Source organism: Sceloporus occidentalis, unplaced genomic scaffold, assembly GCF_023333645.1.
Source record: "Sceloporus occidentalis isolate IW3139 unplaced genomic scaffold, rSceOcc1.0.p SCAF_3, whole genome shotgun sequence".
In the NCBI taxonomy this organism is placed as follows: Eukaryota; Metazoa; Chordata; class Lepidosauria; order Squamata; family Phrynosomatidae; genus Sceloporus; species Sceloporus occidentalis.
Window position 1 is genome coordinate 30,727,646 of NW_028316983.1, and position 144,179 is coordinate 30,871,824.

At 41.3% G+C, this 144,179-nt stretch overlaps 2 protein-coding genes and 1 long non-coding RNA gene across 3 annotated transcripts in view; 2 read left to right on the forward strand and 1 right to left on the reverse strand.

Moving 5' to 3' along the window:
* Positions 1 to 5,922: 5,922 nt before the first annotated feature.
* Positions 5,923 to 85,954, forward strand: LOC149315723 (uncharacterized). The gene is made up of 3 exons (XR_016280391.1): positions 5,923 to 6,013; positions 57,702 to 57,760; positions 85,859 to 85,954. It is a non-coding gene; the product is annotated as an uncharacterized LOC149315723 (long non-coding RNA).
* SDC4 (syndecan 4) lies at positions 71,370 to 102,547 on the reverse strand. The gene is made up of 5 exons (XM_089513952.1): positions 102,345 to 102,547; positions 78,968 to 79,103; positions 77,472 to 77,521; positions 76,379 to 76,568; positions 71,370 to 74,222 (listed from the first exon to the last, which is right to left on the reverse strand). Exons 1-5 carry the CDS (start codon positions 102,402 to 102,404, stop codon positions 74,071 to 74,073), a joined length of 588 nt encoding a protein of 195 aa, XP_089370078.1. The 5' UTR covers positions 102,405 to 102,547; the 3' UTR covers positions 71,370 to 74,070.
* Positions 102,548 to 137,001: 34,454 nt separating this feature from the next.
* Positions 137,002 to 144,179, forward strand: part of SYS1 (SYS1 golgi trafficking protein) — a 7,733-nt gene continuing 555 nt past the window's right edge. Inside the window, exons 1-4 of the mRNA XM_089513953.1 lie at positions 137,002 to 137,117; positions 139,794 to 140,059; positions 141,959 to 142,026; positions 142,314 to 144,179. The exon at positions 142,314 to 144,179 is cut by the window's right edge and continues 555 nt beyond it. Coding sequence (XP_089370079.1) covers positions 139,898 to 140,059; positions 141,959 to 142,026; positions 142,314 to 142,554 — 471 coding nt within the window. The 5' untranslated portion in view covers positions 137,002 to 137,117; positions 139,794 to 139,897 and the 3' untranslated portion in view covers positions 142,555 to 144,179. The remainder of the gene's footprint in view (positions 137,118 to 139,793; positions 140,060 to 141,958; positions 142,027 to 142,313) is intronic.

Genomic DNA, 144,179 nt, shown 5'->3' on the forward strand with positions numbered 1-144,179 from the left:
ATTTTAAGGGAGGAATGGCCCAGTTTCAATATGGAACTGGCTTCACATCATAGAGACAGTTCAAAGTTGAATCAGGGCTTTGACCCTGTGTTGTGAACACAGCACATCATGAGGGTGGGGAGAAACTGTTTCATTTGGTCCATGTAGGCATGCCCTAGGGCTTACTAGGAGAAGATAATGATTTTGATACCAGCTTCCCATTCTGACCAGATGTCTTCCAAACCACATGAAGACATAGCTGTTTGGGTGGTTTTGGAAGGAACTGTTGTAAAGAACGGCTGCCGGGATCACCCGGCAGCTGCGTTGCCGCTGGCAGGAGCGCCGGTGATGTGGGGCCTCGGCGCGCCCCAGAATGCAGTGCAGGGCGGCCGAGGCTTGCAATTGGATGCTGGAAGGGCAAGAGGCGGGATTTCCGGGGTGGCCGCTCTAGCCAGCTGGGAAATCCTCTATGGTCGCTCGAGTGGGTCCTCCAAGGCAGCTGATTGGTGCTGCCAGGAAGGGGGAGGAGCGAATGAGCTTGGCCCCACCCCAGACTTAAACTATATAAGGCTGTGCAGAGAGAGGTCCAGGGCAGTTCGCAATCAGCAACCCACCCACCCTCCCTTGGGTTGCTGTTGCTGTCACAACCAGGGGCAGCAGCATAGGCCAGGATCTGGGATGGTTGGTCTCCAGGACTGCGGAGCACTGGAGCGGGAGTCCTTAGGGACCTGGGTACGCTGAGCGGTTACGTATGGCCATTGCGGGGGCCATTACGTTTTTATGCGGCCCAGTGACAAGGGGCTGCTGGAAATACGGATAAGCGATTGGTTGCTATCCGGTGGTACATAGCCCCTTGGTCTTCCCGACGGCAGGCCTGGTGGCAGGCCTTGGATATCGAACAACCAGGGTGTTGGTCGATTTTGCCAGATCCTGACCTCATGCTATGGGCCAACCCTATGCTGTTTTATTGCTGCTTGCAATTAATAAAGTTGTGGCCTTTTTCTCCAAGATATGCTTCTGTGATTATTATGGTGGCGCCCCCATACAAGGCAACATAATGTTCTTCTTGTGGATGGCTGGTTGACACCAGTTGGTGACAGATTGTTGGTCACCACCCTTATGGTCCCCTCATGTGCTGGGATATTTCAGGGCAATTTGGGTGTTACCATTCCAACTTCCTGGTTTTCTGTTTCTATAGGCCATTAATATACAGTGGGCTCTTGGTATCTGCTGGGGTTTGGCTCCAAGACCCCCTGTAAATACTAAAATCTATGGATGTTTTAAGTCCGATTATAAATGGCATAGGAAAATATTGTCCCTTATATAAAATGGGAAACTCAAGCTTTATTTTAGGTGATGTGTATATATTTAAAGTATTTTCAAGCTGTTGATGCTTGAATCAAGGGATAAAGAATCCATGGTTATGGCGGGGGCCACCTGTATATGTCCTCATATCCATGTTCTGCCTGAATAATTCATCTAATTGAGCAGCTACAAAGACTTCCTTTCCTTATCTCCCTCTTGATAACCAGAATACTTTCAGTTGTGTCATCTACCTCTAGCTTTTTTTATCCTAGCTGATTTGGACTAGAACTGGAATCCAGATGTACAGCAGTAGCCAAAACCTGCCATTTCAGTGAGGAAGTGAATCCACTCCAGGTTTTCATCCAAATTTTCAATGAGTTATCCAAAGTGCTGAACCCTAATCCTCAAATACATTTCACACTTTGGACAGTTCCTCTAGAATTTCACGTAAAACCCAATTTAGAATTAGGATTAAAACCCAGAGCAGGTTCACTGCCCTGCTAACTCGGGAGGCCAATAGTTGCAACTGCTTATAACCTAACTCTATGGCTCATCTCAGAGCCTGGTCATAGGCGAGTAGTGTAGATTTCTAAGGAGCAATGATATATGATTTCATTTTGTTCTGCTGAACAAAACTTCAAGAGAAGCCTACACCTGTTTGCTTCAGATCAGAGCAAGAAAGAGTTACATATGTGGCTACAACTCCCAGAATTCCCCAGACAGCATGGCCGTTTGAAGATTCAGGAAGTCCATCCCAGATGTTCCACCTAATTCAGTTGAATAGATCTCCAACAGAAACCTACAGATATTTTCACAGAATCAAAGCTGAGAAAGGTTTTAATTTTTCTGAGGTGTGATTCTGTCCATGCTCTCAGGGGGGATTTCCAAAAGTACCTTTTCCAAGCTCTGCTCAGAATTAAGTTTCAGTGTATTTGGTAGAGCTTACTGTCAAGTAAGTTGCCATCAGATTGCAGCCCTAACTAAGCATGTTGTTTTTGGTACTGCCTATAAAATAAATGGCAAAATTGTGTTCTGACGTCCTGAGTGAGTGAGTCAAAAATCATGTCAGGCATAAACCTCAGCTGTTGCAAATCCCAGGAGAACTCAACAAACTTGCAACCACACCACTTGGCACCCGTTGAGACTTTTGCCATGGAAAATATCACAGTTGTCTCTCTCTCTCTCTCTCTCTCACACACACACACTAATCCTGTGGCTGCAGGGAAATAAAAGGAATGTCTTCTGTTTGTTTAATTTATGTGACAAAAAACACAAGTTGCTCTAAAACCCAATGGTATAGATAAGTATATGGGGAGGGGTGGTAAACTGGGAAGGGTGAGGCAGTGAAAAACAAAAACAAAAACAAATGGTTGGACATGAGTCCATACCATGCTGAATGAACTATTTCATTCATCTCCCAAGGAGCTGGCAACTTGTCTCCATGCATCAGCCTAAAACAGAAAATGCCCAGTATGAACAACATAGCAAAAAGAAGGTTTCGTTAAGATGAAGCCACTGGTTGTATATTTCTCAGTCAAGCAAATGCAAGCTGTCACACGAGAACCACGGCCTATGCATCCCAGAGGGAACTCTGGGATGCATAGGCCATGGCTCCCTTCCCTTCATTTGTCTTTCCTTCAGGGAGAAACCGAAAGTTCTCTCTGGGATGCATTGGCGACATTCTCCCAAATGGGCAACCTTCCCTTCGCTTCCCCTCCCCTTCTATTCCTTGCCAGGCAGAGAATCCCAATTTCCCAACAGTTTTTAAAATTTCCCAGTTTCTCTCCTCTTTTCCCAGTTTCATCTTCAGCTTACTTCAACTGCTGTAAAATGAGTTCAGAATGTGAATGTAGTTTGCACTTAATTAACAGAGAAGAAGGGAAAGGAGAGGGCTGGCTTACCCTTCCTTAAACTCAGTACATAAATACCAGTATTTCTCTAAAACACATTACGCCCCCTGCAACTTCCCCCCTGTAACAGTGAACAGTGACCAAATTATCAATGGGGAATTTAATTAGCTCAAGGTCATGAGAGGAGGCCTGTTACTACACCTCAGATGGGATCACCCCTTCTATCTGTATACCAGAAACTAGAAATCCATAAATGAGGCTCTAAGTACAATCTATGTCTCTTTTACTGGAAACAGGGATTCAAACATACAGGCACATACGCTCATACATTCATACAAGACTCAGGAAATAAAGTAGTAAATGTGGGATAGATATTAGGCTTTCTAATGGAAATACTCACCTGATGTAGAGGTTCTATCTTGAGAAGTCCAAATTTTGTGTGGGTCTGAAGGTCTGCGTAATATGTAAGGTTTAGCAGACAAGTCAGGGCCATATAGCTATTCAGGTCAAGATGCACTTTTGATATCAAGATGCAGGTCAGAGATTATCATTTAGATATATTAAAAAAGGTGCAGATCAATGTCTATCACCCCTGTTCCACATTCATAGACCAATGTGTGAGGAGACCCATTGAACACATTTTTAACTATTTTTTTCTTTTTTGCCTCTGCCTGAGCACCTGAGCAGCAGATCGGCTTTGCATTACATGCCTCCTTGATCGCCCCCCAGACAGCCCAGGGAGCAATGGGGGAGGCAAAGGGATTTGGGGTGAATAGAGGCTCCTTCTCTCTTTTCCAGAGGAAGTATGGGAAGACACAGAAGAGCCTGGGACGCAAAGGGATTTGGGGGGAATAGAGGCTCCTCCTCTCTTTCCCAGAGGAACTATGGAAAGACACAGAAGAGCCTGGCATGCAAAGGGATCTGAGAGGAATAGAGGCTCCCTTTTCCCTTTCCCGGAGGGGAAAAATGCCTAAGCAGCTGACTGGCTTTGATGTCAAGCGCTTAGGCGCTTGATTGACAGCTGCTTTTTTAAAAAGAGGTTCTGGAAGGGCAATGGGAACAGGGAGCAAAATAACCCGCTTCAAACTACCATGGGGAAAATACCAATAGGAACGAAAACAGGGGTAAAAAAAGGGGTTTGTTTGCACCTGTTTTTAATGGGAACGATGGGTCAGATTCGATTACGACTCGGAAAAAAAATCCAAGTCAGAATCGCAGCGATATACGTCACGTTATTTGCCCAGTGTGACTGGCCCCTTTGAGATACAGTGGAGCCTCGGGTTACGAAAATAATCCGTTCCGCGGCCGCTTTCGTAACCCGAACGGCTTTCGCAAGCCGAATCCCCATAGCCGCTAATGGGGAAAAGCCGCGATTTGGTGTAAAATCGCGGCGAAAAGCACCAAAAGTTTTTTCGGGACCCGAAAAAACGTTCGTAACCCGGATCAATAATTTCCAATTGGATTTTTTCGGGTCCCGAAAAATTCGTAACCCGGGTATTTCGTATCCCGAGGTTCCACTGTATAAAAATATATTGATGTAGATCCTAGGCAAATGCACACAACACACATTTCCAATGTATGCTTATCCATCACTGCTTATTATATAACAATCCAAAACAGCTGCTACCTCCCTGATGCAGCATATACACTAAACCAATTCTTATCATTGCTGGACAGATGTTCAAGATTTATTGGGTAGAGAACTGCTGCCCTCTTCTGCTTCATCTGTATATTGCAGCGTCTGCCTGCCAACTTAATTTGAACTGCAATATTGTTTTAAGAAGAGCTTTGTTCTTTTCACCAGATGACAGTATAAAACAAAATATAATTATTTTGAAAACTGGAGTTTTAGTTAAAGTGTGCAGCATGTCTGGGTGTGTGCGTGTGTTGTGAAGGGCACTTAAAAATTCAAAGGCTAGGCCTGGTTAACCCAAGAGCCAACTTGATTTACAGACAGAATACAATAGTGTTCATTTTTCAACTGTTTTCTATCCACCATTCAAGAGCTTGGAAAAATGACCTTTTTGGATCACATCTGCCTCACATCTCAAGATCTGGTTGGGAAAATCTCAAGGTAGTGGGTTGTGGCCCCAAAATTCACTTTTCTAGAATTTGCTTCATTGCCACCTGAGGAAAGCCTCTGCATTTGTAACCTCAACAGCCTCTTTGTCTGCAGAGGTTAGGAAGTGACATTTGTATCCATATTATGAAATCTTCACCTTTTGATTTTCTGCAGATCAAGCTACTATTTAAGGCACAGACAATTTGTCTTTTTTTTCTTACCCTCTTCAGCTGCCAAACCTACCAGAATTTGTGCATATAATACAAGGCTAGGCAGAAGTTAGATCAGTATCTATTGGTAGATTTTTGTGTGGTTTGCATTAGATCAGCAAGACTTTCTGACTGCCAGTTGTTTGATAACAGAAACCATGCCAGTAAGGCTTCTACATCAATCTATCCATGACGAATTAGGGTTGTTAAAACAAAGAGAAGGTGAAATGGATTTTTGTATGGGAGCACTGTAAACTGAATTCCACTAATGATGGTGGGGGAGGAAGGTTCCCTGTTTATTTTGTTAGTTGTATGACCTTCTCATTGTGGTTGAAGGATCTTGGAGGTGTGGTTTCAAATAAAAAGCAAAGTTGATCTTTAGATCTTGCCAGCTTGAAGTTTGTCAATCCCTGCTGCACGCTCAGAACAAAAAGACAACTTTTGCTCTTGTCCAGAGGCAGCACCTACCCTCCAACATTTTGCAGATGAAAACCAGGGCACAAGCAGCCAAAGAACATCAGTTTGTTCAAGATGGCAACGGTTATTAATGAGGAAGAACACACAAACTAGGAGAGGCTGCAACAGTTTGTCGGAGTCCACTGGAAAGGGTAAAATTCAAACTTCTCCTCTCCCCTCTGCCAAGTTAATTGAGTTCACACTACTTTTGCATTTGAAATTCAGTTTAGAACAATTGAATTAAGCTGAGGGCAAAGAGGGAAGTGGGGAGAAAAGAGAAAGGAAACTTTACAAGCAGCTGAAAAAGTGAGGGAACAGAGGATTAATAAGGACTGTTCCTGCCAAATCAGGGATACAAGGGTATCAGAAGAACTATGTCTCCTCTCCTGAGTGCATAAAGATAGCCAGAGATATCCCAGGCCTATCCCTGTGACAAATCAGGTGTCAGGATAGAGCTGCATCTATTTGTACACATGGGAGGGAAGAAGCAGCTGTTGTCCCTTGAGCACCAGCACAAGTACAGTGGTACCCCGGGATACGAATTCACCGCGTTACGAAATTTCCGGGGTACGAAAAAGTTAGATTTAAAAAAACTGTTCCGGGTTACGAATGATTTTTCGGGTTACGAAATCTTTTCGGCGCGTTTCGGCGCGAAATTCAAAGCGCGGCTAGCGGCTAGCGGCTTTCCAGCGGCTTTTTCGGGTTGCGAAATGTATCGGGTTACGAACGGCGCCGCGGAACGAATTAAATTCGTAACCCGAGGTAGCACTGTATGTTGGTGAAGATTTAGCTCCCATAGTAATCATATTAGATCTTATTAGATCTCAGCCTCTACTTCCCAACTGCAAAGTTCTCCACTATTCAATATTAGTGGGAATGTGCTCCAGCCAGGCCTGAACACACAGAGTCACCTAATGTGGTCAGTGTCTCTCAACATAAACTACTCAAAGGTTTGTTGTGAGGGTTAAAAAAAACCTTGGTGAAAAAAATATGGACACTGGCTTGAAATCCTTTGAAGGGCAAGAAACAAAGGAAAATAAATAAATAGGTGCACTTTGTCTAGTATTGAATGAGCTAGGATAAACTGAAATTGTTAAAACACTTCCTTCCGCTCATCTGCCAAGGGTACAAATCCTGTGCTGAGGGTACTGGAACACTTTCTTTGTGTGTGTATATAGCCTGGACTGGATGATTAAGTTTCAGTCCAAAGCTTATTTTATGGATGTTGGCTTGAATTAAAGTCTGAAGCAGAGTCTATAGAAAAAGCTTGAGAGTCATTCCTTTACAAGGAGTTCCCAGTCTAGGTCATTTATGCACAAGTTAAGATTATACCAACAAGCGTCATCTGACTGCCCTGTTTGTGTTAGCTAACCATTTACTGTTAGCCTTGCTGTGTTTACAGTAAAAAATACACTTTGATGGCACCATGGTCTATTCAAATAAAATAACCCCCTCTTCCTCCAACATAAAATCTATAACTGTGGCCTGTTACAGACTGCCAAAATAAAGCTGCTTCGGGTCTTTTTGGAGGTATGTTATTTAAATGATGCATGCATCCTAAGAATCCGGAAGCTGCACCAAAATCTGCACTCCAGTGCTAAGGAATGGAGTGTGGCTTTGGCGCGACCTCCGGACTCTTAGGACCCATACATCATTTAAATAGCATACCTCCAAAGAGACCCGAAGCAGCTTTATTTTGGCAGTCTGTAACAGGCCTGTCTCACCTTGGAAACTCTGCAGTTAAATAGTCCACAGCCAGCAAGGGCTTTCTATTTGTGGAATTTCAGTGTATCTGCTTGCAAGAAACTTTCCAATTAATTTAAAAAAAAAACTCTTGGTGTTAACATGCGACCAAGTAGCATGAAACATAGAAGTTATTAAGCATAATTAATAATGACAGTATAGGTATACCAAAATGATAAGGTATTGGCTTAAATTATCAAGCTTTCTGATGAACTGTGTTGTCCCAAATAAACACTCTTCTCTATAACCACAGGATTCTCATTAAGGAAAATTACTTTGTCATGCACATGTGGGTCCCTTCTTTCTGCTGAGGAAGATGTTACCCCTTGAGGCCATCTAGACAAGCTGCTACCACCCATTGATTTTAGTCCATGTAACCAAATAACTCAATGGGTAGTTATAGGTTTAACTTGCACAAGACAGGACCTTCTCACAGGATGCCCTCAGACTCTGGGTCTGCCTTCCCAGAGAGGCTAAAATGCCCCCACGTTATCCTTTCACTGCCATGCTTTTCAGAAATGATTTTAAAGTTTTGGGTTTTTTAATTAAAAATTATTCTGGCAGGATTTTGATAACTTTTCTTTTTAAGAAAAAGGTTTCAAATAGAATCCTGTACTCTTTTAACTGTTTTGTTTTTAAAATATTTCTTAGTATTTTACATTGTAAGACATAAATTGTCAATATAACTGATGGTTTAATTCTTAATTCTTGTTTAGCAGTGGCCTTTATGCTTTAAATAAGTTGTATTTGTTATAATTTGTAAGCTATGTTGAGTGATAAAGGGTAGAATATCAAGAAAGTTAACAACAGCAGCACCAACAGATTGCCAATCAGGTCAACTTTTTCGCATGGAATCAGATGGGATGGGAGAAAGAAGCATTATCTCGTGTTTTGCCTCAGGGCATCAAAACATTTAGGTCCACTTGCTCTATAAGAAGGATATTCTCAGGCTTGCAACCTGAGAGCTCTCTAATTTGGGGCAATGAGGACTGGACATCTTCTTTCTGCAAAATAGGTGTCTGCCACTGAATTACAGACAAATCCTCAACGTCCATGGCCCTTATAGGAACTCTTCTACTGCAGGGGAGGGCAAAGTATGCTTCCGGTCCTCAGGGTCTTTTTTGTGGTCCCCAGGTTCACCAAAAAATGCAATAAATGTTTTGACCAAAATGCCTTTGCAGGGGCATTTCCAACATATTTTGGATGCACCCTGGATCCGTTTCAGCCCAAGAGAGGTCTTTTTTGAACAGGAGGTAAACAGAAAGTGACTTCTGCTGGCTTTGTGTTATTAAAAAAAGCCTTGCCCAGTCCTAAAATAGCCCAGGAAGACCCCAAAACATGATGAAAATCCCCTTTTGTTACCTACAGCTGTGGTTCCTAACCTTTGGTTCTCCAGATGATTTGGACTTCAGTTCCCATAATGTTAGCTAAGTTGGCTGGGACTTCTGGGAGCTAAAGTTAAAAATAAATGGAGGATCAAAGACTGAAAACCATTACCAATGCAAATCCTGCATTTTGGGGCACTTTTAAAATATATATTTGTGGGAGTGTGTGCAGCTTTTCAAGCCCTCTAGGACACCCGATGGCAGCGGGGAGGAGGAGAAAGGGGCCACTCAGCCCCTTTCTCCCTTGCGTCCCTGGTGCAGCTGGCGCAGCTGTCTAAAGGCTGCACCAGCGACACAAACTGCAGAAGGAGCTCAATTTCGGAGCTCCTTCTTGCGCCGTGGAAAGGGCACTCTAGGCACCCTCGCGCGGCACGATGACATCACAACCGCGCTGCCTCGTTTGGAGGCGGTGTGGTGGTGACGTAGTCATGGTGGCGCCCATCTGTATAGGGCGCCGCCATTTTGTACGGACTGGGTCCGTACTAGGGTTAGGGGCATCAAGAAGTGACGCCCCTTTCTAACCCTAGTACGCACTAGTCACATACTAGGGTGCCCGTTTGTAACGGGCCTAACTTTCCACAGTTGCTCAACCCACACTATATGGAATGCTCTCCCTTTAAGAGCAGGTGGGCTACCAATGTCACAAGTTTCTGATATCAACTAAAGACTTATTTGTTTGCTCAGACATTTTCCTAGTCATTTTTACAGAATCTTTACACTTTTAATCACCTCTGTTTTTTACTGAAGTGTTTATAATGCATTGTTTTATTATTTTAAGGTATTGGTTTTATTGTTTCTGGTTTAAATTTTAATCTGCTTGGAGATTTTTTTTAAAAGTGAGAATCATTATAAAACTGCCCTTAAATAATACCCCCCAAAGAGAAATAAATAAAAGGAAGGAAGACGTGCAGCCAGATCCACAGTCTCCACATTTTGACTGTATATGTTCTTAACAGATTCGTCCCTACCTCAAATGTCTGTTGCTATGAAGGATGTAATTCTTAATTACGTTTCTGCTCAAAGATAGCAATGAGTAATTTCAGCAACATTCTTCCTGCTGTGAGAATGTCTTTGAAAACCAAAGTTTTCAAAGGCTATTTGCATTTCAGGACTTATTTTACACAAAATTCATCCATGGCTGTTTTGTGCTGGAAACAGCATTTTCTGCAAAGGAAACAGTATTTTCTGCCTGGAAAATAATATTTCGATGCATAAATATTTATTCCTGTGCAGGAAATGCTTCCTTTTCCCCAGAAAATATTGTTTCTGTATAAATCAATGTGACTTTTATGCAGAATAAATCCCCAATTATATCATTTTCTGCAAAGAAAAGAGCATTTTCTGCAAAGGAATTAATATTTATACATTGAAATATTATTTTCCAGACAGAAAATGTTGTTTCTTGCACAACACAACCATGTGCAAATTTTGCACAGAATAATCCCCAAACTTTGAGGAATCTTGTCAGTGCAGGATTCTTCTCATTTGGATTTCTCAACACTCAGAGGGGAGAACATCTTATTTCAATATTTTTTAATATTCTGTCCATCCATAGTTGCTACTGGGATTAGGTGGAATGCAAGGGCCACTTGCAAGGGCAATGCAGTTGCTATGATTCTGCAGGAGTGCAGGAAAAAAACACACAGCATGCTGCAAGTTCACCATTCTAATGGTATTTACTGTCTCTTTCATTTTGAAATGTCTCTCTCTAATAGCAACTTGGGTAAGGACTGCCAACAACTATGTAATTACAACAGGGCTTTTGAAAAACAAGACATAAATTAGAAAATCCTGAGATTTGTGCAAGTGTTTTCAAAAAGTGAATTCTTAAAAATCCTAAGAGGAGAAACCCAGCAAGCAGCCCAGTAAGAATTCTCAGTGGCATCCAAGAGATGCAGCTAGTTCAGAAAATTAGCAAAGGAAGACAGACAATAGATTCCATAGAGGAGGTTATGGTTGGCTTGCTGGAACTCTAATCAGGAGCACTCTTATTCTGTTGTAACATTTTATTTAGCAGATCCCAATTATAGAACAAAAATCCAAGCCAAGAATTACACAAAAATGCATGGTAAGAAAAATTACACACACATGATTAATTCACTGCATGTATACAAGTCAAGGGGTTTTATGGTCCATTCTCCTGTTTTAACCAAAACCTCCAGAGCAAATGGTAAATTGTGTGTGTGTGGGTGGGGGGGGGGGGAGGGTTGGAGGCGATGCAAATAAATAATTTGTGGCAGAAGGAGTAATAACTTATGAATTAACAGACTTCTCAGATAGAAAATCAGATTAAAATACTTGAAAAGTTGGGAAGATCTGTACCCAGCTTTGGGTGGGTGGGTGGAACCTAAGACATGGTACCTAGTAAACCTTTCTAGGCAGTTAATTCTAGAGACAGGGCATTACATCTAAAAAAGCCTTTCCCATATTTTCTACCTTCTTCAACTTTGAAAGACAAAAATGACTTCAAAATGACTTCAAAAAAGAAAAGAGGGACCTGCAACAAAATATTGGACAATGGAAGACTCTCGTTTAATGTTCTAGAAAATGAACTGTAAGGATGCTTGCAGGTTGAACTATACATCAAAATGTTAAACAAAATAAACAAGCCTCTGTTCTACCTCTACCCCCTGCTCCTATGGAATTTGGGGTAGTTTGGTGGGGCATCAGCACTCTCTGACAGGGAAGGCTAAATATCCCTACAAATCCCAGAATTCCATAACATTAAGTCATGGAAGTTAAAGTGGTACCAAACTGCTTTATTTCTGCAGTGTGGATTCACCCTGCAGACTTGTACTGAGAAATGGACTGATAGTTGGTTCTCTATGTTCCGTTGACACAGTGATTATATACATACCATATAAACATGTATATTCAGTGAAACCTTTAATCTCTCCTTTTTCTTTCCTTTTAAAAAACATTATCTGTTTTCAGTGTCAAGATTTGAGTCCATATATTGAGAGAAAGGTGGGATATGAATAAACTATTATTTTTTAAAAAAGACTTTTCCCTGGCATATCTCATGTCAGGATCAAGACAGTGCCCCTGAGCACATGCACAGCACCAGTCCTTCACATTAAGTTATCCCGGTTTGCCCTAAACAACAAATAAAGGGAGCTTTTCTTAGCCTGTTGAAGCTCAGTGCCTTTCAAGCAGAGAGTTCAGTTTTAAAAGTACACATTCCTTCAGGGTAGGAGTAGGAAGCTCTTTGGATCTTTTTCTAGCATCCCAGGGTAAGCTCAGTGTACTGGCTTTTCACTAAGTTCCCACATGGAGCAGCAGTGCTAAATACTCCTTTCAGAGTAAACACTGGCGGGCTGGCAGAGAGACTCTGAGTAGTGGTGGTGCCAGTTCTAGTAGCCAGTGGCTTCTCTTTAGTTTCATTCATGACTATACTTACCTAGGCCTTGGATGGCGCCTTGGTGCTTTCGCATACTTGTCTGCTAAGACAGCTCTGGGCAACTTGGAGCAGACTGGTATCTGCCTATTCCATCCCACCCAACATTTAGCTCAGGCTTGGCAAATGGAACCAGCTTTTTCCTGGCCAATCAAAAGGAGTTTGAACAGATGAATAATTTCCCCAGTTTAAAAAAAAAAATTGACACTGAGCCCCTTGCCTCTGGCATTAGACAGCCACAGTCTTGTGTGGGGCATCCCCAAGGGTGACAGTGGATTCGAGTAATCTCTGTTTAAAGCTCAATTTATTCTGATGGTTTGCCTCTTGACTGCCAATACTGGGATGCACAATGCCACAGAAACCAAAAATGCTAGAAGCTAGAAAAAAGATCCAAAAAGCTTCCTACTTTAGGCTAAATGCTCAATCACACCATAAACACTTTTGATAGTTACCTTAAACAGCCCAAGTTTCATCCAGCGATGTTTGAATGCATTTTAAAGGTGGAATCTTTGTGCAAGATGCTGGCAATGGAACAGTTCACTGACTGTCATGAGCTACTAAAGAAAGATGTCAGATGCATAACAAGCAAAGGGCACTGAATAATAGCTAATCTGCATTGGAAAGATGTTTTAAGACTTTTCACATCTATAGAGGATGAGTGAGGGACAGTTGAAAATCAAAACATGTATGACCAAGCAACATCAGAATGTGTTCAAGACAGCAATGTTATTAATAAAGGAGAAGATGCAAAGTAGGAGAAGCTGTAGCAGTTGGCTTTTGCTCCAGCCTACTGGGATTTGCAAAATTCCACCTCCTTCTCTGTTCTCCTCCCAGCTGAGTTAATTGAGTGCAAACTACTTTTGCACTTTAAATTCAGTTTGCAGCAATGGAAGTAAGCTGAGGACAAAGGGGGAAAGTGGGAGGAGCAGAGAGAAGCTGTGACACATGCAAAGCTGTTGAAAATGTGGAACAACAGAGGATTCATCAGGCCTGTACCTGCCAAAACAGGGCAGTTGAAGGGTACAAAAGTTCAGCCCATGCCTAGGGGATGTGGGAAGAATTTTCACCATGTTTTGCCCCCCTTGGGCCATAAAAGCCTTTTTAAAAAAGGAAGTGAACAACAACAATTTCTGGGGAATTCCCCAATTCCAGGTAATAAAAAGCCTTTAATTTTGGGGGAATTTCCAGGAAATTAAACCTTTTGGTTGGGGAATTAAAAGCCTTTCCGTTTATAGGGAATTATTTCACTTCCCGCCCCCCCAAATGGTCAAAAGTGCCTTTCCCGCCCCAAAAATGGCCGACTCGGAAGTCCCCACCCCCCAAAAATAGCCAACCCAGAAGTCCCCGCCCCCTTTTGCCTTCCCATAGTGCTTTGCAGTCCCTTGACCCAGACGTCCCGCCCCTGACTCAGATGCCCCAGGGAATTTGGGGGCATTTCAGGGATTTTCAGGGGGATTTCCTTCCAGGGTGATTGGCAACATTGGTAAACAAGGAAGCAATGGGCTCAATCCATTTGTTAAAAGGGACCTCTCTTAGGCCTAAAATTGCACATAGGGAAACAAAAGCATGATGAGAAGATTTCTCACACCCCAGGTGGAGAGTGTGGACGTTTGGGGGCAAAGGGGTTTCTTCTTCTTCTTTTTCTTTTTTCTTTTAACAGGAGATGCAGTGGGCAAAGCCCAGACGGTCTCCTGGAACGGGGGCTTACATGGAACCTTGGCCTCCTACAATTCCCCACGTGTACCATGTAGCATTAATGAAAAAGGATGCTATGTATGTAAGCCATATGTGCAGATAGCTCCTTCTTATAGTCAACAGGGGGTATGGTGAAGGGTGGAACTTGGGAGGCTTTGCTGTTGGTTGAAGTTTAGTTTAAACACACACACATTTTTGCATATATTGGGGTAGGTATATGTTATGAAATGGCATCAACTTGTTAGCAGTTGCATTCATTATTGTTGTTGTATTTCTCCTTCAAGAGAAAAGTGCTTGTGATTTTTATTTCTGCTTCAGAGGGCAATATCATATGGCTGGTCTTAGGTATCATGCACTTTGCTGGGGAGCATTCACCCCAAACAGAAAAAGGTCTTGGTCTGGCAGGGTAAACTGAACACCTTATCATGATACACAAAAGAATGCATGTTATTAGATTTTTTTTATATTTGATTGTATGGATTACTAGTTTTTATGTCATTGTGCATGTCACTTCTTAACCCAGACATAGCCACATTAGCCTGTTTCAGCATAAAAATATATAAATGCCACCTGTAACACTTTTAAGACTGAGAAAAGGACATTTCTAGCATGACCTCTCATGGACCTCAATCGATTTCATCAAATGCATCAATCCATCAGATGTGCATTATTTAACATAAATGCAAACACTCTCTAGTCTTTTGTATTCTATGCTTGGTGCTGCCCCACTCACCTCTGAGAGATTGCCTCTGAGAGAATGTACCCTTCAGAATAAAAATAAGGCTGCCCAGCTTTGATTTAGATGCTGAGGGAGTTGTTATTACATAATCCATCTGGATAAATCCAAAGAGAACAAATGTCTAAAACAACCACATCTACAATAGCAATGGCCAAGTTAAACACAGCTAGATCTTACTGAATTTCCCCATGCCATACCAGTTCCTAGCTGGATGAGGGGTACGAGTCATAGCGCTTAGGGAATAAATTAGCCCTAATTTGGCTATATTTAACTTGACCGCTTAACCGCAAACCTGTCTCTAATGTGGTTGCCTTGATATGCGATATAGTTTGAACGAGAACATTTTGTTCCATTTCTAAGACAAATGTACAAGTAGTGTTTGGAAAGTAGCTTCCAGCCTTTACATTGTTAGATTACAAGATAATTGTTCTGTGGGTATAATGTGAAATATTTCTGGTTGAACTGAAATGAAGAGGTTATTTAGCCCATTATTGCATCCACAGGAAAAGCAGGAAAACTTCCATTTTGTAGCAGCTTAACTGTAAGAGACCAATGTGGAGGCTAGAAGCCAAAGTCAAAAAATGTACTTCCCACTCAGTCTGGGTTGCATATGCATATTAATCATTTTATTTCTCTACATTGCATTAATATGTATACTACATATAGGCAGTGTGCAAGTCATGTGTGAACCACAAAGCCACAAGAACCCCTGAACACACTGCCTGTCAGATCACTATCAGGGCAACAACACTTTTCTGGAGTGAATCCATAATACATCATTACAACTGTCTGATTCCACTTTAACAGCCATGGCCCATCCTTCAGAAATCTGGGGTTTATAGTTTAGTGAGGTTACCTTGGATCATCCTCTAGAGAGCTCCACAGCTGTAGCCTAGAAGCCTGTGCTATAGCAAATCTAGTGGTGGATTTATAGGAAGTGTTTTTATCCCAGTTCCATATTTTTTGTGAATCCAAGGAGTCCTTAAACCCTGAAAAAAATATTTTTATAGGCCAGTAATTCCCAACCTTTGGTCCTTTAAATGATTTAGACTTCAGCTCCCATGATTCCTGTCTGTTGGCCATGTTGGCTGGGGCTTCTGAAGTCCAAAATGGAGGACCAGAGATTGGGAACCATTGTTATAGGCAGTCCTTTTGTTGTCACCCTCTCTGATTGTGTCACCGGTGCAGAGCACCATACTTCATGCAACCCTAGTGAAACCACTGCCAATTCTGGTAGCCAGCATCAGTAAATTTGTATGTGCTTGCACATCATTATTGTCTTGTCACTGTTTGACTCTATTGACATGATGTGAAGAACATATATGTCTAACTAAGAGTAAGAATTGATTTTCTCAAAAAAACAAGCACCTGTTGTTGTGATGTGCTTTCACGTCAACTCTAATCATGTCAGTCTTCATCAGACTTCAGTTTCATTTGATCGCCTTCCTGAATCTAGTGATTGAATGCACCTGATTCAGTTTGGGGGGCTGCCAAAAACCACACAATCCAAGATAATCAATATCAGGGTTTTCCCTGAGTTTGTTTTAAAAGATCTGCATTGTCAGTAATGTCAATAACCAATGTGAACAGACCTGGATAGACCTGGGATAAAATGCTGCATACCAAAAAAGGGGGTTCCAAATGCATTTGCATTGTTCATTCCATCTTTATTTGAATGCTTGCACACGTGAGCAACCAAACTTGCAGCAATGAACATCGATGCGGATCAATGCGGCTTTATAGTGTGAATAATAAACCTGGAATGCATGAGTGCAATGATTTGCATCATTGCACTAAAAAAAATGATGTCTGAATGACCCATACATACAGACACACACACACTACAAGTCATTCTTTCACAGATAGAATTTTAGTTCTTTTAGAAAAGAATTTGAAGGAGCAATGCAACAATCTCTCTCTCTCTCTCTCTCTCTCTCTCTCTCTCTCTCTCTCACATACACACACACACACACACACACACACACTAATCAACACATTGCCTTTTCAGAAAGGCTGGATTTGCCATAGTTTAACTGACAGTCCCTGACATTCTTAATTTCTATGTTCAGTGAGCTAATGGAGCTTGAGGAGCAATTTCCGCTTTGCTTTACTCCCTGAGCACTGAGACGCTCACAGAGCCCTTTGCAGAGGGGCTGCCAGGAGCCTCCTGCATGAATGGTAGAAGAACACTGTGGCCTCTTACAGCTCCATACATGCAGGTCTGAAGAAAGCTAAGGGGGGCAGAAAAATACATTCCAGAAGCAAGGGCGATTTAAAAGGCTGCTAAACCTCAAAAAGCCTCACACTGCAGGTAATAGTGAAAGTGTTTCATTAACATGAAGCTTTGTTCTGATTTAAAAAAAAAAGTTAAAAGCAAGCAAGCAAGCATAAAAAGCACACAGGAAACAGAAATGAATTAAAGCTTTACTTCCCAGCCTTGAGTGCAAGACTGTGCCTTTTATTTGCACACCAAAACTGCAGGAGATTCTAAAAAACCTCCTACAGAGCAAGGCAATAAGAAAGAAGAAGATTTGGCAGGCAGATGCAAAACTGAGCCATCCTTGAAACAGGTACTGAGAGATACATGATAGTAAGACATCTAACAACAAAAACAAAGCACAGAAACTTCCCAGATTCATTATGCAAAGGGATCTTGTAGCAACTTTGAGGTTGTAGCATAAACGTTTGTGTCTTAAATGTTTCTGTGCTTTTTTGTTGCTATGAATGCTTATGCTGCAACTTATTCTACAGTTAGTCTCAAAGGTACTATAACATCCCTTTGCATACTGATATTCCAGTCTAACAGGGCTATATCTATGAATTCAATTCCAAAATTCTTATAACTCTTTATAGGCAAAATAAAAACAAAAAACCTCAGGTGTAGTCATTTTGGCCGAGCAGCAAAATAAAACAAAAACTAAAATTCACAAGCATTGAAAAAGGTATCACTGAGTGTGGATTTTGGGTTTTGTTTATAGGTAGAAATGTTCTCTGAGCACTGAGCATACAAGCAGGAATAAGAAAAGTTGTTGCTGCTGCATTTTTTCACATTGTTTCCAATTTATGGTAACCCTAAGGCGAACCTATAATGGGATTTTCTTGGCAACATCTGTTCGAGGGGGATGCCTTGGCCTTGCTCTGAGACTGAGAAAGTATAGAATCATAGAATCGTAGAGTTGGAAGAGACAACTTGGGCCATCCAGTCCAACCCCCTGCCATGCAGGAAATCCAAATCAAAGCATCCCTGACAGATGGCCATCCAGCCTCTGTTTAAAGACCTCTAAGGAAGGAGACTCTATCACCTTCCAAGGAAGTGCATTCCACTGTCGAACAGCCCTTACTGTCAGGACGTTCCTCCTAATGTTCAGGTGGAATCTCTTTTCCTGTAGCTTGCATCCATTGTTCCGGGTCCTGTTCTCTGGAGCAGCAGAAAACAAGCTTGCTCCCTCCCCAATATGACATCCTTTCAAATATTTAAACAGGGCTATCATATCACCTCTTAACCTTCTTTTCTCCAGGCTAAACATCCCCAGCTCCCTAAGTCGTTCCTCATAGGGCATGGTTTCCAGACCCTTCACCATTTTTGTCGCCCTCCTTTGGACATGCTCCAGTTTCTCAATGTCCTTTCTGAATTGTGGCGCCCAGAACTGGACACAATATTCTAGGTGGGGCCTGACCAAAGCAGAATACAGTGGCACTATTACTTCTCTTGATCTAGACACTATACTTCTATTGATGCAGCCTAAAATAGCATTGGCCTTTTTAGCTGCCGCATCACACTGTTCACTCATGTTCAACTTGTGGTCCACTTGGACTCCTAGATCCCTTTCACACGTAGTTTCATTCAGCCAGGTGTCACCCATCCTATATCTGTGCATTTTGTTTTTCCGCCCCAAGTGCAATACCTTACATTTCTCTGTGTTGAATTTCATTTTGTTAGCTTTGGCCCAGCTTTCTAGTCTATTCAGGTCATTTTGAATGTTGATCCTGTCCTCTGGGGTATTAGCTATTCCCCCTAATTTGGTGTCATCTGCAAATTTGATAAGTATGCTCCCAATTCTGTCATCCAGGTCATTGATAAAGATGTTGAATAGCACTGGGCCCAGGACAGAGCCCTGTGGGACCCCACTGGTCACTTCTCTCCAGGATGAAAAGGAGCCATTGTTGAGCACCCTTTGGGTTCAGCCGGTCAACCAATTACAGATCCATTTAACAGTTCCTTTGTCTAGCCCACATTTTACAAGCTTGTTTGCAAGAATGTCATGGGAAACCTTGTCAAAGGCCTTACTGAAATCAAGATATACTATATCCACAGCATTCCCTTCATCTACCAAGCTGGTAATTTTATCAAAGAAAGAGATTAGGTTTGTCTGGCATGACTTGTTTCTCTGAAACCCATGTTGACTTTTTGTGATTATGGCATTGCCTTCTAGATGTTCACAGACTCTCTGTTTAATGATCTGCTCCAGAATCTTTCCTGGTATTGATGTCAGACTAACTGGACGATAATTGTTGGGATCCTCTTTTTTCCCCTTTTTGAAGATGGGGACAACGTTTGCCCTTCGCCAGTCTGCTGGGATCTCTCCTGTTCTCCAGGAGTTTTCAAAGATTATTGCCAATGGCTCCGATATTACATTTGCCAGTTCTTTTAATACCCTTGGATGGAGTTCATCTGGTCTCGGAGACTTAAATTCATTTAGATTAACAAGGTGTTCCTCTACTATCTCTTTACTTATTCTGTGCTGAAATTCCCCTATTCTGTCCTCTGCTCCATTATCCTCAGGTTGAGCACCCTTTGCCTTTTCTGAGAAGACTGAGGCAAAGAAGGTGTTGAGTAATTCTGCCTTTTCTCTATCTCCTGTTAGCATTTTGCCATCTTCTCCACGCAGTGGCCCTACCGTTTCCTTCTTCTTCCTCTTGCTGCGGACATATCCAAAAAAGCCCTTTTTATTGTTCTTAACCTCTCTAGCAAGCCTGAGTTCATTCTGCGGTTTAGCTTTTCTGACTTTACCCCTACACATGCCTGCTATTTCTTTGAATTCCTTTTTCGTGATTTCCCCTTTTTTCCATTTCTTATACATGTTCTGTTTCAAACTTAGCTCGGTTGAAAGTTCCTTAGTCATCCATCCTGGTTTCTTGAGACACCTCCCGTTTTTCTTTCTCACTGGAACTGTTTGAAATTGTGCCTTCAGGATCTCCCTTTTGAGAAAGTCCCATCCGTCCTGAACTCCTTTATCTTTTAGTATTTCTGACCATGGAATCGCCCTCAATACTTCTCTAAGTTTACTGAAATTCGCTCTCCTAAAGTCTAGGATGCGTGTCTGACTCTGCCTGGCTTCTCCTTTCCACTGTATTACAAACTCCAGGAGAACATGGTCACTTCCACCTAATGATCCCCACCACTTGCACCCCATTAACCAAGTCATCCTTGTTGGTTAGGATCAGATCTAAAATAGCTGACCCCCTTGTTGCCTCTTCCACCTTTTGGACCATGAAATTGTCTTCCAGGCAAGTGAGGAATTTGCTAGCCCTTGAGGATTTTGCTGAGTTTGACTTCCAGCAAATATCAGGATAGTTGAAATCGCCCATCACTACTACATCTCTCTTTTCTGACTGTGTGGTCATCTATTCTAGAAAGATATCATCCAATTCCTCAGTCTGACTTGGGGGTCTGTAGTAGACTCCCACCGTAACACCCTTGTTGTTTCCCTCCCCTTTGATTCTTATCCAGATGCTCTCCACCTGGCTTCCATGATTGATGTCCAGGATCTCTTCACTGGTGTAAATATCTCTGACATATAGTGCTATTCCTCCTCCTTTCCTGTTTGGCCTATTTCTCTTAATAAGGTTATACCCCTCTATTTCCACATTCCAATCATGAGACTCATCCCACCAGGTTTCAGTGATGCCTATTATATCATATTTGCTTTGTTGTACTAGGAGTTCGAGTTCATCTTGCTTATTTCCCATGCTCTGTGCATTAGTGTAGAGACATCGCAGACCATGGTTCCCTTTTACTTGCTGCCTGTGCAAGTTTTTTTGCCTCCCACTGTTGGGTCCTTGCAATGTTTGCCTTGTTTCCTCTATGTCAGTTTGACTATTTTCGCCATCCCTTTCGCCTTCCTTAATATTGTCTCCCTTCCCCTCGGAACTCAGTTTAAAGCTCTCCTGATCAAGTTCTTGAGACTGTTGGCAAAAACATTTCTTCCAACTGGCGTGAGATGCAACCTGTCTGTTACAAGAAGTCCCTCCTCATGGAACCGCAGCCCATGATCAAAGAATCCAAATCCTTCTCGGCGGCACCATCTGCGAAGCCAGTTGTTCACATCTGCTATTTTCCTCTCCCTTCCTGGACCATGCCCTTCAACTGACAGAAGAGACGAGATGACAACCTGTACATCCATTCCTTTCAGCTTCCTACCAAGCGCCTCGTAATCCCTTTTGATGTTCTGAATGCTGTGTCTTGCAGTATCATTAGTTCCCACGTGGACCAAAAGGAAGGGGTATTGGTCAGTAGGCTTGACCAGTCTTGTCAGCCTCTCTGTCACATCACGGATCTTTGCACCTGGAAGACAACACACCTCTCGAGACATCTTGTCAGGCCTACAAATCCCTGCTTCTGTACCCCTCAGCAAGGAGTCCCCCACTACAACCACACGCCTCCTCCGAGGCTTAGCAGCGACTGTTCCCTCGGGTGGGACTCTCAGGCTCCCCTGCTCTGTCCCAGAAGTCTGTCCATGCTGCTCTTCTTCATCCTCGTTGATAAGGGAAAGAGCTTCGAATCGATTCTCTAGCTGCAAGCTCCCCGAACAATTCCTTCTTGGCTTACTTCTCTTTGTGACATTCCTCCAGCTGTCTGCCTCCTCTGTTTGGCAAGTGACCTCTTCCACCCTAGCATCTTCTTCTGCGTGGTACTCATCCAAGATGGTTAGTTCTATTGTGTCCAGGAAATCCTCTTGTTCCCTAATATGCTGAAGTGTAGCTACTCTGGACTCCAGCTGCTGCACTTTCTCCTCCAAGAGTGCTACCAACTTGCACTTGGTGCATGTGAAGTTCTCCACTTCTGTAGGCAAGAAGAGAAACATCCCACAAGAGTTGCAGGTGACTGCGGCAGATCCCTCGTTGTCCATACTGCAAAGTCTTTAGTAATAAATATAACAGTCAATCTACTGGGAATACTTCTTTAAAGGTAAGTACTGGCTGCTATCTTACACTTAAAGGGAAGGTTCTGTTTCAATATCTGATTCTAACCCGATGCCACTTGAGCAGAGTTGTTGAGTTAAAGACAATGAAAAATTCGCGGCTCTGGAAGCTGGTATATAAAGCTAGTCTGCTAGCTCCGCCCCCTTGTGACTCACAGAAGCTCCGCCCCTTCAGCAACGAGCACACGGTCTCAAGCACACGGTCTCAAAATGGCTGCCAAGCAGCTCCTCTCCTTCTCCTCTCTCTGGCCGGACTGTTCTGAGTTGATTAAGGTGACTCAGTGGGTTTCCATGGTCAAGCAAGTCCTAGCCCAACACTCAAACATCCAGTAAGTAAATAAACAAATAAATCTATTAGTGCAAAGAATATGCAACATTCCAGGTCCCACAGCACTCTTTAGCAGACAGGATTGCTTAGATAGCTTTTCATAACCCAAAATTGTTCAAATAAAGGCCAGAGATGTCTCTGAGGTTGGTGCCTTGCTCTCCCTCACCTCTTGGCCACTCCTTGCCCAGATCTGCGGAGGGTGGCAGTGCTGTGGCTTCCAGAGATCCATTCAGAGTCCAGTGTGGCTGCTGGGAAAGGCATCACCCCCAAATAGCAGCTACTGAGTTAGGGTTTGGTGCAGCTGTTGGGTGAGTGGGAAAGGGAGGCAACATCTTTTCTCGCTTGCCCAGTAGCCATGCAAGTTCCTAACAGTTCTACTGCCCCACAGGTGACACCACACTGTGATCCTACAAGTAAAGCCTTCTCTGCCCGTGTGTGCATGTCTGTTTGTGCAAACACACACACACACACACAGAGAGAGAGAGAGAGGGGGGTAGATGATTTTTGTTGTTTCCAATTTATGGCAACCCTAAGGCAAACCTATCATGGAATTTTATTGACAAATTTCTTCTGAGGGGGCTTGCCATTGCCATCCTCTGAGGCTGAGAGAGTGTGACTTGCTCAGTGGGTTTCATGGCTAACAGTCGTCTCCAGAGTCATAGTCCAACACTCAAACCACTATGCCACGCTGACTATCTAGAGGTAGATACTGTATATAAAAGATGAACTAGCCATTTAGCCATATAGCCATCCAACTATGTTGTGCTCCAATTGCAAAATAGACTGTACTATTCATACCTAATATCTTATCCTGGTTCTCTTTTCCTTGGCTTGGATGGGAATTTTTTTTAAAAAAAATGCTAAAGGAGCACTAACTGTAGTAAGTTAGGCCCTCTCCAGACGGGCCCTTTGCAGCTCATCCATGACATGCTAGGGTTGCCTTGGGGCGGCACGTGTACACGCTCTGCAACCTTAGCATGTCATGCACATGCTGCCGTTACGCAGCACCTTGCACATGGAGCGTGTAACCGTTACATCGCAGCTGCGCAGCTTCCATATGGAGCTGTGCAGCTGTGGCATATATGCGCCGTCTTTGGCGCTTTGCGGCGCAGCAAAAAAGAGCTGGTTTTTTGAGCTCCTTTTCTCTGCGGTGCAGCTGTGCAGCAGAGAGAGGCGCCGAGGAGGCACCTCTTCTGGATGGTCTGTACCCCGCCATTGTGATCTCCCTATGAATTATGGAGATTCCATTGACTTTAATTCCATTGATTAAATAAATGTGTACATTACCAAAACGTGGGAGGAGGGATTTGAGATGATGAACAAAGTATGAAATAACATAAGGTTCTGCAAATAGAAGTCAGCACTGCACTGATTTTTACTTCAGCATACATAAGTTGTACAGTAATGTGTCTTTATTCCCTATTACAATAAGGACCATATGATGACAGAGTCCCATTAATGGATCTGTTGACATCTTTTTCTTATTTAAAAGCCGCTGTTGGTGAGTGGGTCACCATGATGCAGGAAGGTCAGTCCATTTTTCCCTTATACCATTCCTGTTTTCCTGATCATCCCTGTGAGCAAGTAGTTTCATCCCTGAAACTACTTGCTCACAGATGGAGAAAGGGACAAATGTCTATTTTGAAATATCCAATGTGGCTAATAAAAGGTTAAAGGAGGGAGAGCACATAAGAAAATAGCACATAAGAACAGGATAAAGTTTAATCTTTAAACCCTCCTTGTCACTAAGACCACTATCAGAATTGTAATCAGTCTGTCTTTAACTTACTTTTAGCAAAGAAGAAAATCACCTGAGATCCATTATTTGTCGCCTATATCCAACTTTGGTTTGATCTAAATACATCAGAACAAATTTATCTGCAAATAAACAAATACTCTGATTCACTCATTTAAGTTTTGCCTCAGTAAATTTAGTAAGTAGAGTCAATTGTGGTCCAAGCCCTGCCTAATCACAAACCAACCAGAGTAGATTAATCAAGCTTTAACTGAGTAATCTATAGGTTAAAGTTACCTATTAGAAAACAGGCACCTTGGCATAAATATTACCCTTAACTGAGATCTATTAGCACTTGCCACAATTGCATTTTAGACTTTCAATTCTTTTGTTTTGTATTACCCATTTCCACCCTTATGGAGAAGGTATGTATTCAAACTCCATATACTGTATATTAGCTTCCTGATCATTGCCCAACTGTCTAAGGCTGATAGAAGTTGTAGTCTAAAAAGCTTAGTGGGTGTCATACTGGAAATGGCTACTATAATTTTTATTTTATTTAATTTATATGCTGCTATTTTCCAGAAAAGTACCCAAGGCAGCTCACACATAAAATAGTTTTAAAACTTTACAATAAAAATTTAAAAACTATTAAAATTGTCATGCTAAAACATAAAATCACATAAAACATACAAAAGTTAAAAACATAAATACAGCACACACCCCATATAAAAATCGGGGACTGAGCCCTGAATTATCTGTAAAAACCTCCCTGATAACGATTATACAGTCGGCCCTCCTCATCCATGGATCCAAGCATCCATGGCTTGAAAATATATATTTTTAAATATATACATTCCAAATACCAAACCTTGCTTTTGCCATTTTGTATAAGGGACACCACCTTACTATGCCACTGTATTTAATGGGACTTGAGCATCCATGGATTTTTATGTCCATGGTGGGTCCTGGACCCAAACCCCAGCGGATAAAAAGGGCCAACTGTATATTAAAAGCCTATTATATCCATACAGTGGACCCTTGTTATACGCTGGGGTTTGGTTCCAAGATCCCCCGTGTATAACAAAATCTGTGAATGCTCAAGTCCCATTAAATATAATGACATAGCAAAATGGTGTCCCTTATAAAAATGGAAAATCAAGGTTTGATATTTGAAATTTATACTTTTTTTGAACATTTTCAAATCATGTATACTTGAATCTGTGTATAAAAAATCCGTGTATGAGAATAGCTAATTGTACATATCTGCAGGTTTTTAATGGATTTCAATCCACTTCGTCATATTTAGCATTTACATTCCTATACCACTTAATAATGAACTCAGTACTCTCTAAGCAGTTTACAATCTGTAAGCCAGTTGCCCCCCAAAACCTGGGTACTCATTTTACCGACCTATGAAAGGATGGAAGGCTGATTCAACCTTGGAGCCCTGGGATCAAACTCACAACCTTGTGGCTGCAGTACCAGCATTTAACCACTACATCACCAAGGATCCACAAAAATCCACAAAAGCACATGTTAAAATAAATCATTTAGTCTTAAAGGTGCTGCTAGATTTCTTTTCCGCACCCCTTTTTTCTTTTTATGCTGACACAAACTGTCTTTCAAAATTACTTAGTTTACTTCTGAAGAGCAATATTCTATTTACGTTAAGAATGCAATCACAGACATACCTATTCAGAAGAAAGCCCCAATGAATTCATTGAGATGTATTCCTAAGTAAAAGTGCACAGGGTTGTAGCCTAAGTGACTCATGCAATCACTTGATATCTAAGAGAAAGCTGTAATTTGGAACAGGGTCTGACAAAGGCATTTTGCTTTTACAATGTTGTGTTAGATAATATTATATTTATTGTTAATCACACTGTGCACACACCCATACAGAGAATTGTATTTGGTCACAGAGTATTTGTGTAGTATTAATTTGATATGCAGGTTTTTCAGGATCTTCTAAATGAATTACATAAATTCCAAGGTTTCTCTACTTAAAATAGTAGTTTTTGTGCATTTTGTGCATTAACAATTTTTGCGTTTGACCAAATTGACCAGACACCCTCCTTTTCCAGGACGTGTCCTAGATTTCAATCTTCTGTCCAGGAAGAATTCCAAAATGTCCTCCATTTCGAGTATGAGTAAGAAGCCCATTGAGTAGCACCACGTTTGGTGCTCCCTTCGAGAAATGTGGCTAGTTGCTGCTCTCCTCATTGCAAATGGGGGAATAGGATGGATCCTTCTAAAGTTATTTTTTCCTTGGAGCAGCAACATAGACTTGCCCTCAGAGCTCAGGACACATTTGTTTCTTGGAAGGGAAAAGGACACAAAACATGTTAGGCAAGGGGCTGCTTGAGAACACAATGCAAAGGGTCCCCCCCCTTCTAATTTCAACATGATGGACAAATGGAATGAAAACATTAAATGTAGATTTAGGCAAGAGTTTGTTGCTAGTAAGGTACAAGTTTAAGCATTTGCCTTGCTCAGAGCTCTGTAAGTTTATCGCAAGCCAAGGAGGCATTTTAACAAAGATATGTTCATCAGAAAAATATGGCTAAGTACACAATAAAATGCAATCTATGCAATATAGCTGTAAGTAAATCAAACCAAATGAATTTATCATTATATTAGAGTTTTTAGCTTTTCTTTTGCAATGGCCTACAGTTTTTCTTGAATGGCCTACATTTTGCAGTGCCTTGCCCTCTGTTGCAGTTTGGAAATCTGGTCACCCTGCCCCTGTTTAACCACAATCTGATGCTGCCTGGACATATTTCAACCTCTTTTCAAGTGTGAAATATTGGAGGCTATGCCGCTCATATATCATGTCTTTATTAGAGGGAATAAAGAAATGTGTTTTTTTTAAAAAGAAAAGAAAAGAAAGTACCAGTAAACCCTAGCATTTCATGCAGAAACAACACCTGCACATAGCATTAAAGCAGGCATTTGGAACCATCTTCTTTACCATTATTTCTGTCCTTATAACTCCATAAACAGTGTACTTGCTGAACAGGTTATACACATTCACTGGCTCTTGTTTTCTGGTGTGATATCTTTACTAACCAGTACAGATGCCACACCCAACAACACAACACACACCTTTCTCCCACCCTCCATCTTTTCCTTTCCAGGAAGTCCTTGGTTAGGCCTCACCTGACAGACCTGTCAGAGGCAGCCCTGCCCTTCTCAGAAGCCAGCCTGAAAGGCTCTTTGTTCTGCTGGGCAATTATATCTGAGAGTGGGAATAAAAATGTGTTGAAAACTCCTAACTGAAAGGCAGCCTCTGACTGCCCATGAAGGGTTTGAAACAAATAACCCAGTTCAAACATCAACAGTGAACACTTTGTTTTCCATGCTGAAGCTCTTTCGGACTGGTTTCCTTGCTAATTCGCAGGAGCCAATTTCAAGACTTAACCTGAAATAATCAGTTGTGATAATAACAGGCCTTGTACTTTGGGGGGGGGGGGGGAACCAAAAATCAGTAACAAGGCAAAAAAACATCTTGAAACATTCTTGTGCACACGCCACTGGGAACCAAGCAGTGTGAGAGATTACACAAACACTTTCCTTCTCTCCTCATCTCTAGGCCTTACCTATTTCAGAGGTACAAAAGCTTTATTCTTGTGTGTGCTGTGTGCCTTCAAGTCATTTCTCAATTATGGTGACCCTAAGACAAACCTATAATCGGGTTTTCTTGACATAATTTGTTCAGAGGAGGTTTGCCATTGCCTTCCTCTGAAGCTGAGAGCATGTGACTTGCCCAAGATTTATTCTTTCTACATGAGAACTCTATATCTCACATTGGAATAGGCTGTGTATAAGTATAAGAAGCATCTATTTGGCAGGTAAGCTATTATGAGATATTCATAAGTCACTGTAAGCTAGTTTAAAAAAAAAAAGCCACAAACTGATCCTTTGGCTACAAATTTTCAAGGATATGACCAAAAAAGCATTTTTTATCTGTTTGTATCCCTTTTTGACAGCTCCTGGTTCAAGAGAGAAGCTGGAGAAACAAGCCACAATTGGGTTCAGACACAACAAACCACTGCTTAATTATGCCAAAGATAAACCAATAACCACCCAAGGCTTCTAATTGTAGTTTGCAGCTAGCTAACAAACAATTGTTTGTCTCATGGATAGATTTGGACACAACAACAATCCAGGATTCAACCAATCACAATCTGACTTACTATTACATATGAATCCACCTATACACACCCATGCGCTAAATGTAACAAACAAACAAACAGTTTATTCATGACAACCAAATACAGGTTATAGACATCAAATTACAAAAATAATTAAAACCCTTTAAAACTTCCACAGTCAATTAGTTATATAACATATAGAGCGATATGTTTACACTAAAATTATAAAAATATTTCATACAAAAATATATCACAATTTTCCATACTACATTCAAATGTTTACTGCAGATTTCCATGCAGGCCTTTATCCTCAAAGTCTAATCTAAGTTTAGCTGCTCTCACAGCAAATCTAGCAGTGTTGAACATAACAGACTTAGTTGTATTAGCTAACAAGTAGGTGATTTTCTTCAAGTCATTTTGGTTAGCTAAAAGTTCTAAGCTTCTCTTGAGAAACTTATCTCTTGGGGTTTTATATATCTTACAATATAGCATATAGTGTATGGTGTCTTCAATATCCCCACTTCCACAAATGCAAGTACGCTGCTCCTTGGGAATCTTTTTATATTTCCTTTCAATGTAGTTGGTTTTCATTGTCTGGAATCATAGGGCTGTAAAAGCCCTACAAAGAAGAGGTTGAGTTATTTCTGATAGATATTTTTCCTCTCCAAAACATACTTTTAGAAAAGGGAAACTAGAAGAGAACTTTGAATCTCTAATGACATTAATATGCTGCAGAGCATAATGCTCTTGCATCCTTTCTTTGATGAGTTTCCTACTATACTGTATATCACCAGATTTTAGAATTATAGGGTCCAGGCCAAATTTCTTCAAATTTGCCTCACATTCTGATAGCCATCAATTTTTATAGATAGAACATCTTTGTTCATCTACAGCGCGAGTTACTAATTCATTGATCGAATATTTTAGTTTTACAAAATAAAGAAATGATGCATATAAGAGGTGATAAGATATAGGCATTAATCCAACTTCTGATCACATGTAGGTGACTGGTACTCCTGATGGAAGGCCCAATATTGTTCTTAAGAATTTATTTTGCAAGACCTCTAATTTATTTGTCTTAATATTTCCCCATACCTCTGCTCCATATGTAATTTGTGATATGACCTTTGCTACATAAACCCTTACAATTGGCACAATTGCATTTCCACCCTTGACTCTAGCAAACTTTAAGACACTTTGAATAGATCACTGTGCCTTCAAATTTACAGATGTCAAGTGGCTATTCCATGAGCCGTTTTCAGGAAAACAAACCCCTAAGTAGTTAAATTGCTTAACCTGTTCCAGTTGAAACTCATTCAGTATCCATTTATGTCTGGGTGGATGTTTGCCAAAGACCATAGCCTTTGTTTTTGTATAGTTCACACAGAGTTGTTCTTTGTTACATACTTCCCCAAAAGTTTTCAATAACCTATTAAATTTTGTGCCAAAAGGACCATATCATCTGCATATAGTAGAATATTAATTTTCTGATTTCCCAAGGACACAGGAAAATGAGAGTTATTGACCAGTTGAGCAATTATATCATTTACATAGATATTAAACAAAAATGGGGCAAGCAGACAGCCTTGGCTCACACCTTTGGATGTTTTAACCTCTTCTGATAATTGTCCTGTTTTACTTACTCTTACTTTGTTTGTTTGTTTGTTTACTAAATGTAGTAATAGTAGTCACTATACCTTTGTACACTATTATACTGCTGCCGGATGCTAAGCATACGTCATACTCTCCATTGCATCTCCAGCCACAGCCTTTCTGTTTGAACACATAGGGACTGCTATCTGGCCAAACTTTCGCTTGCCTATTTCTTGGCCAACATCCAGATTAGCTGCCTATCCCAGTAACTTAAAAGCTCATAATTAATAACATGCCTCTGTTAACTTAGAAAGTAAGAGCATATATGCAAATGGCTTGCCAGGGAAATCCCTGCTGACACAGAGATGATCTAGTCAGTGGGGTGTTGCTATTTCCACCTAGACCTGACTCAGTTCTGGACCTAGCTAACATATATTCTGCTGTGATCTATATGTATGCATAAATCCACCCTACTTTGGCACATTATAGACAAATAGAGATCTATCTGTGTGGTAATCCAGCAGATAATTCCTCTTGTGACATTCTCTTGCTCTTCTTCATTGCAGTGGCTGCTCTAGGAATGGGTAACTGTTGCACATTTGCCCCTCAAGCCCCTGCCAAAAATCTTTGTTGTTGCTGTTGTTGTTGTGTACCTTCAAGTCATTTCCAACTTATAGTGACCCTAAAGTGAACACATCACTGAATTTTTTGGAATGATTTGTCCTGAGGGGTGTTTTGCATTGCCTTTCTTTAAGTGTGATTTTCTAAGGTCCCCAATGGGTTTCCATGGCCAAGGGGGGATATGAACCCTGGTCTCCCAGAGTCCTGCTCTAGAATTCAAACTACTACCCCATGTTGGCTATACTCCCTAGCAAAACAAGACAACAAAATTTGGTCAATTTTGTGGTAAAAAAAGAACCTCTTCTACAAGTGGCCAAAAGATGAAATAAACGCCAGGTTCATTTTTAGTCATTCTTCAGTCATGGACATCAATCATGCTGAAATAAATAAGTTACTTAAAAGTACTACTGGAGTACTTCTCCTCCCTCTCCCTTTTCCTTATATTCAAAGATGTTTGTAGAGTCACAAACGTCTCTTAGCAATATGATGGTTTTACTAATGAATATCTGATAATACTTGAAATCACTGACATTAACCCTCATTTTTTATACTGCAATCCAATTCACATCTAGTGACAAGCAGATCCTACTGTGTCCAGTGAGAGCCTTTTCCCAAATGAGCTGAGGACTCGTTTACAATACAGTCCCATGTCTACTGAAAAGCAGGTATTGGCATTTCAAAGGGATTTACTTGCTGGAAAGTGGGTGCAGGTTTACAGACAATGCTATTCCTCTCTCAGATACAACGGGCAAGTGGAAAAGAAAGCAATGGTAGAGCTTAATTAATTTAAAACCTTCAGTGTACCTTTCATCATTTGTGTAAAGGGAGTGGTAAGAAGACTGGTTGAATAGAAACAATTTCCATTGCCCCATGTAGATAAGTTCCCAAAATAGATCACCAGCAGTTGACAAAAAGGGAGACGCAAGAGAGTGGATTAAAAAAAAGCTACTCAAGGGGAGAGAGCAAGGGCATAGAGTTGGGTGAACCTAGATAGGTTAACCTTCCAGACCCAACCACACACCCACAAATGGTACAGATCAAGGGATCAATAAAAGCTGCATACCTCCAACGTTTCAAAGATGACAATGAGGACACGTAGCCAAAGAACATCAGAATGTGGTCAAGATGGCAAAGGTTATTAATGAGAAAGAACACACAAGCTAGTAGAGGGTGCAGCAATTTGCTTTTGCCTTAGCCTACTAGGAAGCACAAGATTCACCCTCCCTCCTCTCCCATCTGTTGAATTAATTCAGTATGAACTACTTTTGCACTTTGAACTTAGTTTGCAGTATTTGAAGAAAGCTGAGGGCAAGGGGGAAGAGTGAGAGGAGAAAGAGATTGAAACTGGGACATTTGAAATGCAGCTGGAAAAGTAGGACAACAGAGGATTAAATGGGACTGTGCCAGCCAAATCATGACAATTGGTGGGTATGAATTTGGGAACAGCCACTGCTGAAATGTTGCAGAAAGAAGGCCAGATAACATATCTCCCCTGCCCCCCCCCCCCCAGCAATCTGACAAATAAGTCAGGGCCCAGTCCCTGATTCTGGTAAATTTAGTACCAAACCCACATTATACCACCCTTAAAATAGATTTTAAAAAATAGATTTTAAAAACCTCTTCCCAGAAAATCTGGAGCCCTCTGGAGCAACACCAGGTGCTTGTTTGTGTGTCTTGCTATGCCACCCAGCGCTGGTAACACTGGTGCAAGTCACTCTCTCTGAGGTCAGAGCAAGGCACCCTGCCATGTGATCAGTGCTGGGCACCTTATTTCTGGCCTCAGAGGGAATCACCTGTAGCAGTAGGCGGCAAAGCAGTATGGTCATCTGAACAGTCATCTGGTGTCACTCCAGAGTGACCAGGTAAGTGGCAGTTTATCACCCCTTAACCTTCTCTTCTCCAGGCTAAACATCCCCAGCTCCCTAAGGCGTTCCTCATAGGGCATGGTTTCCAGACCCTTCATCATTTTGGTCACCCTCCTTTGGACACGCTCCAGTTTCTCAATGCCCTTCTTAAATTGTGGGGCCCAGAACTGGACACAGTATTCCAGGTGGGGCCTGACCAGAGCAGAATAGAGTGGCACTATTACTTCCCTTGATCTAGACACTATACTTTTATTGATGCAGCCTAAAATCGCATTGGCCTTGTTAGCTGCCACATCGCATTGTTAACTCATGTTCAATTTGTGGTGTACTTGGATTCCCAGATCCCTTTCACACATAGTCTCGTTCAGACAGGTGTCTGGCCCATACCGATGTGGACAAGTTATAAATCTGTTCTGGGTATTTACAAAAGTAAAGCTTAAGACACACCCATCCTTGTTGTTGTTGTGTGCCTTCAAGTCATTTCCAACTTAAGGTCACCCTAATGTGAACCATTATGGGGTTTTCTTGGCCAGAGTTGTTCAGAGGAAGTTTGCAATTGCCTTCCTCTGAGGCTGAGAGTATGTGACTTGCCCAAGGTCACCCAATAGTTTTAATGGGCAAGCTTGGAATCAATACTTCAACCTTCATCTCCAAAGTCATAGTCCAACACCACTACACCACACTGGCTCTCAATTCCCCCCCCCCCCCCATATTGTAGGAGAAGGAAATATGTGATAATCTCAAAGGACACAGTCTCTCAAGAGTAATTTGTTGGGGGGTGCATGCTGATGATGGATGGCTCTGAGGCCAGAAATGAATGCAACCCCCTAAAAACAAGTGTTCCTTTGCTGCTCTGCTGCTTCTTTCTCTTTCTACCATTGCCCTCTTCCTTCCTGCCAAATGGGTTTCTGCAGCAAAAACAGATCATTTTCAGAGGGCTTCTGAAATTAAACCAAGTGACGCATGTGGCTTTAGGTGGCAACCCCAGGTGCATAAGGAAATAGGAAATTATAATATCATTTTGTTATGGCATATGGCCAAGATTGAACAAAGAAACATCATTCATCCATACTTGTTACTCCTGTGTTAAGTGTGGAGCCAATAATAGGTGGAAAGAGGTTGCATTTACATGTCCCCTATCTTCAGACTGAAAAGGTAGATTAAAGGGAAGTGTTTGAAAGAGACTGTTGCTAGCATGAATAAACACTCTCCTTATTTATCAGGAAGATTGATATCTGGCTCACAAAAGCAGCATTTCTGTTGAGCCAAGTTTGTTGAAATATAAACTTAGGGAAGAACAATCTAAACCTATCATATAATATGGCCTTAATATAAAACCTTTCTCTCTTCCACTCACAAACCCTGAACAGCTGTTTGACACATGAAAATGAAAATGAGTGAAAAGAGTGAGAAAGACAGCAAACTCAGATCGTCCAAAATATTGAGATTTGCAGTTTGGTGAGGATAGTAAGGGGTTTATCACATGGGAGGAATTTCTCTTAATTTCAATTGAAAAGAAAATGGGGCCAGAACGCATTCATGTGAATTCGCCAGTTCAGCAAATTTACGTGAATTTGAATTGCATTCGAAATGACTTCCCATTGACTAAAAATAGCTTGCCATTGCGTGTGATCACCTCTCACGCAATAATGTGAAACACCATGATTGGGTTCAGACTGACTTCTCTTTGCCCGAAATTGCGTGTAGTGGGTTATCACGCAATAACGTGAAATTGTGTTCGGATTGCCATTGGATTATACTTCCAATTTCCCTTGTCTGATAACGTCCGAAGTGTCATTCAGCCTATTTTTGGAACTACTCTAGGGCTCCAGATAATTTAATCCAGCTTTGTCCATGTATCTTCATTTTCATATCTAGTTTTGCTCTAAAACCCATTGAATATATTGGGGAGATCAGCATAATCCACTTTTTAAGGCACAAGTTTGATTGTGTTGATACAGCAACCCAAAGACACCCATATGGCTAGAGCTAGTGTCATAGTATTTACAAACGTATGTATTCTATGTAACGTTGTGAAAGGTGGATAGTGAAGAAAGTTGACAGGACAAAAATCAATTCATTTGAAATGTGATGCTGGAGAAAAATTCTATGGATACTATGGACCACTAAAAATAAATAAATAAATAAATAGGTCTTAGACTGAATCTAGCCAAAACTCTCACTAGGAGCTAAGATGATTAAACTGAATTTGTTGCACTTTGGACATATCATAAGACAACCTGACTCACTGGAAAGATAATAATACTGTGTAAAATGAAAGGCAGTAGAAAAAGTGGGTTATTGTACTACAGATGGGTTAATTCAATCAAGGAAGTCATGGCCTTGAGTTTGCAAGACCTGAGTAGGGCAGCTAATGACCTCTTGGAGGTTGACCTCTTGGAGGGTTCTCTTTTATTCAGTCAGCACAAATCAAAGTCATCTTGGTGGCATATAACAACAAAAGCAAGAGCCAGTTTAGTGCAATCAGTTGGAATGTCCAGAAAACACAGCTCACATAATCAGAACCCTTGAAAACCAGCCCTAGGAGTTGCCCTTTTCATTGGCACTGCAGCACATAAGAACTGACACTAAAAAACACATAAGTGAGGAGAAAGGGCATCATAAATAAATGTCTTTGTTGTTGTCACTGTCAAGCTAAAATATGAAGCAGTAGTTCCATAAGCAGTCAATAACAGTGGACCAAATATTTCAGGGTGCAGGCTCAGGAGGCCAGCAGAGAGGGCCAGCAGAAAGATTTGAGAGCAGGAATTGTGTGCAACATGGTTGCTGTATATGCCTAAGCTAGCATGCTGTGTGTTGGAGAATGGCAATATAAAGGAAAGTTCAGTGTGGAATTGGAGTGGATTGGAACCCGGAGCAGATCTTTTGACAGAAGCCTGGGTGGCCCTATCAAATGACTGTGTGTGTGTGTGTGTGTGTGAGAGAGAGAGAGAGAGAGAGAGAGAGCACATCTGCACTACAGAATTAATGCAGTTTGACACCGCTTAACTGCCATGGCTCAGTGCTTTGGAATTCTGAGATTTGTAGTTTGGCGAGATATTTAACCTGGTCTGTCAGAGAGCTCTGGTGCCACAACAAATCCCAGAATTCCATAGCATTGATTCCATGACAGTTAAAGCAATGTCAAACTGTATTGATTCTGCAGTGTGGCAGCAGCCAGAGAGAGAAAAGATGAATGAGAAAAAGAGAGGGAGATGTTAGACTTGCTTTATCACACACAAACCTCTTCCCTGCACATAGACAAGGAACATGTCAGGTACAATTTAATATAGGTGAGAGACCCTGACATACTAGTGTTTTGTTATTTGTTTTCATATAAGGAGGCATTAGAAATTCTACTGTGAACATACCTTTTCTAAAGAAATTTCACCATTCATTGTAGTTTCCACAAGTATACATTACTTTCTATAAAGGAATGTTTTGATATAGGGGAGCATTTAGCTTTGCCACACCCTGCTTACAACCCAAGCAGGTTCAACAGTGTGCTATTTTGTTTGCGTAGGCCAGCTCTGAGAGGTCAAGGAAAGGCCCTGCAATTGTTTGAATGTCTTTCTCCAGATTGCCCCAGAATAACCCTCCATGAGATTGTCTCCTGACCTAGATAGACCACAGAGACTTCAGGGCAGGACTTGGCCTTGAACCTACAAGTCTGAAGTCAATGTTTACCAACAAAATTGCATTCTGGGGAATGTACAAGGCAATGAAATCAAAATGGGCTTTTCCATGCTTGCAGGCTGCTGTGTAATAATTGACCACACTAGCTGGCACCACCCAGGACATGGTATATATCATATGAAGACAAGCTAAGAATTACATTCATGGTGTGGCTCTTCCCTGTTATAAAGTACTATATAATTGTCCTTGTTTTAAATCAGAGTACCAGTAACAAGTGGAAGAATACATATGTAGCATCCTGGACAGTTTGTGTTTTGTTGGACATGATGAGGATAGGAAAGTTTCTGAATGAGACAGGATAAGGAGGAGGAGGATGAGGAAGATTTTCAGACAAAACCATTAGGAAGAAGAATTATTTACCATCTGAAAGATGGCTGTCACAACTGGGCCATCAATGAGGTTTGCATGTCTTTATTCTGGATTTCCTATAACCTTAGGATGCTACACCAGATATGCCAGGTGTGGCTTATGATTTTTGTCCACCCACAGGATTTAAGACAGAAATGAATGCTATTTAATTCTTTCATACAAACAGGTCATTTTTACTGTTTCAAGAAGGACACCAACTACTTGTGGCGCAGGCTTGGAGGCTTATTGCATTGATTATTAAATCAATTTACCTCTATCTGGTTTAAAGCTGAAGTCGGGCGGCATCTTGATCTTATCAGACTTTTTTTGCCACCGAATCTGCCAGCCGAATAAAACCGAGGTCAATCCCTGCTTCCAGAGCAGCTCCTCTTGGCTCTTTTCAGATCTGGCTGTTTTCTGACTTAAAAAAGGGCCAGCGGAGAAGCTCTGGAAGCAGGGATGGACCCAGACTGTATTCAGGCAGCAAATTTGGTGGCAAAAAACATCTGATAAGATCAGGATGCCACCCGAATTCAGCTTTAAACCAGATAGAGGTAAATCAATTTAATAACCAATGTGATAAGCCTCTAAACCTTGAAAAATAGTCCACCTCCAAGAGCATAAGGAATAAAAAGGCAGAGTCAAAAATATTGTTCCAGAAGAAGCCACACTTTGATTTCCCATGGTATGTTGGACCTCTGTCCTTTACATCATTTTCCCACCAAGCCATTGCTTTTTCAACTGTCTACCACCATATAATCCTTTCAGTTTCTCCTAAGGGATGCTGTTGACAGTTTGATTCTACATCATGATCGATTAAGGGTAGGCAGATAGTACTAGAGATATAGTTGACTACTGTAGTAGGTTATTAATGGGGTGGGGGGAATAATCAGGTCAGGCCTGTATGCCATGTACTACTATACAAGAGATAGGCCTCTATCTGAACACCTGTCAGAAGACTACTCTGTTTAAAGACATCCTGATACAAAGTGCTATGCAGTTCAGTTTAAAGTTTAACACCCAGATTAAATCATCATAAGGGAGGGCAAATGATTTAGGAACAGCCTGTGCAACCTTACTCAAAAGCAAATCCCTGTGGTTTTTATGGGTCTTACTTCCAAGAAAATACACATAGGATCAAACTGCTAAATTACATTGCACCATCCTTCTTCCTGTGATCTCTTTCACCCACGAAAAGCAATGTTCTAATCTGGGCAAAGCTCCACTCTGACAAATCTTTTAGTGTAATGGAGCTGTGAAAGACACAGGAGTTATGCCAGAAAAGGGTGTTGGCATCCCTAGCCACACACACAAAGATTAGCAAACTGTGTTACTAAAAGCTGTGGTCAGCACTACACAAGGGACTGGAATCTAACTGAGCTTCATCAGATAATTTCAAACATGTTTTATTGGCATGAGAAGATATCAAATTAGTGCCAAAATAAATAGGAAGTAAATGAGGCTGTGAGATCTCTGAGATATCTGCCAGGGAGTTTGGAAAAGTGTTACTCTGTGTATTAAGTTTATGTAGGAGAAACACTCCACAAAGCCCTACTTTACCATCTCATTATGATATGGAAGTGATCTTGAGCTCCCAAAGGCAGTACCAGTAGACTGTAAGACTTGGCAAATTCTACTAAGATTTCAAGGTTTTGAGTAAGGTCCCAATGGTGGAGTGTGTGACTGATGTCTGAGGACTAACATTTATGGATCTACCCCCGTTAACAAAGTAGATGAGTTGCTGAGCAATACTTCTTTAACAGAAAATTTGAGCCAGAAATAACATGGAAAGAAATAAGGATAAGTTGGTTGTTATTGTTGTCAATTGCCCTTGAGTCAGCCTCAGCTCATGGCAACCCTGTGGATGAGACATCTCCAAGATCACCTTTCCTCTACTGCTCTGCATAGGTCCTGTAAATTCAGACGTATGACCTCACTGATTGAGTCTAGCCATCTGGTGTGCGGTCTTTCTTTCTTTCTGCTGATTTCTACCTTCGCTAGCATTATTGTCTTTTCTAGTGAGTCATGCAATGCAATGGCTTAGTGGTTAAGACACCAATTCTTACGATTGGAAGGTTGGAAGTTCGAGGTCTGTGTGCCACATGATGGGGTGAGCTCCTGTCACTAGTCCCAGTTTCTGTCAGCCTAGCAGTTCGAAAGCATGCAAATGCAAGTAAATAGGTACCACTTTGGTGGGAAGGTAACAGCATTCGGTATAGTTATGCTGGCCACGTGATGACTGGAGTCATCTTCGGACAATGCTGGTTCTTTGGCTTAGTAACGGAGATGAGCACCGTCCCCTATAGTCAGTTACAAATAGAAATTTATGTCAAAAGACTACCTTTACCCTTAACTTTAGTGAGACGTGGCTTCTCATGATATTGCCAAAGTAACAGCTTCAGTTTCATCATCTTGGGTTTTAGGGAGAGTTCAGGCTTAATCTGTTGAAAGACCCATTTGCTTGTCTTTTTGGTTGTCCACAATATCCTCATCACTCTTCTCCAGCACCACATCTCAAATAAGATAATTTTCTTGCTGTCAGCTTTCTTCACTGTTCAGCTCTCACATCCATACATCATGATGGGGCTTGGATGAGTGGTGGTTACATATGCCTTGCCCAGGATATTTCTGCATGTGAATATTTACACCTTGCTGAGGAAATGTCGGAATGCAGCCACTGTTTGTTAATGTTGGTGGGTAGCTTCAAAGCTCTTATTGTCTTAAGAGGCACCAGATCCCATCTGCTCTTGGAAGCTAAGCAGGGTCAGCCCTTTATAGTATTTGGACGGGAGACTGCCAATTAATACCAAGTGCTGTAAACTATATTTCAGAGGAAGGAATAGGCAAAAACCGCCCTGAGAATGCCTTTCCTAAGAAAACCCTATAATTCATAGGGTCACCCTATGTCAACAGGTGACTTGAAGCAGGGTGACCAGATGTCCTCCTTTTCCAAGACATGTCCTACATTTCAGCCTTCTGTCATTCTGTCCCAATAAGCATTCAATAGGTCCAGGAGAAGAGTCTCCCTATGGTCAAAGGAAGGGGTTGATGTCCACGTTGGGAGTTTAATGAAGACAGCTGGCCAATTGCAAATCTCCTCACAAATGTTCAGGTGTGCACATGAGACAGTAAGTTGTTGTTGTGAGCCCAGGGTGACCAGGCATCCTCCTTCTCCAGGACATGTCCTACATTTCAGCTTTCTGTCCAGGAGGAATTACAAAATGACCTCCATTTTTGAGCATAACTAAGGAAGCATAAAAACCTTGTGGTTTTTAGCTTGTTGTTGTTGTTTTTTGATAATGCCCTAATTTTTTCTTGAACACCCTACGTTTTGCAGTGCCTTGTCATCCTTTGTGGTTAGGATATCTGGTCACCCTGATCTGAAGGTACATATACACACCTTTAAAACTGTCTTGATCTGGACAGCCCTTCCTTAAGAGTTCTTAATTACTTGCTGTCCAACGGCTGATTCATAGCCAGTGTCAGACTAGCACTGGATTTTATTTATTTAATCCAGGGTTGGTTTCAACTTTTTTTCAGATGGAAATACCCTGTAAAAAGCAGAACAAAACACATGCACGTAACGAAAGGAGGCCTCTCATTTTGTTATCTTTTCCCATTTGCAAAGGGCAGAACTCAGCCGATGATCAAACTGCATACCAGCCTGGAAAGTACCCTCCCCTTCTTCCTGTTTTCTTGAATCACCACTGTGGCAGGGAATATTCGTTTTCCCATATAGGCGGAGTGAAAAAAATTGCTTCTGAGCAAACTTATCTGCAATGAGCTGTCCTAGGAGGTGTTCAATGAGCTCTTATCTGCCATGATCAAACTGACTGTGGCTCCCAATGAGTGGAGTGCAAGCATCCGACTTCCTCCCTTCCCCTCTGATGGAAGTGTATCATGATGTCATATCATCATTTTTATTTTTATTTTATTTTTATTTTTGGAAACCTAAAGCCATTTTTGCTGGACACACCTTCCTTGGTTGGGATGCTAGTAATGAACCTGGCCAGCAGATGGCAGCATATTACAAAATGAACAGGATGGGTGTATCAGTCTGCAAAGAGATCTTGTAGCACCTTTTAGACTAACTGAAAGAAAAAGCTGGTAGCATGAGCTTTGGAAGCCTTGAACCTACTTCCTCAGATGCATGAAGATGGGTTTAAGTGCCTTCAAGCTGCTTGTCAATTTATGCCAACCCTACAAATTCCACAGGGTTTTCTTAGGCAAGGAGCACTAAGAGATGGCTTTGCAATTCCTTCCTCTGAAACAACAACTACTCAGGGCTTGAGGTGGGGTATGTTAAAATACCAAACATATAAAAACACATACATCCACAGTTAAATTACAACTCTATAATATCATTAATATACACTCATGAGAGTTCATATACAGATTTTTTTAAAAATTGTGATTTAAAATTGATTGATAGGCCTGCTGGAAGAGAGATGTCTTTAATGCTGTTTTAAATGCAGTCAGCATTTTCAGGGATTGTATCTCCTTCTGGCAGGTCATTCCACAGTCTGGGGGTAGCAGATGAAAAAGTCTTCTGGGAAATCATTGCCAGTCTAGTCCTGGCTGGTTGGAGCAAGCATTTCATAAAGGACAAGAGTGTACAGGGTGGATTGTATGAGAGAAGGTGATCCTATAGGTAACCTGGACCCATGTGGTGTAGGGATTTAAAGGTAATAACCAACACTTTGTACTTTGCCTGGAAACTAATTGGCAGCCACTGGAGTGTTTTAAGATCATTGTAATGTGATCACTCCTAGATGTAGCCATAATCAGTTTGGCTGCCATATTCTGAACCAGTTGGACCTTACTGACTTGGTAGAAAGGCAGCCCAATGTACAGCACATTGCAGAAGTCCAGCCTTGAGGTTCACAGCACATGCACTCCCATCTTTAGGTCCTCCAGATCTATATCATAATGGGAAATGTAGCCTACAGCATCTGGACAAAACACTTGGGTGTGTTTTCAGGGGTAGCCATGTAGGCCATGTAGCAAAATACAGTGGGCCTTTGGTATCCTCTGCAGTTTGACTCCAGGCCTGTGACTCTATCTTATATATACACACAGGCATGGCTATATATATGACTCTTCCATGTCATGTCTGTTTTGGAATTTATGTACAGCAAGAGATTTAGTTAGGAAACAATAGACAAGAATGCTATGACTATATACAGCTGCTTTGTCTTTTATTGGTATTTATGTAGGATTATCAGTGCCTACAGCACTTTACAGATACCCTCTTACCACAATGAGTTTACAATCCAGAAATTAGTAAATGAGGAATAGAAGAGGAGGAAGAATAAACAGGAGAGAAATATGCTGGGATTCACCACTGGGTAACTACAACATGCTTCTATACAGCTGAGATTTGAGATAATGGTTGCCAGGTAGGTATGAGCCCCAGTATCTGTCATTTTAGGGCCAAACTGCACACTGTGCAAAATTCATTTAAAATGGCAGCTTCTCCACTTCATGGTATCTTCAAGATGGTGTACTTGGCAGCAGAGAAAATTGTGAAGGAAAAAGATACCGTACCCTTCCCCAGCCACCACTTTTTTGCTGCAACTTCTTCCAAGTGTTTTTCCCCCCATCCCCCCCCCCCCCCCCATTCCCTAAATCACATTTAGGGTTTCAGTTTAATGTTTTCTTCACTGGTACATGTCTGGAACCCCACAGAATAGAATGCAGTGAGAGGTGGACTAAAGTGAGAAAAGTGTGAGAAGGAAGATTGGCAGTTAAAATAGAACCATGGTGTTTATCACACAGAGATTTTTGGAGCTTTTTGCAGCTCAGTTCCAACGTGACTGCAGGTCCAACGATGTGAATTCATGCTAAAACGTGATGTGTTATCACACGCGATTGCTTTCTATGGGGGGTTCTTATGAGGCGCTTCTGCATACAATCTGCACCGACTCCTCATTTTGGTGAATTCAGAAACAAGCAAATTCACCAAAATTTGCTTCTAAGCTCACTTCGATTTCACTTTGAATTGATCTGGTGTGGAAGATCACTCCGATGTTGCCCCCCTTGGCCCCCTGCATCCTGCTCCTTCATCCCCCTCCTCCTCCTTCACCCCATCTCGCCCCCTCTGCCACCCATCCCATCATCCCCTGCCTGCTCCTTCATCCCAATCCTGGCCCCAGTGACCCCCTGTGGCCTATCCCATCATCCCCTGACTGCTCCTTCATCCCGATGAAGGATGACAGCTAAGGAGAGGGCAGGGAAGGAGGACAGTGTCCAGAGCCCCATTGAGCATGCACAAGGGTGCCGATTCGAATCGGTGAATCCTCCAGTGTGGTAATACACTGTGCACTCACCACGCTTTGCTTGAATCCACATCATGTGACTTGTCTGGAAGCAAACTGACTTTGCTTCCCCCTCAATTCAGAAGGGCAACGGAAAGGCAACCAGGTGTGGTAAAACCACGTTTTAACATGAATTTGCATTGCTAGGCAGGAGTGACTCCAGATCTGGTGTGAAAAAACATCCCGTTTCATGTTGCTAAAACAGGAGTGACTGTGGATCTGAGCTGCAAACCCCCCACGTGTGATGAGGCCCCATGACAGAACTATAACTGATTAGTATGGAGAGGCCTCTCAGGTTGAGATAAAACAGGCTAGATACAAAGAAGACATGCAAGTTCTTAATAATTTGGTCATTTAGAAATACTGCTGATGCTAACAGGTTATACAAAGGAAGTGTGGAAAAGCTGACAACTTGTCAAAGAACATTTTTGGATCACAGTAAGAACTACTGGTAGTCATTTTACCTAAGCAAAACTGGCTCTATGGAAAGCCACCTAAATATATTCCAACAAAATCCACAAAAGAGCAGTAGCTTTAATGGCCAGTTGAAATGCACAAAATCCATCATGCAAGCTTTCAAAGCTCTACTAGTTTCTTCATCAGGCAAAAGATGTTTAAAAATCATATAGGAGAAGAAAGGTGGTGATGTATATGTGTGTGTATATATGTATACAGCAGGTCCTTCCCTTACGCGGGGGATTCCTTCTGGATCCTCCTGCACAAGGGGAAATCCACATATGTTCATGCCCCATTGCAAACAATGGGGTGCGTGCTCACAGCGCGGAGCAGCATCCGTGCCATGGGCGCATGCACCATTTCTTTAATTGTCACGCTGCTTTAGCCTAAGCTCGAACCCATGTATAGTGCACCTGTGTATTGTGTGGGCGCACTGTATATGTATGCACATGTTGTTGTTAACTACTCTCAAGTCGACCCCGACTCATGGTGAGCCTGCAGATGAGACATCTATTCTAGTTCTTTCATAGCTGCCCTTCCCACTTCTAGCCTTCTTTTTTCTTGGCTGCAATCTCCATTCTGATTGATGTTTGATCCAAGGTACAGGAAATCTTTAACTAGTTCAATTTCCTCATTGCCTAGGTTGAATTTATGTAGGTATTCTGTGGTCATTATTTTTGTTTTCTTTATGCCTACCTTTGCACTTTCTTCTTTACCTTCCTTAGTAATTATTCCAAGTCTGTGATGTTTTCTGCTAGTAGTATGGTGTCATTCATATATGTGTCTGAGTATTCTGTGTGTGTTTGTGTCTGTGTATACACATACACACGCACACACATACATATACTTACACATACACACAGTCATGGAGATGGGAAGAGTCCAATTTGTACTAAAGCAGAGACGCCAAAGGAGAATTGTTCCTGCTCCTTTGCCAAGGTTGTTGTTCTGTGCCTGAAAGTTAGTTTCAACTTATGGTGACCATAAAATAGGATGAGGCCTCTGGGGAAGACTAGAGGGTTGCATTAGCCCTGCAAGAGACATTGGAGAGCTGTGCACATGCACAGGCGCACACACACACATGCTCCTACAATAGCAATAACAACAAAACTATTTCTTTTGCACCCAAACACTCTCTAGTTGACAGGTTACATTGGCAATGCTGGTTGAGGTACTCTGGGAATTGTTATCCAAAAAAGTACTCTTTTCAAACTCTGATCCTTTCTACACCATTTTCCTGATGCAAAACACTCCTGAGCCCTGCACCTCAGCCATTGTTTGCCCTTTAGCAAATACACACACACACACACACACACACACATTACATATAGGTTGAGGCTGTTTTTTTTCCTCAACAGCTGCGGCTGCAGCTGCAGGGGTGAGGGTTAGCATAGAGAAAACAGTTGGCCTCCTTCTCCTAGCACTGTTGCACTCTTATCAAACTCAGAACTCCCCCCTGTTTCTTCAAAGTTTGTTGGGGAAGTGTTCAAAAACCCCTGCAGAAAAAAAGAACTGATACGCTTCTCATAGAACATAATTTGTCTATGGAATTTACTGTGACAACAGGTGCCTTTTCTTCAACATTTCTTTTCATTTGGCTCCAAGCAGTGCCTGTCAATATTTGGCTCTAGTCTGTTGCTCAAGGGTAAGTGGAAGATTTAGGGATGTAAATACAACTGTTGTGGTATATAGGCAAGCAGGCCTGGACTTGGCGGTTGTTAGCATGAGAAACTACTTGACAATCTTGTGTGGCCCTGGTGGCGCAGTGGTTAAATGTCTGTACTGCAGCCATTCACTCGAAACCACAAGGTTGCGAGTTCAAGACCAGCAAAAGGGCCCAAGCTCGACTCAGGCTTGCATCCTTCCGAGGTCGCTAAAATGAGCACCCAGACTGTTGGGGGCAAATTAGCTTACTTGCTGTTCACCGCTATGATCTTTGGAATAGCGGTATATAAATAAAACAAATTATTATTATTAATTATTAAATTATTATTATTATAACAGGTTCAATCACATATAGAACAGTCACTGAAATCAACTGAATTTTAGTTACTCATGGCTAAAATGAAAGCCCACTGATTTTAGTGGGTCTGCTCTAACCATGACCACTGGGTTCTGAGATCCTTGGAGCAGGAGCAGAAATGTCTGTATGAATAGGTTTGTATTATCATCTTCATGTGTATGTTCCTTCAAGAAACCTGTCAGCATATGGTGACCTTGTGAATTTCAGAGGGTTTTCTTGGCATGGACTGGCTGCCCATTAGCTTCAGGATCCAGTACAAGATGTTGGTTATCACCTTTAAAGCCCTAAATGGCTTGCTTCCAAACTATCTTCGGGACTGCCTTCTCCCCTATAATCCTCCCCGCGCATTCCGCTCCTCTGGGAGAGGCCTACTTCAGCCACAAAAATCTAGGCTTTCGACTACCTCCCAGAGGGCATTTTCCATTGTCGCCCCCAGACTGTGGAACGGCCTGCCGGATGAGATCCGTCTACTTACATCCTTAGACAGCTTTTAAAAGGTTGTTAAGACGGATCTCTTCCGGCAGGCCTTCCCAGAATAGAGAACCCGGCCTTAGAAAAAACGTTTGGGAAAGATACTGCTGCTCCCACTGATTGTTTGCTGGTGTGATGTTGTTGACCTTCTGGTCAGTTTTTAACTTGTATGTTTGTTTGTTTGTTGTTTTTTGTTCTATTTTTTAAACATTGCATTGGATTTAATACTTTTTTTATATGTTTTGTATTTTTGACTTTGTTAGCCGCCCCGATTGTTCTCAGAGGGGCGGGATATAAATAATAATTATTATTATTATTATTATTATTATTATTGACTATGTAGAGGTAATTTTGCCAGTTCCTTCCTCTCAAATATAGCCCATAGCATCTAGTATTGACTGGCAGTCTCCCATCCAAGTACTAACCAGAGTTGACCCTGCTTAGCTTCCAATATCAGACAGGATCTGGTGCCTTTAGGGAATTTAGGTCCTTTGGAGCTAATATATGCTGTATAAGCAGACACTAAAATTAGATTAAAGCAACAGTTAGCATGCTTCTCCCAGAATGTCTTCATGTTTGTATTATCACATCTGCCCTGAAACTTAGGGGGCTTCAACAGATGTCTCTGATATAGATCACATATAAAGATATATCATTAACTACCAAAGTCAGAATCATCCAGCCCATAGCATTTCCAGGTTCAGTGTATGTGAAAGCTTTCTATGTGAAAGCTGGACAATGGAAAAGCTGACAGGAAAATCCATCCTTATCCAATACAGTGCTGAAAGAAAGTTCTGTGGACACCATGGAGTTCCAAAACAAACAAACAGATCCACAAATAAATACTGTCCCAGACCAGATTAAGCCTGAATTTTCACAAGAAGCTATGGCACGTTCCACATGTGCCAAAAGTACGTACTCAGCATGTACTAGGGTTGGAAAGGGCATCCCTTCCGGACGTCCTAACCCTAGTATGTGCTGAGCACGTACAAAATGGTGGCGTCCATTCTACATGGGCGCTGCCATTGTGACATCACGACCGCGCCGCCTCCAAATGGAGTGGCGTGGAAGTGACGTCCTGGCACCGCGAGAGGGCGCCTGGGACGCCCTTTCTGTGGCACCGGAAGGAGCTCCATTTCGGAGCTCCTTCCAGCTTTGGGTCGCTGGGCGCAGACTTTAGATGGCTGCGCCAGTGACACAAAGCAGAAAGGGGCCAAGCAGCCTCTTTCTTTTTGTCCCCGCCGCTGTCGGGTGTCCTTGGGGCATGAAGCCCCAAGGACATCCCTTTCCAGGCCATGGGGAAGTGGCCTTTTGGTGCTTCCCTGCGGCCTGGAAAGCAGCGGATTGGGGCCTCAGAGGCTGCCGCTGTGGCACCTGAGGCCCCGATCCAGCAGGGAAAGGGGTGGGTACAGGCCGCCCCAAACAGGCGGTCTGTAAACTGCCCAAGATTACTAAACTGAGGCTGTTGTACTTTGGATATACTGTATAATGAGCTTACATGAATCATTGGGGGGGGGACTATAACCGTTCACTGGGGATCCACTGGGAGGAACTATAATCATTTACTGGGGGAAAACCTTTCAGCAAACTGAAAGGCAGCAGGAAAAGAGGAAGACTGCATTACAGATAAATTGCTTCAGTAAAAGAACCCATGGCCCTCACTTTGCAAGACCTGAGGAAGACAGTTAATGACCTCAGCTCATGGAGGTTTCTCATTCATAAGATCACTATAAATCAAACCTGAAATGATGGCACATAAGAACAATAGCCAAGTCCATAATTTACTTTTACATACATTCGTTTTCTGACTAAGAAATCTATAGTGGTGTACTGTCAAAAACAGAAGAAGGAAGACCTCATTCTGACTCCATTCAGCTCTGTAGCTCACTGAAAAGCCTTGGGCCAGTCATCATCTCAACATCTGACCTGCCTTACAAGGTGATTATGATGGTAACATGAGCAGGAGAACCATATATATGATCTTCAGTTCCTTGGAGAAAGGGCAATTAATTAAATAAAATTACTGGGTTTTCCATCTCTTCCAGCCCATTGGCAGGACCTACTATATCAAACAACACACCACCTGCCGGTCCTGCAATCATATTTACATGATGGAATGCAAACCTACTGGATCCTACCTACAGTAGGCAAAACAACTACAAACCTGCATACAAACTTGAGGAACCATAAGTCTGCAAGACCAGGAAGTTAGAGCAACCACTAGCCAAGCATTTCAACTCAGTACATCAAAGCTTCTCTGATTTCTTATTATTTGGTACTGAGGTGCCTTCCTTTCAAACATTTTGGACAAAAGGGAGAGCTTTTTGATTAAAGACTTGAGACCCTAACCCCAAATGGCCACAGCTTAAACGATAGTACCACCATCCCCAGAAGAATGCTGAAAATAGAGTTTTGTATACTGCCAACCCCAATGTAGCTCAGTTTCATCTTTACCAGCTGAAGAAGGGCAATTCCAAAGCATTTTTCTTCTGTTATATTTTTCTATTTGTTGAGAGAGAGAGAGAGAGAGAGAGAGAGAGAGAGAGTAGTGATTAATTGCTTGCTCCTGGGACCCAGGACAAACCTGGGAGAAGTGATGTTGGTATGCTTTTTAATCAGCTATATACACTTGGTGGATATACATATACATCTTGGAATGTGGACTTCTGAGCTAGTGATTAGAATTTGTATTTGTACATATGTTTCCTAGAGTATTTGCAGAAAATGAAAATCTATTAACAATAGAAGGTTTTCTATACAGATCGTGTTCTGTAAATGTATTAGTTTTGCTGCCAGAGTTCAACTTGCTTACAGGCAGAGAAGCTTTTCCAGCTTCTCTGCCTCTAGACCTCTAGACCTCTGGACCAAACTGCCTTTTGAAAATCTTTGGGAGGGGGGAGGTTATCTGCCAGCAGTGGGTGTGCCCAAAGCTTAAAATTATTCTCACTCACACCACAGTAACAGTGCCACTCAATTGTGCTTTGATTCCTCACCTGGAATATTGTGTACAAATGGGGCTGTGCAAACAACCACTAAAGGGTGGCCTTCAGCCGCTTCCATCTTTGTCAGATCAGGGCCACAGCAACTGCATGCTGCGGCCCTGATCTGGCCTTTCCAGGGTGCAAAAAGGAGCTGCAAAAACTGGCTCATTTTTGTGTCCTGGAAAGAGACTTGTAGCTGCTGCGCCATGGCTTTACAGTGCTCCTTTAGTACTGTGTCATCTAAATGCAGTGCCAGAAGAGCGCCATGATGCTGTGTGCCATATGATGCAGCACATGGACACCAAGCCTTGAGTCTGCCCCCAGGCCGGCCTTAATGCAGGTCTGCAGAGGCCCAGATGTGGACACTACAATTCAAGAAGAATGTTGACAAGCTGGAGCATGTCCAAAGGAAGGTGACCAAAATGGTGAAAGGTCTGGAAACCATGCCCTATGAGGTACAGATAGGGAGTTGGGAATGATTAGCCTGGAGAAGAGAAGGTTAATGGGTGACATGATAGCCATGTTTCAATATTTGAAGGGATGTCATGTTGAGGATGGGGCAACCTTACTTTCTGCTGTTCCAGAGACTAGGGTGCAAAGCAATGGATTCAAACTACAGGGAAACAGATTCCATCTAAACATTAGAAATAATTTCCTGACAGTAGGAGTTGTTCAATAGTGGAACACATTGCCTCCTTCTTTGGAGATTTTTAAACAGAGGGTAGATGGCCATGTGTCCAGAGTGCTTGGATTGTGCTTGACTGTGGGTTGACTTGATGGCCCTTGGGGTCTCTTTCAGCTCTAGGATTCTATGAATCATTTACACACACTCTCTCACACACATACACCATCTCTCACACATGCCTGTGTATAGTGGTGCATATGTACATTTCTCAGCCTCACCCTCCTTGGCTGATCTTGTCAAGCAATCTTTAATATCCAGATATTGCAGGATGCCTTAAAGTCATCTTGCTCTTGGGTGAATTCTGGGAGCTGTAGTAAAAAGAGGTAACTTTTTGAGCTCCTAGGCTTCTCTTTGAATCCTGCCACTGATCTGTTTAAAATCAGGCTGCTCATAAAAGCCTAACTACTGGTCCCAATTGGAAAAGAATAATTGCCCATCTTTGATATCCATGTGATCCTGAAGCTGAGCACTTGTCCATTTTGGCAACCGCCTCCCTCTTTTTGAGTCTGCATTAATTCAGTCACCACAATGACAAGGTGGGAGGGTAATAAGAGAAGGTCAGAGGCAGGGCTAAAGCATAAGGGAACAAAGAATTCTGCAGAGACAGAAGCAAATCTGCAGGGTAGCTAGACAACTGGCTTGCGAGGGGGGGTAGTCTAAGGTTTAATGGCACCCTTGGATAACAAAAGATTATAGAAACAAACGTTTGCTTCCTGTGATTTATGGCTCTATCACACCCAAAGGCAGTTTGCCCAATTCCTTCCTTGAGTAGGAGTTAAACCCACGGAGTGTTAGGCCTCACCTAATCCCCATCACTGGAATTGTCCCAGGCTTATAGCACTGTCAAAAAGAGATAATTCAATCAACCCCATCCTAGATAATCAGAGAGAGACTGCTTGCTTTTAGAATGTACTGATGCTTTCATCCTGAGAATATCTGCAATTATCCTGTTTTACCCAAGCAGATATGTAATAAAACTCTGTTTACATAATGATTACTTTGGGCCTGCCTCCTAGAACAGTGAATCCTAAACTGTACAATAGTGTGTGTGTTGAGGGAGACGTGGAAATGTATGGCTGGCATTGTGATTAGGAGTTACATTATTGTAAACTGACCTACAATTGTGTAAAGTTGAATTGCACCAAAGTGTAATGTTGTATTCTTAGAAGGGGAAGAGAGACATAACTATGCCATGAGACCCATTATGCAAGTGGAGGCCCCATCACACAGTGGGATAGCTTGAGTTGTGCATTATTATTATTATTATTATTATTATTATTATTATTATTATTATTTCTTGTATTTATACCCCGCTCTATAAAAATGCTCTCACATCGGCTTACAAATTGTTAATTGGACAGTTCCCTGTCATTAAGCTTACAATCTAAATAGCTTATTATAATAACTTATTTATTTGTAGCCTGCCCAATCACGAGGAATCTGGGCGGGTTACAAGAATAAAAATACATAGAATACAATAAAAGCCAAATTTAGTCCCTTCCCAACCCCCTTCCCAAAAAGACATGAAACAAATGGAGAAGGGAATGGCAGTGGAGACGGAATCAAGTTCAGAGGTTCTTCTCTCCCTCTGAGACCATGGCCACGGCAGACGGAATGGAGGGGCCCTCCTTCTGTCTCTTGGTTAGGCTTGGTCAAGCTACAAAAAAGTAAAGGCTTCACCTTTGACAAGGTCGTCAAGTTGTGACCATTTGTAAGGGGTGGTGATCATCTCTGTTACTAAGCTGAAGAGCCAGCATTGTCCAAGACTACTCTGTGGGTCATGTGGCCAGCGTGACTGCACAGAATGCTATTACCTTCTGTGATGGCTTGCCAATTACTTCACCAGCTGTCACCTATTTTGTGATGGGATGACAGCGTGTTATTCCCCAAATCACTGAAACCCCTTTACACTTGTGCCACCATGCCACCAGTTATTTCATCTGTCAAAATGTAGGACAGCATGTTGCTGTCATTTATCGCCCCCCTGGTTCTGCCAACCAATTTCTTTCTGATTTTGAGTCTTGGCTTACATTTTTTCTTTCAGATTCTGTTTCCTCTCTGATTCTTGGTGACTTCAATATCGATACTGATGATCCTACAAATTCTTCAACCTCTCACTTCAATCCCCTCTTAGCTTCCTTCGATCTTCTACTTCACTCCAACTCTTCAACTCACTCTCTCAGTCACTGTCTTGACCTTGTTCTTGTTGCTAAGTGTGTCATCTCTGACTATTTGGCATCTGACTTTCCTCTTTCTGATCATCATTTAATCTCTTTTACTCTCACTTATATCCCACCACCTCGCCATACTGCCTTCCGCCAATTCCGTAACCTCCAATCTGTTAACTCTAATCTTCTCACTCAGTCCTTGGATTCATCTCTTGCTTCTCTTAATCTTGGGAACTCTGCAGATTCAGCTATGTCCTTGCTTAATTCCACTCTTTCCTCAACTCTTGACAGCTTTGCCCCTGTATCTACACGTGTGTCCTCCTCTTCTTCTATGACTAGGCCTCATCTTTGGATCACTCCCATCGTTAGGTTCCTCTGGTCCTGCTCTCGAGTGGCCAAACATCTCTGGAGAAAGTCCAGGGAGTGGGCCAACTTTGTCCATTATAAGTTCATTCTCTCTTCCTTTTCACGTGTCTTAGCTATGGCAAAACAATTATTATAAACTACTGTTCTGCGCCAACGAGAGGTGCCTGCACCTTTTGTTCTCTTGTTTCAACACACTACTAAAACCTTCCGCTCCCCCTGTTTCTTCATTATTTTCTCCTTCCGATTTTGCCAATCATTTCATTACAAAAATCACTACTATTCGGTCGGAGTTGACTCTTTCTGATTTGGTTCCCACCATTAATCTCCTGACTCCTCCTACTAACAAATTCTCTGCGTTTTCTCCTGTTTCTCTGGATGAACTCTCTACGCTGCTGAACTCTTCCAAACCCACAACCTGTTCTCTTGATCCAATTCCTTCTCGTCTTCTAATCTCCATAGCAACTTCTTTTTTGCCCTCCCTCCTCTACATCTTTAACCCCTCTCTTTCTACAGGCTTCTTCCCCTCGGTCTTTAAACGCTCTAGTTTCCCCTATTCTGAAAAAACCTTCTCTCGACCCTTCTTCCTTGTCTAGCTATCGCCCAATTTCTCTTCTTCCTTTTCTTTCTAAGGTTCTGGAACGAGTTGTCTACTCTCGCTGTCTTGAGTTTCTTGAAACCAACTCCATTTTGGACCCTTTCCAGTCTGGTTTCTGCCCACGGCACTCCACAGAGACTCACCAAGATCTTGAATGATCTCCTGCGGGCCAAGGTGAATGGCCTTTACTCTATCCTTGTCCTCCTCGATCTGTCTGCGGCCTTCAACACTGTGGACCACTGTCTTTTAGTTGACTTATTTTCTGACCTTGGCTTCTCAGGCTCCGTTCTCGATTGGTTTAAATCTTACCTGTCAGATAGATTTTTTGCAGTGGTCTTGGGTGGCCAGACTTCGTCCTCTGTTCCCCTATCTGTTGGAGTTCCTCAGGGTTCTGTTTTGGGTCCCCTCTTGTTCTCTCTGTCTCTTGGTAAACTTATCAGTTCTTTTGGTTTCTCTTATCATCTGTACGCTGATGATACCCAGCTGTATCTTTCCACCCCTGACCAGGGCTTGAGCAGCAAGTTTCATCTTGTCTGACAGTTGTCTCCCACTGGATGCGCCATCGGTGCTTGAAGCTCAACATGTCCAAGACGGAGCTTCTTATTTTCCCTTCTAAGCCCACCTTTCAATATTCCTTTTCTATCTCTGTCAACAACATCTCTATTCAGCCGGTTCAGGAAGCCTGCAGTCTTGGTTTCATTTTCGACTCCTCTCTGTCATTTATCCCTCAGATCCAGGCCACAGCCAAGGTCTATAGATTTTTTTTCTCTATAATATTTCCAAAATCCATCCATATCTCTCTGCTTCTACTGCAAAGACTTTGGTCCATGCCCTAGTGGTTTTGCAATTTGATTACTGCAACCTTCTCTTGGCAGGGCTTCCTCTCTCTCACCTCCACCCACTGATTTCTGTTCAGCATTCAGCTGCTCGTATTATCTCACTCGCTCGCCGGTATGACCATGTCTCCCCTCTATTGTCATCCCTTCACAGGCTCTCCTTTCCCTTCCGCATTCAGTACAAGCTTCTCCTGCTCACTTTTAAAGCCCTGCATGGGCTGGCCCCTCCCTATCTCTCTGAACTTCTTTCTCCCTATGTTCCCACTCATTCCCTCCGTTTTGGTAGCCAAGGTCTCCTGTCCCAGCCCAGGATTTCCATGGCCCCATCCCAGATTTGTCTCTTTTCGCTTGCTGCCCCTCACTCCTGGAACCTCCTCACCTTACAAGCATAATTGTCGCTTACTTATTTGATGTTCTTTTGGTGCCTGTTTATCAAACCATTTCCTGTATTGCTATGTACTGTATATGTATTATCCTACTTGAGAGTATGTATTTTCCCTGGAAGAAGATTAACCATCCATTATGAAGCCAAGCCCTCCCTCCAGTCCATCTGCCTTGGTCCAGGCCTTGGAGGTAGAGAGGAACTGCTGGACCTCTTACCCTTTCCCTCCACCACTCCCTTCTCCTTCTGTGTCATGTCTTTTTAGATTGTAAGCCCGAGGGCAGGGAACTGTCTAACTAAAAAGATTGTATGTACAGCGCTGTGTAAATGTACAGCGCTTCATAAATAAAGGTTAATAATAATAATAATAACTCAACACGTCTCTAACCAGCTTTAAAACCGAGTTAAAGACCATATTGTTTAGGGAAGCGTTCCCAGGGAGTCTGTGATTGTGACCTGGTTGTTTTGATGCTTGACTCAATATTGGATATTTGCTGTTTTAACTTGTTTTCTTATGATGTTTCTAACTTTTTGTTTTAACTTCTAGATTGCACGCCATAGGCAGGCTTTTTATATGTTCTTGATTTTATTTGGTTTTGTACAGTGCCGTGTACATTTATGGTGCTTTATAAATAAAGCTAAGAAGAAGAAGAAGAAGAAGAAGAAAAAGAAGAAGAAGAAGAAGAAGAAGTGAGAGGGAGAGAGTGAAACTGGGACATTTTAAAAGCAACTAAAAAGGTGGGACGACAGAGGATTGATCAGGACAGATGGAAGATATTTTGTATTGCATATGTGCTGGTGTCCACCCCTAAATTATCCTGCTGTCTCTCAGGTGAGGTGGAAGATACTAACCTATCACCAGGGTAGAAGTCAGTCTGATCAGCTTCGGCAGGCAGAAAGTAGGGCAGTGGTAAAGGATGTCATCTTGGACTTTGGGCATTGTTTCCTTTTTATGCAGGTATCTTCCTGTTTGGATGACGCATGGCCCAGTTCTGGTGTGGGTAGTCCTGATTGCACATTCCATGCCAGATCTGAGGTATAACAACGTTAACATGGAGTAAAAAATCTAACCTTACCCTCCATTTCTTCACCACCACAGGTGTCTGCAATGATTCCCACTGGTCCACCCCGCATGCCCACCATCACTGGGGGTCACTTGTTCTGAGGTCAGAACAAGGCACCCACCATGTGACCATTGCTGGATGTCTTGTTCTGACCTCAGAAGTGAGTGAGTGCAGTGCAGAAATGGTGGTTTCAGTAATGGGAACAGGTCAGGGCATTTGCAAGGCTGCTCTGGAGTATCCTGACGAGTGCGGACAAGGCCTCAGGCAACAAAATGTCTTTGGTACAGTTTCCTAACTTTCCACAACAATCTTGCTCTGTGAACATCATTTTTTCACATCCTGGCTTGGGGGGGTGAGATTGCATGGCTGGCAGATCACAGTAGAATATGTACAATGTGACAGTGAAGGATGTAATGGAGAGTTTGTGGCAAGTTCTAAGAAATAGGGCTTTAATTATGTAAAAAGAAGGTGGGGGAAATTATGGCAGTTCTAGAAAACAGGAATAAGTCGTTTTGATTTACTAGAAGGGCCACCATTTCCCCTTGCAAGAGGTTACATGCCTTAACACAAGAAGAAAACAATGGATGAATTATTTCCTGGCATGGGAATAGAATGCCAAAGAAAAATGTTACTTGCTGATTTCTGACAGTGACACATCTCTTAAAGGCAAAGAACTTTGATTCCTATGAAGAAACATTTGTGAAAGGAACCATAAGTGGGGATGGGGGGCAGTCTTTGCTCAGATTATCAGCCACATCTTCTTTCTTCAGATTACTAGCCTCTTCTTCCCTCTTTCAAATATATATTCTCCTTTTCTCTCATAAGATTTCTGGTGGGTCTTGCAAGTTATGGTACAGTGACAACAGTGCCCAGTTTTCATATGAGTTTTTCATATCCATCTAGATTCTTGTTTACTGAAAAATAGGACTATAGTATTAATCCAATTCATTTGTTAGATAAATGAATCTAAATGAAAACCTGTCATGAATATCTTATTCAGTAATACTTTCTCACTTCGACTAAGAACCAACACAGCTTTTACAAATTAATGTACTGTTTCTTTCAGTACAAAATAGGTTTGCGGCCTAGAGCTTCTAACTACAACCACCCATTCTAGCAATAATAAGAAAGGGTTCTTTCCCATGATGCCTCTGAGGAACATATGGACCCATGCAGATGATATGTGTCATAAGTGTCAAATGAACCACAGTCTGCCATTATAACCAGGAGTCATACAAAAGTGGGTGCCACAGCATTTCCACTGAAATTGGATTGATTCCATAGCGATCAGCATAGGAGATTGAACTATGGTCAGAATGGCTTGGGAGATGTTACTAGTTGCTAGCTGGGTAGTAGTAATGTTGAATAGTAGCTTGAGGTGCACAGACTCCATGTATCTAGTACAATGGGGAAACAATTTTAGGACCTAGACTTAGTACTTTGCCACAAACCGGTACCAGGTTTTGGAGGGTAGTGGTGTTAGCTGCTCCTAGACTATGGAATGACCTGCCAGAGGGGATCTGCCATATTATCACCTGTAAGAAGGCTGTAAAGACGGATGTCTTCTGGCAGGCCTTTCCTAATTAGTCGCGCACACACACACACACACCGAGCAAGTAACTTCTTTGCCCTGCAAACATAAACTATCCCTCCCCGCTTTGTCCTTTGTTATATTTGTGCTTATTTATTGTAGTTTTTTTAATTGTAATTTTTTAATTGGGTTGGGGGGTTAGGGGAGAACTTCTTTTAATGGTAACTGATATTGTATGGTATTGTATTGTATGGTTTTTAAGATGTTGTAACCCGCCTTGATCCCTTGAGAAAAGGTAGGCTATAAATAAATCATTATTATTATTAGAGATCTGTCTTTATGGCCTTCTTATAAAGAATGGGAAATGATATTTGAAATTTATACTTTTTTTGAACATTTTCAAACTGTGGATGCTTGAATCCGTGTATAAAAAATCCATATATAAGAAGGGTCGACTGTATTTTCCCAAACTACAAAAATTCCATAGCATTCAGCCATGGCAATTCAAACTGCATCAAAATGCAGATGGAATCCAGAAAGTGATTATAGGTCAGAAACTTTGGAGCATTACAGTATTCTGTTTGGAGCAAGGCACATAGTGGAGTGCCAGTGTTGCAACTGATGAGCCTTCTTATTGTTCAAGTCCTGGCAGCAATGGGGCACATTCCAGAAAGAAGAGCTGGTGGTGAGCCTTTCATAAGCTTAGAAAAGCTTATGCACTTAGAGGAAACTCCCCATGTGTCATATATATTTGAGACCACATGAGGTGCAAGCCCTACTGGGGAAAAAAGCAATTGGTGCACCTACTGGGCACATTTTACCTCCTGCTGAGGTGCCCCCCACACCTCATGGTTGCCATATTAACCTGTTTGAATGGTTTTACCCAAATTCTACACCCATTTACCCAGCTTGCCCTCATTCCCATCCCTGGGTTGTCAGCTGGTCTAAAAGCACTTCTGCCTAATCACAAGGACCCATCTTGTGACTTCTTAAGGGCTTGCTCCTGTGACATCGCACACATCTGCCTCCTGCACTCAGGTTTTGGCCAACTGCTGATGTTGCAAGACTAACAGTGGTTGGACCAAACTACATCTTCTGTTTGTGCTTCCTCAGCCCTGGGGATATTTGTCAAAATATTTGAGCTAACCCTCACCACAGCGATACAAAAGTATTGTAGTTTGTCAGTTGTATCCCCCTCTCTACAGAAAATGGTAGTGACTTCATTGTGAACCTTATATGTATTTAAATATATACACAAAGTTTGACTGCTGACAACCGACCTGCTACAGTCTCACTATTAAAACTGTATTGTACAAGATGTCTATCACTTACAATTGGTCAACCCTAAATAACTGAGAGGACAACTGAAGTGTAACTGACGTCATTCCTCACCCCCTCCCCCACTTGCCACCACCTTTTCTTCATTAGAAAAGTCTGGTTTACATTCCCCTTCTTTTTCAGTTTTACCCCTGAAGGAAGAAACAAAAGAATTGCAACACTGAAACATGACCCATGGCAAGGTAGGGGAGTGGTTTCCGTTCAGACTGTTACAAATTACGTGTTTGTTTATCTCCAGTGTCACTGGCTCAACCCAGAGGAAAATTCCGTCTTTCCAAAAATGCTAGTTGGCACACTCCTTTACACTCTCTGGACAAATGGTTCAACTTCCTCCCCCCAAAGCTACCAAGGCAATCCCAAAGGAAATCAGATTGATCTTTTTCTCAACATGCCATCAGGACTGAACAAATTCTGAAGGTTCCCAAAGCCCCTCAGCCTCACCATGTGTAGGTCACACTTGAACAAACTTTTGTTTTGTTTATTTTGACTTATAGTAAAAATGAGAGCGGTCTGGTCTTCTCCCAGTTTTATTCTCTATGGCTAACAGCTTTGGGGGAACAGGTTTGGGGGGGTGGAATAGGAGGGAAACAGCTAAGAACATCAGAAGAGCCTTGCTGAATGAAACAAGAAACCTTTCTAGTCCAGCATTCTGTTAACACACAACCAGCCAAACAGTTGTCTTAGAGAAGCTCACAAGCAGGATACAAATGTATTTGCAGCTACAACCCATTGTTCACCTCCTACCACTTGTATCCCAAGCTGCAAAGTTATAGAAAGATGTTTGGCCATCGAGCCTAGAATTGCCTATTCTGATTGGTAGCACTTCTCCAGGTCCACTAGCAGGGATAATTTGTACAGCCTCCTCCCTAAACCTTTTGCCTGGAGATTCTGGGAACTGAATCTGGAACCATTTATGTACAAAACATGTGCTCTGCCACTGAGCTGTAGTCTTGCACTGACCTGTATATTTCATATGTCCTGCTCAGCTCTCCATCCCCTAAGCTATCCTGCTATTTCTTTTTCTTTTCTTTTCTGTTTTTACTACCCTGCTGTTTTTATCCTATGACCAGTATAGATCTAGCAGTCATCTCATCTGCTTCTGTAGGAGAAACTGGTGGTTGTGTTTCTACACACCATTTTGACCTTTGCCTCAGACATCAAGATATCTCAGACTGAAACTGTTTGCTCCAGAACAGTCATGTACAGGTTCTTCTTTTTCCATGAGATGTCTAGTTCAGTGCTAGAAGTCTGTCTCAGTACTCAAGACATTTAATGATTTTTCTACAAAGACTAATATTAAGAAGTGCACACAGCCATCTCAAGCCATACAATCTTGGGCAAATAAGGAGGAGTTCTCATTTGAATCCATCTGAGATGCTGCATTTAGAGTTGCTTTTATGTAATCTCCAGAAAAAGGAATTTCAGAAAAAGGACTTTCATTAGGGAGGAAAAAAGGCTTTCAATAAACTGGTTTATATAATCCTGATTTGAAATTACACATGTCTACAAATAAGTTACCCCATATATAATAGACTCCACATCACAATGGTAATTCATAGAAACTCTGATTACATAGGTAGCTGAGACTCATATGGCTGTGGGTGTCTTCAAGTAGTTTCTGACTTATGGCAATCCTAAGGCAACCCTATCACAGGGTTTTCTTAGCAATCACAGGGTTTTCTTAGCAAGTTTCTTCAGAGGGTCTTTGCCATTCTCATCTTCTGAGCTGAGGGAGTGGGTGACCCAGTGGGTTTACATGGCCAAGGAGGATTCAAACCCTGGTCTCCAGAATCATAGTCCAACACTCAAACCACTACACCACACTGTTTCATATAGTTATAGGACCCAAAAGTAACCTGGGGAGCCAGATAATTCTTGTGATCTGGACCCCTTTATGTTAGCAGTAGACAGTAGAGCACAATCATCAGCAAATTTTTAGTGACAGTAACTATCAAGCATGATCAGTTATCTGTCCTGATAAATGGAAGAGCGTGAAGATAAATGGAGGGGGTAGATAAGGAGAAACCTCAAAGGCGCTTACAAGCACTGATTTATTAGGTCTAGGCTTGAGGGAACATTTGGCATCACCTCGATTTGGGATAACTGGCAGCCTCCAATGTGGAGGAGCTTCAAAGCTAGTGCTCTGTCCCAATGGCCTTATCTGGTGACACTCCTTTGATCCATTTCATGTGGATACCATTTTAAACTTCTACCCTGCCTCTGAATGGTAGCATTGCTCCAAGAGATTCTGACAAATACAAATGGCAGACATCCAGTCATTCAGGCTTGGGTTCTGAGAGGTTTTGTTTTGTTATTATTATTTGCCACAAGCCCTGGTCAACAACAATCAAGAGCAAAACCACATCACAGATGGACTGACTCAGATTTCCCTGAGGACAAAACTGGACATGTTTCTTCAGAGCAATGACATGAACAGTCTCCCTTAATATAATCTAATAAAGTAATCTAAAACTGATTCCTGTACACCTCTGAGGTTTCTTCTTCTCTTTATTTCCTGTACTGGTACTTTGTTACTCTTCTGCTCACTAAAAATGAGGATTCCAGTAAAAGAACTTTGTTTACCTAATTCTGATCTTTGATGGTGATGTTGACCCCGTTTTTATTGTCCCACGCAGCTAACAAAAGACTATTAGTTTACTCTCTTTGGTGTTTTTGTTTTTTCACAGCATTACTATGGGAAAAGTCTGTCTGACACATAGTAATTCCCCACAGAAGCCACACAATGAACTAGTAGTCATGCTGGCTGGGGGATTCTGGGAACTGTTGTTCAAAGGAAGTAACATTTCCAAGATGTGAATGATCCCCACCAAAATAAAAGTGTGGTGGGAGGTAAAAGCCTCTTCCATACAGTCTAGGCAAAAGTGGCTAGAACTCCACAGTTCACTTCAGGCCTGTAGGTTGTCCACTTCTAACTGAGAGTGATGGTGCATACTCTCACTAGAGACTTTTGAGCAAGTGTGGCCATTTCTTTGAGTGTCTAATCTGTGGGTTTCCTGTCTCAAATGGGGAACTGGACAATGGCCTAAAGCTCCCCTTCCAAAGCTATGACTGAAAGTAGTGCCTGGAAAGGTCTCTCTGGTTTATCAATACCTTTTAAAACAGAACCTTTGAGACTTACTGAAAGAAAGAAGTGGGCAGCATGAGCTTTCGTAGACTAAAGTCTACTTCCTCAGATGTATATGGTGACCAATTGCAACTGAGGAAATACACTTTAGTCTATGAAAGCTCATGCTGCCCACTTTTTTCTTTGAGTTAGTCTCAAAGGTGCTACAAGAAGTCTCCCTCCATACTAATTCTACTGACTAACATGGCTATATCTTTCAATTTAAAAAAAGAAATTCAGGAAATGAACCTGGGACTTTCTGAATGCAAATCCCTTCTCTCCTACTTGGGAGGTTGTTAATTGGCTGAGCCTTGGTTTGCTTTTATTTTATTGATGGATGTATAATCCAACTTTTAAAAATCTTCTCACATGAGTAATGCAGTTCTAGTTGTTGCCCAAGTCAACTCTGACTTATGTTGATCCTCTCCTAAGTTTTTGCTTGGTAAGATTTATTCAAAGGAGGTTTGCCATTGTCATCCTCTCAGGCTGAAAAAGTGGAATGTGCCCAAGGTCACTGAGAGGATTTCCAGGTCTGAGTGGACATTTGAATCCTGATCTCTCAAAGTCCTGTGCTAACACTCTAACCACTGCACTGGCTCTGTAATTCTAGGCTACATTTCAGGAATATAGTCTCATCTCAGGTACTCACCAAATAAGTCTGAGTTCAATGGAAGACAGAGAGCTATGTATGAAATTGTGTAATTTTTAACTAAGATGCTTTGTTTCAAATGTATATCCACAGGTGCGGACACCTATCATACAGATACATCCTTAGACTGATTTGGAGACAGTGCTCCTATTCTCTTTATCCCTTGGCTATCAGTATCCCATAGAACCACAGCAGAGTTCAAGTGTCATTTCAGAAATGTTGCAACTCCACAAACACAGGGCCAACCCAATACATTTTTCTGCCTGAGACAGAACAGCAAATAGTACCCCCTCACATTCAAACATTGGCACTCCCAGATTCAAAATGCGTAGTAGCCCATTCTAGCCAAGTTAATTTGGCACTTGAGCCAGAAAAACCTTGGAAGTTCTTCTTCCCCTTCCTGGCAGAAAAAATACAATCATAATAAATTATATAGCCAGCAATTTGCTGTCCTTTCAGGACAGCTAATATTGATTTCCTGAGGTTGCCTCATAATAGGGCCAGTTGTGCATATCATGAAATAGAATGGGGCTAGGCTTCTTCATAACTCTAACCAGAGCCAAGGATGTAACTTTGTTGTTGTTGTTGTGTGCCTTCAAGTCATTTTCAACTTATGGCAACTCTAAGGCAAACCTATCACTGGGTTTTCTTGGCGAGATTTGTTCAATGGGAATTGCCTTGCCTTCCTCTGAGGCTGAGAGAGTGTGACATACCCAAGGTTACCCAGTGGTTTCTATGGTTGAGCAGGGATTTGAGCCTTCGTCTCCAGAGTTATAGTCCAAACCATTGAAACACAGTGGCTCTCAGGTGTGTAGCTATAAGGGGCAAAACGGGCATTGCCTCCCAAAAAGAATTCTACCCCCCCCCCCAATAATATTTTGAACTCCACATTTCTAACATGGCAGTAACTTAAAATGTTGGTTAAAATGTTGGTTCACCATCTAGAAATACAGTTTAGGCAGCCAAAGTAAAAGCAAAGTCACTAAGGGAATGTCAACATAACCAACATAAGGCATGAACAAATTTCAATTTTTCACACTCTGCAATGTTAGAAATTTGAGGAATTAAGGAAAATTTAACTGGGGGAGGGCAGAGTTTTTATATGGAGGACAATGCCCTCATTTTGCCACCCCACCCCCATTGATATTGAAGTCTCAATATAATTTGACTGGTCTTGTTGATTCATGAGTGTAGTCAGGGTACATATAGCCATACCAGTTTTCTGCTCCAGAGCACCTCCTGAAGCTGGAAAAAGGTCATCGGACTTGGTTACATATATGTTTCTGTGCTGGCCAAGTGCCGTAATAAATTCATTCATTCATTCATTCATTCATTCATTCATTCATTCATTCATTCATTCATGTTTCTGTGTGCTAGGGGCATTTCTAGGGTGTGCAGACGACACTGTGTGACATTTCAGAGGGGGGTGTCTGCCTTCTGGTGTGGAGTGCACTACCACACCTTTTTTATTTCCCCACATGTACAAATGTACACAACATTTACAAATTATCATCTCAATACCAATTCTTATTAATTCTTATTAACTGTACATCATTTTTCATGAACTTCCATTTCTTTCATTCCCTTCTATCTATTCCCTCTTTCCTTAAGCTTTAACCAAAATAAGGTATTATCCACCTCCATCACATTACATCCATTATCCTGATATCTTTTTCTTTTACTCCTCATAAATTATTCAAATATCTTGTCAAAGGTTTCCGTTCCTTTTCCCAATAATCTGTTGATTTTTTATTATTGCACACCATTATTTTGTCCGTCTCTTTCAATTCTACTATTTTTCCTAACCATTCCTCTATATTGGGTATTTTTTCAGATTTCCAATATCTAGCCAGAATAATTCTGGCTGCTGTTGTTAAGTATAATGCCATTCTCCAATTTTTTTTTTTTCTTTATCTGTGCCCAGAACCGAGGTCATATTAAGAAGATAAAATTCAGGGGTACATGAAAATTCTAAATCAATTATTTTTTGGACTGCTTCATGTATTCTATTCCAATTTTTAAAAATTTTATGACATGTCCACCACATATGATGGCACTACCACACCTTTTTGTAGAAAGACCAGAGACCAAATGTCTTGGGAAGGATCAGGTTCACATGCCTGCAACTGGCAAGGAATTTGACCAAGATACTATTGGCATGCCACAGCAAACTCCTGGAGGCCTCTCCTTTCACCAAATGGTGCCTGGACCCCTACAGTACTTGCAAACAAAGCAGGTAGACCAGGACAACCTGGGACACGGGCAGTCCATTCGTATGCCCCAGCTGTCCACAGCAAGTATATTAGAGCCTTTCTCTTCAATCTGCTCCTGTAGGATCATTGATCTGGCAGCTCCGAGCCTGGGGGTGACAGCATGAGTTACTGCACTAGGGTGACACCAACCCTAGTGATCACACTACTGTGTGCACATGTGTGTGTTAACACTTTAAATTTTAGGTTTTAGCAGTTGAGGAAAATAATCAGATAACCCTTTTAAAAAGATACTTATGGCATGCATGTACTTATTATGGATATGTAGTAAGTACATAATCATATAGCTGAATTCTTAAGCAATTTGCAGTAACATTCATAAGAATACAGTAAGTAAGAAAGCAATAAAATACAAGCAACTTGAAGAGTAAAAACCCATAAAAGTTTAAGGAAAAATGAAAAATGGGGATTGCCGGGCACTGAAAAGATTACAACGTGGGTGCCAGATGAGCCTCTCTAGGGAGAACTTTCCATAACTAGGGTGGCACCACCAAGAAAGCCCTTCTTCTGACAGCCACCTATCTTCCTTCATTGGTGGAAACAATTGCAGGAGACTTGCACACTTCATTCCTCTTTTCCAATATGCTGGAGCAGAGGCAGCATGGAAATGAAAATGGTAACCATTGCATCTTGCTGCTTTTCAGGCTCTCTACGTCCAAAACGTGGAAAGGCTACTTTTTGGACTGCAGTTCCCCAAATGTCCCACTCAGAATGGCCTCTGGTTAGGCTGGCTAAGGAATTATGGTATATATGGACAGCAAAGGGAAACATTAACTTGGCCAGATTGGGACACATACATAAGGAAATGAAACTGAAAGAAGATGTAGAGGGATAAAGTTTTAAGCACTATTCTAGACCAGGGTTGAGAATCACATGATCCTCCCATTGTTGTACTGCAACTCCAAGCAGCCCTGGCCTTCATAGCCAATAATGAGAAATGCTGGAGGCTGCAACTCCATAATGGCAGCGGGGGGGGGGGGGATTTCCCACTCATGGTCTGGACCTTCTGCAATTTTTGATACATACTTGTAAACCTCAGAAATTTCAACTAGTCCTATATCTTAATTTCTGTAAATAGCTCTTTAAGTGGGTGTTAAGCTATGCAAAAAATCCTGCTTCTTTTGTAGATACTCAGCACTTTTGGATGAAAACAATAACTCAGTCCTCAGAAGCATTTTAACTGGACTGTGGGGTTTAACTTTTGAAGAATGAAGCATTTAGGATAGCAGTTAGCATCCAAAAGAAACAACAGATCTTTACACATTTCAATGTGCAATACGCCATGCTACTTGGGGGAAGGGGCTATATTTGAACAGACAGTGGCTAACCTAACAGCATCAGGTGGCACCCAGATCTAAGGTGAGATGTGAACTCCAGGTTTTCTAGCTCCTGTTTTTACAACCAGTCCTAGGCATGCTCACTCAGAAATGAGCCCTAGGTCCATTCCACACTGCAGAAATAGTCCATGTGTCTGTTAACACTTTAAATTTTAGGTTTTAGCAGTTGAGGAAAATAATCAGAGAACCCTTTTAAAAAGACACTTATGACATACATGAGGCCACTTTAACTGTCCTGCCTCAACAATAGAGAATCCTAGGAATATTGTGGCACCAGAGCTCTCAGACAGAGAAGGCTCAATGTCTCACAAAACTGCAGTTCCCAGAATTCCCTAGCATTGATCCGGGGCAGTTAAAGTGGTGTCACACTAGATTATTTCTACAGTATGGATTGGGCCCTATTGTTGTAAAATGTATTGCCTAACCATGCAGTTAGATTAACCTTGAAGGCCAGCCCTACCATTACGTAGACTGAGGAAATAGAGAACCTCAGGTTACAGAGGGAAGAGGGAACAGAACCTCAGGCATGGAGGGTGAGGTAATGGTAGCAGCCCTTTGACCATTGTTGATGGACAGTGCTGAATAGGCCCACCAGCCTCCCTGGCTCCCTCTCATCAGCCTACTCCTCTCAGTGTGATGGACAAAGTTGTAACATCACTAGTGATGAAGTAAGACTCAGCTGCCATTCCAGTTGGCTTCTGTGAATATTGCAGGGGGGGGGGGTCTATATTACGATGATCCATGCATGGTAAAGCTCAACATGAACCCTAAAACCTGAACCATTTGATAAACCCCAAAGTGGTAAAGCTACTTTAAGCAAATGTTGTTAAGTTTTCTTCCAGTAATGGCACATGACATTTGATTTGTTTTCAGCAGGATTTACTCCAAATATACAAAGGATTGCAGCTGTAGTGATTATGTTGGATTAGCATTTAGAAAGCTTCACTGGCTGGCAAAATATCCCATACATTTCTAGCTATATATTTTAATGCCTGGTGAGCATCAGATATTTTCTAGCTCAGTCTTCTGATTTTCCTCTTCTCAACAATCCTGAGAAATAGGCATGGCTAGAAAATAATGTGTGGATGATGGGGGACCCACATTCAAATCCCCATTCAGTTCAACCCCCTGCCATGCAAGAATACACAAAGCACTCCAGGCACATGGCATCCAGCCTGTTTATAAATTTCCAAAGAAGGAGACTCCACCATACTCCAAGGCAATGCATTCCATTATTGAATAGTTCTTACCATCAGGAAATCCTCCTAATGTTTAGGAAGATGTTAGGTGGAATATCTTTTAATGTAGCTTGTATCCATTGCTCTGTGCCCTAGTCTCTGGAGCAGAAAAAAACTAAGCTTGTTCCATCCTCAATGTTTCATTAGCCAATATTTGATTTTCCTGTAACCAAGCCAGCATTGCTACCACTGCAGCATTCTACCACCTGTCCCAAAGCTAGAACAACAAACTGCCACTTTACAATCAGTTTGTAGGTTATCCATCATGCCCAACTTTCTTACATAGGCTCCATTCCCACTGGCCCATTTAACGTGGGTGGAACTGGGTAGATCTGGATGCCCTTCCCCCGAATCTCTCCATTAGCAAGTGCCCACTAGATTTGAGGAGCATTTTAAACCGAATGCCTTATCGGGTTTAACTTGAAGGCGCCTGCTGTCAATCAAGCGATCGTCATAGGTGACATTTGCAGGGACATCGGAAGTGTGCTTCCCCCCTCCTTTTTTTTAAAGAGCCATGCACAAAATGCCCCAAGGTGCGCACATTTTGTCAAAATTTAAAATCTCTTTTGTTTGTGTGTGTGTGTTGTGGGCATTTGGGTCAGTGCAGGTTATGATCTGCCCTTGGCCCCATTTTCAACCCCAAAATGCAAGCTAATGCATCCTGTATCCCCCACTCCTTGCCACCCCAGAATGCCTCATACACAGGTAATAATAATAATAATAATAATAATAATTGCCTCACTTCGGAAATGCCAGAAAAGGATGCGATTGCCATGCATTCTTTTTTGCTTTTAAAAGCAATTCAGGGCTACCCCTGAAGAGACAGTAGCAAAAGCATGTATCATTTTGCCAGTTGCCTAATTTACAAGAGCAACAAATGTAACATTCGAATTGTAGGATTGATTCGCAAAGGAAAAAAAGTCTAGCCTTTTGCAACATTTCCCCTTTGCTGGAAGCCAGCAAATAGAAGGGAAAGTGAACAAGCAGCTAGCCATGTTCTATCTATCTATATATCTGCCTCAAGAAAAAAAATGTGCATATTTTGTCAAAAATAATTTTAAAAAATAAAAAAAGGGGGGAAGATGCCTGATGGGAGCTCCATTCGTGCCCTGCCTTTGACCTGACCTGACCCTTTTCCTCCTGCTAAAGGAGCTTTGCCATTGCCTTCCACTGAGGCTGAGAGAGAGTGACCAGTCAGTTCCAACTGACCATGGAATCAATTGGGAATAAAAGGGAAATGCAGTGCAGGCATTCTGACTGTAGAATCCGCATATAACACATAGAATAGAATAGAATCCGCATATAATAATAATAATCCAGGAGCAAGAGGAAATGAAAGTAGAACAAGCAAGCACCCAAAAAATCATGCGCATAAATTGTCAAAAGAGGCTGCTTCTGCTGCATCCATTTCCCTACATCCCCCAGCTTGGCCCCACAGCCCTATTTCCCTGGGCAATCCTCCTCCTCCTCCTCCTCCCTTCCGACCCTCACCTCCCTCTGAGCTGCCCTGGCTCCTTCATCCTCCTCCTCCTGCTCCATTATAGGATGCCCTCCATGGCTCCCTTCTTCCCACGGCTCCTCCTCCTCCATCACTTTCTCCACTCCGCCCCACCTCCCTCTGACAGCCCTTTGCAGCCCAAAAGTCACCCTGATTTCTCCTTTTATCCTCTTCACCCTTTGCCTCCAGATTCCCCTTTTTCCTTTGGCTCTTTCCTCCTCCCCCTCCTCCTCCCCCTCCCCTCAGATGAGGGGAGGGAATGCTCTGACCTCTGCCTGCCCTCTGACCTTAATCCCTCCCTGAATTTGCCCCGATCATGATCGAGGGCAAGTTCATATTTCGCAGAACCCGGGTCTTTTGAGAAAAGACGGATTTTAGCCCGATTCTGGATACCCTGGGGTAAGGGGCATTTCCTTGTGCAAGCCTCGACATGGATTGTGACAGAATCGGGCCCAGTATGAACTTCACGTAGAAGAATCTATTTCAAAACCAGTGTAAAAGGTAGTGTGAATGGCCCCATAGTGATACTGCTGCATAATAGTTAACTTTTTTAACTACACCTCTTAAGATACCTCCAGCTAGTATAGACCACTGGGGGATTCTGGAAAGTATAGTTCCCGCAAAATAACTTTCCCCTAAGTTCTGATATGAACCAGTGACTTGTTTTGCACTAGCTATGATTCCTTAAGACTGGTACCTGCGGCTGTATAACTGATGAGCTGGAACCTATAAGGGCTTGGACCAATTTCTGCTGAGTGGGATTTTGCAGTGTTTTCTTTTTTCCTAACACAGCTGAATGATGCTACTTCAAGTGCCAGCTAGTAAAAATTACCAAGTTACCTTAAAATCTTGGGAGATGGGGGAAGGAGAGACCAGCCTTGCAGAACAGTAGCACAAGTAGCCCTTTATATGCATTTAGCTTACACCATACAGTTTGGAAAGCAGCAGGAGCTGAAAGAGATTTGCTCTTTGGATTATGGCAAGGCAGCTCAAGTTTGTCTCAGCCCACTGAAATGCCTCCACAGCAGGCCAAGATATCCAGGGCTTTCTTCATAAAGCAACATGCCATTGTGCTGCTGTTTCATTGCCTCTCCAAGGGCTCTGGAGCATTAAGACAATTTCCTTAGTTCTAAAGTAGAGCCAAGACTGAACAGGAAGCTTCTTTATGCAAAGGGAGAGGGGCTCTTAAAAAACAAGGTCTTAGCATTCCCAGACCTCCTAAAGTACAAATCAGACCATGTGTCATTTATGAGTTGCTTCTACCCAAAATCTGAAGGTCCCTCTCTAAATGATGGGGGAAGATGGAGGGTAACAATGTAGCTCAGCTTTTCTCAGTGAACTGTGCCCTTTCAGCAAAAGCACCTGGTTTATATCACTGGTGGACTTGTTGATTATTTGCAGATGTGGGACATGTGAGTATTTCACACTAACTTAGCCCAAACAAAGCTCACATTGGGCAGCTGTGCCATTTTAGAAACTAAGAGACAACTCATGAGTACATTAGAATGAAGTCATGAGAATGGGATGGGGGCACTCTACAACTGCATTTTATGGTAAATGCACTCTCGTGTCAACATAAAAGATACCACTGAGTTAAACCAAAATTAAACCTAGGTAGGAACACCATTCCATTACACACACATTTCTTCACAGTGGAGGAAGGAGTATGGGGAGCCATAATTGGCTTTGCTACAACAAGTTACCCTTTTTCCTTGGGGAAGCACCATTGGGAAACTTACAAGTGGTATACGAAGACATTAGTCACTTAATGCAAGTATGAACCTCTTGTCAGTTCTGATGCTTTGGGTTGCAACTTTTCATAATCCCTTACTATTGGCTGTGCTTGCTGGGGCTGTGGGGACTTCTCATAAGGTCTCCACACCCCTGAATTAGTTTGCTTCCAATACGTTTCATGCCTCCTGACAAATATATATGACTTCACAAAACATCCTTAAATTCTGACCATATTCAACACATTCCATCCAGCTTGATAGTCAAATCACACTACAAAACTGCATCACCAACAGAACTAAATTAGACCCACCATGCACAGATTGCGTAGGGCATTCTGACTATATGGGAATGTACATCCCAGTTCCACATACCTTTTGTTTATTATTCATCCAGGTAGTGTTATAAAAATAGGGGGGCCATTCACACTGAAAAATAAACTGGTTTCCAAACCAGTGTAAATTGGGGAAGTTCACACTTGTGCCAGTTTTTCCTGGGGGTAGTTCACATTTGCCTGACCTGAATTCAGGGGGGCCCAGTGCAAATCCCGCTTAATCGTGTTTTTTTAAGACTGGGAAAAAGAGGTTCTTTTTAAAAGAACCGGGGGTTTTGCGGGAGCCGCCAATGGGGACTTACAAATCAATCACATTCGCCATGCTCTTCCTCCCTCCTCTTTTCTCCTCCTCCTCTCCCCCACCTGCTCTTGCTGCTTCTCCTCTTGCCCTTGCTGCGGCGTCTCTTGTCCTTTCTCTTCCTCTGTCTCCCACACCTGCCCTGGATCAGCCTTCCTCGACAGCGTCCTCCTCTACCTCCTCCGCCCCTGCCTTGGAGCCTTCCTCTCCCTCGATCTCCTCTTCCTCTGCCCCTGCCTTGGAGCCTTCCTTTCCCTCCTCTTCCTCTGTTTCCTGATGCCCTGCCTTGGAGCCTTCCTCCCCCTTGATCTCCTCTTTCTCCTCCTCATCTGCCCCTGCCTTGGAGCCTTCCTCCCCCTCGATTTCCTCTTCCTCCTCTTCCTCTGTCTCCCACTGCCCCTGCCTTGGAGCCTTCATCACCCTGGGTCTCCTCTTCCTCCTCCTCCTCATCTGCCAACTGCCAGGATCGAATCCTCCATGGCATTTTACCACATTCCCAAGTGAGAACGTGAATCCAGGATAAAATGCCATGGAGAAATTCAATCATAGCAAATCAATGCCACAGACAGATTCGATCTGGGCAAATGAATGAAATAACCCAGCTTCTACACTGGGTTATTTCTGAATGTGAATGGGCCCAGGGACTATTTTTGTTCCCATTACAAAGGAACATATGAGATTCCCTTATATCGAGTCAAATCAGTGCCCCTCTAGTTAACATCATTTATAAAGGACTAGCAAAAATCCTATAGGGTTTCAGACAAATCCAACCTGGAGATGGCACAGACTGAGACCGGCATTATTTACATGCAATACTTCTGTCCCACTTCCAAGCTGTATCTCCTTACATTAAGAATAGGCCTACATGAACAGAATTGAGCACCAGCACAGTACCTTGTGTATGACCAATGGTCAAGGATTGTGAGTTTTGGTTTAGCACATCTGTAGAGCATCATGTTCCTCACAGCTAACCAAATGGACTGATTTTATTACACCTGTTTAACAGAACCAAGGATTTAGGCACAGCTTAACAGTGACAAACTATTGGGCCATGTGAAGCAAGCTTTTACCTGTAAAAGCAGCTACTTCAGTGGTTTTGTATTGCTTACAGTAAGTTGGTTTTTCTAGGGGATATTATTTAGGCCTTAATTAAAGAAGTTGTTCTTCCCGTAAGTGCAGAAGTAGGTTCTATGTCAAAAGGCTGCCTTTGGAGTAAAAACTTAATGCTTTTAGGACCACCCTACATAAAGGGGGTAGCAGGAACTGTTGTTTCATATTCTCTAAGAGAGTTCAGTTATGTGAGAGAGCAGTGTTTTAGAAATTACCAGTTTATTTTATCAAATCAGTGACAGTGAAAACAAAAGCAACTATACAAGAAATATAATCCAAGCAATCAGAGGCAGTCATGGGAATCATGTTTTCCAAGCAATAGTTATAGAAAGGTGTTAAATACATACTCCTCCCAGTTCCCCTGTGCCAAACTAAACAAATTGCAGCAGCAAGGTTTTAAAGGACTTGTGCTTATACCAGAGTAGAATTTTGCAGAGACATAACTTTACCCATATGTTCATTGTGGCAATCCCAGAAGAATGTGATAAAAATCATAAAACGAATTTGTTGTCAAAAGAAAAACTGGAAGACCAATTCTATGGTGCTCTAAGTATTGGAAGAGAGCATTGATGGATCACTTTTATTAACATAAGGGTGAGGAACTCAGGCGTAAGAATATTTAAGGTTTTTAAAAGCTACAGCTCAAAAGCTGCAAATGGATAAAAGTGCAAGGTTATGTCAGGTTTTGTGTGATTAGAGATGGCTTGTGCAATGCAGTGCTTACTCCTATGCATGGCAAGTTAAAATACAAAGCATTCACATGCTCTGTTGTATGGGCTATTCCCTTCAAAGAGGAAAAAAAAATTAAAAGGATAAGATATCAGTTCTGATACAATCTGATTACATCAAAAAACCTAGTGGAGTATTCAAAAGTAACTTTTGAAATGACTGAAATTCACAAATATATACAACCTGATCCTCTAACACTGCACTGAGAAAGCAGTTCACATGATAGTCTAGTTATAGCACCAAACTACATCAACACCCTGTGAATGAGGACATGAACTCAGATCTGAAGTACCAGTTTTCCACTTCCTTCTATTCTCATACACAATGCCATCAACGCTATTCTGTAATATTCTGCTACAGGCATGGATGGATTAAGAACCCTCCCCTGAACATGCCAATATCAGCACATCAAATAAATTCAGCAGGGAGAGGGGATATATTCCCAAAGGACATCTTCTCTAGAAGAGAAAAAGGAACATGATATTCAAAATTCCAAAAAACTCATATTCTAAACAATCTTGTTTAGGGCTTGCTATAATACCAGAATCTCTTAGTGTTTGCCTTAAATGGAAAGACAACTTGCTGAGAAGACACTGTTTGTACCAGGTGCTTTCAAAGTATGTTCTCTGTGTTACCCTTGAACTGGCCAGAAGAGTTACAGCTGGGATTCAGCTAAACAAAGTGTGAGGGCAAGTAGCATCCAAGTTCCCAGCAGCAGAACTGATGCTGTGTGTGCAAGAAATCCAAGGGCAAAAGCTTAGATCTCAACTCATCTAACTGAATACTCAACTGCCATTAGTTAGCACTAAATGAGGAGGGATTACTCCATTCAGAAGACACTCAAATAACTCCCCAGGTCAAAGAAAGTAAACCATCACCCATGTAGGAAGGCTGCACAAAACCCATTCCAGTATGTTTATAAAAATTGTGCACTTTACTGAAAAAATAAAGCTCTATAGCATTGATAATATATTACAAAGCTAAAAAACTTCCCCCCTCCCCCCTTATATTTTAGTCATGTTCAATGAAATCTGATCTTGCATATAAACATTAATTCTAACAGAGGTTATTGCCTTAGGGGTATAATACACAGTATAAAGCTTAAATAGTTTTCACAATCATTAGGAGGTTTCATTATATTAGTGTTTTACATATAAAAAGAAGAGTTACAAAAAACAGAGCAGCCATCTTAGAAACTATAAATAGTTCTATTTAAAAAAAATCAAACACATCTTTGCTTTTTATTCTGGAAAAACATATAAATATTTTCTTCTCAGTTCCCTAGAATAAGCTATGATATGAGCTTAGAAAGCTGTAACATATTGTAATTGCTGCTGTAGTTCAGGCAATGGGTGATATGAAATGCCAGTCATCTACAGAGAAATCTGACAAGAGGAAATAAGGAATTAAAAATTTAGCCTTATGAGAAAATATAAATTTAGAACTCTTTTCTACAAACTTGTATAGGCAGGCTATGTTTAACTTTTAATTTTCAGAAGAGGGTTTCATTTAAACAACAAAAAAGGTGTTTCTTCAATGAAAACTCCATCCAAATATGGGAGAGATTCTCCTCTTCCCACAATGTTTTGTTTTTGTAGGCTACTGAGTCCCTCTCCACCAAAAAAGCAATCAGTTCTTTACATGTAGCCATTTCTCAGACTAAGGCCCAGAGGTCCACAGAGCCTCTAAGACTAATTTACACTGTCATGTAGGGCATTTCATAAATAAGTTCTTAATTATTATTATAATTATTTTAAATGCCTTACATTGGCTGGCCTGTTACAGGACAGTCTTATAGTCAGAATTTAAACCTTCAACAAAACAAGGCAAGCTGGAGCACTACAACCAAAGCAAACATACAAACCACCCCCTATCCAACCAAATATACAATTTGGCAAGTTTGCTTTGCATTTTAGAAGACCGGCATACCCCCACATGGGGTCCCCCCCCAACTATGCCTTTTTACTCTGCAACCTCATTAGTTATTGGGAAGAGTCACAAAGAAAGATTTTTTAAAAATCACTTTGACATTAGATCCAAGAGTGCATTTGTTTCAGAGCTTCTTGTCCGTGGTCCAAATGCTTTAAAAAAAAACAACAAACCCAAAACAAAACAAAACAAAAAACAAAGTATGCTTCTGACTCCCAAGTGGATTATTGTGGTATTGGCAAGTCTTAGGCGTAGAATTCATTTGTAGGCGCTTTCTTGTAGATTGGCTTCTTGCCAAGGTCGTAACTGCCCTCATCCTTTTTCTTCATGCGATAAACCAGGAGGAGAATCAGGAAGACAGCAAACAACAACCCAACTGCTCCACCTGCAATGAGAGCTGGAAGGGGAGTGGGAAAGTTACACTGAGTAAATACTCTGGAAACAGAAAGCTTTGCACATAATTCCAGCACATCTCATGCCCTACAACTTCATCTTCACTTTCCATTGCTAACTTGGCAATAACCACTAGAGCAACTTTCCATCCAGCTTTAATTCTAATTCATACTCTATATTAAATATTGTCTATATAAAATGGGTTGGAAGGACTTTAGTTAGAAAAAAAAGTTTAAAATATTCCCTTGTTTTTCAGACAGATGTTAGCATTACTAGATATTGGCAGGGAATGCAGGGATATTCCCCATGCCAGTTGCTTTTTCTTCTCTCTAAGTGGAAGTTACAAGACCTCAGTGTTTTCCAGACAACCCCTTAGATGAGGGCTGGAGAAAATGTGCCTTACTAGATGCAGCATAGCCAATTGTGAAATAAATGGCGGCCTGACTACTATCTAGAAGTTCACACCTTCCCATATCCTTCTTTAGATGAAAATTGGCACTAGAGACTTAAGCAAAGTTCCTCTATGTATTTTCCAATAACTATTTAAGGCATCCTTATTGAAAAAGCTAAAATTTCTAGGCCAGTGCTATTCAAAGTGGTAGCCCCTGGAAGTTGCGCGGGGGGTGGGGGGAGAATGACAATTGTACCCAATGAGTACAAGTATAATTCTGGTCCTGGGCACACTCGGGGGGGGGGGGGGATAGCTGCTGGTTCTCCACATCAGATACCTGAGAAGCATTGCTCTTGATGAAGTTTTTAGAAAGCAATGGGACACAGATGTAACCTTTTCCATAACTTATGAGCTAAACATAGCAAACACTTGGGGGAGGGCGGTACCTCATTTCCTGTAGACAAGATGATCAGTCATGATATTACGAGACACAAATTCAAGAGCCAGAGTACTTGGGAGGTGGAGCAATAAATGGTGTGATCATGTCTATTGGGACTACCCCCCCAAATGCCATGGATAGCTTATGGTATCTTCATTGTAGCTTAGGTACAAATACTATGAAATGCATAGGTTCCATATGTATAATTTACATGCCTAGCAAGAATGTGTATGGACTATACATTCAGAACACAGGACAGCATGGAGGCATTTCTATCAACGCATGGAGGTTAGGTACATGGAAGGAGAAGATCTAAGATGCTGCAACTTCCATTTGTAGACATATGCCTCACCCCAATAACAAAGAGCTTCTGTCTTTAAAAACAGTTCCTCATATCCACTGTTACAAATGTGAGAGGGAGTGTAACAGGTCAGGGAAAAGCATAATTAGGAGATGTCACTTTAGGTTAAATGTATACAGCTTACTTTTTTCAAGTTTAACAATGCTGTTTTAACAATTAACCACTCCTAGAATCATAGAATCATAGAGTTGGAAGAGACTGCAAGGGCCATCCAGTCCAACCCCCTGCCATGCAGGAAATCTAAATCAAAGCATCCTGCATCTTTTGTTTTTCTTTTAATGCATACAGTACAGTGGACCTTGGTATCCACAGATTTGCCATCTGCAGATATGAGCATCTGCAGACAGCAAGTCCATGCTGGCGGTGCATCCACACAGCCGCACAGCCATTGGGGGAAATGGGACTGAAGTCTTCCCCCCCCCTTCCTCCTTGTTCCTTCCCTCCTTTCCTCCCTCCCTCCCTCCTTCCTTCCTCCCCCTCCAAGGCTTCTGCCCCGGGCTTGGTTAAAGGGGGAAGAGGCTGGAGCCCCATTCGCCGGAGGAAGCTGGAACCAGAGCCGAGACCAAGGCTTGAGTCTCAAAGTCCCCAGCCCCAACACCCCAAGCTGCTGCGCCGGTCCCTCCAGTTGATGGGGCTCCAACCTCCACCCCTGAAAACAAGCCCAGGGCAGAAGCCTTGGAGGGGGAGGGAGGGCGGACGGATGGACTTTAGTCCATTGTTCCTAATGGCAGCATGGCCATGTGGCCACACCACCATTGGGGTCAATGGGACTTGAGCATCTGTGGATTTTGGTATCCACGAGGGGGGGGGCAGAGTGTGTCCCCCATGGATATTGAGGCCTGAGTGTACACATATGTGATATTTTGTCAGTTCTCTTACGTTACTGACAAAAGGTTCTCTTCAAAACAGCATGACCTTCTCTGATTTTAGAGAATTTCAAGTTTACTTTTCTATCAAAAAGGTGATTACCTGCAAGAACTTCTGTTCTCTCAAGAATGCTGCCATTGGCTGTGCTGGCCAAAGAGATCTTGTTAGGCAGATCTTCTCCTTCAGGGGGTGTATCTTTTTTAGGAATTATAATCTCATTGTCTATCACAGAAGATTCACTCCTATCCTTGGTTTCTGTTTTGGAATCAGGGATATAATTGTCCATGAAGACCTAAACAAAGGGATAAGAATTATTCCTTTAGTACACAACTGTGAGTAATCCACCAAAATTAAAATAATGCAGAACTACCAATGCAGGGAGATTTAAAAAGAATGGTGAAAAATTAAAGCTGCTCTTATTTGGTTTTGCACCATTCTTTTTTAATCACCCTGTAAAATTTCAGGAGCCAGTCTCTCCACTTTGTTACAAGTGATCTTATCTTGGGGTCAGTGTATCTCAAAGCAATATATCAACACAAACTCACAAAACTAGATTTTGACAAATGTATCTACAGCAAAATGAACAGGCTTGTAGCACCTGAGATTTATATGGCAGGGATTTCCTTGCCATATTCCATCGTATAGCATGTTAGAAACAGGTAGCACTGTCAATACACACTTCTTCTGGTTTTGTAGAACACACATTTTTTGAAAAACAGAAATCTCTGACATGTACTGTTTTGTAAAGTCGAAGGCTTTCGCGGCCGGCATTCATAGTTTTTTGTGGGTTTTTCGAGCTATGTGGCCATGTTCTAGCAGTTTCTTCCTGACATTTCACCAGCATCTGTGGCTGGCATCTTCAGAGAATGAAGAATCCTGAAGATGCCAGCCACAGATGCTGGCAAAACGTCAGGAAGAAACTCTGCTAGAACATGGCCACATAGCCTGAAAAACCCACAAAAAACTATGTACTGGTTTGCTTGTGTTAAGAATATGCACAAGTATGTATCTAACTACTGTCATATTTCCAGTTTTTCAAAACTTGCTAGCACATTTTGGTAGGTACTATTTGCTTCTGGCTTCTTCTTAGAAGTAAAATAAATCTGCATGCAGACAGTAAGTCCTCAATGGCACATCACCAGTTGAACGACTACAAAGAATAAACTTCACACCAAAAGCAGTTGTAAATACTTACTGAAGGACTTTCAGTGATTGAACTCAAATCATCCTCAGTATCTGTAAAACCTATATAACAAAGAAGGATAATATTTAGTCATTTTTACCAAAATGAACAATAATAAGTTTTATGGAGTCATTATCTTCATCTGTTTTTTCTGGACTGCTTTGGTGAGACTGCATCACAAAATATACAGGCATATCACAGACACTCCTCTTCCTCATCTCAACCACCACTGTTTCTTTCAGCCACTGGCTCTCACACCCATTAGCCAGTTCATAGCATTACAATTCTATACAATGTGTATTGCCTTCTTTTTAAAAGAAGGTGCCTCTTTTTTGAACACCTATTCCTTGAGGCTAATTGGCTCATGGAAACCATCCGATCTGCCTCAACTTGTGGATTAGTTTCAGAGCTTGTTTTTCTTGAGAACACAGTGTGCATGAGGGCAAGAAATTGGAATGAGTCTGTGTTTAGAGTTAGGAAAAAGCAAAGAGCACCAATCTCCCATGCTCATCTGGTAAGGGCACGGGGGAGAGCCTTCTTGGTGGCTGCTCCCAGGCAATCGAACTCCCTTACAAGGGAGGCATGTTGGCTCTCCCCTGTTCTCTTTTTATTGGCAGGCAAAGATCTTCCTATTTCTTCTTCAACCTTTACTTCTTCAGCTTGCACTAGGGACATGCATTAGCTAAACTGTTCTTAATATATAATATGTTTTTATGCTTTTGAATTTTTTTTAAATTAAATTAAAAATGTGGTTTAATGGAAATGATTGTTTAGTATTTTTCAACTTTAAAATTACATATTGTTTTAGTTATTTTGTTTAAACTTATATTGTAAGCCACTTTAAGTCCCATTTTGGGAGAAAGGCAGAATAAAAATAAAATAAATAAATAAAATATCTTATAGTGTATGGATGAGGAAGGAATTCGAGATGTCCAAACTTTTGTCCCTGGTTGTAATGGAGTCACTAAACTTAACTTACAAGGTAGCAAATTTTCCTGTTACGGGATGAGCAACTATAATTCTCCAGAAGTTTTAGAACTGCAGTTCCTATTATCCCTAGCTAGCATAGCCAATGGAGAGAGATACTAGGAATTTCAGGCCATGGTTGCCTATATTTAGGTCATCTACATAATATAGAAATTCTTTCCTCTGTTGCTTGGACTTGTGTGAAAGAAGGCAATTTAGAAGTAAAATAAGTCAGCTATATAAACCATGTCAATAGGCATTCAGATTTGCAAAAAGAGGCACAGAAGTAACTATTACCTCTTCCCATCCATCCATATAGCCTAGATTTTTTGCATTCATACAGCTTCAGGACCAAAGTCAAGGAATTCAACATTTGTACCTCAAGCCTACATCAACTATTTGTTGCTCAACAAAGTAAATAGGAACACAGTGGAAGTTAGCAGAGATGTGGCCACAAGATAATCATCTGTAGCTGAGTACAAACTCAGCCAACACCACTACATGGAGAAGTCTTATGGTTTTGACCAAGAAGAAAATCATACCTTCTCCATCTCCTGAACCTGAACTATCTTCTTCATCGATGATGAAGTCAGTTCTTGAGTCCTCATCATCTGGCAAATCACCAGAAGGAAATTCCTCAGTATACAGCTGTGGGTCCATAGTCTCAGTTTCTCTCACCTAAGAAAGGAGAAACAGTATTAGAAAGGAACAGTGTTGAAGGACCAGAAACCAGACAAAGTTGTTCTGGAGCCAGGTTTGCAAGATCAATGTGCAGCTGATCAACTGACTCAGAAGAACATGAATGAATGACACTGGCATTGTTTTCTTTATTGTCTTCATGCATCCATCCTGCAGAATGAGGGAGTTTCTGTGTCAAACAGAGTTGTTACGATATACCATTTGGAAAGAAGACACCAGGTACAGTAACAACAGCAGTCCATCTAACCAATAAAGCAGATTTTGCTGTACTGGTAATTTGAAAACAATGCTCCAAATACCATTTCAGAATAGGAGTACCAGGCCATGGCACAGAATTCATATAAAAGCTGGGACAGTAAGAAAGGGCATTTCATTTACGGACTTGTTCTTCTACCTGTGTCCTTTTGTCCAGGGTGTGTATGTAGTACATCTGTCTCTTCTCCTATGTGAACTTTTAAAGAGATAATGCCTATTCCAGGAGAGAAACTAGCAATAGTAACCTTTAAAAAAAAAAGCTTTTGGCACCATCTTCCATATTGCTCTATGCTGTTCATGGGCAACATGAATTTCTGCTCCCCTGGTAGTGTTTATGTGTCAACCCAGATATATTTAAAATGGTATTATTTGCTTCTGTAAAGCCTCAGAATTCAAATACCATTCTCATACAAGAGTTAAAACTGATAAATTTGTTTGTTTTCACCACTGAAAATTCTGCTGGAAGAGGATCAAAGGGTTTGAGGGTAATAAATATTAACGTACATGAATTAAGTGTTCCACCAAGAAAATATAATTTAAAAAGCAATCTCAGCAGCTGCCCTTTGGAAATAAAATGAGACCACATTGCTGGGACCTAATACTGCCACAGATATGGCATTAGCACAGCAGCAGCAGTAACAGATAAGCCACTGCATAGTACATAAAAGCCAAAGTGACTTTGCTGAGGTTCAGATGTTAAACTACATGATTTTATCAGAGGCCAGTTACCCTGTGCCTTTGAAGAACTATAGGCAAGCTTCATTGCTGTTCTAAGAGAAGACAGCTGCCCCCTGCAGTTCACTGCACCTTGGGTATGGCAAGCTAGATTTACAGGTAACTCAATTCCAGAATCATGAGGTTGTTTGTTGATTTTGGAACTTAATGTTCCTGTTTGCACCTGGGAGTATGATCATCATCCAAATAGATCAAGGTGTTTGAATTTCCCTGTTTCAAAATATATTTATATGCACAAACTGAACAGCATCAACTAGCTATTAATGAGAACTTTCTATGAACACAAGGAAAATCGTAGTCCAACTCCATTGAGGGAAAGCTGGGAACTAGAATGATCATAAGAACATATGTGGTGCACTAAAAATTCAAAGCAACACATCCACAAGATGCTGCAGCAGTGGTCAGATCAGGGAAAGGCATTAATAAAGAAGGAAGCACATTGAAGACCAAACCAGAAAAATCCTTTGACAAGACTTTCATTTCAAAAACAGTCTTGTCCATGAGCTGTTCTCTGGAAGATTACCATTGCCTGGCACATACTAGCTGCCTTGGATCCCATTGTGAGAGAACTGTGGGGGCATAACTCCAATCAATAAATCAATCAGTCAGATGCCAGTAAGTCACAATAGCTGCAGAAGTTCCAAACAGATCAAGAATGGTGGTACCTTGTAGTTTCATCCAGCCACAATAAATCTCTGTCAATAGAACTGTGCAGCAGGATGGAACTGAAGAAAATGTCTGCAAAACAGGATATATTCTGCTTTCAGAATTTGTTCCTTGATGCCAAAATGTATGTGTGTGAGTGCGTAAGAGATGGAGAGAAAGTGACTCATGACCTCATACAATGTGACCAGCTTTTGTGCTCTTTACAGAGTAGACAGTAACAAGCAGGTGCTGACTGCTGGGACACACCTATATGCCAACTCAGACTGCATTCATTGTGATGAATCACTGGCTAAACTATTACTTTGTCCCCAAGAGTATTGAAAGACCAAGCAGATCTGACTAGAAAATTATCGAAAAGAGTGTAGGTGGAGTGCATGGGGGGAGGGAGGGTGTTGTTCATTTGTTTTGGATTTTTTAGCAGGATGAATAAGACAAGAGATAGACTGTATACAGTCACATGTATACTTTGATTGGCTATTCTGAAGTTCATTTGTAAGAATGAAGAATGGCACATTTTATTCCTATATTCACTCAAAAGATACAATAACAGGATCATCATACCTTTATTATCTACTGGGAATCTTGTTCTCCACAGCCCTGTCATGAACCAATCACCTGATTTCTGTGTAAGCAACTAATAAGACCAAATGTTCTGTAAATGTTGAATACTGACAGAGAGCTTAAACAAACAGAACTAAGAAAATGTGCAAAGGCTACTTCATTCAGTATTAGAAGCTTCATCAAAAGACCACCACCCACAGGAACACAATACATATGACCACTGGCCTCACATAAGACTGGTTGACTCCATCCTCCACTATTTACAGATCCTGAGTTCATTCTGAAGCTCTCTCCCAATAGAGGCCTCTGTCACAGCTCCCAAGGAGAACAAGCTCTGCCATGCCCTCAGGGAGGTGCAAGTCTAACCTTGTTGAGCAGCCTAATTTCTTTGCTAGCTTGAAGCACAGCCTGTTCTTTATTCAGATTAGCTTCCAGACAGGGCATCTTGCATAGCCCAGGTTAAGTTATCCTAGTTTGGATCCTTCCAAGTCCCTTTAAATGGAGCAGAACTGGCTCACTTTGAGCATCAGACCTTGTGAAAGAGTATATGCAGCATGATAAAAGTAAGCTTCAGAGAGACTTTTAAAAGTTACTTTTTTGACTTCAGTTGCCAGAATTGGCCATGCCAGCTAAGGGATTCTGAGAGCTGTAATTCAAAATGGTAACTTTCCCTAACTCTAATCCAAAGTCATCAATGGCAAATAGGCCACACTCCTTCCTGAATATGCAGTCTATGTAGATAGGTATTTTTCTATCCTAGCAGGAGCTTTACAACTTCAGCAGGAGAGACTAAAATTCTACAGAATTGTATGTTTGTCTTTCTTAGCCCTTGCTGTTGTTTTCACAATGTATTTGTTTATGGAATTTATACTTCACCTTTCTTCCAAGATGGGATGCGTAGCTACACCAAGGTAGCTCACATATAACTACCTACACATAGACCTGTATACATATGAACCTCAAAAAATGCTGACTCCTATCTCAAGTTATTTTGCTAATCCTGCTTAAAGAATTCTTTACAGTTCTAAAAATGTTTTGCCCAAACAGGGCCTTCCAAATTTTGTCTTTGAGAAGTTAGAAGGCAATTCTGAGGCACCTTTAGATTTCCACTGAGTTTCGGTTATCGTGGTTTTGGAAAGATGAGTTTAAAGTAGATCTGTGCCTTTTTTAGAAAACACTTTGCTTTGTCTGCCAGAGACATAAGCAGGCCATTTAGCACTCTTATTTAGCTGGTATCCAAGTGTTTTCTTATGTACTGAGATCTCATGTATTCTATGTTTTACACAGGCTCCACACACTCCTGCTTTTGCAACACCATTGAAGCAACACCACAGATTTGATAATGTGTTTACTTTATTAATAATAAAGTTTATTTATACTAAAAATGCTACGCATTTCCATAAAGCTCTGGCAGCATACACAAGTCCTGCTATTAATATGTTCTCTAGCTGAATCCTTTAACTACAGAAGCCCGTCACTTCTGCATTTAATCCAGTTGCAGTGTATCTGAGCATTAAGCAGCTTTTACCCATACTGAGTGCCAAGTGAGATTAACAAACATCACTGGGAGGAGCAAAGGGGTGGTGAAGCAGCTTTTCTAACCTACAAATTGCTGAAAGATTTATTTCTCAGCTGCCAGCCACAGACTGTGTGCAGGCATACACGCACACTTTGGCACTGGTAGCCACAAGTGCTAATGCAGCAAGACACTCAAGTATTTAAGCACTGTGACAATTAACTGCACTAAGACGTGCCTGGAGATTCACAGGCATGATTTGTTAGGGCAGGAGTGGTTGGGAGAAAGCTACATCTAATTGATATGGCCCTTAGAAGGCTAGCAAAACTTACAAATGCTTCCTTTATTGCAGCTGGAGAATATTTTTAGCTCCATGATAGTTTCAGATTGACTACCATTTGTTGCTTTTCCAGCTGAGCTCCCAAATATTGTACCACTAAGAGTCCAGAAAACAGAACTCGACAGCATACCATTGTTGTTGTGTGCCTTCAAATCATTTCATGACTTATAGTGACCCTAAGGCAAACCTCCCACAGAGTTTTCTTGGCAAATTTCCTTGGCGGGGGCACCAGAGACTATCAGCCAAATTATCTGGTAACTCTTGCCTCTCACCCCAGCAAAGGAAGATACAATGGACTCTTCCCCTCTGTGGGGGGGGGGGGTTCAGTTCTGGGTCCCCTTGCAGATGGGGGAAAGCAAAGACACTCAAGCCACATATTGTTCAATGGTCGGCAATGTGTGTGCATTTCTGTCAGTGCATCCACAAGCATGCACCACTATTGAATAATATGGGGCATGGCAAGCCATAGATACTCCAATGCATGCATAGCTAGCCTGCCAATACAGTGGGCCAACTGTACATGATCAGCTTTCAGAGTTAGCTATTCCTGCAAAGCCAAGCCCCAGGATCTACACTTCCTCAAAGTTTCCCTGAACACCAATAGAGTCCAAACTGCTAAGTACATACTGAGAGAAACACAGGATATTGCCCCACACAATTTCTAAAGAGTCAGATAATTAAACTTCATAACCTCATTTAATTTGCACTTTCCAGGATTGTGTGGATAAAAGAAAGTAAAACAGCTACAGCTAACAAAGCTGTTACCACATAAAACAAAGACCAAGCCATGAATGAGGTAGCGCTTCATGTCTGTTAATGATTTGCATGTTACAGGTGCAGGTGGATAGGATCTCTTATCTGGTGTGTATCCTCCAAAAATGTGTGCAATTCACTCTCCTTCATAGAAGCTACCCAAACCATCTGGTAAATATCCAGGCCACACTTTTAACATCCCTATCCAGCTTCTTTATTGAGGCCTCAAATTAGGTAAAGTGAGAATATGAACAGAAATAAAACTACTTCATGTATTGCATCCCTTTGGAATCCTAATAGTGGCCAGATAAAAGTGCAAAAAGCTTCAAACTGTGAAGCAAAGGGTGTTCACACACTGCATACCTGTGTAGAGGTAATCGGTACACATGCACACAGGTTGTATAGAGTACACTGTTAACAGTTTGTCACATGTAGTCACTGCTGGTTTTTACACCTGTAAAGTTTATTCACATGTGTTTATTATAGCAGTTTCTGTATTTACACTGCTGTCCAATTATTCAAGCTTCTTGATAAAAATAAAGAGAATTAGGGAATCTTGAATAAACAATCAAAATAAGAAATTTGAGGATTTGTTTTAAAATTAAAATAAAAGTTGCTAAGAATTCTGCTGCTAATCTGCAAAGACATACATTCTACCATGTTCCATGGGGCTTGAGCACTATTGCAATCTCTAGAAAAGCTATTGTTTCTTCCTAAACCATTTTAAATACTCAAAGTCATAGCTGTGTTAGTCTGGAAAACCAGTATGCAAAGGGATCTTGCATGCATGTGAGGAAGTAGGCTCAAGTCTATGAAAGCTCATGCTATCAACTTCTTTCAGTTAATATCAAAAGTACAACAAGATTGAGGCCAGTTCTGTGCACGCTCCACCAGAAAAATCCATTGCACAGCCTGGAAGAATACATCCAACGTCATCAACGCGCTTGTAGAAAGCACAGATGGGTCCTTCCTGAATCTTCATTCGCGAAGTAAAGCCACAACAACAAGATCCCTTTGCATTGTAAATAAAAGTAGTTTAACTGCATTGATTTTGTTTAGTTTATCTACTGAACAAAAAAAACAAACTATTATAACATTCTGAAAATCATATTGAAATGCCAGTGGGGAAAAAAACCCCTATCTCTATGAAGGTATGGCTGGAATGCAGCTGCAAGCCTGATCCTGCCACTCTCTGAGCAAAATACTACTATTAGGTGAAGGCTTTGTTGACAGTATTAGCTGCAGTTCTGTCCTCTGCTTGGTGCTTTTTATTCACACGCACATTCTCTGTGTTCTCCCTGGTCTCTTCCTCTCTGTTCATCCACTCCCCCCCCCCCAAAAAAATGCTTCAAACACACATAAAATATCCTTCTCTAAGTTTCCTACACCAGCTTGTTAAAAGCCAGAAAGAGCTGGGCACTGTACAAACTATGGGAGTAGGGATGGGCAAAATGCACAAGCAGCCCCTCAGTGCTGTCCTGGGACCAGGACTACAAAAATATTTCTTGTGCTCCAAAATGCCCAAAAATTATATCTAGGGGATGTGGAGGGCTTTCCAGCACCATGTCTGGGGCCCCTGGGGCCCCAGTAGCCTAAATGAATTTTTTAAAAAAACAATCACACGTTTGCCCCAAAATGTCCTCTAGTGGCTCAGGAAGGCCCAAAACATGCCTCAGTGTCTCCTAGAGAGAGGGTATCTGAGGGCAAGTACAAGAAAAATATTGTTTTAGTGGGTGCAGTTACAGTGTTGGGGTACAACCCCAAGGTTTGCTGGATGGCTAATGAACACTCCTCCTGTCTTCCACAGTTTCCTGCAATAGCGAGTTAGACTTATGCTTACATAAAGTTAATACTGTACGTTTTAATTATGTCACTAAACAGACACCTCTGTACTTTATCCACATACAGCTGTATGCTTGCACCAAAATACTGCAAGAGCCCTGACAGATCAAAGCAAGAGCCCATCAGTTTCCCCATCTACCTGGCTGTGTGCAGCTCGGTGGCACCCAGATACACCACTATGGCCAACCACTGGCCAGGGGGTGGAGCTGCATCTAGGTACTGTATAGTTGCTGCTCCACAGCTGGTGCAAAAGTTTTACACAAAGAGGTACTGTGAGTCATGAAAAGGATTCTGTCCTTGATCTTACCACTGGAATCAAGAGGATTCTTGTACTTGGGTACAAGCTGGGAATGAACAGAGGTACAGAGATTCTTACAAACATCTAAGCATTCTTACAACATATAGTGTGCAAATATGTACCATGTAATATACAAAAACCACTGGACATGAAGCTAATCATAAACATTCTTAAGTGTGTATGTTTGTAATACATGCATTCATGCACACATGCGTGGGTTTAGAGACTATTCCAAAGTCAATAAAATACCAGCTTCAATGGTGCTATGATTCTTGCCTGTCATGCCTTTTCTAAGTGTGCTTGTTCTTGATTTCTAAATTCTAAGTTAGAGCACAGGATGAGGAGTGGAGTGGCACATACTGATTTGAGACAACACTCCTGCCCACTCCCAGACCCTGACACGCAAGCTTTTCCAAGGTCTCATATGCTCACTCTTCCCCTGATGGTGTGCTCCAAATATTTGCTTATGTGTGCAATCTCTGTATGAGCTGTGCTAGTAAATATTGCTCTTAGGTTGTGCTATCTACACATAATGCTTCCTCTTGGCCTATTTGCTCAATTTCTGGGTTGTGTGGAAGTAGCTCCGAAAATACTAGTACTGTACTTCACTATATACTTCGCTTACTATAGGAGCCATTAACACAGTGAATGGTCTGGCAAATATTTCCCTATTTCTTCCACCCTGGCCATGGTTCACTCCCCATGCTTCCATCACAGCTTCCCCACTATCCCCTCTTAATATTATGATCTGATCAGACAAATGACTACTATTTCACAGACACGTTGGCTATTTCCTTCCCAACTTTAAATTAGCCTATGCTACACAGATAGGATTGGATCTCAGATCAAATGCTTCAGTTGGTAGGGGAGGGATGGGGTGGAAGAGGCTTTTAACAATTCCACTTGTCTTTTCTAATGGCCTGAAAATCTGTTCTGGAGACTGGGGCATCTTTGGGAAGTTGTGCAGGAGGTAAAAATACCACCTCTCACTTCCATATGTAGGAACCTCAGCCGGTTTTGCTGAAAAAATAAGGAGTCATCCTATTCATTTCATTTTTATCTTTTTGCTCAATCCTGGGATACAAGAAGCTTACTACATGGTTAAACAAGAGATATAACTGAAAACACAATTAAAGTGCAACATTACTATACAGTTAAACATATTTCCCAATTAAAACAACCACAAAATATATCAGGGGTGGGAAAGTATATATTCATGGGACCATAGCCACACATCTGTTGTTTACTGCAACATTTTAACCACTAACAGCACACAGTTTTAATTTTAAAAAAGGTCTTTTTCTTTTTCTTTTTAAAGATTGTAACACCATCATGGCAAAGGTTGCAGTGCCAAGGAAATGTACATATGCTCCTGGTTGTGTGTAGATTTACGACACTCTCAAACTAACTGCCCAGATAATAAATACCATGAGGAAGGGCTAACTATAAGTTGAAAACAGTAACACAATGAAGCAACAAGAATGTACAACAGAATGCTCTAATGGACAAAAAATAGTTAGGTAACATAACTTAAGTTTCTAACAAAGTTCATGAAAACACTTTGTTTCACAGAAAGTGAAACTGTAGTACACTAGAGCAAGTGAAGGCAGACTTGGATTTGCAGATGTAATTTTTTGGCTTTTTAAAATCCAAAATCCAACAACTGGAGCTAGATGCAAAATAAGGCACAGGACACATAACAAAATATCTACTGCACCTCATGGGATAATCTGCACATCTCAAAGCTGCTTTCATCTGCTCTAATGTTCTATAGTACAAATCTAGAGCCACTACAGATTAAGGGTACCAATATAAATTCTGAAATTAGAAATACACAAAGCTATGTATGAAGTCAACCAATGAAAACTTATATTAATATAATTAACTGAGGCAAGGATCACTAGGCTGAGAGATAAGCAAATAACCTAAGACCAACCATAAATCTCCCCAATCCTGATTTGAATCACTAACTGCTACAGCTGATTTCCCCTTTCAAAAAGCTATGGGAAATCCAATTTGCAATCTCCCCAACCTGTCCAGTTTGCCAACTGATTCCTTCTCCAAAGGAGTTTCTGGAAATGGTAAAAGGAGGGTAAAGATTTAACAGATTTCTTAGTACCCACTTGTAATTGTGCATTTCAAATTTGCTGTAAAATCCCACAAGCCTATGGTTGCCAGTTTGAATGTAAAACTATGGTTTGACCAACACAGGAGGAGGCAGAAAGGAAACTCAACTTGCTCCTGCCAACATGACATTATACATCTAAACCTGCTCAACAGCAGGAACAAGTGACCAAAGAGATTAGGTGAGCTGTTAAACCTATGGATAGATAGCTGCTAACTCCTCCCCATCCTGCAAGTTTAAGAAGTTACACAAATTTATTTAGAAGAGATTGCGAAGAAGTATCTAATAGTCCAGTTTCTTCTGTCTTTAGGTATGAGACCTTCAAACTGGCTGCATGAAAACATGACCAGCATTCTCTATGAATTCAAAATATATTATTCCATCTTAACAGGCTTTAGTTCAGCTCTACAATTGCACTAAGCTTGCAAGATTTACCTAACGTGACTTAAGTAAACAGAATGTGCTGTTTAGACAGGACTCTGTTGACAAAGCTGCAAATGCAAACCCTTACAGGCCAAAGCTGGCCTCTCTCTCTCCTCCCTCTCACTCTTCCCCCGCCAAATGGGTGTCACGTAACCACTTGGCAGCCCATGTGGTCCTGAGGGTGCCTCAGCCAAGATAAACCCTGTGCTTCCTAGGTTATTGGATTTTGAAGCCTACGCTTTGAAAAAATGCAGCTCTAGTCTTCCTGAATACACATTTCTCAAACGATCTGCAACTCTTGTGAGATGAGAGTAAAGTGGTAAGAGGTCACATCGTACAAGAGCAACAGAGGAGGAAAGCAGAAGTATCACTTCTTTCTAATCTTGTGACTGCTCAGATGCAAGGAAGTTCAAGGATTCCTCCTGTCAGCAGACACTCTGGTGAAGTTACAGTCATCACTACTTCAACCATATTAGGTATCCAATGCAGGGTCCTACTGTGTAAAAGGCCTCAAAAGTTACTAAGAAAGAAAGAGCATACATTTGAGATGCTGGCCTTTAAAAAGTGGAGCCCAATGTTGTGGGCCATGAAAGTCAGATTTTGAACACCTGGACTTGTTCTGCACTTGTGTGCTGCATTTCAAGTAGCATGTTTGAGAAGAGAACAAGTTAAGGATCTCTCATCTGCTTTATATAAACAAAACCATTTAAGTATGCACCCTCACCATGTCACCATCCACCAGATATTAAGCAATTACATGGAGTGCAGGGTGGGGAAAAGCACTGAAATGGGTTTTTTTTGTTTTGTTTTTTGTGGGGGTTTTTGTTTTTGTTTTGTTTGTTTTTTATTATGAATCACAGAATACCCAACTCAACACAGCCACTGGCTAGGAGATCCTGGTAGTGGAGTCTAAAATAATTTTTTCAAATGATCTAGGACAGGATGAAGGAAGTACGCTGACACACACTTCACTTAGTGGAAAGACAAGAAATCCATCTTACCCAGAGGCAGCTGGATTTGAGACCTTTGCAAGAATGATTGGTCAATGGGTGCAAGAATTCTATCTAAATTACAGAAGACTGAGGACATAATAGCAGCTTTGCTGGATCAGACCAAAGATTCATCTTGTCCAGTATCCTGTTTTCCTACAGCAGCTAGTCAGATGCCTTGGCGCCCACAAGCAAAAACCTTCTCTTGGGTGTTGTTCCCTGGCAGGGTCTATGCAGAGGTCTGAGGCCTCCCATCCTGGAAATGAGATATAACTCCCATGTCTAGTATCATTCTATCTACTTGTGGCCACAATATAAAATTCTCCCCAAGAGAAAATATGTTTTCCATCTCTATGCTCTATTATTTTGACTACCACCTTGAGGTATTCTGAACAATTTCCCAATGCCAAAATGGCTAGGTTTAATTGTTTATGTGTCTGGCCCGGTCATACTTAAAGTCAGATAAGCAAGAGATCAGGAAAGATTTTAGGCACAGTTTTGTCTTTATACCTGAAGGCAATCTAAGCTTGTTCATACAACTGAGCTCCTGTTATATACAGTATCTTGCACAAGTGTCTGTTCTACACATTTTAATCTAATCAGGAGGCCCAACAGATTAGTACAGCCGTCCTCATCTAGAGCAGATTAATATATAGCCACTGACTGTTACAGGCAATTCTCTTTGCCACAATCACACAAGTTAACATCTCCTCATGGCCCACACAAGGAAATGGGTGAAGTTTAAAGATCCAAATATTGTACCCTAACAGTGCAATAAATAATGCACTAAACACAGTGAGTAGCAAATAAAGCATCTTAACCAGCAGCATGTAATCAAGAATAAAATGAGATATAATTGTTTAAAGACATTGTAAAAAGCATTTTGAACTGGGGAAGAGGGCACTGTGGAGTGTTCATACCAAAGCCATAAAAATATTTTTAAGAAGAATTGAAGCTACTATACTGATTTTAAGAACATGTGTTCTAGCCTTCAGAGCTGCTGTCCACTTCAGCACAGACAGTCAGGATACTTAGAGGGTATTCTCAGGATTATCTAAGAGTAATGACAGGCTGATGTGGGAGTAATGGAAGAACCCCACTAAGGCTAACAGAGACAACAACTTGTATTTGCACACATGCACACACATACGTGATTGGCAGTACTTGTCAAAATGGCCACCAAAAGTGGCTAATGTAATTTGCATCTCTTCCTAAAGTCCTGGAAGTTTTTAATTTACCTAAACATTTCCAAGATTAATTGCTAAGAGTCATCTTATTCACTTATACTGCTGCATTACTGAATGTTACTCTTTTTGACCTGAACAGACAGGCCAAAATAAAGCTGCTTTGGGTAACTTTGGAGGTATGCAGTTTAAATGTTGTATGCGTCCTAAGAGGCCAGACACCGCACCAAAGCCACACTCCAGTCCTAAGGACTGGAACACAGCTTTGGCGCCGCTTCTAGCCTCTTAAGATGCATGTGTCATTTAAACAGCATACCTTCAAAGTGACCCAAAGCAGCTTTATTTTGGTCTGTCTGTTCAGGCCCTCTTGTTTTAGTTAGAATCAATAGCCAATAATAAAAATAGTATAGGCAAATTTCTCTAACATATCAAGAACTTTATGCCACTATACACACAATATTCATCCACAATATTGTCTTATGCCAATTTGTGTATGCACAGCTCTTTCCTGTCATTACATTCAGTAATGGAATCACAGTAACTTCAGAAATGTAATCACAATAAATTAATTATACTGGAAGGCTGGATGGGAGATGCTGACCAACAGCAAATACTCTCAGAACGGCTCAGGACATCTAGTGTGAAGAAAAATCGTACCCTGACCTAAAGTCACCATGTTAACATGCTTCAGCATATCACATGTTATATATGCCTCTTCTTCCTAGACTTATTTGCCTGCATAAAAGTAGCAACAGCAGCTAAACTTAAGGAGTCAGAATGTTAGTCATCCATAATATCAGTTGGGCAATCATAAAATGCTGATTAAGGAAAAGCAAAGTGACCATCTCAGCCTAAGACTTTTAAACAATACTTTTAATTAATGCTCAAGTTATCTCTTTCCCAAAGAAGAGCAGTTACCCCATGTCACACCTCATTCCACTCTACCACATGTGTCTGAGGAAGTAAGCTTAAGTGAAAGTTCATGCTTTCATGAAAGAACTTCTGTCTTTCAGTTAGTCTCAAAGGTGCTGCAAGATCCCCTTGCATACTGGTTTTCCAGAGTAACATGGCTATGTCTCTGAGCCGCTCTGAGTCCCAGTTCTGGGGAAAGAGTGGGATACTAATACTAATAATACTAATAATAAATTTTTCTCACATCACACCTGGTTAGCTACTTTGGAGTGAAGAATTAAAATGTCTCATATTTCATTGTACTGCAGAGTGGGGCAAAGGTAGACCCTGGAGCTGCAAATGGCTTCAACGCATTTTTTTTTGCCCCTTAACCATTCCAAACCCCTCATAACATCTTTTTTCTAATCAAAAAGAGTGAACTGCCTCTTTTGTAAGTCTTGAGGAGCAGCAAGTTACCCTTTTAATAGGTTGTAGGGACTCCACTGTGCAAAATCTATTATAAAAGTATACATGTATTTGAGAACCAGCAATTCTTGCTATTTCCAGATTTTTTAGTATTTCTGGCAGTCTCTGTGGCCCCTAGAAACAGAGAACTGGCTCCCAGCTCACCAGAGCTATCCATTCCTACTGTACTGGTAAATATGCATTCTCTCCATATTTTGTATCATTAGAGACATGGAATTGCAAATTTTTAATGTCCAATTTTTTATTGCATATGAGTAAAGCTGCACCATTAAGTAAGATATTGCATAGATATTTAATCTATGGTAAACAGGAATAGGAAGGTAAGAATACATAAAGGCACCAGATCCCATCTAATCTTGAAAGCTAAGCAGGGTCAGCCCTGATTAGAACTTGGATGGGAGATGGCCATCTAGCCGTAGGCTATATTCCAGTGGAAGGAACTGGCAAAACCACTCCTGATTATTCCTTTCCTAAGAAAAATTTATAAATCCATGGGGTCACCATAAGTCAACAGGCAACCTGAATGTACAGTCACACAAATAGGAAAAGAAAGCCACTGTAGTGTAGTGGTTTGAGTGCTGAACTAGAATTCCAAGAGACCAGGGTATGATTCACACTCAGTCATGGAAACCCACCTGGTGACCTTGGGCAAATAACACTTTTTTATTCTTAGAGGAAGGCAATGGTAAACCTCCTCTGAATACATCTTGTCAAGAAAATCTATTAAGTCAGAGTAGAAGGCACATTAACAACAAAAAACATGAACAACTGGCAAGCATTTTTTTTCTGATACCATCTAAAGTAGTCCTCCTTTCCCTCCCTCTCAACTCCCAAAGGTGATGGCATTAATTCCCTTGGATTTTACTATTTCAGAAGCAAGCAGCCTAGTTCTTCTGGTCTCCTAGAACACTTCAGCTTTTACTGAAACACTTCAGATCAATGTTTTTTCAGGTAGGGTACTTTCAGGCACCCAAATGTCTCATGTCCTCAAGTTATTTCATCCAGTTTCTCCTTATTTACCTCCTATGCCCCAAATGTTATCCTCTAACAATTTTGACACCACCTTTTCTATCAGTCCCCCATCTTTTTTTTTTTTTTTTTCTATAGGGAAGCTTTGGCCCTCTAGAAGTTTTGGTCCACAGCACCTGTCTTTTACCATAAGTCATGTTTGGTGGAGCTGATGCAAACAGTAGGCCAAAAAATTTGAAGGTTTCTTGCCTCTGGCTTAATTCAATCTTCACCCTGACCAAAACAAAACTCAAGCACTTGCATATCTCCCTCTATCAAGCTTCACTGTTTTCAATATTAAACAGTATAGAATGCAAGCTTTTTGGGACAGATACCTAACATTTTGCTTCTGTTGCTCTGTCATGCTCTATGCACACTGACAGTGCTATTTTATTTAGTATTTTATTAATAATTGGACACTATGGGGTTGAGATATGGGAGAAGAGTCTATCAGTCTAATTTCAGAATATACTGTACGTATTATTTTAGAGTATACAAACAAGGCCAGAAGTGACAGACAACAAGACTTAGCATCTTATTGGCTGGATGGCCAGAATGCAAAATGGGATAAAGCAGCTTGTGATCAATGCAGTAAAAGATCTGGTAACCTTTCATCTGCCATTTTTCCTCTTGCATATATTCATCTTCTTTGACTATAACCACAATTGCCATTCCAGTGAAAGATGAATCAGTGCCAGTTGCATGTGAAAAGTACATTCATTCACATGCTCAATGTAACTGCTGAATCAAAGAGATTTTTTTTCTTTCCACATTCTCAGAAGTTTGAGTCAAGCTTCAGAACTGCTACCATTACTAAGTATTCCTGGAAAAAGAGAGCACTGTGTGATCCTTAGCAATTTACAGGTTTACTAAGGGGAAATCTACCAAATGCACACTGTCCACTTGCAGACACAAATATATCTCCTTCCAATATTCCTGTACAGGTATTTCTTCTGTTCCACTGATCACATCCCTATATTTTGTCCTACACATTCCAAATGCTTCTGTCCTACATTATTCCTGTTCACAGTAGATCTGGACCTGCATATTATTATACCCAGCTTTGCTTATTTTACATTTTTATACTACCAAATTTACTAGTTACTGGCAACAGGTAACTAGCACCTACATCTAACTGTCCAATTGCTTGATGATGTTCAGACTCTACTAGTCCCCCACAAGTATACCAACAAATATTTATGCAACTCGTTATGAAACATCAAACCTAGGTACTTGCTTTTGACTTTAAAATACATTTGGGCCATTTGTAACATGAAGAAAATGTCATTTCATCACCTACATAATTTTGAACTAGCTTTCTGAACTGTGCAGTAATACCTTCAAGTTGGATGATAAACCTTAAGAACACAATAACTATGGCTACTTATTAGTGGGTAGGCTGCATGCCCCTGGCTTTGTTCAGAGAAGCTGAACTCTACCAGGCTTCCTCTCACCCATTTTAGGCCAAACCATTCAAAGTTTCTGCCTCCAAGGTTTGCTTTATTCCAAAGTCCACATAAGAAAGTAACATGTGAGGAACAACAAATGTTAATAGGTTGGGCTCACTCAGGAAAATTTACTTGCTACAATTCATAGTAATTCAAGAAATAAAGAGGTAAAGAAGCCTTAGGTTTTCTTGGGTACATCCTGACTGCATATAGTCTTTCCTAATCACTCACAATGTCTTCTTACTACAGTTTGTTGCTTTAGCCCAAATAGATTAGCCCTCCTCTTCCATGCCACAACGACTAGAAGAACTACAAACACGGTATGTATTCTTTGTCAGTTCCCATTACCAATGATTTTGCAGTGGTGCTTCCCTCCGCCCCCAGACACACACACCTCTGTGACATAAGTACAATGCTTGGCAGTAGTCTCCATCCCCAAGAGTAAGTTTCCACTAGCTCATCTTCCACTTCATGTAACAACTTGCCAAAAGTACCAAGCCACAGTAGTGTGTCATACTGTTTCCACATGCTTAATCTTTCCCAGCTTGGTTTGACATACAAGGCAAGGACAGCCAGATATAATCGGACTGAACCAGGGAGTTTTCCCTACACAGCAACCAGCCACTTTGGCTTAGGCTGCCATTCCAGCTGCCATTATGCTTTGCAAAAGCACAACTACACATGTAGACTCAGGAACTCTGAACATTTAATTTAAATTTAAGATGTGCCATAGCAGCACACACCATAAGTGATGACCATAAACAGCTGCACAGAGTTGGAAGAAACCACAAGAACCACCCAGTCCAACCCCTTGCCACACAGGAATACACACTCAAAACACTTCCAACATATGTCCATCCAGCCTCTGTTTAAAAGCCTCCAAAGAAGTAGACTCCACCATAGCGACTGCATGTTCCACTGTCAAACAGCTCTTACATCAAGAAATTCTTCCTAATATTTAGGTAGAAGCCCTTTTTCTGTAGAATCCATTGGTCCATTTCTTATTCTCTGGAGCAGCAGAAAACAAGCTTGTTCCATCCTCAATATGACATCCCTTCAAATCATTGAAGATGGCTATCATGACACCTCTTATCCTCCTTTTCTCCAAGTTAAACATACCAAGCATCCTAAGCTGTTCCTCATAGGGCATGCTTTCCAGATCTTTCACCATTTGGGTTGCTTCCTTTGGACACACTCCAACATGTCAATGCCCCTCTTGAATTGTGGTGCCCAGAACTGGACATAGCATTCTAGGTGAAGTGTGACCAAAACAGAAGAGAGTGGTACAGTGTGTCCTTTTTTTTTACGTGGGGATCCGTTCTGATCCAAAGCTGCGTATGGTGCATCCACGTATGACGCGGGCACACTGTACTATTACTTCCATCAATCTTGACAGTACAGTCCTATTGATACAGGACTAAAATCATATTGGGGTTTTTAGCTACCACATCACACTACTGACTAACTCATGCTTAGCTTGTGGTCTAGTAAGACTTCTAGATCCATTTTCCATATACTGCTGTCAATCCAGGTGTCTGTCACCCATTCTATATCTGTGCACTTCATTTTTTTTCTGCCTCGGTGTGGTACCTTTTCTCCCTGTTAAAACACATTTGGTTAGTTCTGGCCCAACTCTCTTATCTGTTATGGTAATTCTGAATTTTTATCCTGTGCCATCTTCAAATTTGATAGGCAAGTCCCCTGTTCCATCATCCAAGTTACTGATAAAGATGTTGAATAGCAGGGCCCAGGACAGGGACCTGGTCACTTCTCTCCAGAACGAAGAGGAGCCATTGCTGAGCACCCTTTGGATTCAGTCAATTAACCAATTACAAATCCACCAAGCAGTAGCATTGTCTAGCCCACCTTTTACTAGCTGTTTTGCAAGAATATCATGGGGGATCTTGTCAAAGGCTTTACTGAAATCAAGGCCTGTTACAGACTGCCAAAATAAAGCTGCTTCGGGTCTCTTTGGAGGTATGCTATTTAAATGATGCATGGGTCCTAAGAGTCTGGAGGTTGCGCCAAAGCCACACACCATTCCTAAGCACTGGAGTGCAGCTTTGGTGCAGCTTCTGGATTCTTAGGATGCATGCATCATTTAAACAGCATACCTCCAAAGAGACCCGAAGCAGCTTTATTTTGGCAGTCTGTAACAGGCCCAAGATACATTACATCCACATCTTTCCCCTCATCTATAAAGCTTGAAACTCTGTCAAATAAGAGATAAGATTAGTCTGGCATGACTTGGTTTTGAGAAACCCATCTTGATTTTTAGTGGTTATAGCATCCTTTTCTAACTGCTTACGGCTGTCTGTTTAATCATCTGCTCTTGAATCTTTCCTGGTATTGATGTCAAGCTGACTGCGTGGTAATTATTTCGGTCCTCTATCTATTCCTTTTTGAAGATGCATTTTATAAAAGCATCATATTCTTGATACCACAGTTGGATACACTAAGAATATGCTGCAGGACATGGCTTGTGCAATACAATCATTCAACTCCTTCCTCTCAGTTAGATTAGCTAATACAAAAACTGAGGTTTCTCGTCAGCCTTTTTTTTTTAAAGCAGTGGAGCCGATAATGAATAGAACGTTGACCAACACCACAATATTAATATTCTGAAACAATTTATCATACCTATGATGCTCTGCAATTTTGATATATACCCTCAAGCCTAACATGTCCTTAAAGGCATTAATCCTTAAAAAAACCCAGCAACCCCCCCCACCCAAACTTTCTTCCCCCAGCTATGAAAGAGAAAGGGTTTCACAGCCAAGTAGCCCACGGCATTAAAGAATGCCAGGAGATGGCTGCTAAGCTACAGCTTTTTCTCTTGTGTCTAAATGCAATGGATGCAATAAAGCAGACTCAAGGAATCAGTGGAAAGTTTCTAATACTTATGCAAACTCCACTGATTTAGTGTGCCTATTCTAGCTAGAACTTAACTGGAATTAGGCTTGGGTCTCTCTTGTCTAGACCTTAAAAATTCTGCATATCCCATCTAGTTCAAGGCATGGCTCACATGCACTGCTGATGGTGGAAGCTGGCCAGGAGAGAGGGTTCTGTGGGACTAGCCCCTTCCCTAGTGCATCACAACAATGTGTCCTAGCACTGTGGGCAAGGGTTGCACCAGAGACATCAGGTACAACATCTATAGCTTGAGGTCTGTATGCATACTGTTCAGTAAGCCCAGGATTTTTTTTAATGGACTAATTGGGCCATGTTTTCTCAACCTCACAATCTTGTGGACCCTTTTCTCAGATTTATCTACACTACCTGAAGTTTGTTCTCTTCCTCAAGAACAGATAGTTTATTTGCCACCATGGTTCTACTGCAAATCTCTATAAAGGTGTCCTAGTTGTAGCTTTTCCATAGATGTTTGGTTGGAAATTGAGGGACTAGATAGAATTTTGATATGACAGAAAGAAGCCTTTTTTATGTTTCTATGAGGAATATGGTCATTTACTCAAGGGATGTGGCTTGCAGTTCACTTAATTGCTTGTAATACATCCACAAGTTCAGTAATTTCAAACAATCATATTAACTTTATTCCAGGTTTTTCCCCCTGAGTGTTGAAGATACATCCAGTATTGTCGGATAATCCCATAATTAATTAAGAACAAAACTGGGTGTGGACCTAACACCAAGTTACAGTCCTTTAGCATTTTCAGCCATCTATTAAACATCTTGCCTGCCATGAGGGCTAGAAACTCTAGAAGTGAGGAGTTCAGGGTATCTTGATTCTAACTAGCAACCACTTGATAGACAGATAAAAGAAGAACCACAGAACCTTGGTCATTTACTGACTAAATTAGCTGTAGATACTTGGAGGAAAGTAATGACTTCATGAAGAACACCTGAATAGTATTTAAGGCCCATTCCTAGTCTTTCCAGAACAGGCAGTTATATCACATCAGCCAAATGAGGGCACACCTGAGCTTTGTCTGAACCTGTCCAAATCATATGGTAGAGACTGAAAATAAAGTTACATATTCAGGTTAACAATGATGATTTGATTGAGAGAGACAGGAGAGAAAACCAGGCAAGAGTAGAAAGAACAAGCCTGAGGGATTCATGGCTGCAGGACAGGACAAACCGGTTTGTTCATTAATAATGCTCCACCACTTTTCAAAACAATAAGGTCAGCCAGATACTTATATTTTGGGAAATTCTACTACTGTTTTAACACTGCATGAACACTGAGGAGGAAAGCCAAACTGGCATGTTACACTCAGGTTCCTTTGCTATTGCAACATAGGAGACTGATTTAATTCTCCATGGCAAGGCTTTATCTATGCACAGCAATAGAAACAACACTAAGACATGTTTAAAGTTATACTCCACCTTTTTACTTTCAGAGTGGCTTACAAAAATGGAATACCAGTACCTCAACATAAATAGGACAAGATTAAACAGTCTTCAATAGATGATAGAAGGTTGAGAGAAGGAGCCAAGAGCAGAAGACACCAAGTTAATCTGGGTATCGTAATTGAAAAAGACTACTTTGTACTACTATAGCAATTTCAGTTCGTATCTTATGAAATCATATATCTGAGCTAAATATATTGTAATGTATGACATTTTTAAAAATACTAAGTAGTTAACTCAAAGAAAGTATTTGACTATTTCAAAAGCTCCCACCTGCTACTAAATGTGCCTCCAAATGACTGGAGTGGTATGACTATACTGGCTACATGGGGCAACTTCAAGAAAAGATGTTCCTATGTAGTTGGTCACACCATCCACTTCAGGACAGCAAGTTAATAGGTCTTCTGCTAAAAAGCCTGAAGACAAAGAGATATGCTGATAACAAGCTCATCAACAGCACTCCCGACTGATGACAGAATTTCAGGAATGTCGAAGAGGATAGGACCAGTCCCTGATATAAGAGCTGCTGATAAAGGCTAGTTTCAAAATTATCCAGATTTCTAGAGATTTCCTCAGACTCATTCACTCAAGGCTATCAAATCAGGAATGTGCATCCCAAGGGGGTTTGTTTAATCATTAGTTAACTAGCTTCTGTCGCAATCTATGACAAGGGAACAATACAATATTGCTTCATAGAAAGAAGATGAGTTCATACATGCCACCATCAACAACAAGAAAGTTCATTCCGACACCATTTATCAATATATGAAGCATCAACCAAAAGCAACACACTAAGGGCAGTTCTCTTCCCTGTTGACTACTCTCATCCACATCCAAATACAATCAGGTAAGAGCAACCTCAGCTATGAGAAGGACTGGCAAGAAGAGAACATGGGCAGAGGTGAAACAAACCAGAGAGGATGAGTTAAATGTCACACCTTACCACCACCACATACTCCCTTTTTTAACAAATTACCAAGTCAAGAAGGGCACAGAAAGTTCTTATTACAACTTCTGGAACATCAAAACATCCTCCCTGGGGCAGGCTACTGAGGATCCTAATTCTACCAGCATTACAGTATTCCTTTATCCTCCATGTGCTTTCTCAACTTTTCCCCTTCCTACTGGCACCTCAGACCCTGCTGCCAGTATATTAAAAAAAAATCATAAGCCACTCTCTCACCCGCACCCCTGGCTTCCCACAATTGACAACTGTCACCTTCAAGTCCTTTCTGGCTTATAGTGTACCTATCATGGGGATTTCTTGCCAATATTTGTTCAGAGGGGTGGTTTCTTTTTGCCTTCCTCTGAGGCTGAGAGAGTGTGACTTGTCTTTGAACCCTGGCCTCCCAGGGTCCTAGTCCAACACTCAAAGTGCCACACCACACCAGCTCTCTTAGAGCAACAATACCCCATGCCAAACAGTCTTTCTTGGCATGTAGATCAACAACACGGGCAAAGAAAAACTGTTTGGCATGGTCAAAGGTCAGCAAGGCAAAAGGGTGTTTACCACTGAAATAACTACCTGTACAAACAACTCAAAGGTGTATGAGGAAAGGGGGGGAGGAAGAGGTGGAGCTGAAGGGCAAAGGACTTCCAGGGATTCCTGTTCTCAGAGAGGCAGAATTCAGAAATATGTTAGTCTGTGTTAATGTGGAAAATCAGTATGCAAAGGGATATTGTAGCTCCTTTGAGGTGAGCTGCAACAAAGTAGCTGGTAGCATAGGTTTTTGCAGGCTTGAGCCTGCTTGAGCTCCGTATGCATCTGAGGAAGCCGCCTCAAGTTTATGAAAGCTGGTCTACCATCTTCTTTCTTGAAGTTAGGCTCAAGTCTACCAAATCTTATGCTCCTAGCTTCTTTCTTTCATTTAGGCTCAGGTCTGTCCAAAGCTCATGCTCCCAGCTTCTTTCTTTCAGTTAGGCTCATTTCTACCAAAACTCATGCTCCCTTTCACTTGGGCTCAAGACTACAAAAGCTCATGCTCCCAGCTTCTTTCTTTCAACGAATCTCCGAGGGGCTGCAAGTTCCCTTTGCTGACACACACGGTCCTCCAGAGAACAAGAGAGGGAACTTGATCCTGAGCCAGCCCTCAACCCCAGCCTTACAGGAAAAGCCCTGGAATTGGAACGTGCCAGAGCCCTGGGGATTTCACTTCAAGCGCAATGCCCCGTGACGTTCGGGAATTGCAACAGAGCCAGGCTTTGGGAGGTCAGCGGTTACTCATTCCACAGCTATGAGCTGGAGGAAGTGCTGCTGCTCCAGAAGGCAGCAGCAGCGGCAGCAGCAACCCACAGCCCTCGCTCGGGATGCCAAAGGCGCTGCTGGTGTTGGGGCAGGGCTTTGGGGAGGCCAGAGGGGCCCTTGCTATCTCCCCTGGGGTTGGGCTCAAAGAGTCCCCAGGGAGGCCCAAAATCTGTGGATGCTCAGGTCCCATCCACACTGTAGAGATAACCCGGTTTGGCAGCACTTTAACTCTTTGTCTGACTCTTTGCTATGGAATTCTGGGAGTTGGAGTTTGTTGTGGGCCCAGAGCGGAGCTCCGCTCCGACTCCCAGAATTCCATAGCCTTGAGCCAGAAAAAGAGTTAAAGTCTTACCAAACTGGGTTATCTCTCCAGTGTGGATGCAGCCAGGAAGGCGAATTCCAACTCCATTTCCTTGCCTCCCTCAGCTTGGGCGGGAAAAATTAATAATAACAATAATAATCCTCGCTCCCCCAAGTTCTCGGGGGGGGGGGAAGAGGGCAACAGTTACAGAGAAGTTACACTGGGTTGTACAAAGTTACAAAGAGGAGGAGGACAAGAGGTTGTTTCTCCCCCGCCTTCCTTCCCCTCAATGCCCTGAAAGAGAGTCCCTTTTCCCTCAGGACTGTTGCTCTCCCTGCTTGTGTGTGTGTGTGTGTGTGTGTATGTGTGTATACGTGTGTGTGTGTGTGTGCAAATATTCCCGGTAGCTCTTGTTCCTGTTGGCCTGGCCCTCTCTTGCAGCACAAGCCCATGAAAGTGCAAAAGGACCGTGTGAGGAACCCCATTAAGATGCCTACGTACTGAGGGCTCCCCAGGCATTTCCCCCCAAAAGCAGCTGCCAGGGAAGCAGGCAGGCAAATCCCCAAAATGGGGGTTCCCTTTTTAGGGGAGCCCAAGCCTCCTCCTTTCCCCAAAGCCAAGGAACCCAAGAAGGGAAGCCACTGTTTCCCCCAATCCTGTCCTGAGGGAAGGGGGAAGGCAGGGGAGGGGACCCAGGGCAAGGCGAAGAGGCTCCCCCTGACCCTTCCGTGCCTCCTCCTCCTTCCCCCCATTTCCCTCCCGAGGCTGGGACCCACTACTCACCGACTCCGAAGCGACGCCCGAGGCGAGGAGGACGAGAAGGAGCCAGAAGGAGGGCTGCATGGCGACTTTGGGGAGAGCTGGGGATTGCGCACCAGGAGCACCGGCTGGAGAGAGAGTTTCTCCCGCTGGAGGCGCCCAGGCTTCTTATAGAGAGGCCTGGCCCTTGGAAGAAGGAGAAGAAGAGGAGGAGGAGGAGGGGAAAGAGAAAGAGGAGGGAGGGAGGGAGGCCGGCCGCCACCCTTTCGCTTCCCAAAGAGAGGAGGCCCCGGCCCTTCCTTCCTCGCCACCGCCCTCTAGCTGGCCAAGGAGGGCCCTGGTGGCCAAGGCCTTGGGAGCACAGCTTAGCATGCCTTTAGTAGTAGTAGTAGTAGTATTTAGAATGGAATAGGATAGACATGTTATTTGTACCCCGCCTCTCCCGCAGGACCAAGGCGGCTTGCAACACGACACAAGAAGACCCCAAAACAGTCAAATGCAGCAATAAAAATAAGAGGGAATGAAATGCAACAACCCATGAAAAGCCGTTATCCCCCCCACTCCAGCTACAACCCAGAATTCACAAACCATAACAAAATAGATATTGTTCAAAAAGGACGTTGAGAAGCTGGATCATGTCCAAAGGAGGGCAACCAAAATGGTGAAGGGTCTGGAAACCATGCCTTATATGAGGAGAGACTGAGGGAGCTGGGGATGTTTAGCCTGGTGGCCAGGTGAGTTACTCAGGAAAGGCCTGTTAGAAGAGATCCATCTTGACAGCCTTTTTAAAGCTGTCAAGGTTGGTAATGTTCTGGATCTCCTCCGACTGGCCATTCCATAGTTTGGGAGCTGCAGATGAAAAGGCCCTCTGGGTGACCGCTGCCAATCTTGTCTTTATTGGTTGTAGTAGGTTCTTCCCAGAGGACCTAAGTGCATGGGGTGGATTGTAAGGAAGAAGGCGATCCCACAAATAGGTTGGACCCAAGCTCTGAAGGGCTTTAAAAGTCATCACCAACACCTTGTACTGTGCCCAGAAACTAATAGGCAGCCAGTGTAGAGATTTCAAGATAGGTGTTATATGGGCATCTCTAGCTGATTCAGTAACTAGCCTGGCTGCCATATTTTGGACTAATTGAAGTTTCCGGAAGAGGTACAAGGGTAACCCCATGTAGAGCGCATTACAGAAATTGAGTCATGATGTTACCAGTGATGTATTTCGAGGTCCTCCGATTCCAGGAAAGGACGCAGCTGGCGTATCAACCGAAGCTGATAATAAGCACTCCTGACCATCGCATTTACCTGATCTGGAGTGACGAGGAGCACGGCCCTTTGAATAACCTAGACTCAAATGATATAGGCAGAGGGATCGCTAAGGGGATGTGGGGGATGCAGACCACACCAAGGTGACACCCTAAGAGGGGATGACTGCTCCTCAGAAACCTTCCTTTTGGCACAATCGGGCTGTAGTATTCATCTGCTTCCCTATAAAATGCTTTAAGAGATGGTGGGAGTGGGGCAAAGCTCAATGCGAGGAGAAAGGAGAGGCCCCAGATTTTTTAAAAAATTAAAATTTCAAAATTCAAAATTTCAATTTTTAATTAAAAATGATTTTTTATCCTTTTAAAATATATTTTTAAAAACATCACATTTTAATCAAATCTTCATGATGTATATGTAAAATATATTTAGGCTGTATATGTACATATGCATATGATATTGTAATTTAAAGGTATAATTTTAATTTTGCTGGTTGTTTATATCACAACTATTAGCATTACATTCAGTGGTACATGGGAATTACAGTTTATGAGCAACATTAGTACAAAAAAGCATTACTAAGGATTCTGTATGGTGTGAAATGGAAGGGGGTTAATGGGTGGGGGGTGACACTATGAGTTACAGCACTGGGTGACACCAACCCAAGTGACGCCATTGCATATCCTGCCTTTCTCCCAACAGGGGTACTCAAAACGGCTAACAGCAAATTAAAAAACAATACCATTTAAAATCAGTACAACATTAAAATGTATAAATATAAATACATATAAATATGAAATACAACTTTCATCATAGCCAGTTGAGATTCCCCAGCTTGACTCATGGGGATTCTCCAGTGTGATTTGTGATGAACTTCCAGTGAGCCTTGCCTGCTTAGTTGTGAAACAAGCAGAATTTTTAACTTAATTGTATCACCCTGCAGTGCTAGGGGAAGCTTTACCTATTACTTTCTACCTGCTTTGCTGCTGCACACTGCCTCCCTATATTGAAGAAAGAGAATTAGGACTCCTATGCAAATTGTAGCCTTGGCTGCAGGCCTATTCACAGGGCAGCTTCCCTTTTGGGACAGCCTGTCCAAATTGCAGTGTTTTTGAATTCATCTAGAAACGTAAACAGCAGACATAAACCAGAAGTTTCCAGTTTGGGATTTGTATACAGGTCGCATTCCTGTGCCATAATCCCTGGCAGATGCTTTAGGATGGATTTCTGTAGCTGTCCCAGCAGTGAGACCAAATCTTGAGAAAGAGTGACTTACTTTCTTTCTTTCTTTCTTTCTTTCTTTCTTTATTGAATGTATATCCCGCCAAATGCCTAAAATTCAAGGGAACTTACAATAATTTTTAAAAGGTCCAGCTAAAACATGAGTTTACAAAAGTTAAAAAGAAATGAAATATCAATAATCTTGTATTGGCAGCCAGTGTGGTGTAGTGGTTTGAGTGCTGGACAAGGATTCTGGAGACTAGTGTTCAATTCCCAGCTTGGCCATGAAACCTACTGGGTGAGCTTGGGTAAGTCATATGCTCTCAGCCTCAGGGGAAGACAATGGCAAATCTTATCTGAACAAACCTTGCCAAGAAAGTCCCATGGTAGGGTTACCATAAATCAGAAGCAACGTGAAGGCACACAACAACAACAACAATGGTTGTATTGATATAGGTTGTGTCAGGACTGTGGCAGAGATGGAGGCTCAGCTGGTAGTCCTGTATATTGAGGTCCAAATGTTTTGACCAGTGCTACTCAATGTGGTCGTCCATGGACCAGGGCTGATTTCAAATTTCCAGTGGATGCTGACCACAGAGTTGCACTAGAGGATCTAGAGTTTCCTAGATAAGTGTACTGTAAGGTAAAAATATAGTGGGTTTTTATTTTGTTTTGTTTTTTGTTTTTCCACTTTCATGGGAGTCCTGAACCCCTAACTCCAGAGAATGACTAATAATTGTCACTGGTTGCAACTCACAATAGATACTTTCATGATTTGGATAACCCACTATGAACACAGTCTGCTGCTGTTCCAAAAACAATACTGGATGTGAGATAACCTTACTGATAGCTATGGTGTTTTCACCCTGATTTTTAAATAATATCCCCTTTTCTGTGGGAGAAAGTGACTACTACATATACACTTCTCTGTCATTGGGAAAGTTTCCAAAGGATGGGTGGATTTCCCATATGCAAAGCAACGAGTGTAGGAGGAGAACCACCACTGTAAAAGAAACATGATAAAGGTGAACAAACATACTTCCCCACATTTGAAGAAAATAGTTTTTAAAGGGTTCACAAAATGAGCTCCTTTTTAACACATAAAACATGGTCCTGAACACATATATCAGGGATGCAGTTTTACAACACCAGTGGGCTCAACCAATAGGAAATTTCAAAATTAAAAGAAAACAAAGTTGGATGGAGAAGCAAGGAAGTTCACAAAATGGTAGAATATCAGGAGCTTACATGCCAGGACAAATAGAGTCATGTTTGCTATCATTGCTTTGCTTGTTTATAACATGTTATGCAGTATTGATATGGATAATGGGACATGGTAATCCTAAATTAATTAGTAGGGCAATCACTCACATTCTTCTGGTGGTTAATGAGCAGATGAGAAAAAGGGAGGAAGGACTGTGTCTGGAGATCCAAGGTCAGTCCCATGAGATAATAATAATAATAATAATAATAATAATAATTTGTTTTATTTATATACCGCTATTCCAAAGATCATAGCGGTGAACAGCAAGTAAGCTAATTAGCAAGTAAGCCAATTTGCCCCCAACAATCTGGGTACTCATTTTAGCGACCTCGGAAGGATGCAAGCCTGAGTCAAGCTTGGGCCCTTTTGCTGGTCTTGAACTCGCAACCTTGTGGTTTCGAGTGAATGGCTGCAGTACAGGCATTTAACCACTGCACCACCAGGGCTCCATGAGATGAGATGGGACTGGATGAAAGAAAAAGAAAGATATTGCTTTGGATTTATGGCCAATGGAATGTTAGCCTACTCAAAATTTGAATTATGATGCGTTAACTTTCCTGTAATAATGGTGAGTTTTCAGTCCTGAGAACACAAGACAACACTACTAAAAGCCAGGATTTTTGAACTTAAGTGTTCCTGTACATGGCACTGTGGCAGGAAGCTTAAATATTGTCAATCACATTAGAGGAAGCATCATCCACTGTCCATGGCTGCATGCAGTTTTAAACCACTTTAACTGCTATGGCTCAATGCTATGGAATTCTGGGATTTGTAGTTTTGTGAGATATTTGGCCTTCCCTGTCAAAGAGCTCTGGTGCCACAACAAACTATACATCCCACAGCATTGAGGCATGGCAGTTAAAGTGTTGTCAAACTGGATTATTCCTGAAGTGCAGATGCAGCCTATGACACCTCCTGAACCATATTCCATGACAGTGTAATCTCATAGAAGTGTTATCTTTTCTGAAGTACAAAATCCTGTGCTTGGAAAATGCAGTTTCCTCACAAGCAGATTCTCAAGAGAAGATATGCAGATGGTGCATATCCAAATGAGTAACAAATGAATACTTACAGTCAAAAGGCCAATTGTACCGAAATGCTCCTATCTCTCTTCCTCTCCCCTCCTCTTTATTTCCATAAGCCTACCCTTTCTACTTTCTTCCCTGCTGTGACTATTTCCATGTTAAAGTCCGTCAGTGTATTTGTGGTATTTTGCACAGTTTGTTTCCAGTAAACAAGTAATAATCAAGTAATACTGAAAATGGTGAGCTGGAGTTAATGTAGACAGGAGTTCAGAGGGAATGGGAAGCTCAATAAAGAAAAATAACAACCAGAAAATGAAGAAAACACAGCACGGTGCCTCTCTTCAAGCTCTTAATTTTGCACAATATAGTCCAGATAACTGAGAGTGTACACTGCTGTTTATTAATGCTATTGTTGTTCATTTATAAATTTTGGGCACCATTCTCCAGACTACCACCCTTCGGATGCAGTCTGCAACCCCCATCATCGCCAGCCAGTGCTGACAGAAAGCTTCCAGTTTCAGAGGCATGTCTTGTTAATCTCTCATGTTCAATAATTGGCATGCAAATCTCACTCAAAAGTTATATTATCTCTTGTCACTTTTATTTTCTTGTTCCTCTCTAGTCTTTTTGGCTACAGCTTTTTGTTTGTTTGTTTCCTCCTCCACTCTGAATTGGTTCACTTTGCTTTCTTCTTTCTACTTTCTTATTTTGGTTGATGCTGTTTTAATATTTTGCAGCATGGCTCCAATGTCTATTGAGAATTGACACCTGGTGCTGCAGATGTTAATAAATTCCACTAACATGTTGTGTTTAAGGCTTTCCCATGGTTATTTCAGCTCCAAAATGCCAGGAAATTGCAGCTGTTTAGAACTGGGCCCTTAATAGACCAGTTATTTAGAGAATATGGCATCCTATGCCATAATTAGTTCCAGTTTTGTCTCTAACAAGAAGTTGGAAATAATTATTTGCAAGTCATTTAGGAAATGTTACTTGTAATTACTTTCTTGCTCCAGTCACAAAGGTATAGCTACTTTACATAATAACTGTAATTTAAGAAGTGATAGCTTTGCACTTTTTGTGGTATTATTGTAACAGCATTGATAGCAGCACTTAAAGTGGTGTCCAATGGCATTATTTCTACAATGTAGATGCACCCTCAGTGGCAGAATTTTGGATCTAAGTTCCTGATTTATCTCTCTAAGGGATTATCCAGACAGTGAAAATAATCTGGGTTGAATCTTTGTTGTTCAAATGCATTTCTAATGCATCTGATTTAAGTATTGGGAGAGGGCTGCCAAATGACCTACTTCACTGGGTATAATCGATATCAGTTTTTTTCCTAAGTATTTTTTAAATGATTCGTATCATCAGCAGTGTGAATAACTGATGCGAATAGAACTAGGATAAACTGGAATAAAACTCAGCAGGCCTTGAACATGTTTTGAATACATTTGCATCATCAACTCCATCTTTATTAGAGTACTGGCACATATCAGCCCCTGAACTCGCAGAGATGATCATAGATGTGCTTCCATAGTGTAAACAACAAACCCGGAATGCCTGAATGAGATTGTTTGCATAGTCTCACTAAAAAAATGGTGTCTGAATGACCCCTAAAGGATTAGACACATGGAATCTATGCAACTGAAGTTATCAAGCAACTGGAGCTACCATTTCACATTGCAAGTAGCCAGCTGGTTGGCAAAGAATACAATCCAACCAAAAGGGGACATGAAATACATCTCATCCAAAACCCTGGCACAGGCAAAACATTGTAAGTACAGGCAGAAAAGAATCAGAAAAATATATAACACAAAAACAGAAGCCTTATTGGCAGAGCTAGTTGACATCCACATATAGGAGTTTGTTTGGTTTTTTGCATCTTCAGCAGCCTAAGTAAAAACACACTTTCTCTGACCTTTCAAGATAACACAAATGAAAACTAACTAAATAAATGAAAGAATGGCTTGAAAGTTCCCCTGCTGTGATTCTTATCTGGAGCTTAATGTCATAGGAAACTTCGCTGACATCAAGAAGGCAGAGGTAACTGGTTAACTGTGCCATTACTTTCGAATAGTTTGTCTCCTGCCATTTCTTTCCCAAAGGATGTTCCAAACAATGGAGTAAAATACAGTATGCTAGGAGGAACAGGCATAGTACAGTTAACAAACCCTCTAACAAAGAAGCTCCTCTTTACAAAGACTTCTTATGCATACCCAGCCCATCACCTCTCCTTCTTCTCCTGTCTAGCTGACGTTTTTTAGCAACATTAACAGTGGGTGAATGGTGAAAGAAGGCTGGAGAAACATTCAGCATTCTTTCTACAGTAAACAATGTAATAAAGCTTGAGCTAAGAAAGAACCAGACTTTAACTGATCCAAATGTAGCTGTGTGCATCTGCCTACAAGAGGCAAGGAAAACAGCAACAACCACCAGAGTACCTTACTGACCGCGAGTGAACAGCAAAACAGAGAAAAGGGGAAAGCAAATAAGCCTGCTTCACCAACTACCCTCAGCATACGTATTTGAAAAAAAATACAAATATTTAAATTTTGCCACCAAAAATGGAAGCAAAGTGAATGCTGGTAAGAAAGCGAAAAAAATCTCCTCTTGTTGCACTTTGGAAGAAGCTTACAAGTCTTCTACTTAGGAAGGTATACCTGCTGCTTCATTTCATGTGTGCATGTTATTAGTTTTGAATAAAAAGTTTGCAGAAAAGTGTTGAACTGCTCTTTTTTGTGTAGTGTAGGAACCTATCCCTATTGTTTCCATTTTATTTATGCCTCTGGTACCAAAATTTCTGTTTAAAGAAGCAATGTCCAGCAGTACTTTTACTTTGTATTTCTCTGCTTGTGCTACAGTCCCAGTCATGGAGTAGTGATGTGATCATTGAATAAAAAGAAGAGCACATTATTCAAAGTAAATTCCGTATTTGATACTGTGTTTTCACCCAAAGACCGAAAAAGCACTTTGAAAAATTACAATGCACCATCACATGAACCAAACTGTTGTTGTTGTATGCCTTCAAGTCATTTCTGAACCTATCATGGTTTTTGTTTGTTTGTTTGTTTTGCAAGATTTGTTCAGAGTGGGTTTACATTTGCCTTTCTCTGAGGCTCTGGCTTACTCAAGGTCACCCAGTGAGCTTCCATGGCTGAATGGGGATTCGAACCCTGGTCATAGTCTAACATGCAAATCACTACAGCACAAAGCAAAATGCAGAATACAAATCCGTTGATCCAAATAGGATCAATACGTCACAGATAATGGGAAACAGACATCAATGGCTAACCATATTACCACACAAATCCTGTTCTTGTAACAATTGCATCAATTAAAAAAATTTGGAAACAGCAGTTTCAGAGCAGCCATTATTGCACATCTTCACAATCACATAACTGGGGCTGCTGCCGTCATCACACTTTCTTCCTGACTCCTCCTTACATCCACCTCTCTGCCCTATGCTACCTAGCATGCCTTTCAGTCTTTTAATTTAATTTTTATTTTAACTTTTCCTGACAATTCTGGAGCTCTGTTAATGTGAAGTTTAAAAAAAAACTTTAAGAGAAGAAATTGAAAAAAAAATTAAAGGAATCAGACTGTTTGGGAATAGCAAGGAGGAGGAAGGATAGGCGAAGAGGAGCAAACACTGACACCACATGACTGTCAATATTGCAACTGCCCCAGCAGCAGTGTTTCACACCTGGGGACTAATGCAATTGGGAGGTCATTGATGGGTTTCCGCTGTCAATGAAAAGGGATTCTTTAACTGTATCTGAGGGAACACCGCAATTACAGGTCGTTGTGCGATAAATATTGTCAAAGCCACTTTTTTCCATCTCTAATTGCAGTTTAAAAACCACATGTAGTAATCTCCTAAGAGAGCCCAATTACTTTAAGATGAAATGAGGAGAGACAGAGATAATCATTTTTTGTTTCCTTTTTAAAGGACATGGCCTCATTTACCAAAAGCTAAACCACAGCTCATAACTAAAAGCAGCTGTGGTGTTTAGATTACTTTTTCTTTATTGGTTACTTATAATTCACTTTTCTACTGAATTAATAACTGAAGGAATTTACAATAAATTTACAATAAAACAGTGAACAATAACACAATACATCTTTTAAACTAATAGTGAGTAATCTGCAATGAAATTTCAAAAGTGAAAAACATTGAAAGGCAACACAGGAACACAGGAAGCTGCCTTGATGGTGAGTCAGCTCTTTGATCCATATAGTCCAGTATTACTAACACTGATTGGCACTAGCTCTTCAGGATTTTAGAGGAGTTTCCCAGTCCTTCTTGGTGATGCCATGGTTTCAACTTGAGATCTTCTGCATGCAAACGTGTTCTACCTCTGAGCTTTTATCTTTACTAGTATTAAAAGCTAAATAAATATTAGCAATCAAATCTTATTTAGGGTTTGCAGCATTTATGCATTATCAGAAATGTAGTAATACTTGTACCCTCCTCTTGTCACTAATGAATTCCTTTTATCTGCTGTGCTCGTATCACTATTAAGTAAGTTAAAACTTAATTATTAAGTGGTTTTGAGGAATAAGGTCCTCATTTCATACCCTCCAACAATTCACAGACAAAAAAATGGGACACATGGCCCTCTCCAGACGGGCCTAAAGTGTGCCCCCGTCACGTGCTAGGGGTTGGCCGAGGGCGCACCGCCCATATTGGCCTCACCCCTAGCATGTGACGGGGGCATCAAAATGGCAGTGCTCTGTACACATGGGCGCCACCATTTTGACACGACGGACGCTTAGCGTCCACACGTCCTGGCATCATGATGCTGCAAGTGCACCATTGGTGCACTGTGGGGTCACAAATGTGCCGCAAGAAGAACCCACTTTTTAAGGGTTGTTTTTTCTGCGTGAGGGAGCTGCGTGGTTTGTCCACTGTGGCTCCCTCGTGCAGCAAAACAAGGCGCGGATAGACCGCCCTTTTTGGGTGGTCTGTATCCCACCCATGTGCCCAAACAACAGCAGAGCATGATCAAGATGGCAAAAGTTATTAATGAGGAAGAACAGACAAGCTAGGAAAAACTGCAGCAATTTGCTCTTGCTTGAACTTACTTGGGAAAGGTACGATATACCCCTTCCTCTCCTCTCCCTGAGTTGAGTGTCATTTAAACATGGCAAACTGTGGTTAATCTTAAATATGGTATTTTTGAAAGAAGCCAACTTCAAATTGTTGTTTATGAAGCTGGTTTTACTTCAACAAACCAGAGTTAGGATTAACTGAGGTAATGGGCTCTTTCAGTTAATGCAGTAAAGTAGATATGTTCCTGGGCTTTATATCTTTAACAAAAACTTTGGTAATACAAATAGGTTCCTATAGTGCAAAAAAGAATCAGGTCAACATGTTTCAGGATTTCCCCCCCCCCCAAAAAAAAAAATTAATATTGTTCACATGTGAAATGAAATAACTAGGTCAGCAAGCTTTGCATAAGCAAACAAAAACATTTTGAATCTTCTAGAGAACACATTAAAGCTTTTTCCAAAATATATTCCAGGATTATTTTTTTCTTCAGACAGCTTCCACTTTTCTTATGATTTCCATTTTGGTTGAGAAACTTACAGATTTATAGGTTTTTTTCAACGTCAGGTTAGCTGGTGAGGCAGACTAATGTTTTATTTGTTGTAGTTGCATGCCTTCAAGTCATCTCCAACTTATGGCAACCCTAATATCATGGGGTTTTCTTGGCAAGATTGGTTCAGAGGAAGTTTGCCACTGCTGTCCTCTGAAGCTGAGAGAGTGTGACTTGCCCAAGGTTAAGTTTCATACCCTTTTTTGTTTTGCTCTTCGCACATGTTCAGTAAGCAATTCTGGAGCAATTTTGTTTTGCTCTTCACACATTTTCAGTAAGCAATTTACCTTGCCTGTTGCATATAAGCTCAGCTGCAGAAGGATCTCCGAGAGTAGAATCTCATTCTAAAAATAATTTGTAAAAAGGAGCTTCTTTGTCAGAGGCTTTGAGGTATACCTGTACATTGTAATCCTATGCTTAGTGTAAAGAAAATACTGTTTTGTTTCACACAGAAATGCCTTTTAAGTGGCTACACTATATGTGTGGTAGCAGCAAATACTAAGGAGAGAGAAAATATTGTGGTGGTATTCCTTCAAGTTGTTTACAAATTATGGCAACCCTAAGGCAAAATTTGTTCTGAAAGGTTTTGCCTTTGTCTTCCTATAAGAGTGCGGTACAGGGGCCCAACTCATAGGTGTCAGTTTCAAAAAGATTTCAATAAAGATTATTGGTGATACTGTTCACACACCCTGTCTATCCTGTGCTGTATTTTGAGGTCCTCATGTTTCATTTCTCCTATCTAGAGACAACATGTTTTTGAGAGATCAATGACCTTTCAGGAACACTTGGCCAGGTTCCCAGGAGAAAAGGAGCATGTGTGCATCCAGGTAATGGGACAAAGGACCTCCTTGCATCCAAACCAGTAAGCCAATCCTCCTGCCTACCCTCTGTTATGTACCCTGCCAAACGTCACTGCCTATCTATCCTAGGCATATCTTAATCCAATTACTGTTTTTGTCACACTAAAGTTAAAGCCATCAACCAGTCCGGAATCCCATTGTCAGTTCCTGGAAAAGGACATCCAGCCTTCTTTACATGGCAAGACAGCCCACTGCTTGGAACTATATTTTAGGTGTAAATATTGGCTCCAAAACCAAACCATTGCACACATACCTGACATGAACTTCTGCACTTTGTGTATGTTCTGTGCTGCCCTTAGACCTCCCAGTTTGAGCCATTCCAGCTTTCCATGGTCTACTCACTGGACAGGTAATTATCACCTTCCTGCAGATCCCTCAAACTCTACTATCTGTTTCTATATTTCCATTTCTGTTAGCTCTGAATGCTGTGTCTGCATGAATTGCTATTGTGTGTGTGTGTGATTGCATTCTGTATATTTTCTAAATAAAATCTTAATTCACTCCAAAACCTGGAGTTCTCCTCAGTTATTATTGATATAAAGATGTGCAAATGGTCCTAAAGATTACCCAGCCTCTTGCAAAGCCAATTTCTCCAACAATTAAAGTAATATTGTTGTATCTGGTGGAGACCCGACCCAGTCCCCTACCTTTCTTTGAGTAATACCAAAAGGAGCAAAATACATTATGCTACTTTTTGAAGCTAACAAGCTTCGTCATCAGGCAAAGATGGTAAAATAACACTCAGGGAAGAGAAGTACAAAGTATCAGTGATATCTTTATTGGCCAAACGAAATGCACAATATACTTGTTGCAAGCTTTTGAAGCTCCATGGGTTTCTTCATCAGGCAAGATGTTACAAACCAAACAGGAGAAAGAAAGGGGAAAAAAAACCAATTGGAGATGGAAGAGAAGTGACAGTGTTGCCTTCACATCTACATTTCTGCTTTGAGATAGTATTGGACAAGTCAGTAAACCAGAGGTAATAACGTTAAAATGTTACAGGGGACTTGAGGCTTGATCTGAGACAAATAGCAATATTGCTAAGGGCCAGGTTATTCTAGCGGCCTTAAAAATTTACAAAGCCAAATTAAGACCACAATTACTTTACAGCATATTCACCTGGATTCCAGCCTTTAATAAGGAGATTGAACGTTTGCAGACACATTTTTTCAGGAGACTATAATCTGTACCGCCATGTGTACACCATCTGACTCTCTATGCAGAAGTGGGATTGAATGCTCTTGAAAGTGAAGCCTGGTTGATGACTTATAGGTTTTGGTTTAAGATACATTTCAGGCCTAATAGATCCAGTCTTTTATGGTTCCTACTATCTGACATTTACTATGGCAGATGGGCAAAATTTTATGAAAGTAAACTAATTTCTGTAGGTTTAAATTTGGATTCTCTCCTTTTATTAACCGAAAGGGAATGTCTTAAACCTATTAGGGTCTGCCTTGCAGAGAGAGAACATCAACTGACATATCCAGCTCCTCCCAGAGTGTGTTCTCCAGCGATGCTCGGTATCCTCCCCTTGCAGGGTAAGATACCGGACTATTTTCAAACCCTTTCACTGCTGGTGTCGAGGAAGGCCTTTTTGTTTGCAAGACTGAATGTACACCCATCAAATGTGAACAGGGGCAGATATCTGCAGACCCCATTTTTGAATCGTGTATGTCACTGTGATCAAGCTCCAGATGTTCTCCATCACATTATATTGCTTTGTCCACTGTATATAATTCTGAGGGAAAAGTTGTTAAGAAGGTTATTGGAAATGAATATCTCTTTAAATGGGTTATCAGTGGAATACCTATTGGAAAACTGGAACCCACATATAACCAGGTTAATGGCCAATTTTCTGGTGGAGGCAACAAGACTATGGCTTAAATTTGAATAATGATCCTGAAGTTTACTGTAAATTTTATTGTAATTTTTTATTGTAAATGCATGTTGTTTTTCTATGCCTAATAAAGGTTGACTGACCAATTGATTGGCTAAGGACACTTAGAAAGGCAGCATTATTGTTAGTATAAAATAGAAATAAAACCACAACTCTACTAAAAGTGGAGTGTTGGTAAATGGGCCACATCTTCCAGTCAGCATGACTGCAGTTCCATAGTCAGCTTTGAATTGTAATATCTTTATTTTTGTCATGAATACATTCACAAAACCTTCATTTGAAAAATGCAGGTAAATCATTTATTACCAAAATCAGGTCTATTACCAAAATAAATAAATAAATAAAGATCCCTGCCTTGAGGTCAGTGAGCAATACATGAAATGAAAAATGGATTCAACTGGTTTGGGTGTATTTTCCCCCCTTGAAATATTTGCACGAAATAAGTAACATTTCCTGAACATACTCTAACAGGTTTTTTCTCATCATGATTAGATCTAAAACAAGAGTTGTCAGGGTTATGTTGATTCCTACCATGTGGCTACAAAATTCACAGCCTAGTTACCACTTTTCTGGCACACAGAGAAGCTGTTTTTTGAAATGTTCCCTCAAAAACCTCAATATTTTGGCTTCCTGTAGAAATCTTTTGTGGATGTCCTAGAAAGCAAGATAATAAATGGGTATAGAAAGAAAAGAGTTATGTCAGTACATTAAAAAAAAAATCACACTTCATGCTGGAGCTTCCTATCCAAAAAATATATCACACTGATCCTATTAAGCCCATAGATTACTGTTTGGAAAAATAAATAGAAGCAAATCTGTTGGGCCTTTTTCAAAACTCCTATTATTGGTTAAACATTTAAAATTATGCAAATTCAGAGACAAACACCACATTATGTGTTTAAGCTAGTCGCTATTATGTTGAACAGCCTGTAGCTGTGGTGATAGCTGTGTCCCTTATTTTATAGACACCTGTTATTGAAAATATCCTCAGTCTAAAGGGCTGTCCAAGCTGATGAGTACAGCTGAACATCTCTGAGGAAGATAGAGCAAAGGTTTCAACTTATTATTAATCAAATTATAACAATAATTACCAAATGCACACCAATTTACATACACTTTATGCAAATCTCTGTTCAATTTTTCTCTGCTTTGGTATACATTTCCATTTTCTTTGTGGTGCTGCCACCACTGATGATGAATTTAATTTATATCCCACCCTTTTCTCAACACTGGCACTCAAGGTAGCTTATAAATTAAAATAAATATGATATAATTAAAAGCATACCAAAAGTCAACATTACAATAGAATTCAACTATTAAGCACATTAACAATTTAAAACATGCACTTTAAAAAGGTTTTTAAAACAGTTAAAACAGTGCAAGAAAAAAAGAAGTTCTTCCTAATGTTTAAATGGAATCTCTTGTCTTGTAATTTGAAACCTGTTCATGTTCTAGGCTTTGGAGCAGCAGAAAACAAGCTGGCTCCATTTTCTACAAGATATCCCTTCAGATATTTAAATATGGCTATCATATCACCTCCTGGTCTTCTTTTATCCAAGCTGAACATATTTGGCTTCCCCAGTCATTCCTCATAAGACTTAGTTTGGCTTGGGTGACCTTTGATCATCTTTTGTTTGTTTGTTTGTTTGTTTTGGACACTTCCCACCTTGTCAATATCCTTGAACTGTGTTGCCCAGAACTAGACACAACATTCCAGATGAGGTTTGACCATAGAATTCTTTGATTTCCACACTATACAGTGGACCCTTGTTATACACTGGGGTTTGGTTCCAAGATCCTCCGTGTATAACAAAATCTGTGTATGCTCAAGTCCCATTAACTATAATGACATAGCAAAATGGTGTCCCTTATAAAAATGGAAAATCAAGGTTTGATATTTGAAATTTATACTTTTTTTGAACATTTTCAAACCATGTATGCTTGAATCCATGTATAAAAAATCTGTGTATAAGAAGGGCCAACTGTACTTCTGTTGATGAAGCCCAGAATTGCATTGGGGTGTTTTGTTTTGTTTTTTTGCTACCGTAACACACTGTGCACTCATTGTTAGCTTGTGGCTAACTATGACCCTTAAATCCCTTTCATATGTCCTGCATCCTATATTTGTGCATTTTATTTTTCCTGCCTAGATGTAGTACCTCATATTTATTCCTGCTGAAATTCATTTTATTAGTTTTGACCCAGCTCTCAAATTTGTCAAGGTCTTTTTGAATTCTGTTCCTGCTCTCTGGGGTATCAGCTGCTCCCCCTAATTTGGGCCTCATTCCCACTACATAATAAACCGGTTTGTAAGTGGATCTGAACCAGTTTGTGAAGGGCCACCCAGCGTTAAACCCATTTAAAGTACATCTTACAGAATTACCTGTGTCTTTTGCAATGAATCAGTTCAGCGGTAGTGTGAACAAGCTATGGATCTGAATCAGTTCCCTGTGGCACAGTCAGCTCTGTGACGTGACTCTATGTTGAATCGATTCATTGATGAATGTGAACGTAAGTGGAATAAATTGAAATGGGTATGGTTCGATCACTGTTCAAATAGTGTAAACGTTTGTTCAGCACTAAATTGCTTCATCAATTCGACTTAAAAACCAGTTTATTCTGTAGTGGGAATAAGGCCTTGGTGCCATCTGCAAAACTAATATGCCTTCTGTTCCGTCATCCAAATAATGTATAAGGAAGTTAAACAATACTAGGCTCAGGACAGAACTATGAGGCATCCCACTAGGCACTTTTCTCCAGGATGAAGAGCAAACATTGGTGAGCACTCAACCTCTAAATCAACTACAGACCCACCTAACTGTAGCACTGTCTAGCCCATAATTCACCAAATGGCCTGCAAAGAATGGGGGACTTTGTCAAAAGCATTACTGAAATGAAGATACACTAAGGGACTAAACAGACCGGCTTGAAGAGCCACCATGGGGGTGTTGCGTTTTGATGCTGTGCACCCTGATGCCGACGTCAAGCCAGCATCACTCCATGCATCCAACCACACAGCAGGGGGTGTCTACTGCCATAGCGTTTAGACACGCCATGCCAAAGAAGCACCAAAAAGCCACTGCCACATGGCAAGGGTGCCTTTTTGCCAGTGCTAAAAGGAGTGGCATTTTGCAGTTCTTTTTAGCACCAGCAAAGCACTGGATTGGGGCTGCAGCATGTGGTTGCCCTGGCTCTGATCCAGCGAGAAAAGAGGCAGCGGGACACTGCTTCAAAGGGGCAGTCTGTTGTCCCCCTATATCCACAGCACTCCCCTAACCTACCAAGCTTGTAGTTCTGTTTTTTAAAAAAAGAAAGAGAGAGAGAGAGAGAGAGAGAAAATTAGTTTAGCATGACTACTTTTTTTTAGAACCTCATGCTTTCTCTTAGCTGCTGGAGCAGCTCAGGCATGCTGCTCCAGTTTCCTGCAAATAAAAGAGAGAGAGAGAGAGAGGTCTTCTTCTCTACTCCCCCTTTGAAGGTGAAGGTGCTGTTTGTAGTAAACAGCACTTTGTAGGGCAAATAAAAGTCACTTCTGGTTTGGAAAAAAAGCCCCTCCCATGGGGCTAAAACAGACCAAGACACTAGAAGCAGTGTATAAAAGTCAACTGCACTGCTTAATCGGTATGACTAGTCATTTTAGGCAAAACTAACAAAAATAAAATAAAATAAAATAAATGAGTATATAGTAGTGTAATGAGTTGGGTTCCTGCCATGAAGCAGATGGATCTTAGAGTCCTTCTTGGCCTCATGGTCAAATATTAACAGCTGTCCAGTGCTACAGAAAGGGTTAATTGGTCCCAGTGACCTTGTCTGATTTCCTTCCTTCATTTTTTTCATTAGCTTGGCAATTTGAAGCTTGGAAAAGATGTGAAGGCTGAACTAGGGAAGGGAACCTTCCTCTCTTGCTAACCTACTTGAACAGTTCTTAGAGCTATGGAGGGTGGGAATGGATTATTATGTCTGCACACTTTGGTTTTTATTTTTATTGCTTCTGCATTATATAACCCTTGGGAATACATTCTCCCTTGGCTTTGCTGGGGAGGGGGAGAAGTACATCGTAGTCCAAGTGTCCCATTTAGCTAGTAACAGGGAAGCTGGGCCCAAATACCTTAAAGGCACCAGTTCTTGTCTGATCTTGGAAGCTAAGCAGTGTCAGCCCTGGTTAGTATTTGCTATATAGCAGAGAAGCATTTCAGCCAATTCTATCACTGGCTGTGAAGACATGCTGGACCTCATCAACACAATGGCTGGAATGCTTCTCTGCTGCATACCATCTCCTGCATCATTTAACCACAACAAAGTTTATCTTATAGCAGTGACATGTGTCAGTGTTTAGCACCAAATAAAATCTTGGGGATGCCTCGATCTACACTCAGTTCTGGAACAGATCAAGTGGCACTGGACAGTCAAAGAGGAGGTAGGGGCCACAGTGGAGGCCCTGAGGACCACTCATGGCCTGAGGACTACAATTTACCACCTCCCATGCAGTCTTTCATAGCTTATGAATTCCTGTTTGCTTTTACTACACATGTCATTTTTTAATTTTTTTTCATACTTCTCTCATGGTGTTAACCATGAGACATATGGTAAAACAGCATGCAGCAACTTCCAATACTGTCTCTCAATCTGTCTCTGTCTCATATCTGGCATTTTCCCACATGTATACATTTGTTTTGATGCACCAGTTTTATGCACATTTACACTTTAAGAAAGTGGGGTTTTCCATAAACAAAAGAAGTATTCTTTCTAAATAAGCATGTCTAGTATGCCTCTTTGAATTTCAAAACATCCCAAATACCACAATTTTGTATACCAACAGAAGCATAATTGATGCCTGCTGTTGTGGAAAAAGGAAATACTTCACAAATATATTTAGACTTTATAGGAAAGTAGATATTGCATTCCACTTTCCCCTCTCAAAATGTACATTTTTCAAGGGGGGAGGAGAGGAAAATACAGTGATTCCTCTTCTCCACAGCTTCAACATTTCTCAAAAGTTTACACTGATAAACATTGTACAAAGTATCTCACCAGACATAAGCGTCAAAATCAATAAAGAGTAAGAAAAATTGTTTAATACAGGGAGACCAAACAATCAAAACCTTACTAAATTAGTCCACATTCCTGAATAGGATATGGCATGGGTTTAGTTCTCAGCATCAAATTAGTCGTGGTATGGGAGATGCTTGAGTGGGTAGCTTCTCCTGTTGTGTTTTTGTTGTTGTTGACTAGATGTTTTGTCTGGTGAAATGGCACAGGAAGAGGACTAATCTCTCTTTCAATAGCTACAGTACCAATTCAATCCAAGAATTTTTGAAGCTTTGTTGAAGAGAGGCATTAGCAGTGCCAATCCTAAATTTCCTATTTTTTTCACAATTAGTGTGACATTCACTGAATCAGTAATGGGTGTGCCACCCAGTGTTTGGAAAGGGAATTTTGGACTAAGCATTTTAGATTAATGCTGGCTCAAGGAATCTGAGAGTTCTGGCTCCAGAAAGTAGTGTAATTCTATGTATGGAATAGTGTTTGGTCACAGGATCCTCCTTCTGTACTCCAGACAAATACAGCCTATTTAGAGCCTTGTCGCATAACAAATCCAGAACTGAGTGGGAGAGTAGCAGCTTTCTCTCTGGCTCTCCACATAATATCATACCACTTTTGTTTTTCTTCCTGAGATAGATGATCGTAAAAGCATGCCTTTTGTCACATGGATTTTCCCAATGCCAGATGCTTATACTACCATCTCCCTCAGAAAGAGAATGGAAGTGATATGATGTCATGTGTCATGCAGCTACTCTCCCACTCAATTTCAGATTTCTCTTCCCATATAATAACATTGTTTGACTCTTCAAGGACTGTCAAACCAGACTTCTATCATACAATTGTCTTGTCTCATTCACAGGTTTTTACTTTTTATTTTTAGTAGGGGAAGGATGTTCACTGTCTTCCATTCCTATCACCCAGTGATATTCTACTACTTTTTCTGCCTGTTTTTCCTTCGACAAAAAAAATGTTAAAGAGGGGAAGACAGGTGGTCTTTTCACTGATAGATGTTGAAGATCTCAGTCTGGGAGTGGTAAAAATCAGAATTGGGGGGGGGGGGGGTTGACAACAGCATCCCAAATCCATGCTGGCTGGGGGACTATGAAAGATGCAGCCCCTAAAATAGTAACCTTTCCACATTCTGGTAAGAAATAGGCAGTAGTTCCAAGTTTCTGCAGAAACAAGAAGTGGCAAATGGAAATTAATAAGTTTCTAAAACCTGTTAGAAAGAGGAAGTGCTGTGGTTTGTGGTTCCCTGTAAAAAGCAAGCAGTGCAGCTGAGATGGGACTTTCCCAGGCATAATGGTTTATTACATCAGAATCAAATAATTTGGAAATCCCTGAGCCAGCTGTTGTTGCCTGGAAAACCTAAGCCACACAAGCAGAACTACCTCTGCACTGCTACGTAAAAGAAAAGTTACTACTGGGGGAAAGTGTCCAAGTGTGGGAAGCATGTCATAGTCACCCTGTGATGTCACATATAATGACAAAGGGAAAAGGGAAGCAATAGCACCTTACCTGATAAACTTCCTTGTCAACCAACAAGAAAATTCCAAACACTCCAAAGAAATCTCAAAGATACCAGACCTTTACAAAGTATGTTTTTTTCTTTCACCTGCCTGGGACTCGATGTCCTTCTGAATACTACACAGATCATGTAGTTGGACTCTTTTTATTTTTATGTCACGAGCTGATATTGCTCAGGGTTTTTTTTTTAATCGCATTTGAGCCTGGGTTATTCATCTCCACTGTCCTATAAATTTGGACGAAGTAGTCAATTTACTCTTTTGGACTATGACTCTCGGAATCAGCTAGTAGATTCTTGGAGTTAATAATATATAATAATTATTATTTATTTATAGCCCGCCCAATCACTAGGAATCTGGGCGGGTTCCAACAGTAAAAATGCATTAAAAATAAAATACTAATTGATCCCTTCCCAACCTGCTCCCCAATATTAAAGCTAAAATTAAACAATCAAAGTTTAAAAACAATAAAATGCTATACAGCATTTATAAATTAATTTTAACCTAATTTGGCAGACAAAGAAACATACATCACAAAATTGAGATCATATTCATAAACATACACAAAGGGAGGAAGCTAGAATTTATTAGCTAGGTTGGGAAGGCCTGCTGGAAGAGATCCATTTTAAGAGCCTTAAGCTATAAGAATGGGGATATGGCAGATCTCCTCCGGCAGGTCGTTCCACAACTTCGGTGCAGCAGTAGAGAAAGCCTTTTGAGTGATAGAAGTTAGCCTAGCTCTTTTTGGCTGAAGTGGGTTCTTACTTGAGGACCTTAATGTGTGGGACGGGCAGTACAGAAGAAGGCATTCCCTTAAGTATTCTGGACCCAAGCCATGTAGGGCTTTCAAGGTAATCACCAACACTTTGTACCTTGCCCAGAAACTGATTGACAGCCAATGAAGCGACTTCAGAACAGGTGTTATATGATCTTTCCGGGAAGTACCTGTGATTAGTCTTGCTGCCATGTTTTGTACCATCTGAAGTTTCCGAACTTGGCACAGAGGTAGCCCCAAGTAAAGCGCATTACAGAACTCCAATCGAGAGGTTACCAGTGCATGTACTACTGTTTCAAGGTCCCCTGGCTCCAGGAAGGGACGCAGCTGGCGTATCAGCCGAAGCTGGTAGCAAGTGTTCCTGACTATCGCATCCACCTGAGCTGACAGCTGGAGCAGGGAGTCAAGGAGCACCCCCAAGATGCGGACAGAGTCCTTCAGGGGAAGTGTGACCCCCATCTAGAACTGGCTGACATAACTCCATTGCTGGCTTCAGGTTTCCAATAACAAGTACCTCCATCTTACCTGGATTCAGCCTGAGTTGGTTTTCCCTCATCCAGTCCATTACTGCCCCAAGATAGGCATTCAGAAGAGAGATGCTATCCTTAGTCACTGCATCAGTCAGAGACATAAAGAATTATATTTGGGTATCATCGGCATACTGATAACACCCCTCCCCATGACTCTGGATGATCTTGGAGTTGTAGTCCAGAAAATTAACTTTTGTCAACACTGCATCTGGAGCCATAGTGGTATTCTACAGATGAGCAACATGTGTTCCTAGGGTTGCATAGAGTGTTTTTCATTGTTGTTACAGTCAACCCTTCTTATAAACAGATTTTTTTATACACAGATTCAAGCATCCACAGTTTGAAAATGTTCCAAAAAAGTATAAATTTCAAATATTTTCCATTTTTATAAGGGACACCATTTTACTATGTCATTATATATAATGGGACTTGAACATCCACCAAACCCCAGCGTATAACAAGGATCCACTGTATTTACCACCAAGTTGGCTTTGGCTTATGGTGACTCTGTGAATGAAAGACCTCCAAGAGCCCCATATCTGAACAGCCCAGCTCAAGTCATGTAGATTTATGGATGTGGTTTCCTTTTGTGAATCAATCCACCTGTAATAAAGTATTCCTCTTTCTCTTCCAGTGAATCATGTTATCCCATGATATGCCCAAAGTATGATAGCCTCAGTTTAGTAATTTTGACTTTTAATGAGATTTCAATCCTAATTTATTGTCAGACCCATTTATTTATCTCTCTGCCAGTCCATGGTATCTCCTCCAACTCCACATGTCTAATGAGTTGATTTTCTTTCCAGTCAGCTTTCTTCACTTTCTGTCTTTCAGAACAATACATATGGATGGGTGATTCTGACTTTGGATTTTATTACACAAGGCTAGTAAATTGTAATTACAACAGGATAATAGTGTATTGGGTTGGTGCTTGTCACGTGATGTTCTCTCATATTGCTGCTTTGCACTTCAGTTGTTGGTGGAAAATACCTTTTCATTGATGGGAAAAACCTGACAATAGCTCTCGATATGGCTGCTTTTCTACTGCTGCTTCTTGTGCAATTGATGACTTCCGCTATCGTCACATGGCATGATTAGATGTGATTCCTCTCCTCTCTCTCTCCCTTCCCTTTGCTATTCCCAAGCAGGCTTTTACTTCATTTTCATTTTCATTTTCATGTTCTTTTCTATTTCTTTTCTTTTAAATTTTAAAAATCCTTTTGCTGTAATCGAGCAATCATGGCAAAAATAAATGATAAGAATAATAAATAACAAATAAATTTTAAAAAATTTAAGGCACGTATGTGTTGGGTAGGGGTTGCAGGAGGAGGGAGGCAGGGTTAGTGAATTGGTGTGGAAGAGCAAGTGCAAGACCATGGATCATCAAAGAAGCCTAACAGCACAGTTGCAGAGCAGGCTGGTGTGGTAAAATCCTCAGTGACTATTAAATGTTATATCTTTACATTTGAGGATTTTTTGTTGTTCCCACACAATTGCTCTTGAAATTCTTAGCCACCTTCTGATTTCTTGTAAACAGTCTCTGTTTTGATTAATGACTGGGCAAGGTATAGGCAATCTTTTAACTGTTACACATGGGGTGCTCATCCCTAACTTAGACTAGGTATGGTCGACCTCTGTGTTCTGGGAGACCAGTCATTCTGCTCCCTAACTATCCTGCTCATATATGTGTCTCTAGCTACTCTAGACATTAACAGATACCTTGTTTTGGATTCATCCAACAACTGAAGTTTAGCAGATAGCTAAGAGGTGGGATAGAGCCTGTGTGGCATAGTAGTTTTAGTGTTGGGCTAGAATTCTGAGACTAGGGTTCGATTCCCAGCTCAGCTGGGAAGGCAATGGCAAATCTCCTCTGAACAAATCTTGCCAAGAAAACTCCATGATAGCATCACCATAAACTGGAAACTACTTGAGGGCACACAACAACAACAAAAGAGGGGGTGGGAAGCTGTGACATCAATGTAAAGGAATGCTGTCCACAGCAAAGACTCCTAAACCTCTTCTCTGTGTTCATTAAGATGCCTCATCAAAAGCTACAGCCCAGTTTCTAAGCCAAAAATTTGCCTGTCCAAACAAAGACTTTGCCTAAGAGCAGAAGAACAATCAAAGAAGCCAGTCTAGCCTCCCCTGGCAGGGAGCTCCAGAGTGGTTACCAAAAAATCTCTTTAAAAGGCCCATATGTGGAAGGAGACCCTTCTTCAGGTGTGCCAAGCTGGGCTACATAATTTTTTTAAAAGTAAGAACCAATACCTTAAATAAGTTCAGAAACACATGAACATCACACCATGTTCAGATTCACCATCCATTTTTTTCTGTCTGCACTCAAGTTGTAATCCCTTCTACCTCTCATTAAATCATGTCCTGAACTCCAGCAATCACGGCAGGATACCTAAGTGCCCTTCAGCTCAGCATACACAAAACAAGAAATAATATTTCTTCTTTTCCATGCAAATAAAATGGAGCAATTTTTAAACCATATCATGTTTCAGCCTTGCTTGTTTCTGGTTTCAGTTTTGCAGAGTTTTGGTGATTTGGCTTTTGGGCTGTCACAGTCCCTGCTATTAGATTATAAAGTCTAATCTGTTTTTAATGTTTGACCATATTTGAGCCTGCCTCCAGCCAGCAGCATCCTGGTGCCATCTAGATGGCTTGGGATACAACTCCTTTGCCAGCATGTCTATGGGACTTGTAGTCCAACTCATATGGAGCGTGCTTGGTTGTAGGAGGCTGGCCTAAATATAGAATTATTGGGCTCAATAACTCTAAGATTTCTGTGACTTAAGCTCTTGGATTTTCTCTATGCAAATAAATAACAAAACAAAATGAACACAAAAGAAAGGGGTTACTAAGGTCCAAAACACACTGCAGAAGTAATCCATTTTGAGACCTCTTTAACTGACCTGACTCAGTGCTAGGGAATCCTGGGAATTGTAATTTATTGTGACACCAGAGCTCTCTGACAGAGAAGGCTAAATGTCTCATAAAACTACACTTCCCAGAATTCCCTAGCATTGAGCCAGGGCAGTTAAAGTGGTCTCAAACTGGATTATTTCTGCAGTGTGTTTTGGACCTGAATCTCCAGACCATACCAGGGTTCAAAGCCATATAGAGACTAAGGACTAGCCACACACATACTACGGGTTTTCCAACAAGAAAAAAAGTGTGTAGTCAAGACAACAACAGGCAGCTTGAGAAAGGAGCATGCAAGCCACAGCTTGAAATTCCACCTTTTTTTCAATTCTTCACATTTAAAACATACAGTGTAAACATGTGAATAAATAATTGTTCATACATAACAATAAACTAGATTTTCTCATTTATCTTAGCTTGAATTAACAGTGTATACATGCAACCAATTCATTCTTGCTTTACTCTTCTCTTTACACAGGCAACTATGTAACTAGTGTTAATTTAATCATGATGTCCACTAACATGCTACAGTCTGTTGCTCCCAAACAAGTGAGGATTTGTAAAGCAACAGCAATGGCTTATTGTGGTTCTTGATCCTGGCTTGTTTGGATCAGGAGCAATAAACCAGAATCTCAGTTTTATCTACTACGGAAAGGCTAGAGTGCATTGACAGTGAACTAGGACAAACTAAGGATTGTAGTTTATCATCATGAGCGAATGCTAACTATTTACATTTTTAAGGTTACATGTAATGCATTAGATAAATAGATCTACAGATGTTGAAAAAAGGTAGTGAATTCCTCACCCACTTACGCTTTGTAAATAAATAAGGAGGGATCTTTGCTGATCTAACAAATGGCAAACTCTTTAAAATCATAGGCCAAGATCACAAGAATCTGAAGAGCTACTTCCATGAGCCATTTGTTATAAACATCATGAAAACACCAGTTTTTTAAATTTGTTTTCCTTACACATTTGCTCTCCATGCCCCAGGCAAGCTGCTTTTGAAAATGAGATGGAATTTTAAAACAGTTTAGGATACAGCATGTGCAAAAAGGAAATTTAGGCGGGCACAGACTGCCCAAAAGGGCGGCCTGCTTGCACCTGTTTGTCCGCCAGAGGGAAGCCTCAGCTGCCAAACAGCGAGGCTTCCCGCCAGCGGAAAAAGAACCCGCAAAAAGTGGGTTCTTTTGAAGCCATGGCGGCAGCATAACAAGTGCACCACTGGTGCACTCATTACGTAAGTGCCGCGCGGCGCCGTGCGGATGCCGTGTGGCACTTACATAACAATGGCGGTGCCCATGTAAACAGGGCACCACCATTGTTACACCCTCATCACGTGTGAGAGTTGCGGGGCATCTGAGCGCTCCGCACCCCAGGCAACCCTTGCACGTGATGAGGGTGCCTGAAAGGCCGGTATGTACTGGACCGTAGTCAAAAATTCAAGTAGGCAAGTACAAACTCCTGTGCTCTTTGGGTACCAGCAACAACAAACAACTATTATTACTCATCATACAGATCTTTTAAAAAAGAAAATTCCCACTTAATCCTTATTTATTAGAAATTAGATAAATGAAAACAAATGAAAGGTAGGAAGAGAAGTATACAGTGGAGACTATCTAAACTGACTAGCCAGCTTCATATATTCATTCAGAATAAATTGGTCACAAGCTGGGGAAAAAGCTTTATATATTTGCTCTGATCATATTGATAATAATGAAACTGTGTCCATAAAGAGAATTCTCAATCTGTCTAATGTGCTGAAAATTTGTTGCATGCAATGAGAAATGCTAGCAAATGTTTTTCAAGCAAGACAATGGGAAATACATCTGTGGTTCTTGGCAATTTACTACGTGAACTTTCTTCAATTTGATACCTTCCAGTTTTGTTGGGCTACATTTTCCATCTTTCCATGTTGTGCCAGGTAATGGGATCTATAGTCTAGCATCTGAAGGACACCCGATTCAGGGTCGCTATTCTAGGCCATAACCTCAGTAGAGATACCCAAGCAGACAGAGGCATTCCACTGCCAACAATGCAAGAACAAGAGTTAACATTTATAGAATATATTTCATGGGTTGACACTATTTATATAGTTATTTCTATCTCAGTTCCCACCTCCAACAACAATTTGGAAATAATTAATAATATTCTAAGGGTTAATGAAGATCTATGGTAGTAGATGACAAACAAAACAGACAGCAGAATACCCCCAACCTTTAGCCAAGTCTCATTTGCAAATCAAAGTAGGAAGTTTGTTCAAATTTATGTCTGATTATATCTTCCAGTAGTAGGTGGTTAGGGCACTGAACCATGTGAGAACAGTTTCCTTTTCTCACCATTGTGCAGAGTCTAGATGTTATGTCAGCCACTTCATTTTTAAATTTTCCTTTTATTAGTGCACAATGTTCTACTTTTGCTTTAAGTGGCCTCAGATATTTTTAAAACAAGCTGTGGTCTAAATTGGGCAGGGGGACTCACAAATATATGAATACATTATGGATACAAAAGGCCAAGTCTGAACTAATTCAATCAGAACAATGGACTATGCCATTCTTGTAGTATCCTACTGCTTCATTCTGGGCAATGGGGTCAAAGTGAGAAGAAGAGAAGCAGATACACATTAGTAAATCTTACCCAAAGCTTCCTGGGTGGCATACCCATTAGCAGGAAGAAAAAGTTGAGGCTGGCTTGCAAATTATATTTGGACCAGTTTATGACCAGGGGGAGGAAGCAGATAATGTAGTTTATCACATGGAGATTTTTAGAGCGCTTGCAGCTCAGTTCCTACGTGAGTGCAGGTCCAACGATTCGGATTCACGTCATAACGCGAATGTGTTTTCAGACGCAATTCCTTTCTATGGGAGCTCCTTCCGTGGTGCTTCCGCAGTGATTCCAGAGTGACCTCTCATTTTGGTGAAATCGGGAAAAAGGGAAATCACAGAATTCACATTGAAGCACTTTGAATTGGTCTGGTGTGGAAAACCACTCCAATGTCGCCCTCCTTGGCCTCCTGCATCCTGCTCCATCATCCCCCTCCTCCTCCTGCATCCGCATCTCACCCCCTCTGCCAACCTGCCACCTATCCCATCATCCCCTGCACCCCCATCTCACCCCCTCTGACACCCTGCCACCTATCCCATCATCCCCTGCTCCTTCCTTCTTTGTCCACATCTTCAGTTGTAAATCAAGTTCAGAGTGAAATGTTGAAAGATATGTCAGTTTAAATCAGACCTACATAAGAAGTGTTTAGGCACACCTCTTTCACATAACAGATAAGACTTTGCTACTATGCCTAGTAATTCTTCTACCAACTTGATTCACCTAAACCAGCATATAATCATATATTATCTACAGGAGGGCTGGCAAACCTTAACCCCTGAACAGATTTTGCAGATGTTTTGTCTTGCATCTCCATTCAGCACCACTCAATATGATAAGGAATTGTGAAAGTTGTACTCAGAAACATCCAGATGGCAAAGGTTTCCACACCCTGATATACAAGATAGGTGGAAGAAAGTAGATTGGGTGTAGCTCACCAGGTGATATGCAGTTGTTGAGCAAGTCCCAGAGGTTTAACAATAATTAAACAAAAAACTTTTTTTCCCTCCCAAATTAGGCTACTAAAATTAAGGAAGCTTGTGAGGAAAAATGAAGTACATTTGTATGTAAAGGAATTTGTCTCCAACTAATAGCTTTGGAATAGAAAACACATTCTGGAGCGAACTATGTACTCTGATGAATCTTTTGACATCTTATATCTGCCTTCTTGAACCACAATTTGCCCCGGTTTGTCTGGTAGATTTCATGGCTCTAGTGAAGCACAAAGTAGAGCCAGAAAGCACCTCACATACCCTAGAGGGAATATGGAGTGGATTTTTTTGCTTTTTAATACCTGGGGGCCACAAAAATAGTTCTGGGGGCACATGTGATCCTTATGCACACTTTGTCTACCCCTGCCTTATAATTTCATTTGCCTTTTCTCCCTCTCAAGAAACTCATCAAGCCCATTTTTGTTCTGCCTCCTATTTTCCTATTAATGAGAAGCCAGGTGTGGCTCCAAGTTTGAATGACTGCTCTGCTTCCCCTTGCATTAAGTACCATGGATGATGGATAGCCCCAGCTTCTAACTCTTGTCCTCCTGCCCCTCCATCTGATCCAATACATGAGAGAGTGGAGCCAGAACTCAGAAGGTTGAAGGCCTGGGACTTTCGAATTAGCAAGGATGATTACATCACCTTCTACCTCACAGAACCTGGAGGAGGAAGAAAGGAATGGATTTTCCCAGCAACAATAATATGAGCTATCCTTGTTATAATGCAAAATATTTTAGAGTGGCTTAGTCTGGAGTAGACAATTAAGGCCCATTAACCTTCCCAAAAAACCTGCTTCTACTGGAGATTAAAAACTGCTAGAGCTGGTTTGTTAACCTGGAGATAAAGTGTTTCTCACTTGGACTGGGAGAAGAACCTCTTGAATTAACTTGAAATTGTAGTTTTATATTGTTTGAAAAGATGTTGCATCCCTCTATTTCCCTTTCTGCAGAATCTCAGCTCTGTCCAGCCAAACTCATGACAATAAGAATAATATAGATATTCTTTCTGCTGCCCTGATGCAAAACTCCTTTACTTGGGAATAAGTACCCATTTGTTGTAGAAAGGAATAATCTATTTTTAAACTAAAAGTAATAATATGAACATCAGTAATTAGGTAAATGAATGGCTAGCTGTTTCCAACTATCAAATATTTGGGGGCAGGTAGATATAGTTAGTATTGGCGACTGAAGATAGAAGATGATGAAATTGAAATAGTTAAAGGTTTCCCATACCTTGGATCAGTCATGGATCAGAATGGAGACTGCAGTCAAGAAATCAGAAGAAGACTGGGATTGGCAAGGGCAGCTATGAAAAAACTAGTTGTTGCCTTTAAGTCTCCCTTGACCCCTGGCAATCCTATACAGTATAAGAATGACCTCCAAGCCACCCTAAGACCACTCAACCGCCCTGCTCAGCTCCTGCAGAATCATGACCATAGCTTCTCTGATTGAATCTATTCTTCTGGAATGTGCCCTTCCTCTTTTCCTATTGCCCTTCACTTTACCAAGCATTATGTAATCTTTTCTAGTGAGTCCTTTCTTCTCATGATATGGCTACAATACAACAACCTCAGTTTAGTCATCTTTGCTTCCAGGGAGAGTTCAGGCCTAATCTGCTCTAGAACCCATTCATTGGTATTTTCAGTGGTCCATAGTATTCTCAGAACACTTCTCCAGTTAATTTTCTTCCTATCAGAATTCTTCACTGTCCATCTCTCACAACTATATACAGAAATCAGAGATATGATGGCATGGACAATCCTAGCTTTAAGATCATAAGAAGCAAAGATAATACACTGAATGCTAAAGTAAGGATTCATCATATTTCCCATCACAATATATGGATGTGAGAGCAGGACAGTAAATAAAGCTGGCAGAAAGAAAACCAACTAATCTGAGATTGGTGCTGGAGAAGACTGTAGAGGATACCATGGATGGCCAAAAAGATGAATGATGGGTATTGGAACAAATGAACCCCAAGCTCTCTCTAGAAGCCAGAATGACTAAATTGAGGCTGCTGTACTTTGGCCACATCATGAGAAGGCATTGCTCATTAGAAAAGGCAATAATGTTAGGAAAGGTATAAGGTAGGAGAAAAAGAGGTAGACTGCATACCAGATGGATAGACTCAGTCATGAAGGCTGCAGCTATGAGCCAAAAGGAAGTGAGCAGAACAATTGAGGACAGCAGGGCTTGAAGGTGTCTCATCCACAGGGTCACCATATGTGGGAGTTGACTCAAATCCAGTTGACAACAAAAAGTACTGGCCCTGATGGCAGGTTCATACTGGACCAAGTGCTGACAATGGAACAAGTTTGTAACTGCCCTATCACCTACCAATCTCTGTATCATTAAGGGGCATATGTGAGCCCTTGAACTTCAGTTCAACCTTAGCAGATACAGTTACCTCTGGACCTGGAGGTTGGAGGGGGTCAGAAATTTTCTCCTGCTCATGAAAGACATGGAAATAAAGCTTTTGTATCTCATAATTTCTAACAGCCCAAACTACACTGACTATGGAAATCACAATTAAACTATATGGGAGATTTCTCTATTCTACATAGTATGCAAGGCTAGGAAAATGAGGGTGTCCTCAATGCAGAAATACTATCAAAGGAAAGCCACCTATGTGTATAGTGAAAGGAGTAATAATCTCACATTTCCTGTACTTAAATTAATAAAAGAGGAAGCTATTAAGGTTATTACTACTGCCAACACAGACATCTAAGAAGTCTTGCCCTCTACTGACAACAAAGCAGTATGGCATTAATAAAATAAATATCTACTTGCAATATTTTTAGGGCATGCAGCCTGACCTAATTATTATTATTATTATTATTATTATTATTATTAACCTTTATTTATAAAGCGCTGTAAATTTACACAGCACTGTACATACAGTCTTTTTAATTAGACGGTTCCCTGCCCTCAGGCTTACAATCTAAAAAGACACCACACAAAAGGAGAAGGGAGTAGTGGTGGGGAAGGGGATGAGGTCCAGCAGTTCCTCTCTACCTCCAAGGCCTGGACCAAGGCAGGTGGACTGGAGGGAGGGCTTGGCTTCATAATGGATGGTTAATCTTCATCCAGGGAGGCAAGCGACAATTAAGCAAGGTCTGGGAACGCTTCTCTGAATAGGATGGTCTTCAACTCCGTTTTGAAGCTGGTTAAAGAAGTGATGGCTCTTTTTCGCGGGGGAAGAAGGTTCCAGGAGTGAGGGGCAGCGAGTGAAAAGGGGCGAATCTGAGATGGGGCAGAGGAAATCCTGGGCTGGGATAGCAGACCTTGACTACCAGAACGGAGGGCCCGAGTGGGAAGGTGAGGAGAAAGAAGGTCTGATAAGTAAGGAGGGCCAACCCATGGAGGGCTTTAAATGTGGACAGCGGGAGCTTATACTGAATGCAGAAAGAGAGGGGGAGGTATACAAGCATGGTGTAACACTCAATTATGAGTGGACTTTGCTGCTCCCTGAATAACGTAATAACCCTCTACGCTACAGGAATACAATGGCCTGTATGATTCTAACTCTTGTGCTCAATTGTATATCTTTGCATTTTAGGATCTTTTCTAGTTATTTCATAGCTGCTCTCCCCATTCTTAATCTTCATCCAACATCTTGGCTGCAATTCCTGTTGTTCTCAGTGTTTGATCCCAGGTATGAGAATGCTTTTACTACATCTATTTTCTCACTTTTATCTAGGTTGAATTTGTCTAAATTCTCTGTGGTCATTATTTTTGTTTTCTTTATCTTCAGTAGTAGTCCTGTCTTTGCACTTGGTTTTTTTAATCTTCCTTAGTAGTTACAGGTCTGGGAGGTTTTCCGCTAATATTATGATGTTGTCTGCATATCATATTCCTTCCTCCTATTTCCACTCCTCCTCCTCCTATGTCCAAGCCTATTTTTCTTACAGTATGTTCTGCATATAAGTTGAATGGGTAAGGTGATAAGATGCAGCCTTGTCTTGCTCTTTGTCAATTGGGAACCATTCTGTTTCTCTGTATTCTGTTCTAACAGTGGCCTCTTGTCCTAAGTACAGATTCCTCATCGAGACTATCAGATGTGTTGGGACTCTCATGCAAGTCATTGTACTCCCTATTACCATGTATGGTTATGAGAGCTGGACAGTTAAGAAACAAGATAGGAGGAATATCAGTTCATTTGAGATGTGGTGCTGGAGAAGAGTGCTGAGGCTCCTGTGAACAGCCAAAAACACAAATGGGTCCTACAGCATATCAAGCTAGAAATATCCCTGGAAGCCAAGCCAAGACTTAGACTGTCATACTTTGGACACATCATGAGAAAGCATGAATCATTAGAAAAGAGAATAATGTTAGGAAAGATGGAAGGATGTAGAAAGAGAGGAAGACCACATGCTAGATAGATGAACTCAATTAAGGAGGTCACAAGTCTGAATCTGCAAGAGCTTAGAAGAATAGTGGAGGATATGGAGTCCTGGGACTTTATCACATGAGGAAAATCAGGAGTTTAAATGGGCATTGTCCAGCTATATTTGTGCGTTCACAGTAAAGATTTTCACACACGATCATAATTAAAAATGACTTATCCCAAGAATAACCAGGGAATAACCAACAATGAATCATTCATGGGACTTCCTGTGATATAATTTCCAACGTAAGTTATCTTTAATTGTGATGTGTGAAAATCTTCACTGTGATTGCGTGAATATTGCTGGATAATGTCCGTTTAAACCCCTGATTTTCCACATGTGTAGTAAACTCCTTAGAGATGTATCATCCACTGGGTAGCCATGAGTCAAGATTACTGAAGGTGATTAACAACAACAGCAAATAACAGCCTGACTTATTTGTTCTGGCAGCTATACAAACATGGTGTAATACTCACGTATGAGCAAACTTTGCTGCTGCCTGAATAACTCAATAATGGATCTTCCTATACATTACAGAAGAATGGGAGTTGCACACTGCCTGTACTGTTAGTAATAATGGAAAGCCTCCAGGTAAGGATTTCCCATAGGCATGATCAGGAATCGCTCTGGTCCTTGGAATTTTTGTCATCTTGGGTGCATCTACATTGTAGAAATAACACAGCTTGACACCACTTTAACTGCCATGGCACCATCCTACAGAATCCTGGGATTTGCAGTTTTGTGAGCACACTTTAGAAGGCTAAAGATCTTGTAAAACTCCAAATCCCAGGATTCCATAGGACGGAGCTACAGCTCTTAAAGTGGTGTCAAATTGTATTATTTTTACAGTGTACATGAACCCAAAATGACAAAAAATCCAAGGGCAAAAGCGATTCCAGATTATGCCTCTGGGAAATCTTAATCATCATCATAATAATCATTATTATTTACTTAAAGCCCGCCTTTTCGCTGGGAATCAAGGCAAGTTACAACATCTAAAAACAGTGTATTACATATTGAATCTAGTTAAAATTAATCCCCTGCCCAGCCGCCCAGCCCTGATTATAAAACTAAATTAAATTATTTACAATATAAAAATATTTTGATGATAAGATCAACAGAGTTGGGGGGGAATCTAAGAAGGACTCTATAATAGGAGGGAATAAGCTGCATCGTGCTCAGGGAAGGGAGCTCCCAAGAGGCTTTCCAGGTATGTGCCTTCAAATTGCTTTTGACTGAGAGCGACCCTAAGACGAACCTATTGTGGGCAAGCTTTGTTCAGTGGGTTTTCTTGTTGCTTTCCTCTGAGGCTGAGAGAGTGTGACTTGTCCAAGGTCTTCCAGTTGGCTGCCATACTCTAACAGGGATTCAAACCCTGATCTTTAGAGTCCAACGTTCAAACCATGCTGGCTCTTGGAACTGGTGCTCAGAATTGCCAAAATCTCAACAATTTTAATTAGAAATCAAGTTTATAAACCAGTTATTAAATAAGAAATGTCAGGAAGGACTACTACAACAGCAAGTGACTGTGGGCCCGAACAGACAGGCCAAAATAAAGCTGCTTTTGGTCACTTTGGAGGTATGCTGTTTAAACGACACACACATCTTAAGAGGCCAGAAGCTGTGCCAAAGCTACACTGCAGTCCTTAGGACTGGATCATGGCTCTGGCATGGCTTCTGGTCTCTTAGGACACATGCAGCATTTAAACAGCTTACATCCAAAGTAACCCGAAGCAGCTTTATTTTGGCCTGTCTGCTCAGATCCTATATCTCCATGGCGGCATCTTCACTGTAGAAATAATGCAGTTTAGCACCACTTTAAGTGCTGCAGCTCCAGCCTGTGCAATCTTGGGATTTCTACTTTTACAAGACCTTTAGCCTTCTCTGCCAAAGAGTGCTGGAGGGTCACCAAACTACAAATCCCAAGATTCTGTAGACTGGAGCCATGGCAGTTTTATTTCTACAGTGTAGATGCTGCCTCTATGAGGAAAAAACAGGAAACTCAAAAACTGGCTCATTGGCATAAGGATTCATAAAAGCACCATACTTTCAGTAAGTGTTGTACTAGGACACTGGGAGACCAGGGCTCGAATCCCTGCTAGGCCATGGAAAGCCATTGGCCAACAGTCAAGAATTCTGGGAGCTGAAGTCCAAGCATCTATAGGACCTAAGTTTGGGGATCACTGGAAGGCAGGATGCTCAGGATGATGATGATGATGATGATGGTAAACCCCATTGAGTCCTACGGAGGAGTGCCTATAATCACCCTCCTTTCCTATCTCATCACCGCCTTACACGCTTATAGTGCTGCTATTCCACTTTAACTACTCTGACTGCCTCCTATTGCATTCTGGGATTTGTAGTTTAGGGCGGGGCATTTAGAATCCTCAGCCAGAGAGCTCTTAGGCATCGCTGGACTACAAACCCCAGACTGCAACAGGAGGCAGACAGGGCCAGTAAAAATGGAATAGCAGCACTATAAGAGAGTAGCGTTATGCAAGAGATTCCCAAACTCTGACCCTACAGATATTTTGGACTTCAGCTCCCAGAGTTCCTGACTGTCGGCCAAGCCGGCTGAGGCTTCTGGGAGTTGGAGTCCCAAATATGACCAATGTTTGACGGCGTGGAAACCATAGAGTTCCAGCCAGTGACTGTATGTTAGCACGACTTCCGGTCTCTGACTTGCCCTTCTAGGCCAAAAAGGGAGGGTTCTCAGTGGCCGCGCAGGCGCACTCCCCGGCGTTGTCCGCTCTAGGCGTCCGGCAGCTCTGTGGTCGCAGCGAAGGAAGGCCGGCCTGGAGGACCGGGAAGGAGGCGAGTCGGGGGTCTGGAGGGAAGCCGGAAGCGAAGAGTGGGGGGCCTGGGCCTGGCTGTAACCAGGGACGGAGGTACGGAAGCCGAGGGAGTCAGAGGGCGAAGGAGGGGAGTGGGCTCTCTTTGTGTGGAGGGTTTTGCTGATGCGCCTCTCAATAATAATAATAATAATAGTAATGCATGGCTAAGTATCCTAAAGGCACCGGATCCGTCTGATCTTGGAGGCTAAGCTGGGTCAGCCCTGGTTAGGACTTGGGTGGGAGACCGACAGCGAATTCCACATACGGCTCTGTTTCAGAGGAAGGGACACAGGCGCACAATGATAACAATAACAACAATAATAATAATCTTGTATGCCTTCAAGTTATTTCTGACTTGTGGCGGCCCTAAAGGTGAACGTATCGGGGTTTTTTCTTGGCTGCAGAGGTATCAGTTGGTAATTCTTCACATTTGCCCTTCATGAAGCCCCTCTTCCTAACCCTTGTGCCAGCCCCATGCCCTCTCTCTCCATCAGGAGAGCCAGAGGGGCAGGGGTTTGAACACTGGGCTGTGATGCTGGAGACCAGGGTCCAGTTCCCTGCTCAGCTGTGGAAACCCTCTGGATGCCCTTTGGGCAAGAAGCCTCTCTCTCTCAGCCTCAGGGGAAGGCAGCGGCAAGCCTTGCCAAGAAAACTCTGTGATACGTTCACCTGAGAGTCATGACTTGAAGGCACAGAACAACAACAAAGTTTCCATCTTATCTGTACACTGTAAAGTCCACATGTTGTCCTCAATCTGTGCCTTTGAAGAGACCAGTTCACCAGCTGTAGCTTCTGCTTATCACAGCATTACAGCAACAGTGCCATTGCAGCTTTCCAGAGTCCCACTTAGAGTTTGCATCTCATAATGCTGGCTTCTGCCTTCCTTATGATTCAATGTTGTTTTATTTCCATCATATTTCCAAGAATTTAGACTGGGTTTCTTCACTTGATTTACCACAATCAATGGTCCCATACAGACAGGCCAAAATAAAACTGCTTTGGGTCACTTTGGATGTATGCTATTTAAGTGATACATGCGAACTAAGAGTCCAGAAGCCACGCAAAAACAGCGATCCAGGCCCAAGGACTAGAGCGCAGCTTTGGCGCGGCTTCCGGCCTCTTAGGACACATGCATCGTTTAAACAGCATACCTCCAAAGTGACCCGAAGCAGCTTTATTTTGGCCTGTCTGTAAGTTAAGTGAGATGCTTTTTGCTGAGGGCAAAGGTGGGATGTAAATTTAGATGAGACCCAGTGTGGTGTAGTGAGTGGTTTGAGTGTTGGACTATGACTCTAGAGACCAGGGTTTGAATCTCTGCTGTGCCATGTAGACTCTCTGGATGACTTTGGGCAAGTCACACTCTCTCAGCCTCAGAAGATGACAATGGCAAAAACCCTTTGAAGAAATTTGCCAAGAAAGGCCCATGATAGGGTTGCCATGAGTTGGAAACAACTTGAAGGCACACAGGAACAATAACAAAAAAAGGTGATGAGGATAAGTGCTTTCCACAAAGATAGTGAGTGATATGATAGAGACCGTGTTTTGAAATCTCTTTGCTAAGGCCTCGTATGGCCATTAAGTAAGTCACAAACACATCTGTAATACAGCAACATCTGTGCAGGGTGATGGGGGGCATGACAAGAATAATGTTGGTGAGCCACAATACAATCCTGTATGTGTCTACTCAAAACAAAATCTCATTGAGTTCAGTGACACTTACTCCTAGGCCATTTAAGTATGTGTAGGATTGCAGCCTGATCAGTCCCATGCTCAGTCACAAAGGAGTAAGACCACATTGGAGTATACCTCTGTAAAAAGATATGTAGGATTAATTTGTAAAATTTAGCTATAGTTAATTGAATGTGGCAGTTTACAGTGATATCCTGTGCATCTCTACAGAGAAGTGACTTTATTGAACTAAGCAGGACGTAGTTTCAGGTATATGTTTATAAGGTTGCAGCTTAATTCTATACATTCCTAACAAATGTATTGATAATAAAGGTAGATATATTATCTGTGAACAAAGACGTGTTGGAGACTGCTAATGAATACCACATACTGTAGGCTCTATAGGTAGGTTTGGTATAACTCTAGTAGCTAAGTGGAAGATCCTGTTTGTTTAGAAGCAATGTACTTCTGATTACCAGGTGCTATGAACAAATGATGGATGGTCAACCTTTCCTCCTTAGACCTTCTTTTTATGCTTTGAGTGGCATTCATTTGGCAACTGTTCTGGACCCAGTCCTCCATCACAACCATGAAAATCCAGAAAGGCAATAGTTACTACTATTTCTACACCTCATTCTTATTCTCACTGTTGTTATTCTGGTTTGCAGTATGGGATTTTGTTGAAATGTTTGTTGTACTAACTTTAATATAATTCTCTCCATGCTAAATATATTCTAAACTGACCCAAAGCTCTGTGCTTGAGTGGAATAAAAGTATGTATTTTGGAAGAATAATCCTGTAGTGCAGTTCCATCCAGTATTGGCTTATGAGTCACTTTCTGTGGCATTACCACCAGTGCCATATTTGCAACTTTTTACTTTCTCTACTAGATTTCCTATGCCTGCCTGTAAGGGTCTTCTCTTCAAAAACCACACAGAGAAGTGGCAATGTTGTGAATATCAAAGGATGCCTACACTAGTCTTGAGTTTTGGAAGAAGAATAGATTGGAGAGCCTTTCCACCAACTCTGTCTGGACTGACACATTGTTCTGTTCCCTTTTAGGTGCTGATGGAATTACTCTGCATGGTCAGGTGGCCCTGATATGCATTTGATGTTTTAACTTCATTGGATTGTGTGTAGTAAGCCAGCTGGCTCCCACTTCAGGAATGGCTCCACAATTCCGCAGTTACGTCTGGGATCCTGCTCTTATTCTCTCACAGATTGTGCTCATGCAGGCCGTTTACTACAGCTCCCTGGGGCTATGGTTGGCTCTGGTGGACAGCTTGGTTCAAAACAGCCCTTCTCTTGACCAGATTTTCAGTTATGAGGTAGGACATTCTTCTTTGGGCCAGGGGGGCAAAATCTTAATAGTTAAGAGGGAATCAGATGGCTCTGGGGGAAATGCTGCAAACTGACATGATTGCTGCCGTCACTTGCCTACGATATCCACGGGAATCATAAAGTCAAAATATCACCATTAAAAAAAAAGTAGCCATAACCCAGTTTCTTTTCCTTCTGTCTTCAGAGGGAGAAAGAGCAGCTTGGGATAGAAGGAAAATGTTGGAAAGGAAAGAATTAACCAACCAACAAAAAGCATTTAGTTTCTCTTTTACCAATCTATGGTATTTTGTTCTTCAAAAAAGTAACAGAAGGTAATTGAAAGCAGTGAACAGCTCAGCAAGTAGCATAAGTTAACTTTTTACATCATCGTAATGAGTAAGAGGAATAGGTTACCTTTAAAACACTTTACTGGTTAGTAGAATAAATTACTTCTGAAACTTAAATTTCCAAGCGGAGAAGACATGTGTCATGTAGTTATGATATTTATTTGTATATTTGGCCTTTTCAGTCATCAACACGCTTGTAGAAAGTGCAGGATGAATCCTTCCTGAATCTTCATTTGTGAAGTAAAGCCAGAGAGATATTTAAATAGCTATATCCCATACTATAGCCAAAGATCTCAAGGGTAGATTACAATAAATCTTTTAAAAATAATATATAATAATTTTAAAAGACTAAAAATATATTACGTTATTTATCAGTAAAAAGCCAGATGATTTCAAACTAGTTAAAACAATTTAAAATAGTAGCATCAAAATCATTTTATTTATTTATTTATGGTATTTATACCCCGCCCTTCAGCCCTAAAGGCTCTAATTAGACAGTACCCTGCCCTCAGGCTTACAATCTAAAAAGACATGACCCAAAAGGAGAAGGGAATGGTGGTGGGGAAGGGGATCAGGTCCAGCAGTTATTCTCTCCCTCTGAGGCCTGGACCAAGGCAGATGGACTGGAGGGAGGGCTCTTCCTAGCTCAGGCCAGGCCCATACACACCCTGGATAAAATAAATTAGGCCCAATATTATGATACAGTGGACCTTTGTTATCCGCTGGGGTTTGGTTCCAGGAACCCCTGTCAATAACAAAATCGTGTATGCTCAAATCCCATTAAATACAATGGAATAGCAAAATGGTATCCCTTATATAAAATGAAAAAAAATTGATACTTGAAATGTATACTTTTTTTGAATATTTTCAAGCCGTGGATGCTTGAATCCGTGTATAAGGAGGGCCAACTGTATTATGAATTTTGATGTTAAGACAAAGTGAAGCTGTTGCCATGAGCAACAGCTTCACTTTGGTAGCAGACAGCAGTGAGGTATTGGAAAAGAATGAAATTTCCCTTGCACCCTATCATCTAAGGCAATGTGTTGCTTTCAAGTGTGATGGAGACCACTATCCTACCAATAGTGCTAAACAAAGGTTAACTGCCACTCCAGTTAGCTTTTGTACAGAGAATGGGAGAGGGTGCCATTTTGGTCTTCTCTCTTGGCAGCAAAATATTTTGGGCCAGCCCTGTCAGGAGCTCCATCTGAAAGTAGCCCAAGAGTATATCTCTGTAAGGCTCTGTCTTCAAGAGCCATGTTGCCCGTGAAGCTCCAGTTCATCTTGTCCTGCTTTTGAAACAGCAAGAAACCTAGATTAAAATTTTGTTTTGTGGAAAATGAATTTCAGATGTAGTCAATCTTTCATGCAGTTTTGTTAATAATGAATTTATTTATTTAATCCAGCCTTGGTTCATTTCCTGTCTCCCTTAGTTGAAGAATTTGTTTTTTCTTCCAAAGTTAAAGGAAATACTATTTACACTTTACTGTGAATGGCGTATATAAAAGCAGAAGGGTTAAATATATCTTAAGCCATTTTGTTTGTCTTTATAATGCTGTACAGGTTTTGGGATTTTCCACCTCACCCGGGAGACTTGCCATGATGGCTTTTATCCTGAATGCACTTACTTGGTAAGTCACCATTTTGATCTGGCTCTCTGACATTTCTAAGAATAAATATCTCTTATAGTAATAAAATAATAAATCTGGAACAAACTCTTCTAGAAAAAGGCCACACAACCTTTAAAACCCACAAAAAACTTAAGCGCTGTATTGTCCTTTGCAGAAAACAGTTTTTCAAATAATCTGTGGTGTTAAAAATTGCTAAGGAATTAAGTGTCTGGTAGTGATTGGTTACTTTTTCTTCTCTGAATACTACGGTTTCAGTAATACAGTGTATATATGTTTTTCTTTTACAGTGCCATAGGCTTGCTATATTTCATTCGACGAGGGAAGCAGTGTTTGGATTTCACTGTCACAGTTCACTTTTTCCACCTGCTGGGCTGCTGGATTTACAACACACACTTTCCAACTGCTCTAACGTGGTGGCTTGTACATACTGTATGCACGGCACTCATGGCTGTAATTGGGGAATACCTCTGTATGCGAACAGAACTGAAGGAAATTCCATTAAATTCAGCTCCTAAATCCAATGTATAGACTGTCAGAGGTACCTCCCCTCACCATCAGCTTTAGCATCTTGGTGCTAAGATGTTGTACATGAGAATGCAGGTGAAGAAACCCAGTAGGTCAGTTTGGACCTCTTAAAAACACTTCTTTGGAAGGCTGAGGTTATAATACTTCCATGTGCACAAGAGTATTATTTTGACAAGATACCTCTTGCCACTCATGTAGGCGCATCCATTTTGCTCAAGCAAAGTCAGTGATGGACAACAAAAATATAATGATAGAAGCAGAAAATGGACTATTCTTGTGAATCTGTATCGTGAATTCCGGGTTGTGATTATGAGAGCTGAGCTTTTCTGTAGCATGGACACCACCTGGATAGCAGGCTCCAAGCAGTCCACAAGAAAAACCTGAGATTGCTTTCCTCCTGTACATGTGATTGACTTCCAACCATCTTTTGAGTTGAAAATCAAGGAGATAAAACAGTGTAGGTGGATATGATGCTGTATTTCTTACTTGGCTGCTATGATGCTGGAAGGTAGCTAAACACAAAGAGAAAGTAATCATATTTACTGGATTGGAAACGAAATCTTTGAAATAATAAAAACAGCAACTTTTTATTGGAGCATTATAATTTACATTGTTACAGGATTACATTGTTTATATCGGCAGCAGTGAAGGAAAAGGTGTTATCAGGAATGTAATTCAGGGAACCATGTTATTGAAACTTTGAGCCTCCCAGCTCTGAGAAGATAAAGAGCACATAGGACAAGTCACCCTGCCAGACTTGTTGATCATATCAGACGCAGAGGGCTAGCTGTCTCTGATTGCAGATAGATTTATAGTGTGGAAATGCTTCAAGTGAACCCCTTGTGTATTACAATGAATGTATTGCCATGAAGATTCAGGCCTTTCCTCTGATCATCTGATTCTAATATTTATAACCAAGGAAATGCTTTTTCCAGTGCAGGATGGTGTAGGACATTTGAAACAACTTTAGGATTACTAACTAAACTGAACCACATTCAAGAGAATGTCACTCTGCATCCAGTTTCAATTGTCTTCTATTAAGAGATATCTAAGTAACTACTTCCTTTTTCAAGGGAAGGTTAATCTTTAATGCCCAGGTGTATCTGTCATTTTTAACAATGACCTTTATTTTCGTGTCTACCACTGAACCTTATCTGTGAATGTCATTAGTTTGTGTAAGTTATATGAGTAAGTTGATGCTTGGTTTGTAATGAATAGAGGAAAATTTTGCAAATAGCTTTATAAACCATCTCTCCAAATGCTCCTGTTGGATTCCATTGATGTCATACATGAACTACAGCTGATGGGCTTTTGCAGGTAGACGCTCTTTTCAAAGACAGTATATTTTGTTCATTATCCTCAGGAATGGTATTGGGAAGAAGGCAGGGCTTTTCTTGCTCAATTATTACATTGTTGGAATTTACCTAAGTGAAACATATTATGCTTTAAAGAACAATTGCATGTCACCTCATTTCCACAAGATGGCAGTGTTGTTTTCTGAGTCAACTATAATGTGAGAAAAGGTGTAACTTCTGCTGAACTTTGTATATTTAGCCATCTCTTTCCAATACTTACTTCTTCATGACAACATGGAATTCTATCCCAGAAGTCCCACCATGCTGATTAGG

What these genes read in the sequence shown, in the direction of transcription:
- SDC4 (XM_089513952.1), bottom strand. Translation starts at nt 102,404, where the DNA reads ATGCAGCCCTCCTTCTGGCTCCTTCTCGTCCTCCTCGCCTCGGGCGTC. An exon ending in AGGTTCAGGAGATGGAGAAG is followed by an intron (nt 77,522 to 78,967) that starts GTATGATTTTCT and finishes TTTGTTATATAG; the next exon opens with GTTTTACAGATACTGAGGAT. An exon ending in GAGAACAGAAGTTCTTGCAG is followed by an intron (nt 74,223 to 76,378) that starts GTAATCACCTTT and finishes CTCCCCTTCCAG; the next exon opens with CTCTCATTGCAGGTGGAGCA.